The sequence below is a fragment of the Haematobia irritans genome, chromosome 1 (assembly GCF_050003625.1).
Source record: "Haematobia irritans isolate KBUSLIRL chromosome 1, ASM5000362v1, whole genome shotgun sequence".
Taxonomy (NCBI): domain Eukaryota; kingdom Metazoa; phylum Arthropoda; class Insecta; order Diptera; family Muscidae; genus Haematobia; species Haematobia irritans.
The window spans coordinates 246,513,947-246,639,095 of NC_134397.1; the positions used below are offsets into that span (position 1 = coordinate 246,513,947).

At 29.9% G+C, this 125,149-nt stretch overlaps 2 protein-coding genes across 2 annotated transcripts; one reads left to right on the forward strand and one right to left on the reverse strand.

Annotated features, from left to right (window-relative positions):
* The first annotated feature begins 16,511 nt into the window (after nucleotides 1–16,511).
* On the forward strand, nucleotides 16,512–118,443 carry Syn (synapsin). Its single transcript, XM_075314388.1, is given in 12 exon segments — nucleotides 16,512–16,601; nucleotides 28,230–28,309; nucleotides 28,653–29,029; nucleotides 38,583–38,743; nucleotides 38,813–38,884; nucleotides 38,955–39,098; nucleotides 46,780–46,884; nucleotides 96,249–96,466; nucleotides 103,827–103,923; nucleotides 103,990–104,157; nucleotides 104,342–105,809; nucleotides 117,515–118,443. Coding segments are annotated over 10 exon segments (3,048 nt in total). The 5' UTR covers nucleotides 16,512–16,601; nucleotides 28,230–28,309; nucleotides 28,653–28,791; the 3' UTR covers nucleotides 117,892–118,443.
* Timp (Tissue inhibitor of metalloproteases) lies at nucleotides 47,001–73,822 on the reverse strand. The gene is made up of 5 exons (XM_075314393.1): nucleotides 73,515–73,822; nucleotides 54,124–54,276; nucleotides 51,727–51,812; nucleotides 51,422–51,640; nucleotides 47,001–47,542 (listed from the first exon to the last, which is right to left on the reverse strand). Exons 2-5 carry the CDS (start codon nucleotides 54,251–54,253, stop codon nucleotides 47,342–47,344), a joined length of 636 nt encoding a protein of 211 aa, XP_075170508.1. The 5' UTR covers nucleotides 54,254–54,276; nucleotides 73,515–73,822; the 3' UTR covers nucleotides 47,001–47,341.
* Nucleotides 118,444–125,149: the final 6,706 nt, after the last annotated feature.

Below are 125,149 nucleotides of genomic sequence, written 5' to 3' on the forward strand. Positions count from 1 at the left end.
TGGTTTTCGCAAACCATGTTATTTTCTAGCAAATCATGTATCTGATTTCGGCAAGCAGGTTATATTTGACGAGAAAATAACATTTTAGTGACAATCATGTTACATGGTCACCATACAAAAATAACATTTACTCTTGAAACATGTTTGAGGTGATCATATTCTTTCTCTGCGTGTAGATTTTGTAGAAGTCTATCAAATTCTTCCAGATCGAGTGATATTTAAATGTATGTTTTTGGGACAAACCTTTATATATAGCCCCCACCACATTTGACGGATGTGATATGGTATCGAAAATTTTGATCTACAAAGTGGTGCAGGGTATAATATAGTCTGCTTCGCCCAACTTTAGACTTTCCTTACTTGTTTTTTTATGAATTGAATTTTTTTTTATGAATTGAATTTTTGACAATTGAAATTAATGTGAAATCCATACACCGGAAAAAAAACATTTTTATTGTTTATTTTCTTACGCTTGTTTTACTGGGATGGAATCGAGCAACACTCAGTTTACCAGCTATGTTTAAATTAAATGTTTTCAACTAATTCGTTTGTTTTTTTATTTATTTATTTATTTTAAATATATTTTTTATTTATTATATATTTATTTTTCGTAAAACTACGATATATATTCACCTTTTCATTCAAAAAATTCCATTTGTTTTATTTTCAATGAAAACTCATAAAGCGCCAAATTGCAATAGCGCTTATTAGACAACACTGCCAGTGTACACATTCATCAATGACATGCGTCGTTATGCAAATTTCTCTTCAATCCATCAATTGTGTGTGTTGCTCTAATTCTCCCTTGTCAAACCCTCACGTAGTTGCTTCTAAAGCACACATAAAGCATAATCGGTTGCACCTGAAAGCGGAAGCGCACTGTGATGTGTTTTTAATTAAACCTGTCAAATTGTTAATTGTAATCGTAGTGATTTGTAAGTCTAAATAGTTTCGTGGTTAATGGGGGTGCGAGAGTGAGAGAGAGAGAGAACTACACTCATAAGGGAGTTGCAATTCACAAAATCAAAACTACTTGCTTTCCAAAGACAGGTTTCTTTACATTTTTGCATTCTCTCTCTCTCTCTGTTTGCCACTCTTTTCATGCTCTCTATTGTTAATGTCACATACACATAATAGAGACATGAGTTCCTATGGTAGAAATGTATCAGCATTTACTTTAACTTCAAAGGTCTACGTCTTCAGTTACATTTCTAACGTCGAGTAATAAAGTTTGCCTAAAACTCTTGAGCCAAGGAAACGACAAAATTCTATTTTGTGAAAAAAAAACTGAATCAAGTGTAGTAATATTTTTTGGTATTCAGTTTGTGATAAAATTGTGAATTTTGTAAGTTTTACAAATAAAAGAATATTAATTCAAAAAAAAGTTATACGCTATTACTAGTTTACAAAAAAAAAAAGGAATTTAATAAACCAACAAATTAAAAATCCAAAAAATATATTTTTAAATGGTGTTATAATTACAACAACAACAAAATTGTCGTTTTCATAACCAAATCGATAATAGGTCTCCTCGGACTAACTGTCTATCATCGCCCACATAATCGTTTAGGATTTTTTCTTCTTGAGTCCCAAGTTTTTCACCAACATTTCTCCTACTACTTAAAGAATTTCATACGAAAAAGTAGATAGAAATTAAAATGGACGGAAGGAACTAACAATACAACTACAATAAAAGTCAAAGTAAACTAAATTGGAATCGGGTGTGTGTGTCTCTCTTTCTCTTCTTCTTCTTCTTCTATATGCCGTAAACCGTACATTGCCGAAACCAAAGAAGAACAAGAATAGATTCCTTCGTGCCCCATTTGTTTATCAGTGTGTGTGTGTGTGTGTGTACGACTGTGTGCCTGAGTGTGAGAGTTTGAATTGCCGCGGCAATGCGCATTTGTCGCCTTGTTGTGGAGTTGTGATAAGAAATTTTCACCGTCTGTATACACACATATACCAATTGATATTCCCCCTACCCCTCCCTTTGTATCTTTACTAACTCCCCATCATCATCCCCCATTGCAGCCACCGCAACAGTCATCAACCAGTACATGCACCCCCTTTGTGCCATAGAACAAATCAAAAGGAGATACTAGAATAATATCTCAAAAAAAAAGAGAAACAAAAAAAGAAGAAGCAGGAGATTTTTATATGTGTCACTGTGCTCCCTATTGAAAATTGTGTTGCTGTATTGGAACGAGAAAAAAAAAATATTGTAACTCCACAAAATACTCATCAAGCTAGTCAGCCAGCCATAACGTTAGCGATTAACGGACACCCAAGAAGGTAAGCAGCACATCTACTACCAATACTCAAACTCCGTTGTAGTGTGTATGAAGAGGATAATCACTTGTCATCACATCACATCACTCATCCAACCATCCATTCATTCATACAACCGTTATTGACAGGCTCTCTCACTCCTTACTCAACTTACCCTCTTCAAAATGGATTTTCGCCCATTGAAATTTTTAATGAGAAAAATTTAACAAAAAATATTCATCATTTATTTTTCGCATAACTGTGATATGGTAACAAAAGATGAATAAAATGCTATCCACCATGTGGTTCAACGACCCCACCGGTGGCCATGTTTTATAATCATTCATATATACATCACCTGTAAACCGACCAAAGTCACATCACATGATAGAGATGCATACATACAGACAGACAAAGAGTCATGTATACATACATATACTTGCATATCTATACACTACCAGAGTGTATGCATTCATACATATATAGAACGTAGTTTTTGAAGCACACTTCAATATATGGGTGCAGTTGAAGTTGTAAAAGTTTTAGAGGATAAAGAAATTGTATTATGGTATGGGATAAAGTTATTATCCATTTAAAACCAAAGTATGCAAGAACATTTTTGTATAATTTTAAATGGTTAATGTATTCTTAAGTTGGAGTTGATCAGAGTCAATTATAATTAAGGACTACTTCGTTATTTTGACTACGGCTTATTTCAAGACGCTATAATTTGCATCGTGAGCAAAAATGAGAACCAAAGTTGAGTTTATTTTCTTATTCAATTAGTTTGTAATTAATATAAAACTAAAATTCATAACATGATTGAATTAGTATAATTTAAATTTATTATTTCCCAAACGACTAAAATGCATTTAGATCGAAAATGAAATTACGCGTCGTCATTTTGACGAAGGATGACTGTCTAGGGTTAAATAAAATGATATTTCTACTACCATGGTAATATTTGTAAACATTTCTGGAGCTTATATGTACCCAAAAAAGTAAACCCATCATGACAGAAAATAATTGCAATCAAGAAATAAATAAAAAACACTTGTTTTTTAGGCTCTCTCAGGCTAGTCCTAAGAGACAGTCGATCGTGGTCTCACAAGTGGTGACCTTCTCTCTCTCTTATGAATGAGTTCTGCCCGATTCTATGTTTAGTTCACCTCACCTCCGTTTTATTGAGGTGAAACTACTTAGCACTCTAAAATGTCACTATAATTACTGTGAGGGGATAATACAACGCCGAACAACTGATTGATGTTTGGTGCAATTAAGATTGAACACATGACCATATGCAGTGTTGTCAGTATTGGGAATATCCCCCAAATTGGGGATATATTTTTGTGGATGGGGACGAAGTGTTTGATTTGGGGATTTTATTATTTAATCGCTTGTTATACCACAAGTGGTGAAATTCTCTCTTATCAATGAATGTTGGCCGATTCTAACATATATAATATGAATATAAAGGATGCATAATTTGGTCAATATAAACTTGACGTATTTCTTTCAATTTTGCATTTAAAAAACCTGAACGCCCCTCATTTTGAAGGTGTGTGTGTGTAGAATGTTGCTCCTATTTTGATTTTGGAATTCACTTTTCAGTTGTCAAAATACCGTCCAAGCAAGAAGAGCAGCGTATCAAAATTTTGCTCGCGCATCGCGAAAATCCGAGCTACTCGCACACAAAGCTGGCAAAATCGCTAAAAGTTGCCAAATCAACCGTTACAAATGTAATTAAAGTGTATGGGGAACGTTTGTCGACAGCCAGGAAGTCTGGATCGGGGGGAAATCGAAAACCGGAAGCCGCTGAGGCGACAAAAAGAGTTGCCGGTAGTTTCAAGCGAAACCCTAACCTCTCTCTCCGAGATGCCGCAAATAAGCTGGGTGTATCGTCTACAACCGTGCATCGAGCCTACGTCAAAGCCGACTACGAGCAGCTTCCTGGACAGGAGTTTCATACGGCAAAAGGAAGGGGAAAGGTAGTAGATATTTTCAAGCACATAAAACTGTCAAAGTTCGCAAAGAAATATCTGGTTTGGCAAGCCATCTGTACCTGTGGCTTGAAAAGCAGCATTTTCATAGCTTCCGGGACTGTCAACCAAGAAATTTACGTGAAAGAATGTTTGAATAAACGTCTGCTGCCTTTCCTGAAGAAACACGGCTGTTCCGTACTGTTTTGGCCGGATTTGGCATCTTGCCATTACGGTAAAAAGGCCATGGAGTGGTACGCCGCCAACAATATGCAGGTGGTTCCCAAGGACAAGAACCCTCCCAACACGCCAGAGCTCCGCCCAATTGAGAAATAGTGGGCTATTATCAAGCGGAACCTAAAGAAGACCCAAAAAACTGCTAAGGACGAGCAGCATTTCAAGGCAAACTGGCTTTCTGCGGCGAAGAAGGTGGACAAGGTGGCTGTACAAAATCTGATGGCAGGTGTCAAGTGTGAGGCCCGGCAATTCGGATTTGGAAAAGCGAAAGCCTAACTGAATATTTTTCCTGAATTTTATACGAATTGAATTTGAAAAAGAAATTTAATTTGATTTTTTAAATAAACGATTTCACCGATTTACACGCGTTTTCCCTTGACCAAATTTTGACCGTATCACCCTTTACACTCAAAAGAAGTGAACCCTCTATTTCACTAAGCAAATTTAACTTTATTTTAATTCATGGATTTATTATTATTTTTAGAGATTGTGTTCTGTATTCTAATAATTTTAAGCGTTAAATGAACAAAAAACGGGAAAAATTATACATAAAGGGTGATTCTTTTGAGGTTAGGATTTTCATGCATTAGTATTTGACAGATCACGTGGGATTTCAGACATGGTGTCAAAGAGAAAGATGCTCAGTATGCTTTGACATTTCATCATGAATAGACTTACTAACGAGCCACAACGTCGAATTTTCAGTGAATGGGCCCTAGAAAAGTTGGCAGAAAATCCGCTTTTTTATCGACAAATTTTGTTCAGCGATGAGGCTCATTTCTGGTTGAATGGCTACGTAAATAAGCAAAATTGCCGCATTTGGAGTGAAGAGCAACCAGAAGCCGTTCAAGAACTGCCCATGCATCCCGAAAAATGCACTGTTTGGTGTGGTTTGTACGCTGGTGGAATCATTGGACCGTATTTTTTCAAAGATGCTGTTGGACGCAACGTTACGGTGAATGGCGATCGCTATCGTTCGATGCTAACAAACTTTTTGTTGCCAAAAATGGAAGAACTGAACTTGGTTGACATGTGGTTTCAACAAGATGGCGCTACATGCCACACAGCTCGCGATTCTATGGCCATTTTGAGGGAAAACTTCGGAGAACAATTCATCTCAAGAAATGGACCGGTAAGTTGGCCACCAAGATCATGCGATTTGACGCCTTTAGACTATTTTTTGTGGGGCTACGTCAAGTCTAAAGTCTACAGAAATAAGCCAGCAACTATTCCAGCTTTGGAAGACAACATTTTCGAAGAAATTCGGGCTATTCCGGCCGAAATGCTCGAAAAAGTTGCCCAAAATTGGACTTTCCGAATGGACCACCTAAGACGCAGCCGCGGTCAACATTTAAATGAAATTATCTTCAAAAAGTAAATGCCATGGACCAATCTAACGTTTCAAATAAAGAACCGATGAGATTTTGCAAATTTTATGCGTTTTTTTAAAAAAAAAAGTTATCAAGCTCTTAACAAATCACCCTTTAAATGAAGCATAAAGCATAATTTACTTTATTTTAATTCAATTTTTTATAACTTGGTTTTTTCATACTTTTAATGGGTAATTTTGACTTTTTATACCCTCCACCATAGGATGGGGGTATATTAACTTTGTCATTCCGTTTGTAACACATCGAAATATTGCTCTAAGACCCCATAAAGTATATATATTCTGGGTCGTGGTGAAATTCTGAGTCGATCTGAGCATGTCCGTCCGTCCGTCTGTTGAAATCACGCTAACTTCCGAACGAAACAAGCTATCGACTTGAAACTTGGCACAAGTAGTTGTTGTTGATGTAGGTCGGATGGTATTGAAAATGGGCCATATCGGTCCACTTTTACGTATAGCCCCCATATAAACGGACCCCCAAATTTGGCTTGCGATTGCTCTAAGAGAAGCAAATTTCATCCGATCCGGCTGAAATTTGGTACATGGTGTTGGTATATGTTCTCTAATGACCATGCAAAAATTGGTCCACATCGACCCATAATTATATATAGCCCCCATATAAGCCGATCCCCAGATTTGACCTCCAGAGCCTCTTAGAGGACCAAAATTCATCCGATCCGGTTGAAATTTGGTACGTGGTGTTAGTATATGGTCTCTAACAACCATGCAAGAATTGGTCCATATCGGTCCATAATTATATATAGCCCCCATATAAATCGATCCCCAGATTTGTTCTCCGGAGCCTCTTGGAGGAGCAAAATTCATCCGATCCGGTTGAAATTTGGAACATGATGTTACAATGTGGTCTCTAACAAACACGCAAGAATTGGTCCATATCAGTCCATAATTATATATAGCTCTCATATAAACCGATCCCCAGATTTGATCTCCGGAGCCTCTTGGACGAGCAAAATGCATGCGATCCGGTTGAAATTTGCAACGTGGTGTTAGTATAAGGCCGCTAATAACCATGCCAAAATTGGTCCATATCGGTCTATAGTTATATATAGCCGATCCCCAATAACACAAAAATTGGTCCATATCGGTTCATAATCATGGTTGCCACTCGAGCCAAAACAAATCTCCCAAAATTTTATTTTTATAGAAAACATTGTCAAAATGTTATTTCTATAGAAAATTTTGTCAAAATTTTATTTCTATAGAAAATTTTGTCAAAATTTTATTTCTATAGAAATTTTTGACAAAATTTTATTTCTATAGAAAATTTTGTCAAAATTTTATTTCTATAGTATTTTTTTTTCAAATTTTATTTCTATAGACAATTTTGTCAAAATTTTACTTCTATAGAAAATGTTATCAAAATTTTATTTTGTCAAAATTTTATTTCTATAGAAACTTTAAACTTAATTATATACGTATTTAATCGGCCTTTTGTAGTTTACAATATACCACGTATGGACTATGTGGTATATATTACGGTGTTAGGAAGTTTTAAGAAACCTTGCCATCGGCTTCAGTAGAAGTTTCTACGCAATCCATGGTGGAGGGTACATAAGCTTCGGCCTGGCCGAACTTACGGCAGTATATACTTGTTTTTGTTTCAAATAGGTTCAAAACAGAGTAAGAATTCATAAAATGGTACAAATCATTTAAATTTTTGGCGAAAAAATAAAATGCTAAATCCAATCTGAAAAAATTTTGAATTTTTGAAAATATTTGAGGTCAAACGCGTTAGAATCCACTAACAATTATAAAAAATTATAAAAATTATTTATTTGACAAAATATCACAGAATTTTTTAATTTACATCCAAAACATTGAATTCGGATCACACCTAAAGAAGTTATGCAAATTCAGTTCAACGCGTGTTGAAATGGAGGACTTCCATCCTATGACAAGCCCATGTTAAATTCATCGCTTCTGTGTCAATTTTGCACCACTTCCGGACCCAAAATAAAAACATTTTCATTATTTTTGCTTTAAATTTGTAAATTTTACTTACTTATTTTGAACTTCCTATGACACTAAAGACATTCTTGAAATTTTAAACTCCATTTTTTTTTCCTTCAAAATAAAAATTTTCTTTAACAAGTGAAAAAAATTAATTATGTCTAATAAATTTTCTTGAATTTGTCGAAAAATATTTAATTATTTTCGTCGACAATGGTATCGTCGTGATGTCGGCGTTTTTAATACTGTTTAGTTAAAGATTTTCTAAAAATAATTTAAATTTTCTAAAATTAATCAAAATTGTTCTTCCTTGTTTTCCTTCTGGGTTCGCAGGTTTTCCTTTCGCAGTTTTCCTTGTGGGTTCGCAGGGTTTTCAGTGTGCACTGTAATATAAGACTTTCCAATAGACTCCAACATCTGTAAATGTCGCCCGATTTGGCCAAATAATATCTCACAATACGTAATGAAAAAAATTTACGCAATATTAAAGATGAAGCTACCTAAATTTTAGGATGCCCAATTTACACAATATTAAGAAAAAATTTCTTTAAAATCTTTAAAATAATGAAATTTTTATTTAAAAAAAAAGTTTATAATCTTTGTATAAAAATTTGTGTTTATTAATTTTAGGAGACAAATTTTGGAAACATGCGTCCCTCCATTAAAGCCCTATGTCTTTGAACTAAGGCAAATTTTCCTTATTTATTATAAGGAAACGCATTTTTTATTTCAAACAAGTAAGGAACGTCTAAAGTCGGGCGGGGCCGACTATATTATACCCTGCACCACTTTGTAGATCTAAATTTTCGATACCATATCATATCCGTCAAATGTGTTGGGGCTATATATAAAGGTTTGTCCCAAATACATACATTTAAATATCACTCGATCTGGATCGATCTTTAAGTCTGCTAATGCACTAGGGTGGAACACAATGTTAGTAAAAAATTATACCCTGTACCACAGTAGTGGTGAAGGGTATAAATATGGGAAACATTTAAATCTGAAGCAATTTTAAGGAAACTTCGCAAACGTTTATTTATGATTTATCGCTCGATATATATGTATTAGAAGTTTAGGAAAATTAGAGTCCTTTTTACAATTTTTCGACTAAGCAGTGGCGATTTTACAAGGAAAATGTTGGTATTTTGACCATTTTTGTCGAAATCAGAAAAACATATATATGGGAGCTATATCTAAATCTGAACCAATTTCAACCAAATTGGGCACGCATAGCTACAATTCTAATTCTACTCCCTGCGCAAAATTTCAACTAAATCGGAGTAAAAAATTGACCTCTGTGGTCATATAAGTGGAAATCGGACGAAAGCTATATATGGGAGGTATATCTAAATCTGAACTAATTTCAATCAAATTTAGCACGCATAGCTATAATGCTAAATCTACTCCCTGTGCAAAATTTCAACCAAATGGGGCCAAAACTCTGGCTATTAGAACCATATTAGTCCATATCGAGCGAAAGATATATGTGGGAGCTATATCTAAATCTGAACCGATTTCAATCAAATTTTGCACACTTAACTGCACTACTAATTTTACTCTTACTGCAAAATTTCAAACAAATTTGGCCAAAACTCTGGCTTCTAGGACCATATTAGTCCATATCGGGCGAAAGATATATTTGGGAGCTATATCTAAATCTGAATCGTTTTCAACCAAATTTGGCACGCATAGCGACAATGCTAAATCTACTCTCTGTGCAAAATTTCAACCAAATTGGGTCAAAACTCTGGCTTTTAGGACCGTATTAGTATATATCGGGCGAAAGATATATATGGGAGCTATATCTAAATCTGAACCGATTTCAATCAAATTTTGCACACTTGGCTATACTACTAATTGTACTCCTAGTGCAAAATTTCAACCAAATTCGGCCAAAAATCTGGCTTCTGGGGCCATATTTTGCACACTTGACTATACGACTAATTGTTATGTTTGTAAAAAATTTCAAGCCAATCGGTATAAAACTCTGGCTGCTGGGTCCATATTAGTGCATATCGGGCGAAAGATATATATAGGAGCTATATCTAAATCTGAACCGATTTCTTCCAAAATCAATAGGGTTCTATTCTGACCCAAATTAGGAACATGTGTCAAATTTGAAGACGATTGGACTTAAATTGCGACCTAGACTTTGATCACAAAAATGTGTTCACAGACAGACGGACGGACGGACGGACAGACGGGCAGACGGTCAGACGGACAGATGGACATGGTTATATCGACTCAGGGACCCACCCTGAGCATTATTGCCAAAGACACCATGTGTCTATCTTGTCGCCTTCTGGGTGTTACAAACATATGCACTAACTTATAATACCCTGTTGCACAGTGTGGCGCAGGGTATAAAAATCAAAAATGTTAATTAACTGAAACATTGAATGTTTAGATTTAAGATAAAAACGATCTAAATATAGGATAAGCTTTATTTTGGGGATTTAGCATCTTTGGTTTAAAGTTTTTTTTTGTGGGCAATTTAAATTTTAATTGCATACAAATTTTTTTTTTCAGATTCAATCACGAAATTGATGCAATTAATTTTATAATTGAAATGTCTTCAATCACTGAAATGATAGTATTAATTAAAAAACTAATTGAAAGTCAATTAAAAAAATGAATTGAAAGTCAATTAAAAAATTAATTGATCCAATTTAAAAAAATTAATTGAAAGTCAATTAAAAACTTAATTGATACTATTAATTTTTGTGATTGATTTTTGTTTCAATTAAAAAAATTGTTGAATCAATTAAATTTCTAATTGAATATTTTTTACAACTCAATTAAAATTTTTATTTAAAATTTTTTTTCGTGAAATCTTTTTCTGTGTGTAGAGAATTTGTTGGCGTGTGTAACAAATTTCGATTTAAATACATGTATATTCCAATTTAGATTTTTATGCATCTCCCAATGAATTTGATGGATTTGAGATGGTACCAAAAATGTTGGTCTACACGATGTTGAAGGGTAGAATATAAGTCACGCCTTTATTTATTTGTTTTTATACCCTTCACCACTAATGTGGTACAAGGTATAACAAGTTTGTGCATTTGTAACGTCAAGAAGGAAAAGTCTGAGACCCTTCGTTTAGTATACCGATCGTCTTAGAATTAAATTTTGAGTCGATTTAACGATGTCCGTCTGTCTGTCCGTCTATCTGTCTGTATACTCGTTTTTAATTTTGAGTGTAAAGTACAGGTCGCAGTTTAAGGTCGATCGTCCTAAAATTTGGCACAGAGTTTTACTTTGGCTCAAAAACAATCGCTATTGATTTTGAAAAAAATCGGTTCAGATTTAGATATAGCGGCCATATATACTTATCACCGATCTGGTCATAATTGACGTATTTATCAACGTATTTTCCTAAAATTTCGGACAGCCAAATCGTTTGCGGCGCCAGTAAAATATACGAAATATCAGCCAAATCGGTTCAGATTTGGATATACATAGCTCCCATATATATCTTTCGTCCTATTTGCACTTATATCGCCCCAGAAACCAGAGTTTTATCATAATTTGCTTGAAATTTTGCACAAGGAGTACCATTATTTGTGCCAAATTTAGTTGAAATCGGTTCAAATTTAGATATAGCTCCCAAATATATATCTTTCGCACGATATGGACTAATATGGTCCCAGAAGCCAGAGTTTTACCCTAATTTGCTTGAAATATTGCCCTAGAATACAATTAGTAGTGTACTCAAGTGTGGTAAATTTTATTGAAATCGGTTCGGATTTATATATAGCTCCCATATATATCATTCGCCCGATTTGGACAAATATTACCACAGAGGCAAAAGTCTTACTCTGATTTACGTGAAATTTTGCAGAGGGAGTAGAATTAACATTCTAACTACTCTTGCTAAATCGGTTCAGATTTAGATATAGCTCCCGAATATACCGTTCGACCGATATAGACTCATATACCCAGAGAGCCCAAAATTTTACACCGATTTACTTGAAACTTTGAACAGGGAGTAGACTTAAGGTTCTGACTATGCATGCTAATTTTGGTTGAAATCGGTTCAGATTTTTATATAGCTTCCATATATATATATATATATATATATATATATATATATATATATATATATATATATATATATATATATATATATATATATATATATATATATATATATATATATATATATATATATATATATATATATAGATAGATAGATATATATATATAAAGGGTGATTCTTTTGAGGTTAGGATTTTCATGCATTAGTATTTGACAGATCACGTGGGATTTCAGACATGGTGTCAAAGAGAAAGATGCTCAGTATGCTTTGACATTTCATCATGAATAGACTTACGATCTGCCACAACGTCGAATTTTCAGTGAATGGGCCCTAGAAAAGTTGGCAGAAAATCCGCTTTTTTATCGACAAATTTTGTTCAGCGATGAGGCTCATTTCTGGTTGAATGGCTACGTAAATAAGCAAAATTGCCGCATTTGGAGTGAAGAGCAACCAGAAGCCGTTCAAGAACTGCCCATGCATCCCGAAAAATGCACTGTTTGGTATGGTTTGTACGCTGGTGGAATCATTGGACCGTATTTTTTCAAAGATGCTGTTGGACGCAACGTTACGGTGAATGGCGATCGCTATCGTTCGATGCTAACAAACTTTTTGTTGCCAAAAATGGAAGAACTGAACTTGGTTGACATGTGGTTTCAACAAGATGGCGCTACATGCCACACAGCTCGCGATTCTATGGCCATTTTGAGGGAAAACTTCGGAGAACAATTCATCTCAAGAAATGGACCGGTAAGTTGGCCACCAAGATCATGCGATTTGACGCCTTTAGACTATTTTTTGTGGGGCTACGTCAAGTCTAAAGTCTACAGAAATAAGCCAGCAACTATTCCAGCTTTGGAAGACAACATTTCCGAAGAAATTCGGGCTATTCCGGCCGAAATGCTCGAAAAAGTTGCCCAAAATTGGACTTTCCGAATGGACCACCTAAGACGCAGCCGCGGTCAACATTTAAATGAAATTATCTTCAAAAAGTAAATGTCATGGACCAATCTAACGTTTCAAATAAAGAACCGATGAGATTTTGCAAATTTTATGCGTTTTTTAAAAAAAAAAAGTTATCAAGCTCTTAACAAATCACCCTTTATATTTCCATATATATATAGCCCCAGAAGCCAGAAATTCAGCCTGATTTACTTTAAATTTTGCACAAGGAATTGCAATTGATAGTCTCGTAAAGTGTGCAGAATTTGGTTGCAATCGGTTCTGATTTATACCTTTCCCCCGATATGGACTTATATGACCCCAGAAGCCAAAGTTTTGACCTAATTTGCTTCAAATTTTGCAAAGACAATAGAATTGATATTGTAGCTATGCATGCCAAATTTGGTAGAAATCGGTTCAGATTTTGATATAGCTCCCATATATATCTATCGTCCGATTTTCCGTCATATGACCGCAGAGGTCAAAGTTGTAATCCGATTTACAGGAAATTTTGCACAAGGAGTAGAATTAACATAGTAATTATGCATGTGAAATTTGATTGAAATCGGTAGCTTCCATATATATGTTTTTCCGATTTAGGCAAAATACCCACATTTTTATATCCACCACCATAGAATGGTGACGGGGGTACAATAAGTTTGTCATTCCGTTTGTAACACATCGAAATATCGATTTCCGACTATATAAAGTATATATATTCTTGATCAGGGAGAAACTCTAAGACGATATTAGCATGTTCGTCTGTCTGTCTGTTGTAATCACGTTACAGCCTTCGTCGTGAAATTTGGCACAGATTCGTCTTTTGTTTGCAGGCAGGTCAAGTTCGAAGATGGGCTATATCGGTCCAAGTTTTGATATAGTCCCCATATAAACTGACCTCTCGATTTGGGGTCGTGGGCTTATATAAATCTGTATAAGGTTCTTATATATATATATATATATATATATATATATATATATATATATATATATATATATATATATATAATATATATATATATATATATATATATATATATATATATATATATATATATATATATATATATATATATATATATATATATATATATATATATATATATATATATATATATATATATATATATATATATATATATATATATATATATATATATATATATATATATATATATATATATATATATATATATATATATATATATAGATATATATATATATATATATATATATATATATATATATATATATATATATATATATTTCCATATATATATAGCCCCAGAAGCCAAAGTTTTGACCTAATTTGCTTCAAATTTTGCAAAGACAATAGAATTGATATTGTAGCTATGCATGCCAAATTTGGTAGAAATCGGTTCAGATTTTGATATAGCTCCCATATATATCTATCGTCCGATTTTCCGTCATATGACCGCAGAGGTCAAAGTTGTAATCCGATTTACAGGAAATTTTGCACAAGGAGTAGAATTAACATAGTAATTATGCATGTGAAATTTGATTGAAATCGGTAGCTTCCATATATATGTTTTTCCGATTTAGGCAAAATACCCACATTTTTATATCCACCACCATAGAATGGTGACGGGGGTACAATAAGTTTGTCATTCCGTTTGTAACACATCGAAATATCGATTTCCGACTATATAAAGTATATATATTCTTGATCAGGGAGAAACTCTAAGACGATATTAGCATGTTCGTCTGTCTGTCTGTTGTAATCACGTTACAGCCTTCGTCGTGAAATTTGGCACAGATTCGTCTTTTGTTTGCAGGCAGGTCAAGTTCGAAGATGGGCTATATCGGTCCAAGTTTTGATATAGTCCCCATATAAACTGACCTCTCGATTTGGGGTCGTGGGCTTATATAAATCTGTAGTTTTTATCCAATTTGCCTGTAATTGGAAATCTAGAGGTATTTTAGGACCATCAAAAAGTGTACCGAAAATGGTGCCTATCGGTCCATATTTTGGTATAGCGCCCATATGAACCGATTTGCCGATTTTGTTTCTTGGGCGTCTAGAAAGTGCATTTTGAAATTGGAAATCTAGATTTGCCTGAAATTGGAAATCTGGAGGTATTCTAGGACCATAAAGAGGTGTGCCGAAAATGGGGTGTATCGGTCCATGTTTTGATGTAGCCCCCATATAGACCGATCTCCCGATTTTACTTCTTGGGCTTCTAGAAACCGTAGTTTTAATCCAATTTACCTGTAATTTGAAATCTAGAGGTACTATACGGCCCTAAAGACGTGTGCCGAAAATGGTGAGTACCGGTCCATGATTTTATATAGCCACCATATAGACCGATCTCCCGATTTTACTTCTTGGTCTTCTAGAACCCATAATTTTTACCCAATTTGCCTCAAATCGGAGATCTAGAGGTATTCTAGGACCTTAAAGAGGTGTGCCGAAAATGGTGAGAATCGGTCCATGTTTTGATATAGCCCCCATATAGACCGATCTCCCGATTTTACTTCTTGGGCTTCTAGAATCCGTAGTTTTTATCCAATTTGCCTGAAATTGGAAATCTAGAGGTATTTTAGGACCATAGAGAGGTGTGCCGAAAATGGGGTGTATTGGTCCAAGTTTTGATATAGCCCCCATATAGACCGAACTCCCGATTTTACTTCTTAGGCTTCTAGAATCCGTAGTTTTTATCTGATTCATATCAGTCCATAATTATATATAGCCCCCATATAAATCGATCCCCAGATTTGACCTCCGGTGCCTTTTGGAGAAGCAAAATGCATCCGATCTGGTTGAAATTTGGTACGTGGTGGTACTATATGATATTTAACAACCATGTCAAAAGTGATCCTTATCAGTCCATAATCATATATAGTCCCCATATAAACCGATCCCGAGATTTGGTTTTGGAGCCTCTTAGAGGAGCAAATTTCATCCGAGTCAATTGAAATTTGGTACATTGTGCTACTATATGACCATTAACAACCATGCCTAACTAGGTCCATATCGATCTATAGTTATATATAGCCCTCATATAAATCGATCCCAATCACACAAAAATTGGTCCATATCAAGTTCATAATTGTATATAGACCCCATATAAGAGACCCCCATATTTCAATTCTGGCTCTCTACGTACCATGCAAAAGTCCATATCGATTCGTAATTATTTGTAGACTTACCTATACATACCTTTTTTTGTCTAATAACTCACAATTTAGAAAACGATGTTAAGAAGTTTTAAGATACCACAACCCAAGTAATTCGATTGTGGATGACATTCTTTCGTAGAAGTTTCTACGCAATCCATGGTGGAGGGTGCATAAGATTCGGCCTGGCCGAACTTACTGTCGTATATACTTGTTTTTATATTATTTTATTGTATTTTCTATTGTTATTTTTTTTTTTTACTTTTTATAGATTTTCTATTCTTTCTGGATAATAGTAGGGCTTTATGGGTGTGAGTTTTAATATGAAGAGTTTTTTGTGGCTCCTCTATGGCATAGTTCTCTAAGGGACTGAACTTATTACTCCAAACAAATATTTGAAATTTCCAACACATAGTATACACATATATTTACTAATTTCTATTTACCTTCTATTCCCTATAGTGTCCTACTTTGTCAACTTGAAAAACCTCTCCCAATTGTAGCCGATCGAACGAACTATTCCAAGTGTTAAGAACCAGCAAAAGACTGCTGTGACAACCATCCACTTGAGGCGGTCAATATAAGTGCAATAGCCACTACTGCTGGGTGCGGGCGAATCTGTGCCCCACCTCCGGTAAGCCAAATCATGTCCACCTTCATGTCGTCCATGTTGTCGTCAATGTCATAAAAATAATTTTCTTTTATTCCTTTTCATTTCGTGTTTTTTTTTTGTTTTTTGTTCATTCGTGTTTACTGAAATCAATCAAAACTCGAATAATTAATTTGCTTTTGTTTTTTTTTATTTATCAAATTGTTTTGTTGTTGTACAAAACAATACAAAATATTTACCTTAAATTATATTGTTGTTGTATACAGTTTATATATGTAATGTGTATATATTCAAACTTATGTATATGTCCTTATGTTTATATTAAATATTTAATAATATTTAAGATATGGGTCATTCCATTGGTAATTAGAACATGTTTTTTTTCCATGTTTTTATACCCTCCACCATAGGATGGGGGTATATTAACTTTGTCATTCCGTTTGTGACACATCGAAATATTGCTCTAAGACCCCATAAAGTACATATATTCTGGGTCGTGGTGAAATTCTGAGTCGATCCAAGCATGTCCGTCCGTCCGTCCGTCTGTTGAAATCACGCTAACTTCCGAACGAAACAAGCTATCGACTTGAAACTTGGCACAAGTAGTTGTTATTGATGTAGGTCGGATGGTATTGCAAATGGGCCATATCGGTCCACTTTTACGTATAGCCCCCATATAAAGGGAGCCTCAGATTTGGCTCTAACAGAAGCATATTTCATCCTATCCGGCTGAAATTTGGTACATGGTGTTGGTATATGGTCTCTAACAACAACGCAAAGTTGGTCCACATCGGTCCATAATTATATATAGCCTCCATATAAACCGATCCCCAGATTTGACTTGCGGAGCCTCAAAGAGAAGCAAATTTCATCAGATCCGCCTGAAATTTGGTAAATAATGTTGGTATATGGTCTCTAACAACCATGCAAAAATTAGTCCACATCGGTCCATAATTATATATAGCCCTCATATAAACCGAGCCTCAAAGAGAAGCAAATTTCATCAGATCCGCCTGAAATTTGGTAAATAATGTTGGTATATGGTCTCTAACAACCATGCAAAAATTAGTCCACATCGGTCCATAATTATATATAGCCCCCATATAAAACGTTCTCCAGATATGACCTTCGGAGCCTCTTGAAGGAGCTACGTTCATCCGATCCGGTTCAAATTTGGAACTTGGTGTTAGTATATGGCCGCTAACAACCATACCAAAATTGGTCCATATCGGTCTATAGTTATATATAACCGATCTCCAATCACACAAAAATTGGTCCATATCGGTCATAATCATGATCGCCACTCGAGCCAAAAATAATTTACCAACATTTTATTTCTATAGAAAATTTTGTTAAAATTTTATTCGGTTCATAATCAAATTTTCGTCATTGTCGAAATTTTATTTCTACAGAAAATTTTGTTAAAATTTTATTCGTTTCATAATCATGGTTACCACTCGAGCCAAAAATAATCTACCAAAATTTTATTTCTATAGAAAATTTTGTTAAAATTTTATTTCTAAGAAAATTTTGTCAATATTTTATTTCTATAGATAATTTTGTCAAAATTTTATTTCTATAGAAAAATTTGTTAAAATTTTATTTCTATAGAAAATTTTGTTAAAATTTTATTTCTATACAAAATTTTGTTAAAATTTTATTTCTATAGAAAATTTTGTCAAAATTTTATTTCTACAGAAAATTTTGTTAAAATTTTATTTCTATAGAAAATTTTGTCAAAATTTTATTTCTATAGAAAATTTTGCCAAAATTTTATTTCTATAGAAAATTTTGTCAAAATTTTATTTCTACAAAAAAGTTTGTTAAAATTTTCTTACTATTGAAAATTTTGTGAAAATTTTATTTCTATAGAAAATTTTGTCAATATTTTATTTCTATAGAAAATTTTATCAAAATTTTATATCTATTGAAAATTTTGTCAAAATTTTATTTCTATAGAAAATTTTGTCAAAATTTTATTTCTATAGAAATTTTGTCAAAATTTTGTTTCTATAGAAAATTTTGTCAAAATTTTATTTCTATAGAAAATTTTGTCAAAATTTTATATCTATAGAAAATTTTGTCAAAATTTTATTTCTATAGAAAATTTTGTCAATATTTTATTTCTATAGAAAATTTTGTCAAAATTTTATTTCTATAGAAAATTTTGTGAAAATTTTATTTCTATAGAAAATTTGGTTAAAATTTTATTTCTATACAAAATTTTGTTAAAATTTTATTTCTATAGAAAATTTTGTCAAAATTTTATTTCTATAGAAAATTTTGTTAAAATTTTATTTCTATAGAAAATTTTGTCAAAATTTTATTTCTATAGAAAATTTTGTCAAAATTTTATTTCTACAAAAAAGTTTGTTAAAATTTTCTTACTATAGAAAATTTTGTGAAAATTTTATTTCTATAGAAAATTTTGTCAATATTTTATTTCTATAGAAAATTTTGTCAAAATTTTATTTCTATAGAAAAATTTGTTAAAATTTTATTTCTATAGAAAATTTTGTCAATATTTTATTTCTATAGAAAATTTTGTCAAAATTTTTTTTTTATAGAAAAATTTGTTAAAATTTTATTTCATTAGAAAATTTTGTGAAAATTTTATTTCTATAGAAAATTTTGTTAAAATTTTATTTCTATAGAAAATTTTGTTAAAATTTTATTTCTATAGAAAATTTTGTCAAAATTTTATGTATATAGAAAATTTTGTCAAATATATAACCACCAAATATAACCACGTATGGACTTACATACAATTTAGAAGACGGTGTTGGGAGGTTTTAAGATACCTTGCCATCGGAAAGCGCTACCACAACGTAAGTAATTCGATTGTGGATGGCAGTGTTTAGAAGAATTTTCTACGCAATCCATGGTGGAGGGTACATAAGCTTCGGCCTGGCCGAACATACGGCCGTACATACTTGTTTGTTTTTTTTTTTGGCTGTGAATCTATACAAATTAATTTCGCATTTTTAATTTCTATGATGGAATGCCCCATATTTATTTAGACTTATATTTATTTTCATTAAATTTTATTTCTTAACTGCACCAAAAAAAAAAAACAAATCAAAATCTCTATCGTAAATCAAAATCTCTAAAAATCCATGATAAACTCCGAAATCTATTAAGAAAATTATTACGCGAATTTTTGTAATCACCACCACCCATACAAAGAAAAGGAGACTTTATGACTCTATGGCATTTTTGTGGTGGTGGTTGGTTAGTTGGTCAGAGAAAAATACGAAAATCTTAAATCCTTTCATTTGACTCAGCTTAGTTACCATACCATCATCATCATCAGCAATCTCCTTCATCGACATCGTCATCATATGTGTGATACCTTTGACATTTAAAAATCTAGAGGAGATGTGATGTAATTCAACCCATTCATATCACCCAGTACTTTAAGCTGCTTCCTCCTCCCCCACCTTCTGGCTCCTTACCTTTAGCACTGTTTGCGTCTGTTTCTTTTTTTTCTGTCACACCGTCGTCCTTGATGATTTCACAGAATTTTGGAATAATTTAATGGCATTGCACTTCGCCAGAATGTCTGCTGACTTTTGCCATTTATAAGGTTTCAGTAAATAATTGAACAAACCAAGAAAAAACGAGGCCAAGGGAAAGGGAAATATCTTACTTGTTTATAGGGTTTTATGTTGTTTTGTTTTGTTTTTTTTTTTTTTCTAATACAAATTTTCCCCATGTCACAGCTCTATATAGGATTTATTTGTCGTCATCGTTGTTTTTTTTTTTTTTGTTTTTGCTTTGGCAAACAAACCAAAAATTTTGGTATATTCAAGTCTGGAGTTTAATTATAACCAAGGGAACCCATGAAATAACAAACATAAAAAAATTGTTTATTCAGGCGAAATGAAATTATTCATTAGATTTTGGCACCTTCATATATGACGAAACAAAAATTAAAGCTCATTAAGTACTTGTGTATCCTTTTCGTTGTGAGCAAAACCAATTTACAAGATAAGCGACTTTGTGATTTTTTTGGTTGGTTGTTAGTCTCTGGCTAGAGTTTAATAATTGGTCCCCTCGGGGGAATCTGTATGGAATACTCCGTAATTATATGTTAAGTTATAGGACAATTAGAAAAATATATACATGAGGGAGAAAATTAGAGGAGGGGTTTTCAAAAAGTTTTCTACCTTTCCGCGACAAGAAATTTAAATTTCCTGTTTGTTCTGAAAAGAGAAATGCATTTTCTATGCATTTATATTTTAATGACAAAAAATCTTTAGCCTCACGATAATATTTTTTTCAGTACACCTTAAGAAGTGATACAAACTCAGTCCCTACTGGAAATTGATCATCCACTGGACCGGTACAGGAATAGTCCATGATGTGTGTGAACCAGTCCCAGTTCTGGCAGTGTTGCCAGGTTAGGGGTTTTCCCACCAAATTTAGGGGTTTTTTCACGTTTAGGGGGATTTTTAGGGGTAAAATTTATTTGGGGGGATTTTTGGGGGTAAAAAATTATTTCAGACCTTATAAAGTGGAGCAATTCTCAAGCAAGTTCGGAACAATTCTAGCATGAGTTATGAGAAAAAAGATGCGGAAAGTCAACAAGAAGATCCTAAATACAAACAAGTATAGCATTATTTTCGTTAGCTTTTTTAAACTCTTCTGTTGAAAGGGCATTTTTAATATTTGACAAAATTAAAAACAATCGTATTTTAACTTAGCAGCTGAAAGCTTTTTAAGAGTAAGCCCGCTTTTTAAATTGATATACATATTGTATTATTACATCCATAGAAAAAATAATTTCCTCAGGGATGAAATTTTAAACAAACGAAAATCTCTTTTGTTTTAAAGTATTTTCTTAAATAGCAAATTTTATTTTTTATTTACTTCAAACGAAAAAAAAATTAGCATCAAAAGAAAACTTAGTTTTTCTAAAATTTCGTTTCTCAGGAAAGAACTCTTCTTTCAGGATATATGTTTGTGTTAAATTTATTTTTTAAAGTGTATCACTACAGGATTTTTTTTTGCACGTAATTTTGGGACCACTTTTTGTACTTTTATATTCTGAAATTTTTTGGGGGTTTTTGAAAAAAGCTTAGACCAATTTAGGGGTTTTTTTCTTAAGATTTGGGGGAAAGAATCAAAAATCACCTGGCAACACTGAGTTCTGGTCAAAACGTATGAAGGGGACGGGGTCATTTTAACATGGATCAGTGGCAATTTGCACCAATTTCCTGTAGGGCTACAACGGCTGCTGAAACTGGTGACATCCTGGGCTTAAGTATAATGGCAGCCCATTATTTCAGGCTCCTGTAGACTAGTCAGTCCATTGTTATATCACCAGAGCAGAAAATCCTCTCATCACTGATTGTTGCCCGATTCTATGTTTAGCTCAGAGACAAGGGATTCCCTTTTTATAGCCGAGTTCATCGCTGAAAAACTTTTTGGTATTTCGCCGAAACTGACATTGAGCCCATAACCCTTTGTATACAAGGCTGGTATACTAACCATTGCACCAAAGTGGCTCCCACCTTGGGGCCCTTGATTACAGATGGGAAACTCGTCACCTACAATGCCAACATTCCATGATTAAAAGGAATAGAGGTGGGATCTCCTTTATATAACCGAGTCCATCGCTGAAAATTTTTTTGGTATTTCGCCGAAATTGGCATTAAACCCTTTGTAAAGGGTGATACGGTCAAAATTTGGTCAAGGGAAAACGCGTGTAAATCGGTGAAATCGTTTATTTAAAAAATCAAATTTAATTTCTTTTTCAAGTTCAATTAGTACACAATTCAGGAAAAATATTCAGTTAGGCTTTCGCTTTTCCAAATCCGAATTGGCGGGCCTCACGCTTGACACCTGCCATCAGATTTTGTACAGCCACCTTGTCCACCTTCTTCGCCGCAGAAAGCCAGTTTGCCTTGAACTTCTGCTCGTCCTTAGCAGTTTTTTTGGTCTTCTTTAGGTTCCGCTTGACAATAGCACAGTATTTCTCAATTGGGCGGAGCTCTGGCGTGTTGGGAGGGTTCTTGTCCTTGGGAACCACCTGCACGTTGTTGGCGGCGTACCACTCCATGGCCTTTTTACCGTAATGGCAAGATGCCAAATCCGGCCAAAACAGTATGGAACAACCGTGTTTCTTCAGGAAAGGCAGCAGACGTTTATTCAAACACTCTTTCACGTAAATTTCTTGGTTGGCAGTCCCGGAAGCTATGAAAATGCTGCTTTTCAAGCCACAGGTACAGATGGCTTGCCAAACCAGATATTTCTTTGCGAACTTTGACAGTTTTATGTGCTTGAAAATATCTGCTACCTTTCTCCTTCCTTTTGCCGTATAAAACTCCTGTCCCGGAAGCTGCTTGTAGTCGGCTTTGACGTAGGTTTCGTCGTCCATTACCACGCAGTCAAACTTCGTCAGCATCGTCATGTACAGCCTCCGGGATCGCGCTTTGGCCGTCGTATTTTGTTTATCATCGCGATTTGGAGTCACTACCTTCTTGTTAGTCGATAGTCCGGCTCGTTTTTTGGCTCGATGCACGGTTGTAGACGATACACCCAGCTTATTGGCGGCATCTCGGAGAGAGAGGTTAGGGTTTCGCTTGAAACTACCGGCAACTCTCTTTGTCGTCTCAGCGGCTTCCGGTTTTCGATTTCCCCCCGATACAGACTTCCTGGCTGTCGACAAATGTTCCCCAAACACTTTAATTACATTTGTAACGGTTGATTTGGCAACTTTTAGCGATTTTGCCAGCTTTGCGTGCGAGTAGCTCGGATTTTCGCGATGCGCGAGCAAAATTTTGATTCTTGCTTGGACGGCATTTTGACAACTGAAGAGTGAATTCCAAAATCAAAATAGGAGCAACATTCTACACACACACACCTTCAAAATGAGGGGTGTTCATTGTCACATACCGACGGAAAAACTCGGGTGTATTACGAGTTAACAGCTGCAAACACCGCTCAGAATCATCAACACTTTGTTGTTTTTGGTCAAATGTGAGCTCGCGCGGCACCCATTTTGCACAGAGCTTGCGCATATCCAAATATAGATGAATGATATGACCAACACGTTCCTTTGATATCTTTAAGGCCTCTGCTATCTCGATCAACTTTATTTTACGGTCATTCAAAATCATTTTGTGGATTTTTTTTAATGTTTTCGTCGGTAGCCACCTCTTTCGGGCGTCCACTGCGTTCACCGTCCTCCGTGCTCATTTCACCACGCTTGAATTTTCCATACCAATCAATTATTGTTGATTTCTCTGGGGCAGAGTCCGGAAACTCATTATCAAGCCAAGTTTTTGCTTCCACCGTATTTTTGCCCTTCAGAAAACAGTATTTTATCAAAACACGAAATTCCTTTTTTTCCATTTTTTTTCACACTAACAAAAGTTGCTTCTCAAAAGACGCTCTATCTCACAAACTAATTGACTTACAGACGTCAAATTTTGACACGAATCATTTGAAGGTTGGTACTATATAAAAATAATATGCATTTAATACTAGCGACGCCATCTATGTGTCAGACCGGGGACTTAGCAGTCAACCTGTTACCACGCAACAGTTCATAACGGTTCGTAATTATTTATAGACTCCCCTACATATACCGATCATGAACTGAATTATATACGTATGGATTTGTCATTGACGGGGTAAATTTACACTTTAGGACACGACTTGGACTCGTTCCTAAGGGCACGTCGTGGGACATTTTAGTAGTAGCACTCTATAGACAGGTCCTCATGAATCAGACAGGTCTCGGACAAACTCTTAGGAATCTGTTTCATTTTGGCTATCCGAATCGCAGCAGAAATGAAAAACCTTTTAAATATGTTGAACAATAGGTTATTCGTGTAATTCTACTTCACTAAATGTGTATATCCAATAAGATTTTTATATCAAGCGTGTATGGAAATCATTAAATTATGACAATTTAAAAACTACGACAAACTGGATAACCGGTACCAGTCCTGTGATAGGTCCGTCAGTGGAATTTGGCACCAATTTCTCGTAGGTATAAAGGGTGATACGGTCAAAATTTGGTCAATATAAACTTGACGTATTTCTTTCAATTTTGCATTTAAAACACCTAAACACCCCTCATTTTGAAGGTGTGTGTGTGTAGAAAGTTGCTCCTATTTTGATTTTGGAATTCATTCTTCAGTTGTCAAAATGACGTCCAAGCAAGAAGAGCAGCGTATCAAAATTTTGCTCGCGCATCGCGGAAATCCGAGCTACTCGCACGCAAAGCTGGCAAAATCGCTAAAAGTTGCCAAATCAACCGTTACAAATGTAATTAAAGTGTTTGGGGAACGTTTGTCGACAGCCAGGAAGTCTGGATCGAGGGGAAATCGAAAACCGGAAGCCGCTGAGACGACAAAGAGAGTTGCCGGTAGTTTCAAGCGAAACCCTAACCTCTCTCTCCGAGATGCCGCAAATAAGCTGGATGTATCGTTTACAACCGTGCATCGAGCCAAAAAACGAGCCGGACTATCGACTTACAAGAAGGTAGTGACCCCAATCCCGCTGATAATCCAAATACGACGGCCAAAGCGCGATCCCGGAGGCTGTACACGACGATGCTGACGAAGTTTGACTGCGTGGTAATGGACGACGAAACCTACGTCAAAGCCGACTACAAGCAGCTTCCGGGACAGGAGTTTTATACGGCAAAAGGAAGGGGAAAGGTAGCAGATATTTTCAAGCACATAAAACTGTCAACGATTGCAAAGAAATATCTGGTTTGGCAAGCCATCTGTACCTGTGGCCTGAAAAGCAGCATTTTCATAGCTTCCGGGACTGTCAACCAAGAAATTTACGTGAAAGAGTGTTTGAATAAACGTCTGCTGCCTTTCCTGAAGAAACACGGTTCTTCCGTACTGTTTTGGCCGGATTTGGCATCTTGCCATTACGGTAAAAAGGCCATGGAGTGGTACGCCGCCAACAACGTGCAGGTGGTTCCCAAGGACAAGAACCCTCCCAACACCCAATTGAGAAATACTGGGCTACTGTCAAGCGGAACCTAAAGAAGACCAAAAAAACTGCTAAGGACGAGCAGCAGTTCAAGGCAAACTGGCTTTCTGCGGCGAAGAAGGTGGACAAGGTAGCTGTACAAAATCTGATGGCAGGTATCAAGCGTGAGGCCCGGCAATTCGGATTTGGAAAAGCGAAAGCCTAACTGAATATTTTTCCTGAATTTTATACTAATTGAACTTGAAAAAGAAATTTAATTTGATTTCTTAAATAAACGATTTCACCGATTTACACGCGTTTTCCCTTGACCAAATTTTGACCGTATCACCCTTTAAGTACATACAGAGAAACAATTAAACTTTACCGAGTTACTTGAAATTTACAGAGGGCTGGGGAGAGGTTACGATATTAATAGTTGATACCTGATTTTGTGATATTTGGACGGAAGAGAGGCCGCCCTTTAGTCTTATAATTTGCTTGACATTTTCTGGGACGTTTACAAAAGATACTCTACATCACTTTTCGATATGTGGTCGGGGTGGAGGTTCTCCTCTAAAACTCCAAAAAAAATCTGAAGTTTTCTTGAAATTTACAAGAAAGGTTCATAATTCCCAGTGGGGGAAGAGGAAACTTTCCTTGCCCCACACTTGAAGGAAAGTTTCAAGAATTTTCAGGGATGGTTAGGGGTGCTATTCACTACGGTGTTTGTCGATATTGTATCGGGGAAAATGACGTCCCTTTAAAACAATAGAGCAAAATTTAAACATCTCCGATCTACTTGAAATTTACAGGGAACATGGGAGGAGGTGATTAAATTTATACATGATTTTTAAATTAGTATATGATTTTTCGATATCTGGTTGGGGAAAATTGAAATAAACTTTGACGATTTACTTCGATAGAATTTATAGGGACCATTGAGTAGTTGGGAAATTAATATAGAGTACGTGATAGTATCAGGTATCAGGTCGGAGTGGAGCGAAGGTGGGGAGAGGATTCCCTTTTGTCCGTTTTTTTTTTTCTTAAATTGAAAGTAGAGGATTGTCCGTAAATGGGAACTCGGTGCATAATTTTATGATTTTTTCACAGGCTTCTGCCAGGCTTCTTTTTAGTTAAGAACTTAAATTTACATGAAATTGGCAGCCAACGTAGAGGGTGCATCATTTTCCAACATTTTAGCAAGTTTTAATGTGGTAAAATTTTTTACTACTTTTGCTTTTTTCGATTTATTGGACGGAAAAAGCAACCACTTGTTTTGTTCATACATCATCTCTCTCGACTTACCTGAATACGCTTGAAAATACATACCTTGTTTGTGATTTTAAGGATTCCTAATATTTACGTGCTTCTACTGTATTGCCAGAAGTCCTCTCTCGACTTACCTGAATACGCTTGAAAATACATACCTTGTTTGCGATTTTAAGGATTCCTACTATTTACGTACTTCTACTGTATTTCCAAAAGTCCAATATTATATGGGTTTATATTCTTTCACTTTCTATACAATAAATTTTCCCTTATCCTTGGTTCTTATATCTTCTGGCAACTCTATCACATACATAAAATAACAAAAACAAAGTGATGCCAAATTTATCACAGCGGGTGGTGGAGGTGGTGGTGGAAGCTTATGAGAAGTACTTACCACAAAATTACTACCACAAGTGTAAGCTTGCCAAAAATGTGCTTAAAAAATTACGGGCACATTGCAAAAAGCAACAACAAAAATAACATAATAGCAGCTTCATTTAGGCAGTTACATAGCATCCATCCATTCTCTATAAATTCATTTCTCATCTTACTCACTCTCTTCTATTCAACCGGTTTGTTTGATGGATAAAAATCCTCAAACAAGCTAAGGCTAAGTATATATTTACGTTTATATCTCTCTGTGTGTATATGTATATATTAATTTTGTGTTTATCTAAATTATTTATGAGTGTGTGTGCGTAGAACAATAAAAATAAAATTAAGCAAATTATATAAGCATATAAAAAAGTTGTTTACACACCACATTCTAACTGTTGGGTATTACTTTGTAATCGTCATGGTAGCCAGCCCTATGACTTTTTATTTCCTATATACGCCAACTCTTAATCAAAACAACTAATAAACCATGTAAGAAATCCTAAGCATATGAAATTTTAATAACTTCTTCCGGTTTTTATATGAAAATGAGCAATAGGCTGCCTTAGGACATTTATTGCTACCGGAATGAAATTTTAATGTTTTTTACCATCTTTGCTGGTGTGAATTTTGATGATAATGTGAAGACTTAGTCCACTTTCGATTCGATCGATAATTGCACATTAAAATATGTTATATCTATTGTTTCGTATATTTTCAATCAATCAAGAATATCTCTCTTATTTTCGGTTATTTAATTTGAGTTTTGTCTCTTTAAACTCCTAATTTGGCTTATTCTCTGTATTTTTGTTATTTTTTGTGTTATTATTGAGCATAACAAAAGCTTTATGTGTTTCTCTTTATCTACTATGTTAATGATAGATGATGACAATTTATCTATGACTTCTCCCATGATAAACAAAAATCTCTCTCTGACTCTCACTCTCTTATGATCTTATTCTCTATTTATTTGACTTGTCTCTTAAAATCAAAACAAAACACAAATTGGCCTTTATTCTTAATGAAATGTTCATTAATATCGATCGTAATGTCATTATGACCTGGTAGAAGGAAACTAAAACCGGCACCCTGAATTTCTCATCGTTCAAGAGCAGTTTTACTTCCAATGTTAATTTCCTGAAGAGAAGGTAAAAACGTTTAAAACACTACAGCAAGGCGAATTTAAAAGTCGTACTAATTGAAAATTTCATATGGTTTGGCTTTGCTTTTTTTTCTTTATATTCTCTTTTTTCTCTCTATTTCAAATGTTTTTCTTATATATTCAAAATTTTTAATTAAAACAAAAAACAAACTTATCACCATAAATATTATTTTTAAAATGGCTCTAAAATAAAAATATTTATCCATTAACATTATCCTAAACCTTTTTTTTTCATAACCTACCCCCACCTTTCCCATCACATCATCAAATTCCCCTTTCTTTATTTGTGTTTTTTGTTCAATAAAAATCTTAAATTTAAAAAACTAAAGATTCAGCTCGGGAGACTTGTCTTCCGAGGCTGATGATGTAGATCCCAATACATTGCCACCGGCAGCCCGGCCCATTCAGGAACAGCCAACAAAACCACCAACAGCTGTTGCTGGTGGTGTTGCTGGCGGCCCACCAAATATGCCACCACCACCAGCCCCTGGTTCGGCCGGTATACCACCACAACCTGCAGGCAATGCTCCCGATTTTTCTTTAAGTTTTGGTAAATCGACAGCCAATAATACAGCCGCCGCACCTGTAGCTGGTCCACCACGTGGTGTTAGTGCCCCCACCAGCCCGGCCAAGTCGAGAGAAAGTTTGTTGCAACGCGTACAAAGCTTGACGGGAGCAGCACGTGATCAAGGCGCTTCAATTTTGGGTATACAACAATTCTTATTATTACCATTTAATGGCAAGCTTTTAATGGGAATGCTTATGCATGTTAATATTTTGCACTTATAATGACTACTCGTACACACATTTATTGTACAATAAAATCTATATAGTTATATAATATACATATTTCTTAACATAATGTCTGGATAAGACTGAAGATATATAACATTCGAATGGATTCAGTAAAAGGAATTGAAAAAAACGAAATAAAACAAATCTCACAAAATATAAGTTTTGGCTGAAATCTAAATACTAAAGGCTGTGGAAAAGTTCATTCGCCCGAACTGAAACATGTACAGTCTAGGCGTGTGTAGATTTGTATCTGGCGTTTTCTTTTCAATGGTTCTATAGATCAAATTCCTTGATATAATTTGTCCATAAAGCTCGAAAAATAATTAATTGTAAAATTAAAATATCATGCATTTGGACGTTAATCGCCTGTTTCGGCATCAGGCTAACATGAAAAATTTATTATTTATTTTATTGCTTTAACTCCAGCTGGAGTATAGGGCACTAACAATAGCCGTCTCCCATCACACTCGGTTTGGATCTATGTATCTAAGTTGATCCCAATTTAATCCGATCATTTAATCATTTCGGCTTCGGAGGTTCGTCCGAATTAATTTTGAGAACATTTTTTATTAGAATTAAATTTTGAGAAAATTTTATATAGAAATAAAATTTTGAACAAATTTTCTATAGAAAAAAATTTTGGGAAATTTTTCTATAGAAATAAAATTTTGAGGAATTTTCTATAGAAATAAAATGTTAACAAAATTTTCTATAGAAAACAATGTTGACAAAATTCTCTATAGAAATAAAATTTTGAGAAAATTTTTCTATAGAAATAAAATTTCAACAAAATTTTCTATTGAAATAAAATTTTGAAAAAAATTTTCTACTGAAATAAAATTTTGAGAAATTTTTTTACAGGCGGAAAGTTTTTAAAAAATTCTTTATAGAAATAAAGACTGAGAAAATTTTCTATAGAAATACATTTTTAACAAAATTTTTTATAGAAAAATATTTTGACAAAATTTTCTATAGAAATAAAATTTTGAGAAAATTTTCTATAAAACTAAATTTTAACAAATTCTTCTATAAAACTAAATTTTAACAAATAATTTGGACAAAATTTTCTATTGAAATAACACTGGGACAAAATTTTCTATTGAAATAACATTTTGACAAAATTTTCTATAGAAATTAAATTTTGAGAAAATTTTTCTACATAAATAAAATTTTGAGAAAAATTGTCTTAAAATTCAACACATTTTCAATTCAAGGGATATTTATTTAAGTAAAAAACTAAAATTTTGAGAAAATAAAAAAAGAAAATTTTCAAAAAATTTTCTATAGAAATAAAATTGTGAGAAAATTTTCTATAGAAATAAAATTTTGAGAAAATTTTCTATAGAAATAAAATTTTGAGAAAATTTTCTATAGAAATAAAATTTTGACAAAACTTTCTATACAAAAAAAATTTTGAGATCATTTTCTATTGAAATAGGTTAAGTTAAGTTAGGTTAGGTGGCAGCCCGATGTATCAGGTTCACTTAGACTATTCAGTCCATTGTGATACCACATTGGTGAACTTCTCTCTTATCTCTGAATGCTGCCCGATTCCATGTTAAGCTCAATGACAAGGGACCTCCTTTTTATAGCCGAGTCCGAACGGCGTTCCACATTGCAGTGAAACCACTTAGAGAAGATTTGAAACCCTCAGAAATGTCACCAGCATTACTGAGGTGGGATAATCCACCGCTGAAAAACTTTTTGGTGTTCGGTCGAAGCAGGAATCGAACCCACGACCTTGTGTATGCAAGGCGTGCATGCTAACCATTGCACAACGGTTTGCAGTGGTTAGCATGCCCCAATGGTTATTTCTATTGAAATAAGATTTTGACAAAATTTTTAATTTAAATAAAATTTTGAGAAATTTTTCTATAGGAATAAAATTTTGAGAAAATTTTCCAAAGGAATAAAATTTTGAGAAGTTTTCTATAGAAATAAAATTTTTGCTATAGAAAGAAAATTTTGGGATTTTTTTGTAAATAAATAAAGATTTGAGTAATCTTTCTGTAGAAATACAATTTTCAGAAAATTTTCTATAGAAATAAAATTTTGGGAAATTTTCTATAGAAATAAAATTTTGACCAAATTTTCTATAGAAATAAAATTGACAAAACAAAAATTTCCTATACATTTTCTTAAAATTCAACACATTTACAATCCAAGGGATATTTATTTAAATACAAATTTTTCTATAGAAATAAAATTTTGACAAAATTTTCTATTGAAATAAGATTTTGCCCAAATTTTCTATAGGACTACAATCTTGAAAAAATTTTCTATAGGAATTCAATTTTAAGACAATTTTCTATAGAAATAAAGATTGAAAACATTTTCTATAGACATAAAATTTTAACAAAATTTTCTATAGAAAAATATTTTGACAAAATTTTCTATAGATATAAACCTTTGAAAAAAATTCTCTAAAAATAAAACTTTGGAAAAAAATTCTATAGAAATAAAATTTTAACAAAATTTTCAATAAAACTAAAATTTTGACAAAATTTTCTATAAAACTAAAATTTTGCAAAATTTTCTATGGAAATAAAATTTTGACAACATTTTCTATGGAAATAACATTTTGCCCAAATTTTCTATAGGACTACAATCTTGAAAAAAATTTTCTAAAGGAATTCAATTTTGAGACAATTTTCTATAGAAATAAAGATTGAAGACATTTTCTATAGACATAAAATTTTAACAAAATTTTCTATAGAAATAAAACTTTGAAAAATTTTTCTATAGAAATAAAATTTTGACATAAAATTTTCTATAGAAATAAAATTTTGACAAAAATTTCTATTGAAATAACATTTTGACCAAATCTTCTATAGGACTACAATTTTGACCAAATTTGGAATACAATTTTGAGACAATTTTCTATAGAAATATAATATTTTGACAAAATTTTCTATAAAAATAAAACTTTGAAAAAAATTTTTTATAGAAATAAAATTTTAACAAAATTTTCTATAAAACTAAAATTTTGGCAAAATTTTCTATAGAAATTAAATTTTAACAAAATGTTCTATAGAATTAAAATTATGACAAAATTTTCTATAGAAATAAAATTTTGACAAAATTTTCTATAGAAATAAAATTTTGACAACATTTTCTGAAGAAATAAAATTTTGATAAAATTTTCTATAGAAATAAAATTTTGACAACATTTTCTATAGAAATAAAATTTTGACAAAATTTTCTATAGAAATTAAATTTTAACAAAATTGTCTATAGAATTAAAATTATGACAAAATTTTCTATAGAAATAAAATTTTGACAAAAATTTCTACAGGAATAAAATTTTGAGAAATTTTTCTACAGGAATAATATTTTGAAAAAAATTGTCTATAGGAATAAAATTTTGAGAAATTTTTTATAAATAAATAAAATTTTGAGTAAATTTTCTGTAGAAATAAAATTTTCAGAAAATTTTATATAGAAATAAAATTTTGAGAAAATTTTCTATAGAAATAAAATTGACAATCCAAAAATTTTCTATACATTTTCTTAAAATTCAACACATTTACAACCCAAAGGATATTTATTTAAATAAATATATAAATGTAACATAAATAAAAAATATATAAATATAATATAAATTTTGAGAAAATAAAAAAAAAAATTCTATGCAAATAAAATTTTGACAAAATTTTCTATTGAAATGACATTTTGACAAAATTTTTAATTGAAATAAAATTTTGACAATATTTTTCGTTGAAATAAAATTTTGACAAAATTTTTCGTTGAAATAAAATTTTGACAAAATTTTCTATTGGTATAAAAGTTTGAGAAAATTCTCTATAGAAATAAAATTTTAAACTTTTGAGAAAATTTTCTGTAGAAATAAAATTTTGAGGAAGTTTTATATAGAAATAACATTTTGACAAAATTTTGAAAAAAATATAGAAATAAAATTGACAAAACAAGAATTTTCTAAAAAAAATTTACATATTCAAGGTATATTTATTTACCCAAAAACTTGTCGGTAAATGAGACAGTATACGTTCAATCGATGAAAAAACATTTTTTCATGGTAACCACAAAATGTTATTAAAAACTTTAAAATAAGATTTTTAAATTTGGTAGATTTTTTAGAAAATATTTTTAGATTCTTTTTGGTACGAGTGGCAAATTGCTACTGGCAATTCGCATTGAACTCGAATATTGTGAACGTTGTTCGAATGCGTAGTTTATTGGTTTGTCATTGGCGCAAGTATTCCAAATATTGCCTGTCATTTTATTAAATTTAGCTTCTACATCCACTTCTGTATCCACTATGCTTCCCAGATAGCAGAATTTGTCTACTGAGATATAATTTTGGAATCCCTCCTGTGTTGGTATTAATCTTCATGTATTTAATTTTTGCAGAATTTATTTGCAACGCTGGTTATCTTAAAGATTTGTGATGTATTGTATTAGGTTACTGGTGGCTGTTTGACAATGGGCAAATGTCATCTGCATAGGCCAAGAGTTAGAATAAGAAGGACGAGAATATATATTTCACTCACAACCTTCAAAGGTTGGGAGAATTTTTCTTTATGCAGCACATAGCATTTTGAACCATTGCAACTTGCTTTCATAAGGCTTATAAGCTCGGCGGAATGCCTCTTTTGTGCGATGAATTCCAAATGCAGTCACGTTTAATACTATCGAAGGCCTTTTCAAAATCTATGGAAAGTATATGTAGTTTAGATTTAAATGCGACACTTTGCTCAATAACTAAACGGATGGTATTTATATGATATGCCTATCAGCGTTGTATTATTCTCAACCAATTACAAATACATACATGTGTGTGTGTGTGTAAGAATGCGGAAACTCGCACATTTCGCATCATCTCTGGTCGTGGTGGAATTTTCCATTTATTAACCTAATTGTAGTGAAAATTTCGTTTGGCTATCTCCATTTCTTATGAACAGCATTATCAACTAGGAGAAATTCAATTATCTCAGAGGTAATCAAAAGATAAAACGATGCATTAAAACCATTCAAACTCAAGAGACTACAACAATTAGTCTCTTCGACATCACCTTCAATGAGCTAAGGCGGGAGACAACCGGGTACATAATGACGAGCATTGAATTTCATTCCGGGTTGAGGTAGTTATGTTATGGTGAAATGTTGACAATTTGATACCTGTTAGTTGGGTGAGATAATTTTAAGTATAGAACTCTCAGAGTATAGTACTCTCGAATAAAGTATAGTACTCTCAGGGCCTGTATAAATAAATTCATATCTTGATAACATTTAATAGACGCTTTTTGGTTTTTTTTGTCGATTTTCAAAAATTCAAAACATGATTAAATTTTGCGTTAAAGATTCATTAAAACAAAGAAAAGATCTGTTAACCTGTATTGAACTGTTATTTTTTATAAGACGTATATTTATGTGATGAATATGAATATGGAGTATGGTTTAAATTGACAAATTTTAAAGGAGAAGCCTTTGGTTGAATGAGAGAAATTTTGGAATAAAGTATAGTGCTCTGAGTGCCAGTATAAAGAGATTTATATTTTCACTGAAAGAATGCCCAGTTCCAAAGATTTTGTCTTTACTCTAAAAATTTTGGTATTGATTCCGAGCCAAAGAAGCGGAGAATACAAGTAAGGACACTTTTAAGACACAATTCTCTTTTAAATTTGGGTTTTGAGTACTTGTTTCTGGGAAGAAAAATTTAATTTTTCGTTTTTCAGCTTTTTTCTTCATATGCTATCAAAGTTTACGAGTTTACGACAACTTTATTTTCTACATTCAGACTCGATTTCCAGTAGAAATTATGCTATGTTTCAAGTAAAAAACGTCTTTAAAATAAAGTGTTGAAAAACATGTCCTATATTTGAACGATTTTTTGCTTTGTAGTAGATGCAAAAAGACAACAAATGTAAAGACAACATTAATTTTAAATAATTTTTCTGAATTATTAAAGTCAACTTGACCTTAGGTCAAACATTTTTTCTTTCATGTTATGATACCTATTTTTAAGTAAAAATAGGTATCATAATTAAAAGGACAATACGACTTCATTGAAACGTTTATTGACTTGTGGGTAAGGAAAAAAATTATATTAGAGAAATGTGTCTTCTATGCTAAGCAAAATTTGCATTTGTGTTTTAAAGACACGAAATCTTTGACCTCACGACAATATTTTCTTCAGTGTTATTATCCTCTCATTTAAATGCCGGCTTTTTGGTTTTTTTGTCGAATTCCATGACATATATTTTGTATCAGATATATTTCCATATTGGATGAGCCTGATAAGTCCCCGGTCTAACAAAGAAAAACACTTTTTATTTGTCAAAATTCGTTTTTATACCCTCCACCATAGGATGGGGGTATATTAACTTTGTCATTCCGTTTGTAACACATCGAAATATTGCTCTAAGACCCCATAAAGTATATATATTCTGGGTCGTGGTGAAATTCTGAGTCGATCTAAGCATGTCCGTCTGTCCGTCTGTCCGTCCGTCCGTCTGTCCGGCTGTCCGTCCGTCTGTGGAAATCACGCTAACTTCCGAACGAAACAAGCTATCGACTTGAAACTTGGCACAAGTAGTTGTTATTGATGTAGGTCGGATGGTATTGAAAATGGGCCATATCGGACCACGTTTACGTATAGCCCCCATATAAACCGATCCCCAAATTTGGCTTGGGAAGCCTCCCGGAGCAGCAAAATTCATCCGATCCGGTTGAAATTTGGTACGTGGTCTTAGTATACGGTCTCTAACAACCATGGAAAAATTGGTCCATATCGGTCCATAATTATATATAGCCCCCATATAAACCGATCCCCAGATTTGACCTCCGGAGCCTCTTGGAGGGGCAAAATTCATCCGATCCGATTGAAATTTGGTACCTGATGTTAGTATATGGTCTCTAACAACCATGCAAAAATTGGTCCATATCGGTCCATAATTATATATAGCCCCCATATAAACCGATCCCCAGATTTGACCTCCGGAGACTTTTGGAGGGGCAAAATTCATCCGATCCGGTTGAAATTTGGTACCTGATGTTAGTATACGGCCTCTAACAACCATGCAAAAATTGGTCCATATCGGTCCAAAATTATATATAGCTCCCATATAAACCGATCCCCAGATTTGACCACCGGAGCCTCTTGGAGGAGCAAAATTCATCCGATCCGGTTGAAATTTAGTACGTGGTCTTAGTATACGGTTTTTAACAACCATGCAAAAATTGATCCATATCGGTCCATAATTATATATAGCCCCCATATAAGCCGATCCCCAGATTTGACCTCCGGAGCCTCTTGGAGGGGCAAAATTCATCCGATCCGGTTGAAATTTGGTACCTGATGTTAGTTTACGGCCTCTAATAACCATGGTACATGGTGTTAGTATATGGTCTCTAACAACCATGCAAAAATTGGTCCATATCGGTCCATAATTATATATAGTTCCCATATAAACCGTCCCCAGATTTGACGTCCGGAACCTCTTGGAGGAGCAAAAGTCAAGGTTGAAATTTGGTACATTTTGTCAATATACGGCCTCTAACAGCCATGTAAAAATTGGTCCATATCGGTCTTTAGTTATATATAGCCGATGACTTATTACACAAAAATTGGTCCATATCGCCAAAAATAATCTACCAACACTTTATTTCCATAGAGAATTTTGTCAAATTTTATTACTATAGAAAGTTTTGTCAAAATTTCATTTCTATAGAAAGTTTTGTCAAAAGTTTATTTCTATACAAATGTTTGTCAAAATTTTATTTCCATAGAAAATTTTGTCAAAATTTTATTTCTATAGAAAATTTTGTAATCTACCAAAACTTTATTTCCATAGAAAATTTTGTCAAATTTTATTACTATAGAAAGTTTTGTTAAAATTTCATTTCTATAGAAAGTTTTGTCAAAAGTTTATTTCTATAGAAATGTTTGTCAAAATTTTATTTCTATAGAAAATTTTGTAAAAAATTTATTTCTGTAGGAAATTTTGTCAACATTTTATTTCTATACAAAATTTTGTCAAAATTTCGGTTTTGCCTCAAAATAGGCCTCAGTTTCGGCGATCACCTCTTCATTGCAGCCAAATTTTTTCCCTGCGAGCATCCTTTTGAGGTCTGAGAACGAGAAAAAGTCCAGATCTGGAGAATACGGTGCGCGGGGAAGCAATTCGAAGCCCAATTTATGAATTTTTGTCATCGTTCTCAATGACTTGTGGCACGGTGCGTTGTCTTAGTGGAACAACACATTTTTCTTCTTCATATGGGGCCGTTTTTTCGCGATTTCGACCTTCAAACGCTCCAATAACGCCATATAATAGTCACTGTTGATGGTTTTTCCCTTCTCAATATAATCGATAAAAATTATTCCATGCGCATCCCAAAAAACAGAGGCCATTACTTTGCCAGCGGACTTTTGAGTCTTTCCACGCTTCGAAGACGGTTCACCGGTCGCTGTCCACTCAGCCGACTGTCGATTGGACTCAGGAGTGTAGTGATGGAGCCATGTTTCATCCATTGTCACATATCGACGGAAAAACTCGGGTGTATTACGAGTTAACAGCTGCAAACACCGCTCAGAATCATCAACACGTTGTTGGTTTTGGTCAAATGTGAGCTCGCGCTGCACCCATTTTGCACAGAGTTTCCGCATATCCAAATATTAATTTGATATGATATGGCCAACACGTTCCTTTGATATCTTTGAGGTCTCTGCTATCTCGATCAACTTCATTTTAGGGTCATTCAAAATCATTTTGTGGATTTTTTTGATGTTTTCGTCGGTAACCTCCTCTTTCGGGCGTCCACTGCATTCACCGTCTTCCGTGCTCATTTCACCACGCTTGAATTTTGCACACCAATCAATTATTGTTGATTTCCCTGGGGCAGAGTCTGGAAACTCATTATCAAGCCAAGTTTTTGATTCCACCGTATTTTTTCCCTTCAGAAAACAGTATTTTATCAAAACACGAAATTCCTTTTTTCCATTTTTTTTCACAATAAAAAAAGTTGCTTCACAAAAGACGCTCTATCTCACAAACTAATTGACTTACAGACGTCAAATTTTGACAAGAATCATTTGAAGGTTGGTACTATATAAAAATAATATGCATTTAATACTAGCGACGCCATCTATGTGTCAGACCGGGGACTTATCAGCCAACATGTTATATGTGGTGAATATGGCATAGTGTTTTTATCGATACTTTCGACTTTCTAAACAAGAAATTAGGGTATTTTATTACCCCGCTTCCATTCGAATGTTATATATATTATTATCTAAACACTTAATATGTTTTGCAAATAAAAAAAACATATTACAAAAAAAAAAAAATGGCACTGCGAATGCTTACAATGCTTGGATATAAAAAATACGCATATCTAAATGTCAACTATCATTTCGATATATGTATTCATTCATTGACTATTTTTCTACTTTCCCATCTCATCGTAAAAACCCCAAATTAATTGTTTTTTGTGAAAAATAAAAGGCGCTGCTGTTCAAAGTGCTACTCGCGCTCCAGCTTTTAACAAAGACAAATATTTCACTTTACTGGTACTCGATGATCACAATACGGATTGGTCGAAATATTTCCGGGGCAAACGGTTACATGGTGATTATGATATACGAGTGGAACAGGCGGAATTTAAGGTAAGATTAAATGCCCCATATAATTTGTTTAACAAATATAATAAAATGCATAATTAAAAAAATCGTTAGGATATTACACTGCATGCCAGTGCTGAATCTGGGCCTGTGGTGACTATGGAAGTTTATCGGGGCGATTCCAGGGTAAGTTTTTATTATAGCCTATGTATACTCGTACTAATATCTGTAAATAAATTTTATTTTTTTCTAATAGATACCTCGCATGTTCCGACCTGATTTTGTCCTAATACGTCAACCGCCACGTGATGGAGCCAGTGATTATCGTTCAACAATTTTGGGTTTAAAATATGGAGGTGTTCCAAGCATCAACTCACTGCACTCCATTTATCAATTCCAGGTATGTATGACTTTCATACACAGTTGCTACTCGAGTCAAAAATAATCTACCAAAATTGGGAGACAACTGTACCAAAAAATGATGTTAACATTTTATTTCCGAAGTAAATTTTGTTAAAAAGTTATATCTACAGAAAATTTTGTGAACATATTATTACTATAGAAAATTTTGCCAATGTTTTATATACAATTTTGTCAAAATTTTATTCTTATAGAAAATTTTGTCAAAATTTTATTCTTATAGAAAATTTTGTCAAAATTTTATTCTTAGAGAAAATTTTGTGAATATTTTATTTATATAGAAAATTTTGTCAAAATTTTATTCTTAGAGAAAATTTTGTCAAAATTTTATTTCTATAGAATATTTTGTCAAAATTTAATTTTTTTTTCTATAGAAAATTTATTTATTTATTTATTTATTTGTGGTTATAACAGCCAGAAAATTTTGCCAAAATTTTACAGAAAATTTTGCCAAAATTTTACAGAAAATTTTGCCAAAATTTTACAGAAAATTTTGTCAAAATTGTATTTCTATAGAAAATTTTGACAAAATTGTATTTCTATAGAAAATTTTGACAAAATTTCATCTATAGAAAACTTTGACAAAATTTGATTTCTATAGAAAAGTTTGTCAAAATTTTATTTCTATAGAAAATGTTGTCAAAATTTTATTTCTATAGAAAATTTTGTCAAAATATTATTTCTATAGAAAACTTTGTCAAAATATTTGCCACTCGAGCCAAAAATAATCTACCAAAATTGGTAGGCTTTGTTAGTTTTTGTTCCAAAAACTACCAAAGACTCAACATGATATTTTATTTCCAAAGTAAATTTGGTTAAAAAGTTTATTTCTATAGAAAATTTTGTGAAAATATTATTGCCATAGAAAATTTTGCAAAAAAATTTTTATAGAAAATTTCGTAAATTTTTTATTTTTATAGAAATAAAATTTTGACAAAATTATATTACTATAGAAAATTTTGACAAAATTTTATTTCTATAGAAAATTTTGACAAAATTTCATTTATAGAAAATGTTGTCAAAATTTTATTTCTATAGAAAATTTTGACAAAATTTCATTTATAGAAAATTTTGTCAATATTTTATTTATATAGAAAATTTTGTCAAAATTTTATTTCCATAGAATATTTTGTCAAAATTTAATTTTTACAGAAAATTTTGCCAAAATTTTATTTCTATAGAAAATTATGCCAAAATTTTATTTCTATAGAAAATTTTGTCAAAATTTTAGTTCAATAGAAAATTTTGTGAAAATTTTATTTGTATAGAAAACTTTGAAAAAAATTGATTTCTATAGAAAATTTTGTCAAAATATTATTTCTATAGAAAACTTTGTCAAAATTTTAGTTCTAGAGAAAATTTTGTCAAAAATTTAGTTCAACAGAAAATTTTGTTAAAGTTTTAGTTCTATAGAAAATTTTGTCAAAAATTTAGTTCTATAGAAAATTTTGTCAAAATTTTATTTCTATAGAAAATTTCGTCAAAATTTTAATTCAATAGAAAATTTTGTAAAAATTTAGTTCTATTGGTAGGCTTTTAGTTCCATAGAAAAATTTGTCAAAATTGTATTTCTATAGAAAATTTTGTCAAAATTTGAGTTCTATAGAAAATGTTGTCAAAATTTTATTTCTTTAGAAAATGTTGTTAAAATTTTATTTTTATAGAAAATTTCGTCAAAATTTTATTTTTATTTTCTATATTTTATCCAAATTTTATTTCTTTAGAAACAATTTTATTTATATAGACAATTTTGTCAAAATTTTAGTTCTATTAAATATTTGTCAAAATTTTATTTCTATAGAAAAGAAAATTTTGTCCAAATTTTAGTTCTATTAAAATTTTGTCAAAATTTTATTTATATAGAAAATTTTGTCCAAATTTTATTTTTATAGAAGTTTTTGTCAAATTTTTAGTTCTATAGGAAATTTTAATTCTATAGAATGTTTTGTAAAGATTTCAATTCTATAGAAATTTGAAAATATACCAACCATCAAGAAGTCGCAACGATTGTATTTAGACACTTAATCGTAACATACGAACCATAGCGATAGGCGGTAGGCGAACACTTATTTACGTGCATTTCTTATGGGAAGATCAAAATGCGTAACGGAATACCGCTATGGCCAGCGGCGCACAGTGTTACGAAAGCGGCAAAAAATATGTGCTTCGATTTTTATTATATTCATCTTCAAATCCAAAAAAATAAATCGTACAATTGACTAGTTCAACAGAAAATTTTGTTAAAGTTTTAGTTCTATTATATTACATGTTAGCCTGATACCGAAACAGGCAATTGACGTCCAAATGCATTATATCTAATTATACAATTATTATTCGAGCTTTATGGACAGATATAGATTAAGGAACATGGTTAATAGAGCCATTGAAAAGAAAACGCCAGATACAAATCTATACACGCCTGGACTGTACATGTTTCGGTTCGGGCGAATGAACCTTTCCACAGCCTTTAGTATAGATCTGCCACCGTGGTGCAATGGTTAGCATGCCCGCCTTGCATACACAAGGTCGTGGGTTCGATTCCTGCTTCGACCGAACACCAAAAAGTTTTTCAGCGGTGGATTATCCCACCTCAGTGATGCTGGTGACATTTCTGAGGGTTTCAAAGCTTCTCTAAGTGGTTTCACTACAATGTGGAACGCCGTTCGGACTCGGCTATAAAAAGGAGGTCCCTTGTCATTGAGCTTAACATGGAATCGGGCAGCACTCAGTGATAAGAGAGAAGTTCACCAATGTGGTATCACAATGGACTGAATAGTCTAAGTGAGCCTGATACATCGGGCTGCCACCTAACCTAACCTAACCTAGTATAGATCTGGCTGGGAGAGATAACTCAATTTTGGGCCCTTTATGCTAACTCCTTATGGAGAAAACTCCTTAGTTCTATAGAAAATTTTGTCAAAAATTTAGTTCTATAAAAAATTTTGTCAAAATTTTATTTCTATAGAAAATTTCGTCAAAATTTTAATTCAATAGAAAATTTTGTAAAAAATTTAGTTCTATAGAAAATTTTCTCCAAATTTTATTTCTATAGAAAACTTTGACAAAATTTGATTTCTATAGAAAACTTTGTCAAAATTTTTGCCACTCGCGCCAAAAAATAATCTACCAAAATTGGTAGGTTTTGTTAGTTTTGTAACAAAAACAACCAAAGACTCAACATGACATTTTATTTCCAAAGTAAATTTTGTTAAAAAGTTTATTTCTATAGAAAATTTTGTGAAAAATAATATTGCCATAGAAAATTTTGCAAAAATGTTTTATAGAAAATTTCGTAAATTTTTTTATTTTTATAGAAAATTTTGTCAAAATTTTATTTTTATAGACAATTTTGTAAAATTTTATTTCCATGGAAAATTTTGTCAAAATTTTATTTTATAGAAAATTTTGTCAAAATTGTATTTCTTAGAAAATTTTGTCAAAATTGTATTTCTTAAGAAATTTTTTCAACATTTTATTTTCATAGACAATTTTGTCAAAATTTTATTTCTATAGAAAATGTTGTCAAAATTTTATTTCTATAGAAAACTTTGACAAAATTTGATTTCTATAGAAAATTTTGTAAAAAATTGATTTTTGTTGTTTTTGATTTCAGCGTGCCTTGTCTAAATTACAAGTGTAGCTTAACCAACAAAGGAAAATAATGTTTGTCAAATTTATTTGGGCAAAGCCCTATAGACTGCAAGATGGTTGGATGGACGCACGTTTCGGAATTACCACATTCCTCATCAGCATCCTCTACTTGCAGCAAAACTATCAACTAATTATCAGAATAAATTCAGGCAGTTCACTAAACCCAAAAATGAACCACACTTGAACCTTCCGAAAAAAGGTTTATACGACAGCCGGCTTATGCCGAAATAAATTCGTTGTTGATTTCAGCTTAAAACCATGCATTGACTAAACTACAAGTATAGCTTAACCAACAGAGGAAATGAAAAAAAAACAATAACAAAATAAAACGAATGAAAATTTTATTTCTATAGAAAATTTTGTCCAAATTTTATTTCTATAGAAAATGTTGTCAAAATTTTATTTCTATAGAAAATTTTGTCCAATTTTTATTTCTATAGAAAATTTTGTCAAAATTTTATTTCTATAGAAAATTTTGTCAAAATTTTATTTCCATAGAAAATTTTGTCAAAATTTTATTTCTATAGAAAATTTTGTCCAAATTTTATTTCTATAGAAAATTTTGTCAAAATTTTATTTCTATAGAAAATTTTGTCCAAATTTTATTTCTATAGAAAATTTTGTCCAATTTTTATTTCTATAGAAAATTTTGTCCAAATTTTATTTCTATAGAAAATTTTGTCAAAATTCCGGTTCAGTTTTAAATATAGCTCCCATATATATCATTCGCCTGATATATACTAATATAGCCCCAGCAGCCAGAATTTAAACTTGATTTGCTTTAAATGTTGCACAAAGAGTGCTACTGATAGTGTCGTAAAGTGTGGCGAATTTTGGTTGAAATCGGTTCAGATTTAGATACAGCTTCCTTATATATCTTTCGCCCGATATAAACTTATATGGTTCCAGAAGCCAGAGTTTTAAATTGTACAGGGAGTGGAATTAACGTTATCGATGTACATGCCAATTTCGGTTGAAATCGGTTCAGATTTAGATAGCTCCCATATATATATTTCGTTCGATTTACACTCATTTGACCCCTAAGGTCAAATTTGTAATACGAATTAAATTTTGTACAAGGAGTGGAATTAACATTGTATATGTGCGTGCTAAATTTGGTTTAAATCGGTTCAGATTGGCCAAAATACCCACATTTTCCATGTAAAAACTCCACTGCTAAGTCGAAAACTAGTAAAATTTACTCCAAGTTTCCTATACTTCTAATAAATAAGATTTAAATGTTTCGTTTATTTTTTACTAACATTTTATTCCACCCCAGGGCATTAGCCGACTTACATTTAAAGTTTATAAAATTTTTAGAACTCTAGCAAATTTTGTCCAGATCGGGTCAGATTTAAATATATGTATATGGGAACATAACCCTTTATAAATATGTAGCACCCAAAACATTGGACGGATTTGATATGCTATCGAAAATGTGGATCTACAAAGTGGTGCAGGGTATAATACAGCCGGCCCCGCCAGACTTTAGACCATCCTTACTTGTTTTTTCTTTTTTGTTTTTTTGTTTTTTTTTTTTTTTTTTTTTAACACGTATGCTTTATAACATTTGATAAAAGATTTTGTCTTGTACAATTTTTGAATGTTTTAGAAACTATTGGAAAAATAAAGTAACGTTAATTTTTCAAATTTTTTTTTCTGAATTGAAAACTAACAACAATTATAAAACAAAATCAAAAAAAGAAATGAAATTTGGACAAACAGGAAAAAAAATAAATTTTTAATCTTTTGCAAAAATAACGTTACTTTTTTAAAATTAGAAAAAAATTATTCGTGGAGTTTGTAAGGCTTGATGTCATGTTATAATAAAACGAAATAAAATTTTTGAGAAAATTTTCTATATAAAAAAAACAAATTTTGACTAAATCTTCTATTTAGAAATAAAATTTTCACGAAACCTTCTATAGAAAAAATACAAAATTTTCTAGAAATGAAATTTTTACAAATTTTCTATAGAAATAATTTTTTTTTTGACAAATTTTGACAAAATTTTCTCTATATAGAACTAAAATTTTGACAAAATTTTCTATATTGAAATAAAATTTTGACAAAATTTTCTATGGGAATAACTTTTATATAGAGATTCCGCTATCAGGACGGAGTGGAGCGAAGGTGGGGAAAGGGTTCCATTTTGTCCGTTTTTTTTTCTTAAATTGAAAGTAGAGGGTTGTCCGTAAATGGGAACTTGGTACATAATTTTATGATTTTAGCACAGGCTCATGCCAGACTTCTTTATAGTAAATAACTTAAATTTACATGAAATTGGCAGCTAACGTAGAGGGTGCATCATTTTCCGGTATTTGTTCGGGAAATGGATGTTCTCCATGTCCAACATTTTAACAAATGTTAATGTGGTAAACTTTTTTATTACTTTTACATTTTCCCATTTATTGGTTGGGAAACAGTAAGTTTTTGTATGTTATTATAATATAGTGCTTAATTTTCAGGTATGTTGAGGAGAAGGATACCTTTCCTTGACAAACCACACTTAAAATTCACAAGACATATAGAAGATTGTCCAAAGTAGTCCTATTTGTTTGAAAGACTTCAAATCTTTTCGAATTCGTTTTCAGCACGAAGGATAGGTTGACTAAGTAACGCACAATGTTCCTACAAATACGCTTCGGAAGGCGCAGCGAAGCGGGCCGGGTTACGCTAGTTTTCTAAAGAAATAAAATTTTACAAAATTTTCTATAGAAATAAAATTTTGACAAAATTTCCTATAGGAATAAAATTTTGACAAAATTTTCTATAGGAATAAAATTTTGTCAAAATATTCTATAGAAATAAAATTTTGTCAAAATTTTCTATAGAAATAAAATTTTGACAAAATTTTCTATAGAAATAAAAGTTCGCAAAATTTTCTAAAGAAATAAAATTTTGACAAACTTTTCTATAGGAATAAAATTTTGCAACATTTTCGACAGAAATAAAATTTTGCAACATTTTTTATAAAAATAAAATGTTGACAAAATTTTTATAGAAATAAAATGTTGACAAAATTTTTATAGAAATAAAATTTTGACAAAATTTTTATAGAAATAAAATTTTGACAAAATTTTCGATATAGAAATAAAAATTTGACAAAATTTTCTATATAAAAATAAAATGTTGACAAAATTTTCTATAGAAATAAAATTTTGCTAAATTTTCTTTAGAAATAAAATTTTGACAAAACTTTCTATAGAAATAAAATTTTGACAAATTTTCTATAGAAATAAAAATTTGACAACATTGTCTATAGAAATAAAATTTTGACAAATTTTCTATAGAAATAAAATTTTGACAAATTTTCTATAGAAATAAAATTTTGACAAATTTTCTATAGAAATAAAATTTTGACAAATTTTCTATTTAAAAATAAAATTTTGACAAAATTTTCTATTGAAATAAAATTTTGACAAAATTTTTTATAGAAATAAAATTTTGCAAAATTTTCTTTAGAAATAAAATTTTGACAAAAAGCTTTCTATAGAAATAAAATATTGGCTAAAATCCTTTAGAAATAAAATTTTGTCAAAAAAGTTTGAACCGGTTTCTCGAAAAAATCCCCAAATTTGTGGAAATTCCCCACCAAGCCCCCAAGTCCCCAACTCAAATCTTTCGTACCCATTCACGAAAAAATATCGCCAATTTGGGGGAAATCTCCAATACTGACAACACTGCCTCCTTCTTTTTGTGTTCATTCATTGTATGGGATTGAAGCACTGTGCAGCGTGTCGCCGAATGAAAAATCGTTTCTAATTTATTGACAAAAAATGGTATAGTGTTGCCATCGCCTATCAAATTTTTGAATTCACCACTCGGCATTGCTGTTGCCTAAAAAAAAAACAGGAAAATAGGAAACTTATATTGTATTTGTTGTCGCGCAAAAAATGTTTTGCCTACCGCTTATCGCTATGGTTATATTTACACAATATTATAAAATGTTAATTATTTATTAAAATTTCCATTAATTGTTTTATCATTTCTATATGCCATAATTTCAGGATAAACCCTGGGTATTTGCCCACTTGCAACAATTGCAACGACGTCTGGGAAAGGATGCCTTCCCTCTGATTGAACAAACGTTCTTCCCTTCACCCAAATATTTGGTAAGTTCTTCAAAAAAATTTTTCAACATAAAAAAAAACCATAAACTTTTTTAACTTCGAATTTTGATACCATCAATGGAGGGTTTTTCGATATATTTCGTTTTTTTTTTTTTAAATTTTAAAATCAAATAACATTTCTTTTGTATGATTCATAAGACTTAATAACTATAACACATAAAATTACAATTATACGAAAAAAAAAACATTTATATAATACATTACTAAAATCTAATGGACAGATAGATAAACAATTATTATGGTTAAATGTAGAGAGAAAGACAGAGTGAAAGAGCGAGCGACATCTATGTAACACAACTGTAATCGATGGCAAATAATTTTGGTATATGTTTCGATATGTGTCCCTAGAGTTTTATCGATAGTTTTTTTTTCTCAAACTACAATCCATTTATCGTAAGGATATTAGGAATTTAGCATCAATGGCTTGTGTGTATGTAAGTTAATTACTCGATCTACAATCGTCATAGGATACTGTCTTCCTCCAACGACATTTAATGACGGGCTCCGAGAATGAACGATTTATCGATGGGAAACAGGCACTGTGACGTGTCTCACAATCACTGCCAGAAAATGGTGACCATTTACATTCATCAAATGAAAGATTTTTATCCGAGCTTCTGTTGCCAAAACTGAGTCTTATCTGAAATGAATAGCAGGAAAACATAGAAAATTAAATTTCAGTTACTATTTTGGAACAAGGATCATGCAGCCTACAATGAAAAAGAAATATATTTACTTAGTATTAAATATTAGGCAACCTAAAATTGAGAACAAGCTACTTAGACAATATTTAGAATAAATTTCTTAAAAATAATCAAATTTTAATTTAAAAAAAGTTATTAATCTTTTTTTCAATTTTTTTATTAAATTCTTTAAAATATTAAATTTTTTTAATTTAAAAAAAATATAATTTTTGTTCCTCAAAATTTTTTTTACTTAATGTAGGAAATAAATTTTAAAAAAATGTTGTCCCTCCTTTAAAGTCGTGTGTAGATTGTCCTCAAATTAATTGAAATATTGAATCTTTAGATTTAAGATAAAAACGCTTAAAACATACACATAAAACATTCACGAAAATTTTTCCATTTTAAGTCTTAATTGAGTCGTCCTATAGGGAAAATGTTAAGACCATTTTTTTATTGAACTATCGGGAAATTTTAAGAAAAACAAAATTGTTGCTCAATAATAAAATTTTATTTAAAAGTAAATTTAGCATTTTTTCTTTAAAAAATTTTTTCATTAAATTTAGGATATTTATCTATAAAATTGAGATCCTTCTATTAAAGTCTCGTGCCTTTAAAGTAAGGTAAATTATGCTTTTTGAAATTTTCCATTTTTTTTTAAATTGGTTTAAAAAGCTTTTAATTACAGGGATAGCGTTGAATTAAAAAAAAAAACTTCAAACTTAAACAGTGAATAAAATGTTGAACTCGCGGGAAATTTGAGGGACAAATTTCCTTAAAATTATAAAATTTTATTCAAAAGAAAATTTATCACTTTTTTAAAAAGATTTTTTTTTATTAAATTTCGGATCATTAAAATTTAGATTCTTCTATTAAAGTCTGAAGACTTTAAAGTAAGGCAAATTTTCCTTTAAATGTAATTTTATTTCTATAGAAAATTTTGCGAAAATTTTATTTCTATAGAAAATTTTGCCAAAATTTTATTTCTATAGAAAATTTTGCCAACATTTTATTTCTATAGAAAATTTTGCCAAAATTTTATTCCTATAGAAAATTTTGTCAAAATTTTGACAAAATTTTATTTCTATAGAAATTTTTAATAAATCGCAAAAATTTAGATCCTTCTATTAAAGTATCAAGACTTTAAAGTAAGGCAAATTTTCCTTTAAATGTAATTTTAGTTATAGAAAATTTTGTCAAAATTCTATTTCCATAGAAAATTTTGCCAAAATTCTATTTCTATAGAAAATTTTGGCAAAATTTTATTTCTATAGAAAAATTTGCCAAAAATTTATTTCTATAGACAATTTTGTCAAAATTTTATTTCTATAGAAAATTTTGTCAAAATTTTATTTCTATAGAAAATTTTGTCAAAATTTTATTTCTATAGAAAATTTTGTCAAAATTTTATTTCTATAGAAAATTTTGACAAAATTTTGCTTCTATAGAAAGGTTTTTATTAAATTTCGAATCGTTAAAATTTAGATCCTTCTATTAAAGTCTCAAGCCTTTAAAGTAAGGCAAATTTTCCTTTAAATGTAATTTTATTTATAGCAAATTTTGTCAAAATTCCGTAGAAAATTTTGCCAAAATGTTATTTGTTGTTTTTTATTTCAGCTTAAAACCATACATTGACTAAACTACAAGAGTAGCTTAACCTCAAAATTCGGAGGGTTCAAGTGTGGTTTTTGTTGGGTTTAATAAACTGCCTGAATTTATTCTGATAATTGGTTGATAGTTTTGCTGCAAGTAGATGATGCTGATGAGGAATGTGGTAATTCCGAAACGTGCGTCCATCCAACCATCTTGCAGTCTATAGGGCTTTGCCCAAATAAATTTGACAAACATTCTTTTCCTCTGTTGGTTAAGCTACTCTTGTAGTTTAGTCAATGTATGGTTTTAAGCTGAAATAAAAAACAACAACAATGCTTAAAGAACAAAACCAACAATAACAAAACAAAACAAATGAAAAAGAAGAGGAGGCACGCTCAAAATAAACCCAGCCATGTGAATTCAAATCGATGATTTGACAGTGGCATAGGAAAAGAGATATGTTTGTTTCGAATTTATTTCGGCATAAGCCGGCTATCAATGTAAAACCTTTTTTCGGAGGGTTCAAGTGTGGTTTTTGTTGGGTTTAATAAACTGCCTGAATTTATTCTGATAATTGGTTGATAGTTTTGCTGCAAGTAGATGATGCTGATGAGGAATGTGGTAATTCCGAAACGTGCGTCCATCCAACCATCTTGCAGTCTATAGGGCTTTGCCCAAATAAATTTGACAAACATTCTTTTCCTCTGTTGGTTAAGCTACTCTTGTAGTTTAGTCAATGTATGGTTTTAAGCTGAAATAAAAAACAACAACAATGCTTAAAGAACAAAACCAACAATAACAAAACAAAACAAATGAAAATGTTATTTCTTTAGAAAAAATTGCCAAGATTTTATTTCTATAGAAAATTTTTTAAAAATTTTATTTCTATAGAAATTTTTTTCAAAATTTTATTTCTATAGAAAATGTTGTCAAACTTTTATTTATATAGAAAATGTTGTCAAAATTTTATTTCTATAGAAAATTTTGCCAAAATTTTATTTATATAGAAAATTTTCGCTAAAATTTTATTTATATAGAAAATATTGCCAAAATTTTATTTCTAAAGAAAATTTTGCCAAAATTTTATTTCTAACAAAATTTTGCCAAAATTTTGTCAACATTTTTTTCTGTAGAAAATTTGGTCAAAATTTACTTTATGTAGAACATTTTTTCAAAATTTTATTTCTGTAGAAAATTTTGTCAAAATTTTATTTCTATAGCAAATTTTGCCAAAATTTTATTTCTTTAGAAAATTTTGTAAAAATTTTATTTCTATAGAAAATTTTGCCAAAATTTTATTTCTATAGAAAATGTTATTTATATAGAAAATTTTGTCAAAATTTTATTTCCATAGAAAAATTTGCTAAAATTTTATTTCTATAGAAAATTTTGTCAAAATTTTATTTCTATAGAAAATTTTTTTATAAAATTTCGGATCGCTAAAATTTAGATCCTTCTATTAAAGTCTCAAGCCTTTAAAGTAAGGCAAATTTTCCTTTAAATGTAATTTTATTTATAGAAAATTTTGTCAAAATTCTATTTCCATAGAAAATTTTGCCAAAATTTTATTTCTATAGAAAAATTTGCCAAACATTTTTTTCTATAGAAAATTTTGTCAAAATTTTATTTCTATAGAAAATTTTGTCAAAATTCTATTTCCATAGAAAATTTTGCCAAAATTTTATTTCTATAGACAATTTTTTCAAAATCTTATTTCTGTAAAAATCTTTGACAAACTTTTATTTCTATAGAAAATTTTGTCTATAGAAAATATTGTCAAAATTGTATTTCTATAGAAAATTTTATTTCTATAGAAAACTTTGAAAACTTTTATTTCTATAGAAAATTTTGTCTATAGAAAATATTGTCTAAATTTTATTTCTATAGAAATAAAAATCCAAATTGTATTTCTATAGAAAATTTTGTCCAAATTTAATTTCTATAGAAAAATTTGCCAAATTTTTTGTTCTATAGAAAAATTTGCCAAATTTTTTGTTCTATAGAAAATCTTGCCAAAATTTTATTTCTATAGAAAACTTTGCCAAAATTTTATTTCTATAGAAAATTTTTTCAAAATTTGCTTTCTATAGAAATTTTTTTCAAAATTGTATTTCTATAGAAAATATTGTCAAAATTGTATTTCTATAGAAAACAAATATTTTGGTTTAAGAAAATTATCTTTGAATTAACTGAGATTTTGAAGCGTACATAAACAAATTTCAAAAATCTTTAGTCTTACTTACCCTACAGGAGCAACCTTTCTTATAGGCTCCGGTAAATCCTGTCCTCTCCACAATGCTCATCTTTTTGTATTCTTTATAATATTGACATGAATTCAATTGATTTCCACGTCCAGCAATGACATAAAGTCTACCAAGTTCTAAATTCACACCACACATACTTTCCGAATCGGAGCTCATAATGCGACCATGACGTAAAGTGCGTTGACCTTCATCGTTCATCTGTTTTTGTTATTTGAAAAAAAAAATAAATTTTGTGAATATTTTTGATAAATGTTAAGATTTAAGGAAACAAATTAGAATATTACCTTATATGATTTCTTCACTTGTAGCTTATAGACGACTTTATTGGGTACTAATTTGTTAGATTTTCTCATAACACGAACCAAGGCAACTGAAAGAGAAAAAATTTTTGAAATTTAATTTTTTTTTTTACAAAAAGCCATCTTAAAATTAGAATTTAAAAGGTGGGATGCAAATTAAGGAAAGCGGGGGAGGGGTGTGGTAATAGTTTTTGTGGGGTTTCTCCACCAGCACCACCAATCAATCACCGTCATGAATGGTGATATATTAAAATCAAAAGCTCATTTTCTGTAAGATATTGATAAATTCTTCTAACCGGGAGACTCATAATGTACTTTCAACACTTGGTTCAGCTATGACCCAACTTTTTTTATAGCAATTAAAATTGTGACAAAAATTTCTATAGAAATTAAATTTTGCAAAAATTTTCTAACGAAATAAAATTTTGCAAAAATCTTCTAAAAAATAAAATTTTGAAAAAATTTTCCATAGAAATAAAATTGTGACAAAATTTTCCATAGAAATAAGATTTTGCAAAAATTTTCTAAAGAAATAAAATTTTGCAAAAATTGTCTAAAGAAATAACATTTTGACAAAATTTTCTATAGAAATAAAATTTTGACAAAATTTTCTATAGAAATAAAATTTTGACAAAATTTTCTATAGAAATAAAATTTTGACAAAATTTTCTATAGAAACAATTTTTTGATAAAATTTTCTATAGAAATAAAATTTTGACAAAATTTGCTATAGAAATAAAATTTTGACAAAATTTTCTATATAAATAAAATTTTGACAAAATTTTCTATAGAAATAAAATTTTTATAACATTCTCTATAGAAATAAAATTTTGACAAAATTTTCAATAGAAATAAAATTTTGACAAAATTTTCTATAGAAATAAAATTTTGACAACATTTTCTATAGAAATAAAATTTTGACAAAATTTTCTAAAGAAATAAAATTTTGACAAAATTGTCTAAAAAAATAACATTTTGACAAAATTTTCTATAGAAATAAAATTTTGACTAAATTTTCTATAGAAATAAAATTTTGACAAAATTTTCTATAGAAATAAAATTTTGATAAAATTTCCTATAGAAATAAAATTTTGACAAAATTTTCTAAAGAAATAAAATTTTGACAAAATTGTCTAAAAAAATAACATTTTGACAAAATTTTCTATAGAAATAAAATTTTGACAAAATTTTCTATAGAAATAAAATTTTGATAAAATTTTCTATAGAAATAAAATTTTGACAAAATTTTCTAAAGAAATAAAATTTTGACAAAATTGTCTAAAAAAATAACATTTTGACAAAATTTTCTATAGAAATAAAATTTTGACAAAATTTTCTATAGAAATAAAATTTTGATAAAATTTTCTATAGAAATAAAATTTTGACAAAATTTGCTATAGAAATAACATTTTGACAAAATTTTCTATAGAAATAAAATTTTGACAAAATTTGCTATAGAAATAAAATTTTGATAAAATTTTCTATAGAAATAAAATTTTGACAAAATTTGCTATAGAAATAAAATTTTGACAAAATTTTCTATATAAATAAAATTTTGACAACATTTTCTATAGAAATAAAATTTTGACAACATTTTCTATAGAAATAAAATTTTGACAACATTTTCTATAGAAATAAAATTTTGACAAAATTTTCTATAGAAATAAAATTTTGACAAAATTTTCTATAGAAATAAAATTTTGACAAAATTTTCTATAGAAATAAAATTTTGACAACATTTTCTATAGAAATAAAATTTTGACAAAATTTTCTACAGAAATAAATTTTGGACAATTTTTTCTATAGAAATAAAACTTTTTTCGATGCCTAAAAAATCCGAAAAGTAGACTTTGGTGTACGAAATTATATTTTCGCTTTAAAACTTTGTGACGTGTAGAGAGAGAGAAAGTTGTCGACTCAGAGAGTATTCACATCACTTTTTATATCGTCTTTGGACGCCATAAATATCAAAAAGTCGACTTTGATGTACGAAATCCTTTTTCTGCTATAAAACCTTATAGAGAGGAGAGAGTGATGTGGGCATAGAGATTGATGTGGACACAGAGTGTGTTGATATAAGAATATAATTGATTTAAGAAATTATAATTGAGTATATAGAGAGCAGAGGGGAAATGTCGATTCAGAGAGAATTAACGACTTATGTATTTTATTTGTAAACTTCTAACGTACATACATAATTCAACGTTTTTTTCTGATTAAAAAAAATTGCCTCTCAACTTTTCGAGTTTTTCCAAATTGTGAAAAAAGTAAAATTTGAACATTACAAAAACTCGGCTTCGACTTCGTCAATTTTCGACTTTTGTCTCTCCAAAAAATTATAAATTTCGTGAATAAAATTCCAATAATACGTCTTATTCTTACCATAATCAGCTGTGCAATAATGCTCTTGGGGATGAGCTGGCAAACAAGAACATGCTTTTGCAGGTGTGGCAAAGAATAAAACAGTTAGCATCACTGGACACAAAAGTGTGAATAGTCTCGTAATTTGCATTTTGAGAATTTTTGGATCAATTACTGAAAAGAGAGAAAAGATAAAATTAAAATAATGCAGGAAATTATTAATTGGCTAAATAAAACAGTGATCTAAGTTGCCCAGCAAAAAATGGAAATGGAAGCACTTCTTATGTCTCTAATTTCAATGTACATCCAAGAATGAAGAGCACATAAGAATATTTTTTAAGGTGATATGTAAAAATCATTATTCGCAAATATGAAAAATTGGCAATAAAGATAGGTTGATTTTTATTAAAAAATAATTATCTCATATCACCCACTCACCAGCAATCAACAGATGTAACTGTGAAAAATATTAACACAGATGTAAATGTTTGCATTCATTTTTGAGGAGGTAACAATAACGACATACTACTGGTATATTTATAATGACCCCGTTACACTTGTTTAAATAGAATAACATTTACGTTTTTTTATGACAATTGTAACTGCTATTATTAAACAATGTAATGGATAATTAATGCATTATTCATATTTCTCATCATATTCATTTGAGTTGATTTTTTAAAGGAAAATTAGTATGAATGTGGGTCATAATGTCATCGTCCTTGAAATATTAAGTAAAAAAATATGCTAGCTGGTTAGCCATAATTTGATTAGCAAATAAACAAATAAAATATATTTTTCAAAAAAAAAATTATAATATAAATAAAATAAATTGCTAAAAATACATTTGTCAAAAAAAAAAAAATTAATCTAAACAAAATATTGTTTTCTTATAAGATACTTTTATAAGAGTAAAACTAATGAAATCGCTTTCCTAGTTTATCTAGCCCATGGTGTCTGTCCGTCCATATATATTTGGTGTCCGCTATAAGTAACACTGGCTGTGAAATTAGAACTATTTTTTTAGAAGCGACTAAGATATATGTCATCATGTAAGCGCTGCATAAAGATATTAAACGGAAACGCACCAAAATACCACCAGAATTCTACCAAAAATGGTAGACTTTTTATTGTTTGGTAGATTGGTAGCATTGTTGACGTTTTTGTATAGAAATAACAATTTGACAAAATTTTTGTATAAAAATAAAACTTTGATAAAATTTTCTATAGAAATAAAATTTTGAAAAATTTTTCTAAAGAAATAAAATTTTGACAAATTTCCTATAGAAATACAATTTTGATAAAATTTTCTATAGAAATAAAAATTTGACAAAATTTTCTATATTTGGTATACTCCTGGGTTAAAGAAAATAAAAAAATAAATAAATAAATTTTATAAGTTATATAAATCCACAAATGATGATGTCTTTAGAGATCGTTACACCCATTATTCTCGTGAATTTACATTTCTAAGTAAATTCTTGTACAAACAGTATTTGCTTGATTTCAGTGATAGGATTTTGAATAATTCAAATGCTTTTTGGGATTTTGTGAAATCCCTTAAATCATCTAGAGATTATCCGAGCGTTATGTATTTCAATAATAAATCTGGAAGTTCGACAAATGAAATTGTTAATTTATTTAGTGACTATTTTAAATCCAATTTTGATGAAATTGGAAATGTGAATCATGAGAAGTATATAGATCTGGTTCAACCGTGTGTTGACATCGGATTATTGCAATTGGAATCGAATGACGTTTACGATGCTATTATGAAGTTGAAGGTGTCATATAAAATTGATGCAGATGGATTTTCATATTTTCTTTTGAAGAGTGTAGCTTCCACGGTATGTGTTCCTTTAAGTAAAGTATTTAATAAATCTTTAGTTAATGGAATATACATTAGTAAGTGGAAGAAATCTTACGTAACGCCTGTTTTTAAATCAGGTGATAAGACTAATATTTGTCATTATCGCCCAATTGCTAAGCTCTCAAATATTTCTAAAATTTTTGAACATGCCATTTACCGAAAAATATTCGCAAATGTGAAGCCTTTTCTATCCGATTGTCAACATGGTTTTATTAGTGGCCGCCCGACGACAACTAATCTACTAACTTTTACAAACTTTTGTATTTCCAGTTTCGAGAGAGGTGATCAAATTGATACTATTTATCTTGATTTTTCTAAAGCTTTTGATAAGGTGTCACATTGTTTGTTAATATCTAAACTTGATAAAATGGGTTTCCATTCTCAAACTTTGAGATGGATGAAATCTTATTTAAGTCACAGAGTGTTTATGGTTCAAATAGATGGGGTTTGTTCTAGGCCTTATATAGGTACTTCTGAGTTTCCACAAGGAAGTGTTTTGGGCCCACTCCTTTTTAATATTTTTATGAATGACATTTCCAGATGCATTTCTTACTCCAGATGTCTACTATATGCGGATGATATTAAGATTTATTAAAATGTTAATAATTTGTTAGATGGTATAAAATTGCAAAAGGATATTACTTCTGTAGTTAATTGGTGTGACTGGAATAAATTGTCATTAAGCATTGACAAGTGTCGTTATATGTGCTTTGTTAGGAGACATTTCCCAATTTTTATTGAATTTTATGTGAGGAATAAGCGATTAATGCAAGTTCACGAGATTATAGATTTGGGAGTACAAAGCGTACAAAGCTTTGGCATTTATTAAACGACATTCATCTCAGTTCCTTGACCCTTATGTGCATATATATATATATATATATATATATATATATATATATATATATATATATATATATATATATATATATATATATATATATATATATATATATATATATATATATATATATATATATATATATATATATATATATATATATATATATATATATATATATATATCTTTTGTTCGCTCGAAACTGGAGTACGCTAACCTCGTTTGGAGACCTTCTTCTGTTTCCTTGGTAAACAGAGTTGAGAGGGTGCAACAAAAATTTATAAAGTTTGCCTTGTCTTCGTTGCATTTTGAACAGCCTATTCCTTCATATGATTCACGTTGTAAATTAATTAAACTTCCAACTTTACTCATTAGCGTAGCTAGGCAATTTTCCTAGGGGGGGCTATAGCCCCCTAGCTGAAAATTTATAGACTGAACTTATAGGTTCAATTAATGTTTTATTTCATAAAAATGAAAAACAATATAGGCATCAAAATAAATCGACAATTAATTTATAATAAAGCAACTAAAAGTAGTTCCACACTTTTCCCAGCAAAAAAATTGGCAGTTGTTCTAATGTCACAATTTTAAAAGCACTTCCAAAAATGTCCTCACAAAGAAGTTAATTATTTTAACTACACAGGAAGTTTTTTTACTTCATTTTTTCATATATATATATTTTTTTTTAAAGGTAAGAATAAATAAAATGGTACAAATTATTCAAATTTTGCTACAAAAATGCTAATTTCATTATAGATATTTTTATAGAATTTTTGAAAATATTCGAGGGAAAACGTTTCAAACAAGCGTTAGAATGCATTAAAAATCATAAAAAATATAAAAATTAATTGTTTGAAAAAATATAACAAAATTTTTTAATTCACATTCAAAACACTGAATTTGGATCACAACTTAAGAAGTGATGCAAATTCATTGCAACGGCTGTTGAAACGGTGGATATTCGTTCTATGACAATTTCATATTACATAAGCCGCCAATTTTGCACCACTTCCGGACCCAAAAAGAAGATTTTCACTTCTTTTTGGCTATGCTTTTTTGCAGCATTATTAAGATATTAATTTATGAAGGAATAGTATCAATTACTATTTTTTTTTAAATTAAATTGACTAAACCAGACTAAACAAAATAATAAAGGAGCTTTAGTTATTCAACTAAATCAAAAGTTCAACCACAGATTTATTTTATAAATATCAGATTTCAAACATTGCCATCGGCAACTGCTACCACAACCAAAGTAATTCGATTGTGCATGAAAGTCTTTAGCGGAACTTTGTGCGGTTGTATATACTTGTTTAATTTTTAGAAAAATTTAAAATCGTAAATAGGTTTTCAAATTCTGGGGGGCTAAAATTTTTCTGGGGGGGTCTAAGCCCCCTCCCCAGAGCCCTTCCTACGCTTATGACTTTACTAAGTCGTAGTAAATTGCAGTCTATTATGTTCTTATATAAAATTATTTGTGGATTTTTTGATTGTTCTAATCTTTTAGAATTAATTTTCTTTAATGTGCCTCCTTTACATAGGACTAATTATACTATGAATGAGCCATTATTGCGGTGTCTTCGAGAATTCAATTCAATATCTGAAATATATAATTTAGATTTCTCACTCAGTGAAACTGAATTTAAGTATATTTTAGAAATAATTTATTATTAAGCGGTAGTCTGTAAGGATTTATATCCATAGACTTAAAAATAAATAAATAAATAAAGTTTTGACAAATTTTCTATTGAAATAAAATTTTGACAAATTTTCTATAGAAATAAAATTTTTACAAAATTTTCTTTCTATAGAAATACAATTTTGATAAAATTTTCTAGAGACATAAAATTTTGACATAATTTTCTAGAGAAATAAAATTTTCACAAAATAATTTTTTTGTGTGGCAGTCGTGCCACTCGAACCAACTCAACGGCTTAGAGCAAAAGTGTCCAAAAGGATATAGAAATAAAAATTTGACAAAATTTTTGTATAAAAATAAAATTTTGACAAAATTTCCTTTAGAAATAAAATTTTGATAAAATTTTCTAGAAAAATAAAATTTTGACAATAAAATTTTTATAAAATTTTCTAGAGAAATCAAATTTTTACACAATTTCCTTTAGAAATGAAATTTTGATAAAATGTCCTATAGAAATAAAATTTTCACAAAAAAATTCTATAAAAATGAAATTTTGACAAAATTTTCTATAGAAATAAAATTTTGACAAAATTTTCTATAGAAATAAAATTTTGACAAAATTTTCTATAGAAATAAAATTTTGACAAAATTTTATATAGAAATAAAATTTTGACAAAATTTTCTATTGAAATAAAATTTTGACAAAATTTTCTATTGAAATCAAATTTTGACAAAAGAAATAAAATTTTGACACAATTTCCTTTAGAAATGAAATTTTGTTAAAATTTCCAATAGAAATAAAATGTTCACAAAAATTTCTATAGAAATAAAATGTTGACAAATTTTCTATTGAAATAAAATTTTGACAAATTTTCTATAGAAATAAAATTTTGACACAATTTCCTATAGAAATAAAATTTTGACACAATTTTCTAAGAAATAAAATTTTGATACAATTTTTTTGACAAAATTTCCTACAGAAATAAAATTTTGCCACTCGAGTCGACTCACCGTTAATAGAGCATGAAATGTAGATGCATTGCAGGCAGAAAAAAAAGAATAAAGAATTTTGCGATTTTTGAAAAATTCGGCTTTCAAATATTACCCATTAGGAAATGTCAACTTTTCGATTTTTGGAAAATTTTAAAAAATTCATATTTCTCCCTTTGAGTTTTGCCAGCATAAAAAGTGGACTATTGGCATAACAAAAAGTCCATTAGTCGATTTTCGACTTGTATATCTCTAATTCATTTACTTATTTACTATTAAGCGGCCCTATTCCGGCTTAATTCTTTAAAGTTATTATATTATTCAACTAAACAGACAGACAGCAATGCTACAATCAATTTACAACATCGTATATGAAACCGCATTGGCTGAGACTCTAATAATATCCATCCAGCATGCAAAATCCCAAATAAGTAAAGCTGATAATTCCTAATGCGATAATTCTTTACATTTGACTTTCCCATAAGTATAACGAATTTTTCTTCGGCAAAGGCCATAATTTCATTTTGCGCCCACAATGGATTCCTCCCCAACAGAAAAATAGAGAACAATATATTTATCGATTTTTATATAAGCCCATTTTATTTATTAGCAACGGTCGTTTAGATTTCCACGTATTCCCCTCAAAAACGCATATATTGCCTTTTCATACATTTAAGATTATTGAAAGGTGACAATATTTCAAATTTAAGTTGTAGGAGTGTTGTTGTTATTTTGTGTGTGTGTCTGTGTGGCAAAAATAAACAAACTAGATGCCGATCATTGACAAAAAACATAAAGTATTTCTGTGTGATATGGACGGGTTAAGAAGACAGAATTGAAGGGGTTCGTATGTTTACATTTTAGATTTGCATAGATTTTTTCTATATTTCCATGATAGACTGGGAGATAGAGAGAGAGAGAGAGAGAGGGCAGACTGGATGACATGAATAAGACCATAGAAATCTAACTGTAAATAGTAATTAGCTTTATTCTCACCCAATGTGAGGTGAGTAATAATTACATCATATTGTATCATTTACATATGCAACTACTGTTGTTGCCATATAAATGTATCTAACATAAATGAAATTGGGATATAAACATTATTTTACAGTACCATACACAGTTAATTAAAATATGAAACTATTAGTTAATTTATCTAGGATTCTATTGAAGCTTTGAATAAAAGTACATGGATGCGTATGATTTATTTTCATTTAATAATATGGAAGGTTGCTGATGTATGTATGTAGGTTCGTTTTGAAAGGTATGCTAAAATTCATGTTCTGCATCAACTCTCTTGACATATTGGTATTTGGCATACTTGGTAGTAGTAATAGAAGGAATTGTAATAATTTTTAAGAAGATTCTTGTAAGTAATGAGCTTATTTTTAACATCTTAACTAATGCTGAAAATGGAAATAAATTCCAAAAAAATAACCAAACATTGAAAACATTTCCCAGCAAAAAATTTGGAAGTTCTTCTAAAGGCACAACTTTAAAAGCACTTCCAAAAATGATGTTCTTTATTTTAGCTACACAGAAAATTCTTTTAATTAAAATTTTTATAACTCGACTTTTTCATATTTTAATGTGTATTTTAAACTTTTTTTGTTTCAAATAAGTTAAAAACTGGGTCAGAATTAATAAAATGGTACAAATTATTAAAATTTTGTCGAAAAAATGCAATATTCATTCTAGAAAAATTGTGAATTTTTGTATTTTTTTCGGTCAAACGTTTCAGACAAGCGTTAGAATGCATAAAAAATCATAAAAAAATTAAATAAATTATTTATTTCGCAAAATATCACAATTTTTTTTTTAATTCACATCCAAAACACTGAATTCGGATCACACCTTAAGAAGTGATACAAATTCAGTGTAACAGCTGTTGAAATGGTGACAATCCCATGTTAAATTCATCGCTTCTGCGCCAATTTTGCTCCGCTTCCGGATCCAAAAATAACATTTTCACTGCTTTTATGACAACGCTTTTTTTCTGGGTTCTTTTTGTAACAGAGATTAGATTCATGTTTTTCTATTTAAATACCGCTTTGCAATGAGCATTAACTTATGTAAAATCCAAGTATTTAATAATCTAAATTATTTACCTAAACCACTGCTGATTAGAAGGTGTCGGTGTTCTAGCGCGAATAATGATTAGTTCGATCACCTCTAACAGTTTTTGAACTATAATAGGTTTTTATTAATAACCGATTCATTAGATTTTATAAGCAAATCAATTCTATGAATTGATAATAGTACAGCTGACATCAGCCAATATAACCCATAAAGTCCTAAGTTTGTGGTTGAAATCAAAACTAACAAAACAAAATAAGAGTAAACACAAGACTTTCTAATCAAATGTCAACATAATATCAATATATTATAATTATTAATTTTAATTACATTATTTCCTTTAAGTTTTCTTCCTTTAACCGTAGAAAGCTTATCCTACTGAAAGTCACGAATATGATGATTTGTCATCATGTGGACAAAATTTGTGGATTTTTGTTATAAATGTTTCGTGCGAAAAATCCAGGATTGTATAAATATGTGTTTGAAAATGCTCAAAACAAAGATTTTGCATTTATGTTATTCTGCGCTAACATTTTTTATATGGAGTATAACAGTTTTTCGTGCGAAAACGTGATCTTAGTACTAGGCTTATAACAAAAAAAAAATAACTTTTTTGGTACTCATTTTCATGAGGGAGAGCGAAAAACTAAAAAGGGCATACGTCTCTCAGACGTAGATAAGCTGTCAAGGGTTAAAATTAACACAGTAAAGAATAATAACGGTGAAATGTTTTGATTTTCACCAATTAACAAACCACCGAACTTTATAATATGAGAGAGCCAGAAAGAGTAGCACCAAAAATATATAACTGTAAATGTACATTTGCTTTATTCTCACCTAATGAGAGGTGAGTAATAATTACGCTAGTACACTATACCAGGGATGGAAAATGCAGTACTATAGTACTTTTCTCAATACTTTTTCTCACTGGTCAGTACCGTAGTACCCCCGCGAATGATTTAGTACCTTTTGTGTAGTCATTTTTGAGCCGATATATAGTACAACAGTTTTGACAAAATATTTTAATATTTTAAGAAAGTCTTTAACAAACTTATTTGCTAATAGTCTTTTAAAAATTTGGCAAAACAGACAAGTTCACGCGGGAATAAAATCTCGATATTGTAAAAGCAATAGTCACAGATACGATGTTTTAGTCGAAAAACCACGTGATTCTATATTACGCTTCCACACGAACACTATCTAGATAAGAAGTTATCGATCGAGTTCTAAAATAATGCAAAATATTACAATTTATGTCGAAACTTGAGAAAAAAGTAATGTACCAAAATTTGGAGAAAAATTTAACAACAATTTTTATTTTGCAAAAATAAAGAAAATATTGTCAACATTTTATTTCTATATGAAATTTTGTCAAAATTTTATTTCTATAGGAAATTTTGTCAAAATTTTATTTCTAGAGGAAAATTTGTCAACATTTTTTTTCTATAGAAAATTTTGTCAAGATTTTATTTCTATAGGAAATTTTGTCAAAATTTTATTTCTATATGAAATTTTGTCAAAATTTTATTTCTATAGGAAATTTTGTCAAATTTTGTTTTATAGAGTGTCAAAATTTTATTTCTGTAGGAAATTTTGTCAAAATTTTATTTCTTAGGAAATTTTGTCAAAATTTTATTTCTTAGGAAATTTTGTCAAAATTTTATTTCTATAGGAAATTTTGTCAAAATTTTATTTCTATAGAACATTTTGTCAAAATATTATTTCTATAGAACATTTTCTCAAAATTTTATTTCTATAGAAAATTTTGTCAAAATTTTATTTCTATAGGAAATGTTGTCAAAATTTTATTTCTATAGGAAATTTTGTCAAAATTTTATTTATTTATTGTAATTTCTATAGGAAATTTTGTCAAAATTTTATTTCTATAGGAAATTTTGTCAAAATTTTATTTCTATAGAAAATTTTGTCAAAATTTTATTTCTATACAACATTTTACCAAAATTTTATTTCTATAGGATATTTTGTCAAAATTTTATTTCTATAGAAAATTTTGTCAACATTTTATTTCTATAGAAAATTTTGTCAACATTTTATTTCTCTAGAAAATTTTGTCAACATTTTATTTCTATAGGAATTGTCAAAATTTTATTTCTATAGGAAATTTTGTCAAAATTTTATTTCTATAAGAAATTTTGTAAAAATTTTATTTCTTAGGAAATTTTGTCAAAATTTTATTTCTATAGGAAATTTTGTCAAAATTTTATTTCTATGGGAAATTTTGTCAAAATTATATTTCTATAGGAAATTTTTGTCAAAATTTTATTTCTATACGAAATTTTGTCAAAATTTTATTTCTATAGGAAATTTTGTCAAAATTTTATTTCTATAGAAAATTGTTTAAACATTTTATTTCTATAGAAAATTTTGTCAAAATTTTATTTCTATAGGATATTTTGTCAAAATTTTATTTCTATAGAAAATTTTGTCAAAATTTTATTTCTATAGAAAATTTTCTCAAAATTTTATTTCTATCGAAAATTGTGTCAAAATTTAATTTCTATAGAAAATTTTGTCAAAATTTTATTTCTATAGAAAATTTTGTCAATATTTTATTTCTATAGAAAATTTTGTCAAAAATTTATTTTTATTTATCCACAGAAAATTTATGTAGTACCATAAAGTAGAGCTGTGGCAGTCGCGATACTACGGTAGTCTTTTTAAGCGAATATAAGACTAAAAAAAGAAAATATTTAAGATTTAGGAGTTGGCAAACAAAATCTTATTTTCTTTAAAATTCAATTTAAGGGAGCTCTTGACAATTATTTTCCAGTGGAATTTTTATTAAAATTTAGTGGAAAATACTTTTTCGCTCAAAAAAGTACCTTTTGTGTACTTTCTTAAAAATTGTATTTTCCATCCCTGCACTATACCATATATCAATGTTGCTGACATAAATATGTAGTAATCAAATATTAATGAAACTGGGAGATAAATGTTAGTTAACAGTGTCATATTAACGTATATACGAAGCTATACATAAAACTTAACTTAATATGCTTAATATCCATAGGTATGTAGAAAAGTTAAACAAATACTACATAAACTTTTCTTACAACACATGAATTCATTTATATAAATTATGATTTTTCCGGTTTAAGGAGAATTTAATATTTAATACAATATTTAATATCAAATACATATATAAAATCTGTATTCTAATCTTATATGTTTACTCAAATAATTACTGATTAGCAATAGTCTGAGTTTTTCCTTACGATCAGGTCACTCCCCTTTAACAGTTTTTGAACTACAGCAGATTCTGTTGATTGCCTATCCGTCAGATTTGATAAGTAAAACAACGAAGCGTAATATTTGTAAATATTTAGTATTTTTGCAAACTTATTCAATTTACTAGGTTGTGTTGATATTGCTACTGATAATTTGAGGTGTTTAAATTTTCTACGAATGCTATGATACTGATAATTATAACAATAAATTTTTTATTCATAAATAAATAATACCTCTCATCGATTTTAAAACTTTTATGTTTTTGTTTTTTTGCTAATAACCGCTCTGTCAAAGTTGGTATGTAAACAATTGAACGTGATATTTAGGTATTTAAATATACACATAAATTTTTTTCAGAAATATTTTAAATGCTATCGTACACCAATTTATATGATTAGGCGCGTGCCAATCTAGCTTTTGATTATTTCACGTGTTTATATACAATGAGAAGAGAAGCTATACTTATTCACGTTTGTTTGTTGTGTTTTTCTTATTATTTCAAGCAACGCGGTATATTCCACGGCAAATTAAATCGTCATAACTCAAGTTACTAATTGGGCATGTTAAAATTATGACTGTAGGAATGTCTGTATTGGATTATTAGTTATTTCCATTAAATTTAGAAAATTTGCTGCTTTGAAGTAATGCGCATTTTCCTTATGAATTATTATTGAATTTTTGCAGATTTTGATACACTGAAAAAACAGTGAACCCACCAGGAAGAAAAATTTCGGTTAATTTTAGAAAATTTTGAATATTTTTAGAAATTTTTAACTAAACAGTATAACAAACGCTGGCATCACGCCGATGTCATAAAAATAAGTTAATATTTTTCGACAAATTCAAGAAAATTTATTAGACATAATTAAGTTTTTTCACTTGTTAAAGAAAATTTTGTAGTTTGAAGGAAAAAATTGGAGTTCAAAATTGCAAGAATGTCTTTAGTGACATACGAAGTTCACGATGAACGCATTTTTAGTAAAATTTACAAAATTAAAGAAATATTGAACTATTTTGTGGAAGACACAAATTTAGTTAATCTTTATCCTTCATTTGTGTATATTTTTTTCCTGGGTTTTAGTTAATTTAACTAACGTACACAAAAAATTATTAGAGTAGAGGAAACTTTCTCCAAACATAATAATTCCATGAACTAAAATATAGTTAAATTGGCTTTAGTGAAATAGAGAGTTCACTTTTTTTTGAGTGTAGTGAAGATAAATTTCAAATACAACCCAAAATTACTCAAATAATTACTGATTAGCAATGGACTGAATAGTCTAAGTGAGCCTGATACATCGGGCTGCCATCTAACCTAACCCAAAACTTTCAAAAGTGTACACTCAAAATATAGTTTACTTGGTTTAAATATTTTAACCTTCCTTTAAGGATTCTGGTATTGATTCCGAATTGAGTGATTGATTGAGCCAAAGATGTTGATTCTTTAAAATAAAGACATTTTTATCTAACTTAAATTCTATCCCCTATAAAATTAAAATTGGGATATACATATGTCTCATTTATCCAATTTTCATTGCGGGTTAATTTAACTGAACATTTTTTAGCAGTTAAGTTAACATATGTTACTAACAGACACTGGTTACCTAAACTACCCAGAAAAAGAACAAAAATATGTTCGCGAATCAGTTCTTTTAAAGCGCATCCCGGGTTCCTCTATTATATGCTATTTGGCCCATTTAATTGAAATTACTTGTTATTAATTTTGGATTGATTAATGTCGCAAAAAAAGTATAGAAAATCAACAAAAAGGTAAATAAAACCAAGTAAGGAAAGTCTAAAGTCGGGCGGGGCCGACTATACTATACCCTGCACCACTTTGTAGATCTAAATTTTCGATACCATATCACATCCGTCAAATGTGTTGTGTGCTATATATAAAGGTTTGTCCCAAATACATACATTTAAATATCACTCGATCTGGACAGAATTTGATAGACTTCTACAAAATCTATAGACTCAAAATTAAAGTCGGCTAATGCACTAGGTTGGAACACAATGTTAGTAAAAAAATATGGGAAACATTTAAATCTGAAGCAATTTTAAGGAAACTTCGCAAAAGTTTATTTATGATTTATCGCTCGATATATATGTATTAGAAGTTTAGGAAAGTTAGAGTCATTTTTACAACTTTTCGACTAAGCAGTGGCGATTTTACAAGGAAAATGTTGGTATTTTGACCATTTTTGTCGAAATCAGAAAAACATATATATGGGAGCTATATCTAAATCTGAACCGATTTCAATCAAATTTGGTACGCATAGCTACAATGCTAATTCTACTCCCTGTGCAAAATTTCGACTAAATCGGAGTTAAAAATTGGCCTCTGTGGTCATATGAGTGTAAATCGGGCGAAAGCTATATATGGGAGATATATCAAAATCTGAACCGATTTCAACCAAATTTAGCACGCATAGCTACAATGCTAATTCTACTCCCTGTGCAAAATTTCAACTAAATCGGAGTTAAAAAATGGTCTCTGTGGTCATATGAGTGTAAATCGGGCGAAAGCTATATATGGGAGATATATATAAATCTGAACCGATTTCAACCAAATTTGGCACGCATAGCTACAATGCTAATTCTACTCCCTGTGCAAAATTTCAACTCAATCGGAGCAAAAAAATTGGCCTCTGTGGTCATATGAGTGTAAATCGGGCGAAAGCTATATATGGGAGATATATATAAATCTGAACCGATTTCAACCAAATTTGACACACATAGCTACAATGCTAATTCCACTCCCTGTGCAAAATTTCAATTAAATCGGAGTAAAAGATTGGTCACTGTGGTCATATGAGTGTAAATCGGGCGAACGCTATATATGGGAGATATATATAAATCTGAACCGATTTCAACCAAATTTGACACGCATATCTACAATGCTAACTCCCTGTGCAAAATTTCAACTAAATCGGAGTAAAATATTGGCCACTGTGGTCATATGAGTGTAAATCGGGCGAACGATATATATGGAAGCTATATCTAAATCTGAACCGATTTCAATAAAATTTGGCACACTTGACTACACTACTAATTGTACTCCTAGTGCAAAATTTCAACCAAATTGGGCAAAAACTCTGACTTCTGGGGCCATATAAGTCCATATCGGGCGAAAAATATATATGGAAGCTATATCTAAATCTGAACCGATTTCAATAAAATTCGGCACACTTGACTACACTACTAATTGTACTCCTAGTGCAAAATTTCAACCAAATTGGGGTAAAACTCTGGCTTCGGGGGCCATATAAGTCCATATCGGGCGAAAAATATATATGGAAGCTATATCTAAATCTGAACCGATTTCAATAAAATTTGGCACACTTGACTATAGTACTAATTGTTCTTCTTGTGCAAGATTTTAGGCAAATTAAGGAAAAACTCTGGCTTCTCGGGCCATATAAGACCATATCGGGCGAAATATATATGGGAGCTATATCTAAATCTGAACCGATTTCTTCCAAAATCAATAGGGTTCTATTCTGAGCCAAAACTCATACTTGTGCCAAATTTGAAGTCAATTGGACTAAAACTGCGACCTAGACTTTGATTACAAAAATGTGTTCACGGACAGACTATATCGACTCTGGAGCCCACTTTGAGCATTTTTGACAAAGACACCATGTGTCTATCTCGTCTCCTTCTGGAGAGTATAATAATGAGAATAAAAAAATTCAATTGTAAAAATTAGATAATAGAAAAAATTTTATAATAAATATTCATAAAAACTAAAACTGAAATTGTCGATTTTTTGTTTTACTTTTTTTTTTAATTTCTTCATTCAAATGAACTTCTGCGGCAAAACTTCAAAAGCAATTAAAGGATTCGCAAATGGATTACTTCCGTCCTATGACAAACCCACGTAAAAATAATTGAAAAAGATCGAATTTTGCCCTATTTCCGATTAACAAGTTGAGGATCTAAACAAATTTTTCGAAGCTATTTGCCTAGTGGATAACTCTAACGGATAATCAAAACTGATTTCTTCACTTTAAGGAAATTGTGCTTTACTTCAAAGATATAAAGAACCGAAATTTCAAAATATTTATTTATTTGTATAATCTTTTATATAAGGTCAATAATGTTTTCAGTGTACACTCAGAAAAAAGTTTACTTGAATCCAAAGATTTTGACTTTCCCATAAGGATTTTGGTATTGAATCCGAGCCAAAGATTCGGCTTCTTTAATATAAAGACATTTTTTAACTACCTATCTGGCCTTAAATCTAAGATCAATAAAATTAAAATTAAGATACAGATCTCATTTATCGAATTTTGTTTCTCTTTTCGCGGTATATTAATAAAACTATTCACGTACAAACAAACACACGTTTAAAAATCCAACTTATAACGGATATCTCAAAGTAAAAAATGTTTTCTGTATTCAAAAAAAAAAAACTTTAAACCAAAGATGCTAAATTCTCAAAATAAGTCTTTGCCTATATTTGAAGCTTTTTCATCTTAAATCCAAAGATTCAATATTTCAGCTAATTTAAGGACAATTTCTTTAAATAAAAATGTGTTTCTTTACTTTTAAGGCAAATTTGCCTTAGTTCAAAGACATGCGACCTTAGAGGAAGGACGCAAATTTACAAAATTTGTGTCCTAAATTTAATTTTGAAAAAGTTTTGAAGTAAAGATTCTAAACTTTATTTTAATTAAAATTTCATTATTTTAAAGAAATTTTTCCTTAATATTTTGTAAATTTCACATTCTAAAATTGAGGTTGCGTAATTTTTAATATCACGTAAATATTTTTTTCAGTGTATAGAACCTTAAAAACTTTATTTTAAAGAAGCTGCACCCTCGCTCAATACAAAAATTCTTAAGATAACATAAAAATCTTTAGATCGAAGTAAAAGGTGAGAGTCAGCTAGGGTAGTTCGGATAACACCAAAAAACAGCATGTCCGATTTCAAAAATTTTGTCTTTACACAAATTATTTTGGTATTGATTCCGGGCCAAACAAGCGGAGTACTGAAATAAGGACAAATTTAAGAGCCAATTCTCTTTTTTAACCCTTTCACTACCGACATTCGAAAAAGACACCAAATTCTATTTCCCACTTAGTTTCGATTTATTTCTCCATGTTATTTTAAAGTAGAAACTTTAATCTAAATAAGCTATAAATGTTGTCCATATTGGTGAGGTCTAAATTACATTTTTATAAACTTCTTTAACAATAAACGAAAAATACGAAAATTTGAGACAATTTTTCTACTATATATTTCTAGTAAATGGACATTTATATAAAAACTATAGCTGATACTTTTTCGTTTTTTTTTTGTATTTTTTCTCATACTTTGAAAGATTTTATAAGCCAAATAGCGCTTATTTTCTTAAGGCCATTTGGTCACAATTCAAAAATAAAATTTTCAGAACAAGCTCATATAGTTCTTGAAGTAATTGAGGTAGGTTTTCAAAATGACAAGTTTTGTTCTACATGCTGTTAGTACAAGTAAAAACAGAAGAAAAACAAGTATATACGGCCGTAAGTTCGGCCAGGCCGTATCTTATGTACCCTCTACCATGGATTGCGTAGAATTTTCTGTAAAGACTGTCATCCCCAATCGAATTACTTGCGTTGTGGTAATGCTTACCAATGGCAAGGTATCTTAAAACTTCTTAACATCGTTTTCTAAATTGTGAGTTAGTCCATACGTGGTATATATTAGACAAAAAAGTTATGTATAGGTAAGTCTACAAATAATTACGATATGAACTTTTGCGCGGTACGTAGAGAGCCAGAATTGAAATATGGAGGTCGCTTATATGGGGGCTACAATTGTGAACTTGATATGGAGCAATTTTTGTGTGATTGGGATCGATTTATCTGAGGGCTATATACTATAGACCGATATGGACCTAGTTAGGCATGGTTGTTAACGGACATATACCAGCACAATGTACAGAATTTCAACTGACTCGGATGAAATTTGCTCCTCCAAGAGGCTCCAAAACCAAATCTCGGGATCGGTTTATATGGGGGCTATATATGAATATGAACTGATATGGACCACTTTTGTCATGGTTGTTAAATATCATATACTACCACCACGTACCAAATTTCAACCAGATCGGATGAATTTTGCTTCTCCAAAAGGCACCGGAAGTCAAATCTGGGGATCGGTTTATATGGGATTATATATAATTATGGACTCATATGAACCAATTCCTGCATGGTTGGTGGATACCATATACTAACATCACGTACCAAATTTCAACCGAATCGGATAAATTTTGCTCTTCCAAGGGGCTCTGAGATCAAATCTGGGGATCGGTTTATATGGGGGCTATATATAATTATGGACCGATTTCGACCAATTTTTGCATGGGTGTTTGAGGCCATTATTAACACCACGTACCAAATTTCAACTGATTCAGATGAATTTTGGTCTTCCAAGAGGCTCCGATCTGGGGATCGGTTTATATGGGGTCTATATATAATTATGGACCGATGTGGACCACTTTTTCATAGTTATTAGAGACCATATACTAACACTATGTACCAAATTTCAGCCTGATTGGATGACATTTGCTTCTCTCGGAGGCTCTGTAAGCCAAATCTGGGGATCGGTTTATATGGGGGCTATATATAATTATGCACCGATGTGGACCAATTTTTGCATGATTGTTAAAGATCATATGCTAACACTATGTACCAAATTTCAGCCGGATCGGATGAAATTTGCTTCTCTCGGAGGCTCTGCAACCCAAATCTGGGGATCGGTTTATATGGGGGCTATATATAATTATGCACCGATGTGGACCAATTTTTGCATGATTGTTAAAGATCATATGCTAACACTATGTACCAAATTTCAGCCGGATCGGATGAAATTTGCTTCTCTTAGAGGATTCGCAAGCCAAATCTGGGGGTCCGTTTATATGGGGGCTATACGTAAAAGTGGACCGATATGGCCCATTTACAATACCATCCGACCTACATCAATAACAACTACTTGTGCCAAGTTTCAAGTCGATAGCTTGTTTCGTTCGGAAGTTAGCGTGATTTCAACAGACGGGCGGACGGACGGACATGCTAAAATCGACTCAGAACCACCCTCCTACGGTGGAGGGTATAATAACAGTTTTTAACATTAGGTTTATTTCGGTAGTGAAAGGGTTAAGTTTTGTGTACGTCATTCTAGAAATTTTAAAATATTCGTTTTTTTTAAGCTATTTTCTTCAGAGAGTCCTCTACAATTATCTTAACGACAACTTAAATTTGCAAATTCACACTCGACTTCAAGTAGAAAATATAGGTACTTTGTTTCGAGTAAAAAAGTTTTTTAAAAAAATCTCCTATTTTCGAACACTTTTTCGCTTTGTAGCAAAGATGCAAAAAATCAACAAGACGATTTCATTAATTCTTTAAGAATTTTATTGTTATTATTATTTATTTTAGCAAACCCAATTTATACACAAAACGACTTCATTGCAAAGTTTATCGACTTTTGGACAAGGAAAAAAAAATTTAATATCAGAAAAATGCATCTTCTATGCTAAGCAAAATTCGTATTCGTATTTTAAGGACATAAAATCTTTGGCCTCATGTCCATATTTTTTTTCTCAGTGTGCATGCGGAAGTAATTGGAGTATATTTGTTGTATATTTATTGCCGAAAAAACAAGCAATAGGCTACTACAACAACAATACCAAACACATCGTCATATCATGTTTACACCTTGTTGAGGGCATGCTCACACTAACAACAACAACAACAATTGTGAGATATCCGTTATTTACTCTCTTAAATTAAGATTACGCTGTACCAATGTGAAACCTTTTTCAATTTACCTTTCGTTACTTAATGTATAATAAAATAAAAATTTTCTCCTAATATCCATATTTTTAATAATATTAGGGTATTTTATAGCCGGCTATAATTTTTCTGTTTTCCCCCTAAATGTTTGTTATTGAATGGTTTCTTGAGGACGTTTGACAATACTATAAACGGTGTGTGTGTGCGTGTGTCTGACATACGCATATTTACGTATGAGTATTTTTGTATGGCTACGCGAAAGAAAAAACAAGCACACTAAAAATAGATGAAAAATCGAATGAAATGATGACGATACTGGCGATTAGCTCATAGCGCGAAAACCAATGAAATTGAATGGAAGACATTTGTTTGTCGCCGAAATTTATGAGATTCTCGAGGTTGTCATTCAAATGTTGTCGTAAACATAAACGCCAAGAGTGTGAGTGAGTGTGAGTATTCACTCCTCCAAAGATGTATCGATAATCTGTAAACATTGATCCGTACACATGTTCGCTCATACGTCTCTTTCTTCGTTCGCCCAAAATATGACAAGTCTTTATGGAGAATATGTCAAATGCTTGAATGAGATTCAAGTGAACATAACGATGGCAGCAACAACAATAACAGCTAAAACATCAATAGCCGTTGTTTATGAGATATGATGTTTGGTGCTGTAATCATATGTGTAGTCGGACAATCAATGACCTTTGACATAAACCATTATGACAAGTAGCACATAGCAGACAAATTTCATAAGACAGAGCAACAACATCAAAATTTATGAGACACAAAATATTGAAAAAAAAAAACACCACTATTATTACGCACAAATCTAATTAGGTTTGTATGTACGGCACCCTCACTTTGATCAAAACAAAAAATAAAAGAACTACAAATATTTATCATTCGCCTCAATGTGCCCATTCTTGTATGCATTTTGTTTCTTCTCCTTCACTTACCACCATCAATTTTATTACAACAAATCTGTATTTAATGTACTTGTAGCGTTTTGTGTTTTCAATTAAAAATGATTAATTTCGTTCACTTCACTTATTCTCAAATGAAATCATTTGTTCACTAAAGCATTCTTAGGCACTTTGGCCAGAAATATTTTGAGATTTTCTAAAGTTAAGAAGCTAGTATTACACACAGATCAATGGTAGCAAAATAGAAATATTTTACAATAATACACGACGATGATTTCTACGCGTTGTCGTACAACGAAAACGACGTCCGAATCGATGGCTAAAAGATTGGCGACTGAACTAAATTCAGAAAATTTTACGGTTTTTAGTGAAACCAAAATAATGCTCTCAGTCTCTATTTATTCTCACACACTGTTATCATTCTCATTTTTCATTTGCAATATCCAATGCAATTTGCATGTTTTGATTTTCTCTATGTTCTTGTTTTGAGATGCATTCTTATTCTCAATTCATTGTGCAAATCTGAATATCTCACTCTCTCTCTCTCTCTCTAAGCACAGTGTCTTGAAATTCTTGATATTTTTTGATTAATCTATAACCACAACAACAACAACAAAACATACAATATACTATTAATAAAAATAATTAAATATGTCTATGTTTCTTGGAACTGAAAAATTATTGGTTAGCATAACAATTATACAGAGCAAGAAAACAAATCTCGGAGCTTATAATTCATTTTACATTGAGCAAATATGCAAGAACTTAATTATTCTCAGAATTGTAATAAAATGCATTTTTAATGCAAGTGATTTACATATACAATAGAATGAGTAGTTAATAGTTCATAGTTTATAGCAGGTCAATTGATGGCACGATTAAATCCATCTCATACTTCACAAGACGCCTACAGAAATTTTGATAACTGAAGTTAGTTTAGGATTTACAGCATTTAGAAGCAACTTCTTGAAAAATATAATTAAAGCTAAATTTTGGTTTAATGACAAATTTTCAGCTATTGTCCTACAATAATCAACCGTAAGGTTTCGTTGTTACCAACCTGCAAACAAGAAGGAGCATTAGCAGAGACAGCCTTACATTGCTTTATTTTTTCCCACAGTGCGCGATGAAAGCCTTGACAGATCAAATTGATGATTCAAAATTTTTCACGGTGAACAATGATGTCAGCTAGAGATGTCGTTAGCGTCGCTGATGGTCTTGTACATAATATAACCTGGAAACCTGTCACTTTATTGGGATCAGATAATTCGCACTTGATCGAATTTACGATTTCATAACATCTTCGGGATGGGAAGGTTTACGAAATTTCAACGATTCAATGAGATGCCGCTAATCTCTTAGGTTGTTGATTGGATGTCAGCACACGCTGGATTTATATCCGATAGTTGAATTTCCAAGTTGAAGTCTAATTTCCCCACAGAAATAAGAGGATTCGTAGATGAGCATGACGAGTTTCGTCGTGCTAACGTGGAACCCCGCCTCTTTAATCAAATTTCCGATTTCATAACATTTTCGGGATGGGGTTTAAGAGATTGCTCCAATAGTCGATTTAATAAGACGCCGCTCATCTCTTAGGTTGTTGCTTAGACGTCAGAAGTCGCTGAATTAATACCCGATAGTTGAATTTCCCAGTTAAAGTGTATATTCCCAACAGAAACAAGCGGACTCGTAGACGATAGTAGGATAAGTAACTTAAATTTAGAAATTTGTAAGATAGTCCACAGTACACGGAGTAATCTAAATCAGGTTCAGTAATCTCAAAGCAAGGGGCGTGTCGAGGGATGATTGGATTTAAGTCGCATTTAACAATGTGGGAGCCACCGTGGTGCAATGGTTAGCATGCCCGCCTTGCATATACAAGGTCGTTGGTTCGATTCCTGCTTCGACCGAACACCAAAAAGTTTGTCAGCGGTGGATTATCCCACCTCAGTAATGCTGGTGACATTTCTGAGTGTTTCAAAGCTCCTATAAGTGGTTTCACTGCAATGTGGAACGCCGTTCGAACTCGGCTATAAAAAGAAGGTCCCTTGTCATTGTGCTAAACATGGAATCTGGCAGCAATCAGTGATAAGAGAGAAGTTCACCACTGTGGTATCACAATGGACTGAATAGTCTAAGTGAGCCTGATACATCGGGCTGCCACCTAACCTAACCTTATGTGGCTGTGACAGATCCCAAAAGATAAGCTTTAGTTTTCAGCCAACAGAGGAAAGGCATTCGTAGGCGGACTCCTCAATTTGACTTTAGCCTCACCCATTACATCTGATATGGTATCTAAAATGGATAGAGAGATACCGCTACTGAAGCTAGAAAAAAACTAGAACAAGGGTGAATCTTACGGACCGATCTCCATTTTCTTATCAGTAACCAAGCACTTCGAGGACTAGAGGATTCGTCTCTACCGGTTGGGACAAAATGTTGGGTACTGAATTATATGCACGGGCGCCAGATATCAAATATAAAAATCAAAAACATATACAGTGAATCAAACGTTCCCATATGAACTGTGATCAGATTACGTCTCCATCATTCCCCCCATTGATCGACATTTCAATTTCATAACATTAGCCGGGTGGGAAGGTTTCACAGATTGAACCGATAGCCGTTGCAATCAAGTGCCGCTCATCTCTCAGGTTGATGTTCGCTAGAGGCAGTTGCGGATGTCAGCAGGTACTGGACTTATATCAGATACTTGAACTTCCTAGATGAAGTGTAACTACCCAGGGAGCCACCGTAGTGCAATGGTTAGCATGCCCGCCTTGCATACACAGGGTCGTGGGTTCAAACCCAGTTTCAACCAAACACCAAAAAGTTTTGCAGCGGTGGAATCAGGGTTGCCATTTTGGTCCGATCGGACCAAAATTGGTCCAAAAAATTTTTAGTTTTTAAATTTGATCCGATGGTCGGACCAATCTTTTTTCTACATAAAATTTTTTTTCTACATAAAATTTTGTTAAAATTTTATTTCTATAGAAAATTTTGAAAAAGTTATCGATTTGACGAAAATTGGCCAAAATCAACCGAATTGCATGATTTTGGCCTATTTTCGTTAAACCGAAAACTTTTTCAAAATTTTCTATAGAAATAAAATTTTAACAAAATTTTATGTAGAAATAAAATTTTAACAAAATTTTATGTAGAAATAAAATTTTAACAAAATTTTATGTAGAAATAAAATTCTGACAAAAATTTTTCCAGAAATAAAATTTTGCCAAAATTTTGTACAGAAATAAACTGTAAAAAATAATTTTGTAAAGATACAAAATTATGGAAAATTGTTATATAGAAAGAACATTTTGTAAAATTTTTATATAGGAATAAAAATTTGACAAATTTACTATAGAAATAAAATATTGACAACATTTTCTATAGAAATAAAATGTTTGCTAAATTTTCTATAGAAATGAAATATCGACAGAAATGAAATTTTTACAAAAATTTTCAATAGAAATGAAATTTTGACTAATTTTTTCTACAGAAATGAATTTTTTACAAAATTTTCTATAGAAATGAAATTTTGACAAAATTTTCTATAGAAATAAAATTTGGACAAAACTTTCTAATGAACTAAAATTTTGACAAAAAATTCTAATGAACTAAAATTTTAACAAAAATTTCTACAGAAATAATATTTTGTCAAAATTTTCTATAGAAATAAAATGTTCACAAAATTTTCTACAGAAATAAAAGTTTGTCAAAATTTTCTACAGAAACAAAATGTTCACAAAATTTTCCATAGAAATAAAATTTTTTCAAAATTCTCTACAGAAATAAAGTTTGTACAAAATTTTCTATAGAAATTAAATTTTCACAACATTTTCAATAGAAATAAAATTTTCACAAAAATTTCTATAAAAATAAAATTTTGACAAAAAGTTCTATAGAAATAAAGTTTTGACAACATTTTCTATACAAAAAAAAAATTAATAAAAATAACAATTTGACAAAATTTTCTATCGATGTAAAATTTTGGAAAAATTTTAACTTTTAAATTAAGTTATATTAATTTACTTTGGAAAAATAGTCCGCTGGTACGAATTTTGGAAAAATGTTGGTCCAAAATTAAAATTCATGGTGGCAACGCTGTGTGAAATATCCCACCTCAGTAATGCTGGTGACATTTCTGAGTGTTTCAAGGCTTCTCTATGTAGTTTCTCTGCAATGTGGAACGCCGTTCGGACTCGATTATAAAAAGGAGGTCCCTTGTCCGCTTAACATCGAACCGGGCAGCACTCAGTGATAAGAGAGAAGTTCACCACAGTGGTATCACAAGGGACTGAATAGTTTAAGTGAGCCAGAAATATCGGGCTGCCACTATACTTAACCTAATCTAACCTAACAACACTCAAAAAAAAGTGAACTCTCTATTTCACTAAAGCCAATTTAACTTTATATTAGTTCATAGAATCATTATGTTTGGAAAAAGTTTACTTTACTCAAATAATTTTTTGCGTACGTTAGTTAAATGAACTAAAAAACAGGAAAAAATTATACAAAAATAAAGCATAAAGGTTTCCTAATTTCGTATTTCTCACAAAATAGTTCATTATTTCTTTAAATTTGTAAATTTTACCAAAAATGTGTCCATCATGAACTTCGTATGGCACTAAAGACATTCTTGCAATTTTGAACTCCAAGATTTCTCTTAAAACTACAAAATTTTCTTTAACAAGTGCAAAAACTTAGTTATGTCTAATAAATTTTCTTGAATTTGTCGAAAAATATTTACTTATTTTTACCATATCGGAGTGATGCCAGCGCTTGTAATACTGTTTAGTTAAAATTTTCTAAAAAAAAAAATCAAAATTTTCTAAAATTAATCGAAAGTTATCTTTCCTGGTGGGTTCACTGTTTTTTCAGTGAACCCAACAGAAACAGGGGGAGGCGTAGACGAGCGTGACAAGTTTCATAATTCTAACCATCTTAATTCTAGAATAAGGAATTATATGCACGGTCGCCAATCGTATATGTAAGTCAGATGTATAAAAAGTCAAAGACACATATATTGAAACAGGCATTCCCAAAAGCACGTTCATATTCACTGTAATCAGATCGCCTTTCCATCATTGATAGAAATTTTCTAAAATTAACTAAAACATTTCTTTCATGTGGGTTCACTGTTTTTTAGAGTATATGACTTCTAATCACCATGCAAAAATTGGTCCATATCAGCCCATAATTATATAATTATATAATTATATATATATATATATATATATATATATATATATATATATATATATATATATATATATATATATATATATATATATATATATATATATATATATATATATATATATATATATATATATATATATATATATATATATATATATATATATATATATATATATATATATATATATATATATATATATATATATATATATATATATATATATATATATATATATATATATATATATATATATATATATATATATATATATATATATATATATATATATATATATATATATATATATATATATATATATATATATATATATATATATATATATATATATATATATATATATATATATATATATATATATATATATATATATATATATATATATATATATATATATATATATATATATATATATATATATATATATATTTGCCTCCTGGAGAAGCAAATTTCATCCGATCCCGTGCACGCAGCGAAGGAGTATGATCACCTCAAACATGTTTCAAGAGCAAAATTTTATTATTGGGTGACCATGTGTTATTTTTAACGCAAAAGAATTGTTTTTAAAAAATAATATACCTGCTGAAATGAGATACATGGAAAATAACATTGTTGCGTCACATAAAAAAATGGCTTTTGAAACATGCACACAAAAAAAATTTTCTGATTCAATCACGAAATTAATTGATCCGATTATTTCTTTAATTGAAATGTCTTCAATCACGAAAATGATAGTATCAATCACAGTTTTAATTGGGCATAGAAAAAATTCTTGATTAAAAAATTAATTGATGTCATTAGCAATTTTCAATTAATTTTTTAATTGATTCAATTAAAAATTTAATTGATTTTGAATACAAACCCCAATTAATTTTTTATTTAAAAAGGTAACTATTTTCAATTACTTTCTGAATTGGCTTAGAGTTTTTATTTGGATTAAGAAATGTTCATCACTTTTTATACCCTCCACCATGGGGGTATATTAACTTTGTCATTCCGTTTGTAACACATCGAAATATTGCTCTAAGACCCCATAAAGTATATATATTCTGGGTCGTGGTGAAATTCTGAGTCGATCTAAGCATGTCCGTCCGTCCGTCCGTCTGTCCGTCTGTCCGGCTGTCCGTCCGTCTGTGGAAATCACGCTAACTTCCGAACGAAACTAGCTATCGACTTGAAACTTGGCACAAGTAGTTGTTATTGATGTAGGTCGGATGGTATTGAAAATGGGCCATATCGGCCCACGTTTACTTATAGCCCCCATATAAACCGATCCCCAAATTTGGCTTGCGGAGCCTTCCGGAGCAGCAAAATTCATCCGATCCGCTTGAAATTTGGTAAGTGGTCTAAGTATACGGTCTCTAACAACCATGCAAAAATTGGTCCATATCGGTCCATAATTATATATATCCCCCATATAAACCGATTCCCAGATTTGACCTCCGGAGCCTCTTGGAGGGGCAAAATTCATCCGATCCGGTTGAAATTTGGTACCTGATGTTAGTATACGGTCTCTAACAACCATGCAAAAATTGGTCCATATCGGTCCATAAATATATATAGCTCCCATATAAACCGATCCCCAGATTTGACCTCCGGAGCCTCTTGGAGGAGCAAACTTCATCCTACCCGATTGAAATTTGGCACATGGTGTTAGTATATGGTCTCTAACAACCATGCAAAAACTGGTCCATATCGGTCCATAATTATATATAGCTCCCATATAAACCGGTCCCCAGATTTGATCTCCGGAGCCTCTTGGAGGGGCAAAATTCGTCCGATCCGTTTGAAATTGGGTACCTGATGTTAGTATACGGTCTCTAACAAGCATGCAAAAATTGGTCCATATCGGTCCATAATTATATATAGCTCCCATATAAACCGATCCCCAGATTTGAACTCGGGAGCCTCTTGGATGAGCAAAATTCATCCGATCCAATTGAAATTTAGTACGCGGTGTTAGTATATGGTCTCTAATAACCATGCAAAAATTGGTCCATATCGGTCCATAATTATATATAGCTCTCATATAAACCGATCCCCAGATTTGACCTCCGGAGCCTCTTGGAGGAGCAAAAGTCATCCGATGCGGTTGAAATTTGGTACATTTCGTTAGTATATGGCCTCTAACAGCCATGTAAAAATTGTCAAATTTTATTACTATAGAAAGTTTTGTCAAAATTTCATTTCTATAGAAAGTTTTGTAAAAAGTTTATTTCTATAGCAATGTTTGTCAACATTTTATTTCCATAGAAAATTTTGTCAAAATTTTATTTCTATAGAAAATTTTGTAAAAACTTTATTTCTGTAGAAAATTTTGTCAACATTTTATTTCTATAGACAATTTTGTCAACATTTTATTTCTATAGAACATTTTGTCAACATTTTATTTCTATAGAAAATTTTGTCAACATTTTATTTCTATAGAAAATTTTGTCAAAATTTTATTGCTATAGAAAATTTTGTCAACATTTTACTTCCATAGAAAATTTTGTCAACATTTTATTTCTATAGAAAATTTTGTCAAGTTTTTATTTCTATAGAAAATTTTGTCAAAATTTTATTTCTATAGAAAATTTTGTCAAACTGAATTATATACGTACTTAATCGGCCTTTTTTTTTGTTTAATATATAGCCCTTATGGACTAACTTACAATTTAGAAGACAGTGTTAAAAAGTTTTACGATACCTTGCCATCGGCAAGTGTTATCGCAACCCAAGTAATTCGATTGTGGATGACAGCCTTTAGTAGAAGTTCCTACGCAATCCATGGTGGAGGGTACATAAGATTCGGCCTGGCCGAACTTACGGCCGTATATACTTGTTTTAACTGACTTAGTCTTCCGAATTTGATTAAATCGTTAATTGTATCAATTAATTTTTTAATTAAAAATTTTAAAATTTTCAATCATTGACTTAATTAATTTAATGTTTCTATCTTGATTAAAAAGTTAATTGTATCAATTAATTTATTTATTGAAAAAACATTCAACTTCAATTAACTTTTTAATTGGAAATATTTTGGTGATATTTTTTTCGGTGATCATATTCCTGCTCTGGGTGTGCAAACATTGGTCCTTATCCCAAAACATAACTTGAATATATCCGGTTGGCTCTTAAACTACCGTGCTAAAATTGATTAATATCGGTTCATAATTTACTATAGATTTATCTATATAAACTGATCAAGAACTGAGTTGGTTTATATAAGTGTTTAATTTCCTTTTTTTTGTCTAACATAGAATCCATATGGACTAACTTACAATTTAAAAGATCATGTAGAAGTTTTAAGATACCTTGCCATCGCCAAATGTTACCCCAACCCAAGTAATTCGATTACGGATAACAGTAACACTTTCTACACAATCCATGGCGAATAGAACATATAATTCGGCGTGGCCGAACTTACGACTAAATATATATACTTGTTCTTATTTTTTCAAAGGAAAAAATGAAATGAAAATGAAAAAGATAACTTCCAACCTATAATCCGATTTTGCATTACTTCATTGTATACCTAATAGTCGACCCCACTTAATATAATGTTTCATCAATAATTCGATTTGTTTACTTATTTATATCCACCCACTCTATGAATTGCTACATTGCAAAGCGTTGGTGGCCCAACATGAAACTGCGGTAGTCATCAAAACCCAATAAATATCTTTAGTACATCACATTTTTGTTGCCATTTTTGTACGACCAAAATCAATTAAATGCATTTATAAACAAACAAACAAATCATGCGGTAGACGAAACACATAACCCAATGCGGCAAGGGAGTATCATTTACTTAATTCAATACAATGACGCGTCTGCAGCGTCATCGTTTTACTTGCCGGCATAGTAGTGTACTCTCATAAGATAAGAAAATGCAAACTCAAATCGCAACTATCAACAGTAAAGCAACATTCTTTTTCAATTGAATACCAACCAACAGCAGCAGCATTATTCATATAAACAAAATTGCATGGTATGACATCATTTAATGGTTTAATATGAAACAGAAAACTTAATCGGAAAATAAGCTACATATGTAGCCATAACGTCATTGCTGTTTGTTTTTTGCTGCTGCATTCGTGTAAACCAACGACGTAATCAATGAGATAGCAGTGGGAATCTACTAATTATGGTAAATGTGTTACGATGACACTTCAAGAGATCGGTTAAATACTCGCACACACACAAATTCTCACCAATTGCTATGGAGATGTATGTAATCGCGATTAGAATAACTGTTACGTGTATGATAAGGTAGCACTTAAGAGATGAACATTATAAGGTAATTAGTGAAAAATGCCATACACGTTCCGATTTGCCAAACGGCAATAATCCAAAGATTTACTACCGACAAATGTGGTGAATAATGTGTAGATTTGAAAAGGTTGTCCGTATATGGCCATAGGCATTTCAATGTCAATAATCATTAAATTAACTTAGAAAAACGTAAATTATTGACAGCTTTTGAATATACATACATATTTCAAAACGTAGGCGGTATTAAAAGTTCTCGATTAATAATGAAAAGGGGAAAAATTCCCATCAAGAATTTTGTATTCATTTCACAAATAAAGAAAATGAAAAAGAAAGATATGCCAATGGCAGATAAAGAAAACAAAAATAATATTTAATTTTGCTGCCCTCTAATAGAAAAAAACATTGTCTTTACACTAATGATTTTGATATTGATTCCGAGCCAAAGAAGTGTTGATTTTATGTAAGGATACCCGTCAGATAAATATAAATAAATTTGAATTAAATATTTTCTTCATGTGCTATCAAAATTCTTAAAAATATGTTAACTTAAATTTCCAAATTCAGATTCGACTTCAAGTAGTTGTAGCATTCCTCTTTATTTAAAAAATATTAGATTTTGTAATTAATTTTGAATTTTCTTATTTAGTAACAAGTATATTCGGCCGGGCCGAATCTTAAGTACCCAACACCATGAATCAAATATAATAGTTTCCTTTGAAAATTCTTCGTCGTAGCGCCTTACTTGATAATATATAGAATTTCAGGGGTTTTTATGACAAATATTCTCCCAAGCACATCAGTTCAACCAGTACGCTTCCCGAAGATACATTTAAAAAATTTACCTGAAATTTTACATTCAGTTTCAAGCAATTTTCATGATCAGCGCGCCTTCTATATCGGTCTATATGGCGGTTCTAGAATCTAGACTCCAAATCGGAGGGCCGGTTTTTAAGGGGGCTATATCAAAACCTGTACCGATGCACAATATATTCAGCACACCTATTTATAGTCCTAAAAAACTCCAGATTTTTACTAAAATTAAACTATGGTTTCTAGAAGCCCAAGAAGTAAAACCGGGAGATCGGTCTATATGGAGGCTATATCAAAATATGGTCTGATGCTCACCATTTTTGGAAAACCTTTTTATGGTCCTAAAATACGTCTAGATTTTCAATTTTAGGCAAATTGCATAAAAACTTCGCATTCTAGAAGCCCAAGAAGTAAAATCGGGAGATCGGTCTATATGGGGGCTATACCATAACATGGTCTGATACTCACCATATTTGGAAAACCTCTTTATGGTCCTAAAATACCTCTAGATTTTCAACTTCAGGCAAATTGGATAAAACTTAGGGATTCCAAAAGCTCAAGAAGTAATATAGGGTGATCGGTCTATATGAGGGCTATACCAAAATATGGACCGATAATCAGCATTTTCGGCCCACCTCTTTATGGTAATAAACTACCTCTAGATTTTCAATTTCAAGCAAATTAGATAAAAACTACGGATTCTAGATGCCCAAGAAGTAAAATCGGGAGATCTATATGAGGCTACACCAAAACATGGGCCGATAAACATCATTTTCGGCACACCTCTTTATGGTCCTAACATACCTTTAGATTTTAAATTTCAGGCAAATTGGAAAAAAACTATGGTTTCTAGAAACCCAAGAAGTAAAATCGAGAGATCGGTCTATATGGGGGCTATATCAAATATGGGGAGATCTATATGGGGGCTATATCAAACCATGGACCGATACACGCCATTTTCGGTGCACGTATTTGTGGTCCCAAAATACATCTAGATTTCTAATTTCAGGCAAATTGGATAAAAACTATGGTTTCTAGAAGCCCAAAAAGTAAAATCGAGAGATCGGTCTATATGGGGGCTATATCAAACCATGGACCGATACACGCCATTTTCGGTACACGTATTTGTGGTCCTTAAGTACCTCTAGATTTCTAATTTCAGGCAAATTTGATAAAAACTACGAATTTTAGAAGCCCAAGAAATAAAATCGGGAGATCGGCATAAATGGGAGCTATATCAAAACATGGACCGATACACGCCATTTTCGGCACACATCTTTACGGCCCCAAAATACTTCTACATTTCAAATTTCAAGCAAATTGGATAAAAACTACGGTTTCTATAAGCCCAAGACCCCAAATCGGGAGGTCGGTTTATATCAAAGTTTATTTCTATAGAAAATTTTATCAAAAGTTTATTTCTTTAGAAAATTTTATCAAAATTTTATTTCTATAGAAAATTTTGTCAAAATTTTATTTCTTTAGAAAAATTTGTCAACATTTTTATTTATTTAGAAAATTCTGTCAAAATTTTATTTCTTTAGAAAATTTTTACCCAAGCTAAAGTAAAGAATGGATCCAAGAATGGATGGAAATTTTATTTCTATAGAAAGTTTCGTCAACATTTTATTTCTCTAGAAATTTATATCAAAATTTTATTTCTATAGAAGATTTTGTACACATTTTATTTCCATTGAAAACTTTGTCAAAATTTTATTTCTATAGAAAATTTTGTCGAAATTTTATTTCTATAGAAAATTTTGTCAACATTTTATTTCCATAGGAAATTTTATCAAAAGTTTATTTCTATAGAAAATGGTATCAAAAGTTTATTTCTATAAAAAATGTTATCAAAATTTTATTTCTATAGAAAATTTTGTCAAAATTGTATTTCATAGAAAATTTTATCAAAATTTTATTTCATAGAAAATTTTATCAAAATTTTATTTCTATTGAAAATTTTAACAAAACATTATTTCTATAAAAAATTTTATCAAAATTTTATTTCTATAGAAAATTTTGTCAAAATTTTATTTCATAGAAAATTTTATCAAAATTTTATTTCTATTGAAAATTTTAACAAAATTTTGTTTCTATAGAAAATTTTGTCAACATTTTATTACTATAGAAAATTTTGTCAAAATTTTATTTCTATTGAAAATTTTATCAAAATTTTATTTCTATAGATGATTTTGTACACATTTTATTTTCATTGAAAATTTTGTCGAAACTTTATTTCTATAGAAAATTTTGTCACAATTTTATTTCTTTAGAAAGTTTTGTCAAAATTTTATTTCTATAGAAAATTTTATCAAAATGTTATTTCTTTAGAAAAATTTGTCAAAATTTTATTTCTATAGAAAATTTTGTCAATATTTTATTTCTTTAGAAAATTTTTGTCAAAATTTTATTTATATAGAAAATTTTGTCAAAATTTTATTTCTTTAGAAAAATTTTTCAAAATTTTATTTCTATAGAAAATTTTCGCAAAAATGTATTTCTTTAAAAAATTTTGATCAAAGCTAGTGAAGTGAAGAATGGATCTATTGGTCGCAGAAAACATTTCTCGTTCACCATTATAATGCACCTGCTCACATTCTGGTGTTTAAATATAACCATAGCGATAGGCGAACATTTGCATTTCTTATGAAAAACCTGTAAGTCTAAAGTCGGGCGTGGTCGACTATATTATACCCTGCACCACTTTGTACATTCACATTTTCGATAAATAATATATCAAATCGGTCCAATGTGATGGGTCCTATATATAAAGGTATATGTTCCCATATACATATATTTAAATCTGACCCCATTTGGACAAAATTTGTTATAAACAAATTGGAAATATTTTGGTCATATTTTCTTTTGTGTACACAGACAAAAATATAGCCAAAATTTTTCTAATTAAAATTTTAATTGAATTTTAAAAATTATTCAATTAAAGCTGTAATTGATTCAAAAAAAATAGGTAAAACAAAAATTAATCAACCAAATCAAATTAAATCAATTATATTACTTAAAATTAATGAGTCCAATAGGAAGTATGCTACTTGCCAAGACGAGGAAGGTACATTAGAATCAAGTTTAAAAAAAATTTTTTTTTCTCAAAATCAAATTTTAACAACATTTGTAATAAAAGAGAATTTTTGACAAAAATAAATAAAAAATAAAAAAGTAAAATATTGGCAAAATTTTCTCCAAACATAAATTTGTGACATAATATTCTATCAAATAAAAATAAAACTTTGCAGACATAACTAAATTTTGTAAAATTCTGACAATATTTTATATATAAAGGGTGATTCTTTTGAGGTTAGGATTTTCATGCATTAGTATTTGACAGATCACGTGGGATTTCAGACATGGTGTCAAAGAGAAAGATGCTCAGTATGCTTTGACATTTCATCATGAATAGACTTACTAACGAGCAACGCTTGCAAATCATTGAATTTTATTACCAAAATCAGTGTTCGGTTCGAAATGTGTTTCGCGCTTTACGTCCGATTTATGGTCTACATAATCGACCAAGTGAGCAAACAATTAATGCGATTGTGACCAAGTTTCGCACTCAGTTTACTTTATTGGACATTAAACCAACCACACGAATGCGTACAGTGCGTACAGAAGAGAATATTGCGTCTGTTTCTGAGAGTGTTGCTGAAGACCGTGAAATGTCGATGAATGAAATGTCGCAGCAATTGGGTTTGTGTTATTCGACCACATGGAAGATTTTACGCAAAGATCTTGGTGTAAAACCGTATAAAATACAGCTCGTGCAAGAACTGAAGCCGAACGATCTGCCACAACGTCGAATTTTCAGTGAATGGGCCCTAGAAAAGTTGGCAGAAAATCCGCTTTTTTATCGACAAATTTTGTTCAGCGATGAGGCTCATTTCTGGTTGAATGGCTACGTAAATAAGCAAAATTGCCGCATTTGGAGTGAAGAGCAACCAGAAGCCGTTCAAGAACTGCCCATGCATCCCGAAAAATGCACTGTTTGGTGTGGTTTGTACGCTGGTGGAATCATTGGACCGTATTTTTTCAAAGATGCTGTTGGACGCAACGTTACGGTGAATGGCGATCGCTATCGTTCGATGCTAACAAACTTTTTGTTGCCAAAAATGGAAGAACTGAACTTGGTTGACATGTGGTTTCAACAAGATGGCGCTACATGCCACACAGCTCGCGATTCTATGGCCATTTTGAGGGAAAACTTCGGAGAACAATTCATCTCAAGAAATGGACCGGTAAGTTGGCCACCAAGATCATGCGATTTGACGCCTTTAGACTATTTTTTGTGGGGCTACGTCAAGTCTAAAGTCTACAGAAATAAGCCAGCAACTATTCCAGCTTTGGAAGACAACATTTCCGAAGAAATTCGGGCTATTCCGGCCGAAATGCTCGAAAAAGTTGCCCAAAATTGGACTTTCCGAATGGACCACCTAAGACGCAGCCGCGGTCAACATTTAAATGAAATTATCTTCAAAAAGTAAATGTCATGGACCAATCTAACGTTTCAAATAAAGAACCGATGAGATTTTGCAAATTTTATGCGTTTTTTTTTTAAAAAAGTTATCAAGCTCTTAACAAATCACCCTTTAAATAAAATTTTGAGGGAATTTCCTAAAAAATTCTAAAAATAAAATGTTAACAACAATTTCTACACAGAAAAAAATTTTGCGAAAATCTTTCAGTTTAAAATTTTAATTGAGTTTTAAAAAATATTCAATTAAAAATTTAATTGATTCAACTAGTTTTTTAATTGCAACAAAAATCAATCACAAAAATTAATAATATCAATTAATTTTTTAATTGGATCAATTAATTTTTTAATTGACCTTCAATTAATTTTTTAATTGATACTATCATTTCTGTGATTGAAGACATTTCAATTAAAAAATTAATTGGATCAATTAATTTCGTGATTGAAACAGAAAAAAAATTTTTTTTTGTATAAAAGAAACTTTTTGACAACAAAATATCGACAAAATTTTCTACAAACATAAATTCTATAACATAAAAATAAAACTTTGCAGAAATTTACCAAATTTTCTATAATTCCATAATTCTACAATTCTGACAATATTTTATATATAAATAAAATTTTGAAAATATTTCCTAAGATTTTAACGTCGATTATATTTAATAAAATAAAACAAAATGTTTACTTTTACTGAAATGCAACCAAAAACAATTTATTACTTTCATTAATGATTGACTTTTATAAATAATTATGTTCATTAATTATTTATTTTGTTTTGTTATTTTTAGTTTTTCATCATAACGTTTTTTGTTTTTTTTTTTTTTTTTTTTTAACAAACCACCTCACTGCGTCATTTCATTATTCATTACCAAATTCTACGAAAAATAAACAAAATGTTTAATAATCTTTTCGCCAATAATAACATTGTGCAAATACGACGATGCATTAAATCACCATTAATTGTGTATGAATATTTGAAAATTTTGCCTTAAATAATTTTGGCAAAATAAAAAGAGACTAAGAGAAAACGATAATCCCCAATTTTGAAAGGAACTCATATGAAACACACAAAACCTCTACAAGTAGGATGATGGCAGACGCCACAAGATGACTAATTACCATACAAATAATGACTGAGGCATTTGGGGATATTATGACAATTTATCATTACGATCACAAATTTGCCACATTCATGTTTAGGTTCGACCGAATTACCCACATTGCATTTTTCAAACCCTCATACAAAATGGTTACAATGAGTAAGAGACGACACATGTTTGACGATGAAATAGACGTTAAAATTGTAACAAATAACTAAAATGATTCAGGAATGAATAAAAAATGTAAGATGATTAAAACATTCTATAGAAATTAAATAAACTATAAGATTAGATTAACCAATAAAGGAAAAATAGGTTTGTCAAATTGCTTAGGACAAAACCCTTTAGACTATAAGACGCTGCAGAACTTTCACATTCCTCGTCAGCATCATCTCTATGAAGTAAAACTATCAACCAATCACCAGAATAAATTCGTTGAATTTTTAAATTTACTGAGTTTATTTTACTGAAATTCATTTTGTCAATGATGCAACATGCAATTCAATTTAAAATATGTTTTTTTTTAACCCATAAAGAAAACAGTCAAATGCTTATTCCAGAAATTCCAAATATTCTAAGTGGATTATCTTTCAACAACATTGAAAGCATTTAAACAGAAGTATCTGAATGTTTTTTGTTATTTCCAGTTCCGCATAATTTCTCTGTTAATGTCGATGTTCAATTAAGCACTTAGAATTTTTAATACTAAGAGAAAAAGAAAAACATGTTTTTTGGCTTTCAACATGAAATTTAAAAAACAATTTAAAATAATAAAAAAACAACAAACAGATGTAGTGGGCGGGGTCCCCTTATTTTCCACATGAATTCGATGTATCCAAAAATTTTTCTGAGGAAAGACATTTCTATTTAGGCTTTGATACATGTGAAAAAGTAAGCCATTAAATGAAAAGTTTCTTAAGTAGAAAGTTTTAAGAGTGATGATATAAAATCGAAATACTTTTCTTTTAAGAGTGGAATAAATAAAACTTAGAAAATATAAACAATTTTAAAAGATTTCAAGTTATAAGAATCCAGTGATATTTCTGTTAACGTAGAAGAAAGTCAAAAACAAATTGGGAGCCAAAACAAGGATTGATTCTCGATAAAATGGAGATGAAATTATTGTAAGATTAAATTAAATCTAATTGAAAATATTAAATAGTTCGTAGAAAATTCTTATACAATATATTTAATTCGTATTTTGTTTTTTTTTTTTTTATAAAAATAGTGTCACGGTTTGTGTCACCTTTTTAAAACTAGTGTGCCACAGAGTTACTTCAATTCTCTAATAAACACAATTTTGACAAAAATTTCCTATTAAAAAATTTTTTGACAAAATTTCCTATAGAAATAAAATTTTGACAAAATTTCCTATAGAAATAAAATTTTGACAAAATTTCCTATAGAAATTAAATTTTGACAAAATTTTCTATAGAAATAAAATTTTGACAAAATTTCCTATAGAAATAAAATGTTGACAAAGTTTTTTATAAAAAAACAACTTTGACAAAATTTCCTATAGAAATAAAAATTTTACAAAATTTTCTACAGAAATAAAATTTTGACAAAATTTTTTATAGAAATGAAATTTTGAAAAAATTTTCTATAGAAATAAAATTCTGACAAAAATTTTCTATAGAAAAAAAATTTGACAAAATTTTCTATAGAAATAAAATTTTGACAAAATTTTCTATAGAAATAATATGTTGAAAAAATTTTCTACAGAAATAAAATTTTGGCAAAATTTTCTAAAGAAATTAACAAAATTTTCTATAGAAATAAAATTTTGACAACATTTTCAATAGAAATGAAATTTTGACAAATTTTTCTATAGAAAGTAAATTTTGAGAAAATTTTAAATAGAAATGATATTTCGACAACATTTTCTATAAATATCAAATTTTGAAAAAAATGTTCTAACGAAATAAAATGTTGACAAAATTTTCTATAGAAATAAAATTTTAAGGCAAGTTTCTATAGAAATAAAATTTTGACAAAATTTTCTCTGGAAATAAAATTTTGACAAAATTTTCTATAGAAATAAAAATTTGACAAAATTTTCAATAGAAATGAAATTTTGACAAAATATTCCATAGAAATAAAATTTTGACAAAATTTTCTATAGAAGTAAAATTTTGACAAAATTTTCTATAGAAATAATATTTTGAAAAGATTTTCTATAGAAATAAAATTTTGACAAAATTTCCTATAGAAATAAAATTTTAACAAAATTTTCTATAAAAAACATTTTGAAAAAATTTCCTATAGAAATAAAAATTTGACAAAATTTTTATAGAAATAAAATTTTGACAAAATTTTCTATAGAAAAAAATTTTGATAAAATTTTCTATAGAAACACTATGTTGACAAAATTTCCTATAGCAATAAAATGTTGACAAAATTATCTATAGAAATAAAATTTTAACAAAAATTTTCTATAGAAAGAAAATTTTTACAAGATTTTCTATAGAAATAAAATTTTAACAAAAATTTTCTATAGAAATAAAATTTTGACAAAATTTTCTATAGAAATAAAAATTTAACAAAATTTTCTATAGAAATAATATGTTGAAAAAATTTTCTATAGAAATAAAATTTTGAAAAAAAATTTTTATAGAAATAAAATTTTAAAAAAATTTTCTATAGAAATAAAATTTTGACAAAATTTTCTAAAAATTTTGACAAAATTCTCGGGAAATAAAATTTTGAGAAAATTTTGTCACAATTTATATTTTATAAAATATAGAAAGAAAATTTTTACAAGATTTTCTATAGAAATAAAATTTTAACAAAAATTTTCTATAGAAATAAAATTTTGACAAAATTTTCTATAGAAATAAAATTTTGACAAAATTTTCTATAGAAATAATATGTTGAAAAAATTTTTTATAGAAATAAAATTTTAAAAAAATTTTCTATAGAAATAAAATTTTGACAACATTTTCTAAAAATTTTGACAAAATTCTCTGGAAATAAAATTTTGACAAAATTTTCTATAGAAATAAAAATTTGACAAAATTTTCTATAGAAATAAAAATTTGACAAAATTTTCTATAGAAATAATATGTTGAAAAAATTTTCTATAGAAATAAAATTTTTAAAAAAAAATTTTTATAGAAATAAAATTTTGACAAAATTTTCTATAGAAATAAAATTTTGATAAAATTTTCTATAGAAATAACATTTTGACAAAATTTTCTATAGAAATAAAATTTTGACAAAATTTTCTATAAAAATAAAATTTTGACAAAATTTTCTATAGAAATAATATGTTGAAAAAATTTTCTATAGAAATAATATGTTGAAAAGATTTTTTATAGAAATAAAATTTTAAAAAAATTTTCTTAGAAATAAAATTTTGACAAAATTTTCTAAAAATTTTGACACAATTCTCTGGAAATAAAATTTTGAGAGAATTTTCTATAGAAATAAAATTTTAAGACAAGTTTCTATAGAAATAAAATTTTGACAAAATTTTCTCTGGAAATAAAATGTTGACAAAATTTTCAATAGAAATTAAATTTTGACAAAATTTTCTATAGAAATAAAATTTTGGCAAATTTTTCAATAGAAATGAAATTTTGAGAAATTTTAAAATAGAAATGAAATTTTGAGAAAATTTAAAATAGAAATGAAATTTTGACAACATTTTCTATCAATATAAATATTTGACAAAATTTTCTATAGAAATAAAATTTTGAAAAAATGTTCTAACGAAATAAAATGTTGAAAAAATTTTCTATAGAAATAAAATTTTGACAAAATTTTCTATAGAAATAAAGTTTTGAAAAAAATTTCTGTAGAAATAAAATGTTGACAAAAATTGTCTATAGAAATAAAATTCTCACAAAATTGTGTATAGAAATGAAATTTTGACAAAATTTCCTATAGAAATAAAACGTTCACAAAATCTTCTATAGAAATAAAATTTTGACAAAATTTTGTATAGAAATACAATTTTGACAAAATTTTCTATAGGAATAACATTTTGACAAAATTTTCTACACCCAGCAAAAAAAGCGTCGCAAAAAAAGTAATGAAAATGTTCTTTTTCGATCCGGAATTGCAAAATTGACGCAGAAGGGATGAATTTAACATGGGCCCGTCATAGGACGAAAGTCCTCCATTTCAACAGCCGGTTCACTGAATTTCCATCACTTCTTTAGGTGTGATCCGAATTCAATGTTTTGGATGTAAATTAAAAAATTCTGTGATATTCTGTCAAATAAATAATTTTTACAATTTTTTTTATCATTTTTAATGGATTCCAACGCTTTTCTGAAACGTTTGACGTCAAATATTTTCAAAAAATCACAATTTTTCCAAATTGGATTTAGCATTTTTTTCGATAAAATTTTAATAATTTGTACCATTTTATGAATTCTTAAACTGTTTTTAACCAATTTGAAACAAAACAAGTTAAAATTACCCATTAAAAATATGAAAAAGCATGTTATAAAAAATGAATGAAAAGAACTTCCTGTGTAGTTAAAATAAAGAACATCATTGGGAGTACATCTTCTGGAAGTGCTTTTAAAGTTGTGCCTTTGGAAGAACTTCCACATTTTTTTTCTGGGCAGTTATAAAATTTTGACGGAATGTTCTATACACATAAAATTTGGACAACATTTTCTATAGAAATAAAATTTTGACAAAACTTTCTATAGAAACAAAATTTTCTATAGGAATAACATTTTGACAAAATTTTCCACAGTTATATAATTTTGACAAAATGTTCTATAGACAAAATGTTCTATGACAAAATTTTCTATAGAAATAAAAAAATTTAATTTCTATAGAAAATTTTTGTCAATATTTCATTTCTATAGAAAATTTTTTAAATCTTTTATTTCTATAGAAAATTTTGTCAAAATTTTATTTCAATTGAAAATTTTGTCAAAATTAAATTTCAATTGAAAATTTTGTCTAAATTTCATTTCTATAAAAAATTTTGTCAAAATTTTATTTCTGTAGGAAATTTTGTCAAAATTTTATTTCTGTAGGAAATTTTGTCAAAATTTTATTTCTACAGAAAATTTTGTCAAAATTTTATTTCTATTGAAAATTTTGTCAAAATTAAATTTCAATTGAAAATTTTGTCACAATTTTATTTCTATAGAAAATTTTGTCAAAACTTTATTTCTGTAGGAAATTTTGTCAAAATTTTATTTCTACAGAAAATTTTGTCAAAATTTTATTTCTATAGAAAATTTTGTCAAAATTTTATTTCTATAGAAAAATTTGTCAAAATTTTATTTCTATAGAAAATTTTGTGGAAATAAAATTTTGACAAAATTTTCTATAGAAATAAAAAATTTACAAAATTTTCTATAGAAATAAAATTTTTACAAAATTTTCTATAGAAATTAAATGTTGACAAAATTTTCTATAGAAATAAAATTGTGACAAAATTTCTATAGACATTAAATTTTGACTAAATTTTCTATTTTGTCAAAATTTTCTATAGAGATAAAATTTTGACAAAATTTTCGTTAAAAATAATATATTCGTTAAAAATAATATATTGAAAAAATTTCCCATAGAAATAAAATTTCGACAAAAGTTTACTTTAGAAGCAAAATTTTGACAAAGTTTCTTAGAAATAAAATGTTGACAAAATGTCCTTTAGAAATAAAATTTTGACTAAATGTTCGTTAGAAATAAAATTGTGACAAAATTTTCTATAGAAATAAAATGTTTACAAAATTTTCTGTAGAAATAAAATGTTGAAACAATTTTCTATAAAAATAAAATGTTGACAAAATTTTCTATAGAACTAAAATGTTGACAAAATTTTCTATTGAAATAAAATATTGGCAAAAATTTCTATAGAAATAAAATGTTGAAACAATTTTCTATAAAAATAAAATGTTGACAAAATTTTCTATAGAACTAAAATGTTGACAAAATTTGCTATTGAAATAAAATATTGGCAAAAATTTATATAGAAATAAAATGTTGACAAAATTTGCTATTGAAATAAAATGTTGACAAAATTTTCTATTGAAATAAAATTTTGACAAAAGTTTTTATAGACATACAATTTTGACAAAATTTCTATAGAAATAAAGTTTTGACAACATTTTCAGGTGCCTTTTCCAATTTCTGGTGTTGTTATATTTTTTTTTTGGTAACGGATAATGGTAGCGCCTATCCCCTATAAAACATGTGACAATTTTTTCCAGTGTTTCAAATTAATTAATTTGCGAGAATTTGCTAACAAATAAACATCAAAGATTGTGATTAATAACTCTATGAATAATCCACAAGGCGCTGAACTTAGTCTCAATATTGAAGGTCTTTCCCATATTGCGAAAATACTCAAGTGCCAAGATAGCTAAAAGATGGTGTTGGCGTCAAGTATTCCTTGCCTTGATTCATCTACGGTTAAGAGGAGGGCAAAGGTGGTCTTTTTGCTAACAAAAAAACATTATTCTTGGTATCCTCTTTGATGCACTCAAACAAATAAAACATTGGCTAATGGCCAAAATGTGTGCACTTATGAATAAAACCACCATAAATACTTAGAGAGGGGGGTTCGTGGCCTAATAGGCCAACGTTATTCGAAAAATGTCAGGCACAACATGTGTTCCACAAACCATATAGAGAGAGAGCGGAAGAGAGGAGGTGTAAAAGGCAATTTACATGGCCAAACAAAAACAAACAATTTTTGACTAATTGCCTTCCATTGATGGCTAGCTAGGCAGGCAGGCTATTTTACTAGCTGCATGGATTTGCCTGGTTTGACCTTAAATGGCCAAAACAACATTATCGCCAACAGAATGGCCCCTAAGGATATCTACTTTGTGGTGGCCATTGTAGTAGAGGAAAATGTATTTAATTGTTGGTCTTATTTGTGACCTTTTTGTTTTCTTTTTCTTGGCTTTTATTTACAGCTGAATTGGACCAAGTTCCCCTGTGTATTGAAGGCTGGTCACTGCCATGGCGGCATGGCTACAGCGCGCTTTGATAACCAAATGGGTTTGCAAGATGCTGCCGGTCTGGTGTCTGGTACTGGATTTGAAGGACATTGTTACTGTACGATTGAACCGTATGTTGATGCAAAATTCGATGTTCATATTCAAAAGATAGGCAGCAATTACAAGGCTTTCATGTAAGTATGTTTGTGAGTATGCGTATTTATCGTACAATTATTCTATCTTTGTATTATAATGGAGAGACATGGGAGTAATGAGTTTTTCCGAAATGGACATGGCATCATCATGTTTCCATGAAGATTCATTGGCTATAGCAAGCGATTGCATTTTAATGACTAAATTGATATTCGTGAAATGATATTCGTCCTTGGAGTGTTGATGATGGCTTTTAGTCACAAATGAAAACAAAAAATTGGAAAAAATGAAAAAGTGAAAAAAGGAGACCAAACTCTAATGGGTTATGGACACGGTCAATGAGGTTTGCTATTATGTACGCATTGTATCACATGCAACTTTGGCTCGTATCATATCCAGTTGAATTTTGTGCCCAAAATAATCAACCAAAATTTAAAGAAAATTTTATCAAAAATCTATCAAATAGTATAGTAAAGATATTAAATAGTATATTTTGTTAAACTTTTATTTCTTCAAAAAACTTTGTCAAAATTTTATATCTATTGAAAATTTTGTCAAAATTTTATTTCTATAGAAAATTTTGTGAAAATTTGGATTTTATAGACAATTCTCTAAAAATTTCTTTCCATAGAAAATTTTGTAAAAATTTTATTTCTATAAAAAATTTTGTCAAAATTTTATGTCTATAGAAAATTTTATCAAAATTTATTTCTATTGAAAATTTATCAAAATTTTATTTCTGTAGAAAGTTCTGTCAAAATTTTATTTCTATAGAAAATTTCGTCAAAATTTTATTTCTATAGAAAATTTCGTTAAAATTCTATTTCTATACAAACTTTTGTCAAAATTTTATTTCTATAGAAAATTTTGTCAAAATTTTATTTCTATAGAAAATTTTGTCAAAATTTTATTTCTATAGAAAATTTTGTCAAAATTTTATTTCTATAGAAAATTTTGTCAAAATTTTATTTCTATAGAAAATTTTGTCAAAATTTTATTTCTATAGAAAATTTTGTCAAAATTTTATTTCTATAGAAAATTTTGTCAAAATTTTATTTCTATAGAAAATTTTGTCAAAATTTTATTTCTATAGAAAATTTTGTCAAAATTTTATTTCTATAGAAAATTTTGTCAAAATTTTATTTCTATAGAAAATTTTGTCAAAATTTTATTTCTATAGAAAATTTTGTCAAAATTTTATTTCTATAGAAAATTTTGTGAAATTTTTATTTCTATAGAAAATTTTGTCAAAATTTTATTTCTACAGAAAATTTTGTCAAAATTTTATTCCTATAGAAAGTTTTGTCAAAATTTTATTTCTATAGAACATTTTGTCAAAATTTTATGTCTATAGAACATTTTGTCAAAATTATTTTTTTATAGAAAATTTTGTCAAAATTTTATTTGTTTAGAAAATTTTGTCAACATTTAATTTCTATAGAAGATTTTGTCAACATTTTATTTCTATAGAAAATTTTGTCAACATTTTATTTCGATAAAAAATTTTGTCAAATTTTTATTTCTATAGAAAATTTTGACAAAATTTTATTTGTATAGAAAATTTTATTTCTATAGAATATGTTGTCAAAATTGTATTTCTGTACAAAAAGTTGTCAAGATTATATTTAGAAAATTTTGTCAAAATTTTACTTCTATAGAAAATTTTGTCAAAATTTTATTTCTATAGAAAATTTTGTCAAAATTATATAACTGTAGAAAATTTTGTCAAAATGTTATTCCTATAGAAAATTTTGTCAACATTTGATTTCTATAAAAAATTTTTTCAAAATTTTATTCCTTTAGAAAATTTTGTCAAAATTTTATTTCTATAGAAAATTTCGAATCTTTGTCAAATTTATTTGGGCAAAGCCCTATAGACTGCAAGATGGTTGGATGGACGCACGTTTCGGAATTACCACATTCCTCATCAGCATCCTCTACTTGCAGCAAAACTATCAATCAATTATCAGAATAAATTCAGGCAGTTCACTAAACCCAAAAGTAAACCACACTTGAACCTTCCGAAAAAAGGTTGTACATGATAGCCGGCTTATGCCGAAATAAATTCGTACAACCATATCTCTTTTGCTTTGCCACCGTCAAATCATCGATTTGAGTGCAGTTGGCTGGGTGTGGTTTACTTTTGGGTTTAGTGAACTGCCTGAATTTATTCTGATAATTGGTTGATAGTTTTTCTGCAAGTAGAGGATGCTGATGAGGAATGTGGTAATTCCGCAACGTGCGTCCATCCAACCATCTTGAAGTCTATAGGGCTTTGCCCAAATAAATTTGACAAAAATTCTTTTCCTCAGTTGGTTAAGCTACACTTGTAGTTTGGGCAATACATGGTTTTAAGCTGAAATCAAAAAACCACAACAAAATTTTATTTTTATAAAAAATTTTGTCAAAGTTGTATTTCTATAGAAAATTTTGTCAAACTTTTCTTTCTATGCGAAATTTTGCCAAGATTCTATTTATATAGAAAATTTTGTCAAAATTATATTTCTGTACAAAATTTTGTCAAAATGTTATTCCTATAGAAAATTTTGTTAAAATTGTATTCCTATAGAAAATTTTGTCCAAAATTTGATTTCTATAGAAAATTTAGTAAAAGTTCTATTCTATAGAAAATTTTGACAAAAATTTATTTCTATAGAAAATTTTGTCAAAATTTTATTTCTATAGAAATTTTTGTTAAAATTTTATTTCTATAGAATATTTTATAAAAATTTTATTTCTATAGAAAATTTTGTCAAAATTTTATTTCTATAGAAAATTTTGTCAAAATTTTATTTCTATAGAAATTTTTGTCAACATTTTACTTTTATAGATAATTTTGTCAAAATTTTATATCTATAAAAACTTTTTTCAAAATTTTATTTCTATACAAAATTTTGACAAAATAGTATTTCTGTATAAAAATTTGTCAAGATTTTATTTATAAAAAAATTGAAGTAACTGTGTGGCACACTAATTTTAAAAAGGTGGCACAAACCGTGGCATACTTTTTGTAAAGAAAAAAAAAACGAATGAAATATATTGTATAAGAATTTTCTACGAAATATTTATGTTATGTTTTTCAAATTAGATTTAATTTAATCTTACAATAATACCATCTCCATTTCATTGAGAATCAATATCAGTTCACAAGATAGCCCGGTTTAGCACATACAGAAATAATTTCTTTGCATATTGTAGGTTAGGTTAGGTGGCAGCCCTATGTATCAGGCTCACTTAGACTATTCAGTCCATTGTGATACCACATTGGTGAACTTCTCTCTTATCACTGAGTGCTGCCCGATTCCATGTTAAGCTTAATGACAAGCGACCTCCTTTTTATAGTCGAGTCCGAGGGCGTTCCACATTGCAGTGAAACCACTTATAGGAGCTTTGAAACACTCAGAAATGTCACCAGCATTATTGAGGTGGGATAATCCACCGCTGAAAAACTTTTTGGTGTTCGGTCGAAACAGTAATCGAACCCACGACCTTGTGTATGCAAGGCGGGCATGCTAACCATTGCACCACAGTGGCATATTTGCATATTTTAAGGCGTCACAATTGTCCGCCTATTTTAGAAGGACAACGTGCTTAGAATTATGATATTTGACTGTATGTTAAGGCACACGTCACATCAGTAATTTTATAGGGATTCGAAATTAAAAATTCAGGAAAAATATTCTTTATAAATAAAATTTTGACAAAATTTTCTGTAGCAAAAAATTGTTGACAAAATTTTCTGAAGAAATAAAATTTTGACAACATTTTCTATAGAAATTATATCCGCCGTTCGGACTCGGATATAAAAAGGAGGTCGCTTGTCATTGAGCTTAACATGGAATCGGGCAGCACTCAGTGATAAGAGAGAAGTTCACCAATGTGGTATCGCAATGGACTGAATAGTCTGAAGCGAGCCTGACACATCGGGCTGCCACCTAACCTAAAATATGCAAAGAAATTATTTCTGTATGTGCTAAAAAACCCTGTGAAATGATTATTTCAAGGATTCACACAAAAAATTTTTTCTCTGATTCAATCACCAAATTAATTGATCCAATTAATTTTTTAATTGAAATGTCTTCAATCACGAAAATGATAGTATCAATCACAGTTTTAATTGGGCATAGAAAAAATTCTTGATTAAAAAATTAATTGATTTTTTCAGCAAAATTCAATTAATTTTTTAATTGATTCAATTAAAAATTTAATTGATGTTGATTGCAAAACGCAATTAATTTATTAATAAAAAAAGGTAACTATTTTTAATTACTTAGTTAGATTGGCTTAGAGTTTTTATTTGGATTAACAAATGATTGTTTGAAATACATTTTTAATTAAAAAAGTAAAAAAAATCAGCACTTTTTTAACTGAATTAGTCTTCCGAATTTGATTAAAAAGTTAATTGTATCAATTAATTTTTTAATTAAACCTTTTAAAAATTTCAATCGTTGACTTAATTAACTTAATGTTTCTATCATGATTAAAAAGTTAATTGTATCAATTAATTTATTAATTGAAAAAATTTTCAACTTCAATTAACTTTTTAATCGGAAATATTTTGGTGATATTTTTTTCTGTGTTGATTCTCAATGAAATGGAGATGATATTGTTGTAAGATTAAATTAAATCTAATTTAAAAAACATAACTTAAATATTTCGTAGAAAATTCTTATACAATATATTTCATTCGTTTTTGTTTTTTTATAAATAGTACGCCACGGTTGTGTCACCTTTTTAAAATTAGTGTGCCACACAGTTACTTAAATTTTTTTATAAATAAAATCTTGACAACGTTTTCTACAGAAATACAATTTTGACAACATATTCTATAGAAATAAAATTTTCTATACAAATAAAATTGTGTCAAAATTTTCTATAGAAATAAAAATTTGACAAAATTTTTTATAGAAATAAAATGTTGACAAAATTTTCTATAGAAATAAAATGTTGACAAAATCTTCTATAGAAATTAAATGTTGACAACATTTTCTAAACAAATAACATTTTGACAAAATTTTCTATAGAAATAAAATTTTTACAAAATTTTGTATAGGAATAAAATTTTGACAAAATTTTCTATAGGAATACAATTTGGACAAAATTTTCTAAAGGAATAAATAATTAGAAATTAAATGTTGACAAAATGTTCTGTTGGAATAACATTTTGACAAAAGTAATAAAATTTGGACAATTTTTTGTTTGGAAATAAAATTTTGTCAAAATTTTCTTTGGTTGTAATTTTGACAAAATGTTCTATAGACATAAAATTTTGACAAAATTTTCTATAGAAATAAAATTTTGACAAAATTATCTATAGAAACAAAATTTTGACAAAATTTTCTACAGAAATAAAATTGTGACAACATTTTCTGTAGCAAAAAATTGTTGACAAAATTTTCTGAAGAAATAAAATTTTGACAAAATTTTCTATAAAAAAAAAATATTGACAACATTTTTTATAGAAATAAAAAAGGATTGATTCTCAATGAAATGGAAATGATATTATTGTAAGATTAAATTAAATATAATTAAAAAAAAAAAAACATAACTTAAATATTTCGTAGAAAATTCTTATACAACATATTTCATTCGTTTTTTATTTATAAAAAGTACGCCACGGTTGTGTCACCTTTTTAAAATTAGTGTGCCACACAGTTACTTAAATTTTTTATACATAAAATCTTGACAACTTTTTCTACAGAAATACAATTTGGACAACATATTCTATAGAAATAAAATTTTCTATAGAAATAAAAATTTGACAAAATTTTTTATAGAAATAAAATGTTGACAAAATTTTCTATAGAAATAAAATGTTGACAAAATCTTCTATAGAAATTAAATGTTGACAAAATTTTCTAAAGAAATAAAATTTTGACAAAATTTTCTATAGAAATAAAATTTTGACAAAATTTTGTATAGGAATAATATTTTGACAAAATTTTGTATAGGAATAATATTTTGACAAAATTTTCTATAGGAATAAAATTTGGACAAAATTTTCTAAAGGAATAAATAAATAGAAATTAAATGTTGACAAAATTTTCTATAGAAATAAAATTTTGACAAAATTTTCTATAGGAATAAAATTTTGACGAAATTTTCTATAGGAATAAAATTTGGACAAAATTTTCTAAAGGAATAAATAAATAGAAATTAAATGTTGACAAAATTTTCTGTTGGAATAACATTTTGACAAAAGTAATAAAATTTTGACAATTTTTAGTTTGGAAATAAAATTTTGTCAAAATTTTCTTTGGTTGTAATTTTGACAAAATGTTCTATAGACATAAAATTTTGACAAAATTTTCTATAGAAATAAAATTTTGACAAAATTATCTATAGAAACAAAATTTTGACAAAATTTTCTACAGAAATAAAATTGTGACAAAATTTTCTGTAGCAAAAAATTTTGACAAAATTTTCTGAAGAAATAAAATTTTGACAAAATTTTCTATAGAAAAAAATATTGACAAAATTTTCTATAGAAATAAAATTTTGATAAAATTTTCTATAGAAATAAAATTTTGACAAAATTTTCTGTAGCAAAAAATTTTTGACAAAATTTTCTGCAGAAATAAAGCTGTGACAAAATTTTCTGTAGCAAAAAATTTTTGACAAAATTTTCTATAGAAATAAAATATTGACAAAATTTTCTTTAGAAATCAAATTTTGACAAAATTTTCTATAAAGATCAAATTTTGACAAAATTTTCTATAAAAATCAAATTTTGACAAAATTTTCTATAGAAATCAAATTTTGACAAAATTAGTTATTTTATGAATTTTTTTATTACTAATTAAGAATGAATGTAGTAACGAAATAAACTTAATGTTTGGTATTAATTTTGCTTAAATACGATGAATTTTATAAATCCTTGAAGTAGGCCGTACATACGTTTTAGGAGGAAGTTTTTTTTTTTCAAAAAAATTATGATAAAAATGTAAAATATTGTTGGAAGATTTTTTAACTTATTGCAATGCTTTTTATTGGATCATATATTTTAATATAACCCACATACTCAGATATCGCAGATTTACTTATGTTGCATATGCCTGCGTCACCAGACTTCACGCGTTACTCATTTTTGTCATACATTAAAAAGCCATCTGAAAATTGTAACAAATTAAAAATGCAAAAAAAAATAATAAATGCAATCGTTAAATGATACCTACGCAACCTACATGTAGAGAAATTGGTTTTTTTATACGTCAACATGTTAACGAACTTTTGACGTTGAACTTAATCGAGACCAAATTGGCCATATGATAACAGAGAAATCAAATACCAAAAAATTATGGCAAATAATAGCTGCAATGAAATTTTATTACCTGCATATTCATTGTTTTCCATTTCTCTATTTTTCCATTGTCGTTACTATTACATGGCGTACTATTACAGGCGTAAATCTATTACTGGTAATTGGAAGACAAATCAAGGTTCAGCTATGCTAGAACAGATAACCCTTACAGAGAAATACAAGTCATGGGTAGATGAGGTAACTACCATAAGTTCAATAACCTTCCCTGAGGGATGTCTAATGCCATTGTTAAATTTTTCACAGATTTCCGAACTTTTTGGTGGCATGGAAGTGTGCGGTGTTTCCGTAGTGGTGGGAAAAGATGGTCGTGAGCATATTATCAAAGCATCGGATAGTACTTTTGCATTGATGGGTGACTCTCAGGAAGATGATCGCAGACAAATAGCTGATTTAGTGTCATCACGTATGCAGGTAAGTTGAAGGAGGGAAGAAAAAATTGAAGACCTCAAACTAAAGTGGAATGGTAGATTTGAATATGGAGTTGGTCCTAATGAAGGCCCATTCCCATTGAAAATTATTTTTCTTTAATTTTTTTAATTTAATTTGTTGCAAAATTCTATTGCAAAACTCTGATTGATTTGTTTTCCCCTTGCAGAATGTATGCCGACCTGGTGCCAATCAAAATGTGGGTGGCCATGGCAAACTCCCCTCGGTCTCGTCCCGTGGTCAAAGCCCTACCGATGAAATTGGTCTACCACCAAGTGCCCCCACGGGCCCACGTCCCGCACCCATGGGTGGGCCACCACCCATACCCGAGCGGACTTCACCAGCCGTGGGCTCTATTGGTCGCCTTAGCAGCCGTAGTAGTATATCTGAAGTACCCGAGGAAACAACATCGACGGCTGTTAATCGCCGTGATTCGCAAACCTCACAGGCTTCGAACATTTCTTCGTCAGCCACCAGGACACCACAACGTCCTCCGCAAACCCAAAGCTCTGTAGTCGAGGATGCGGAGGACACCATGAAAAATTTGAGGAAGACCTTTGCGGGCATCTTTGGTGACATGTAGGAATTAGCGAACAAAAAACGCGGAAGAGCAGCGAGTGAATCGGCCAATGTTATGGGTGGCGACAATGGTCGCGGTACCGGTGGCAGTATGGCTGGCATTAATGTCAGCGGCATCACCAGTGCCGGTAGCTCGTTTTTGGGTAAGCAATTCTCTTTCACATCGGGTAAGTCCAGTAGTGCCTCGGCTTCTTCGGGTATAGGCGAGTCGGTTATATCGACTCAGCCTAGTACGAAAACAGCCGATGGCCCTACGGATGCCCGCTCGGATACATCATCGACGTCGACTCTAACGGCCGGCAGTGTAAGTTCGAGCAGCAAACCCTCTTCCAGCGTTTTAGATGAGGCCAAGTACAAGCCGGTAACCAATTTCGAACCACAGGAACGTGTCAATCCCTTCGATAAGGGAAACATGAAGGCCAGTACCACCACGGCCACATTGGGTAGTACCGCTTCCACAACATCATCGTCGATTTCGGCCTCATCGATCTCATCACGTATTAATGTTCGCACCGATAGTAACTTCAAGTCACCACCACCACCCTCTAGGCCACCGCCACCACCACCACAGACCGCCGCATCTGTAGCTACCAATTCGACCAATACCTATCAAAGTTCGACGGCTTCCAATAAGGATAAGAGCAGCTATATATATGGTAGTTCCACATCCATAGAGACCATAACACGCATGGATACAACCAATACAGCTACGATTAGTAATCCCACTGCTACTACCAGTCTAGGAGGACAAACTAGCCAGAATACCGGCAATACGAAGATAACAACCATTGGAGCTACTGGAGGCCCCATGACAACAGGCATTAGCAACGATTGGAATACCAATGCCACAGGACGATCCACTTCATCGGTATTGGGAACACGCTCCGCTAGTGTTTACAGTGCCCCAGCCGTGGTTAGTACTACAACGGGTGCTGCTGGGGCGGCAGCCAATACCAACGAAGATGCTCAATCCACAGCAGCCGCATCGAATGGCTATAATGCTGCAACCGATATGCCCTCGTATACGCGACCCTCTTACTCGCGTTCCGAAAGCAATGGTAATTATCTAGCCGTTGGTGTATTGCTGGTCAGCCTTACACTGCGTAAATCCTAAAAAAAAATCGAATCAAATTCCATAGATTTTCATCTTCTCATTACTAAAACCTCAACCTCAGCGTCCTCGTCACATCATCACCGCATTGAATCAATCCATAACTCTATGTATTCTTACCTTCTACTACTACCACCACCATCACCACTACCATTACCAACTGTACAACAACAACAACAACCATCATCCCCATTTAGTTCACAAAATCATTCCAAAAATCGGTCAAATGAATGCGACGACGTCATGTCTAAAAGACGCCATGTAGGACGTCATCATCATCAGCCGCCTTTATTCTCACGACCTCATCTAAAAGATTTTCGAACACCGGAATTGCGTAATCCATTCTAAGTAGGACCATGGTCAATGAAATGTCGTTATGTGCAACCCCTCTCCTAAAAACCCATACTTTACTCTAGGGATCTCGCCTAAGGCATCAACATCGTCATCATCAGACAAATATTTAATTCCGTTGTTGGTTACAGATGGCTCCTCGTCCCCCCTCTTATACCCGTCCTTTTGAGTATCGGAAATGTGATACCCGGGCTTTCATAAGAACTCGTTAATGTTATAGCGGCTTTAGTTCCTATTCCCATAGCAAAAACGAATGAAATGCATTTCTCAGAATTCAAAATAACATGCATGTTGTGTTCGATCGATTTGATTTGATTTGATTGTAGTGTGTGGGGATCGTCACCTACCTATCTAGCCATTCAATCTGAATCTAAAAAGTCAATCGTCACCAACCAACCATCTATCCACTATCCACATCTGTATCTATTTATAGATGTAGATGAAAGGCGACTTTGTAAGTTCATATCCATCATAATTGATCACATTACCACAAAACAACAACAACAACAATATCTCATCAGCAAACAACAACAACAATAAGAAAAATACAATAATATTGCATCCATATAATATGTAATTGTAAAATTAAATATTTCTAATATAATTACATTACCACAGTGCACACTGCAATGACATAACCACTGTGCACATTATAGTAGCAGCCATTTTTAAGGGGAGAGTGTTTAATTCGTACTCACTTAATGACAAAAGATGAGTAATAACCTACGTAGAAAAGAGAATCCCACCACTTATGATAAAAAGAGAGATTCATCACAATGGATATGATAGTGTATATGTGTGCGTGTGTGCCTGTTAGCACTGGCTATCACCATACCTATCCTTTGATTGAATAGTCTACACACTCATTTATCTCACAACTGTTAGCTTATCCACCATTTATAGAAGAGAAACACTCTGAATACTTCCAAGTACATTTTTGAGTACCTCCCTACGCTCTTGAAATAAGAGTTACATCATTGCAAAAAAATTAAAGTCGAATAGCACATTTACCCAAAGCTCTCTAATCATTCAACTAATAACAGTATTGGGCCCGTACACTACAGAGGATTTTGTATAAAACATGAGCATCACTAATATATCTCCTACTGTAGCGGATTCATTAGGGATGCCGTTGTTTGACACGAAGTCACAAAAAGTTGTACAAAAATGCTTCATATTCAAATGAAATGCTAATTCGTATATTCCACAAAACAGTTCAGAATTTCTTAAAATTTGTAAATTGTATCACAAATGCGTCCATTCTGAACTTCGTATAGCGCTATAGACATTTTAGCAATATTGAACTCCAATTTTTCCCTTCAAATTACGAAATCTTCTTTAAAAAATGGAAAAAAAATAAATTATGGCTAATATATTTTCTTGAATTTGTCGAAATATCATTACAACTATTTGTGATATAGGCGTTTGTAAGGATATGATCACACTGGAAAAATATTTGACCAAAATGAGTGTTAAAATTTTTTCGAGGAGCCTTTTCGAAATATATGGTTATCGTTTTTGGAAAATACTTCTATCGTGGTGTTATATATGTCAAATGAGTTAAAACTGATGGTTTGGCTGAGGTGACCACTTTTTATACCCTCCACCATAGGATGGGGGTATATTAACTTTGTCATTCCGTTTGTAACACATCGAAATATTGCACTAAGACCCCATAAAGTATATATATTCTGGGTCGTGGTAACATTCTGAGTCGATCTAAGCATGCCCGTCCATCCATCTGTTGAAATCACGCTAATTTCCGAACGAAACAAGCTGTCGACTTTAAACTTGGCACAAGTAGTTGTTATTGATCTAAGTCGGATGGTATTGCAAATGGGCCATATCGGTTCACGTTTACGTGTAGCCCCCATATAAACGGAACCTCAGATTTGGCTTGCGGACCCTCTAAGAGAAGCATATTTCATCCGATCTGGCTGAAATTTGGTACACGGTGTTATTATATGGTATCTAACAACAATGCAAAAATTGGTCCATATCGGTCCATAATTATATATGTCAAAATATAATTTCTACAGAAAATTTTGTCAAAATTTTATTTCGATAGAAAATTTTGATTCTATAGAAAATTTTATTTCTTTAGAAAATTTTGTCAGAATTTTATTTCTATAGACAATTTTGTCAGAATTTTATTTCTATAGAAAATTTTGTCAAAATTTTATTTCTATAGAAAAATTAGTCAAAATTTTCTTTCTATAGAAAATTTTGTCAAAATTTTATTTCTATAGAAAATTTTGTCAAAATTTTATTTCTATAGAAAATTTTGTCAAAATTTTATTTCTATAGAAAATTTTGTCAAAATTTTATTTCTATAGAAAATTTTGTCAAAATTTTATTTCTATAGAAAATTTTGTCCAAATTTTATTTTTATAGAAAATTTTGTCAAAATTTTATTTCAATAGAAAATTTTGTCAAAATTTTATTTCTATAGAAATTTTGTCAAAATTTTATTTCTATAGATAATTTTGTCAAAATTTTATCCGATCTGGCTGAAATTTGGTACACGGTGTTAGTATATGGTCTCTAACAACCATGCAAAAATTGGTCCATATCGGTCCATAATTATATATAGGCCCCACATAAACCAATCCCCAGATTTGACCTCCGGAGTCTCTTGGAGGAGCAAAATTCATCCGATCCGGTTGAAATTTGGTACATGGTGCTAGTATATGGTCTCTAACAACCATGCAAAACTTGGTCCATATCGGTCCATAATTATATATCGCCCCCACATAAACCAATCCCCAGATTTGACCTCCGGAGTCTCTTGGAGGAGCAAAATTCATCCGATCCGATCTATCCGATATATGGCCGGTAACAACCATGCCAAAATTGGTCCTTATCGATCTATTGTTATATATAGTCCCCCAGATAAACCGATCCACAATCAGAGAAAAATCACGATTGCCACTCGAGCCAAAAATAATCTACCAAAATTTTATTGCCTTAGGAACTTTTGTCAAAATTTTGTATTTCAATAGAAAATTTTGTCAACATTCTATTTCTTTAGGAAATTTTGTCAAAATATAATTTCTATAGAAAATTTTGTCAAAATTTTATTTCGATAGAGAATTTTTTTAAAAATTCTATTTCTATAGAAAATTTTGTCAAAATTTTATTTCTATAGAAAATTTTATCAATATTTTATTTCTATAGAAAATTTTGTCAAAATTTTATTTCTATAGAAAATTTTGTCAAAATTTTATTTCTATAGAAAATTTTATCAAAATTTTATTTCTATAGAAAATTTTGTCAAAATTCTATTTCTACAGAAAATTTTGTCAAAATTTTATTTCTATAGAAAATTTTATCAAAATTTTATTTCTATAGAAAATTTTGTTATAATTTTATTTTATAGAAAATGTTGTCAAAATTATCATTGCTATAGAAGATCTTGTCAACATTTTATTTCTATAGAAAATTTTGTCAAAATTTTATTTCTATAGAAAATTTTGTCAAAATTTTATTTCTATAGAAAATTTTGTCAACATTTTATTTCTATAGAAAATTTTATCAAAATTTTATTTCTATAGAAAATTTTGTCAAAATTATTATTGCTATAGAAAATTTTGTCAAAATTATTATTGCTATAGAAAATTTTGTCAACATTTTATTTCGATAGAAAATTTTGTCAAAATTTTATTTCTATAGAAAATTTTGTCAAAATTTTATTTCTATTGAAAATTTTGTCAACATTTTATTTCTATAGAAAATTTTGTCAAAATTTTATTTCTATAGAAAATTTTGTCAAAATTTTATTTCTATAGAAAATTTTGTCAAAATTTTATTTCTATAGAAAATTTTGTCAAAATTTTATTTATATAGAAAATTTTGTCAAAATTTTATTTATATAGAAAATTTTGTCAAAATTTTATTTATATAGAAAATTTTGTAATAATTTTATATCTATAAAAAATTTTGTCAGAATTTTATTTCTATAGAAAATTTTGTCAATATTTTATTTCTTTAGAGAATTTTGTCAACATTTTATTTCTTTAGAAAATTTTGTCAATATTTTATTTCTATGGAAAATTTTGTCAAAATTTTATTTCTATAGAATTTTTTGTCAAAATTTTATTTCTATAGAAAATTTTGTCAAAATTTTATTTCTATAGAAAAACTTGTCAAAATTTTATATATATACAAAATTTTGTCAAAATTTTATTTCTATAGAAAATATTGTCAAAAATTTATTTTTATAGAAAACTTTGTCAAAATTTTATATCTATTAAAAATTTTGTCAAAATTTTTATTGTATAGAAAATTTTGTCAAAATTTTATTTCTATAGAAATTTTTGTCAAAATTTTATTTCTATAGAAAATTTTGTCATAAGTTTATTTCTATAGAAAATTTTGTCAAAACTTTATTTCTATAGAAAAGTTTATCAAAATTTTATTTCTATAGAGAATTTTGCCAAAATTTTATTTCTATAGAAAATTTTGTCAGAATTTTATTTCTGTAGAAAATTTATGAAGCACCTCTTAGTTGGAGAAGAATATTTTGCAGAATCTTCCAACATCAAGAAGAAAACAAACAAAAAATATGCCATTTTTTGGCATATTTTTTGTGTTCATATTTGTTTATAGCCCCCATATAAAGCGACCCCCATATTTCAATTCTGGCTCTATAATTACCGCACAAAAGTTCATGTCGGTTCGTAATTATTTTTTCCCTATATATACCGGTCATGAACTAGATATATACGTATTTAATCGACCTTTCTTTTGTCTAATATATATTCCGCATGGACTAACTTACAATTTAGAAGATGATTTTAACAAGTTTTAAAATGCCTTGCGATCGGCCGCAAGACAAGTAATTCAATTGTGGATGGCCGTCTTTAGTAGAAGTTCCTACGCAATCCATGGTGGAGGGTACATAAGATTCGGCCTGGCCGAACTTACGGCTTGTATACATGTTTAATAATTTAATTTAATTTATTTAAGTGATTCTGGGGGCTTTGTTCCCCCCGTGAGTTAACTTTTAAGTGACTCCAAGGAACATTTCTATAATTTTTAGACCACTAAATCGACGAATTTATTTTTCTTATGATTAATTTCCTGTGACACATACATTAATGAAATAATATTGTTAGGTAAAAAATCACCCCATAGATAATATATCAATTCATAAAATACTGCTATTATCAATGTACACAGATGTGTTATTCACCGCAAACCTGCAACAACAACAAAAACAGCAATTGAATCGCTGCACCCGCTTCTACATCTACATCTAGCTATAGCAAACAGCAATAACTTTCGATTATCAATTTTATTTTTTTTGGTTTGTGATGGAACGACAACAACAACACCAACAAAACAAGGGACATTTTTCTAAAATGAGAATATCATATTGCATTTTATAGCAATAAAAAAAATATCAAATTTCAATTGAATTTGGTTTAATTTGATTGCGGCGGATAAGGAAGTTTAAATTAAGTGTCCCCCTCCCCCGCAATAACATTGCATCGTAACGCAATACAAAAATAGATTCTATTTTTTTTTTTGGAAATTCGATAAGTGACAGTTTTTAAAGCTAGCTTAAGCACCTTCTAAGCTTATTGAATGATCACCCATGCTTTTCTTTGGCAGTTTACCACAACGACACAGTTTTATAAAAATAAAGGCCATAACGAATTCTCTTTCAAATTTTGGAAGAGAAAATATTTTTGGGGAAGGTTAATCTAATGACATGGCACATACTTAATCTGAATCTAGGTGTCTATCATGTTTATTATTCGCTAAATTATCTATCGCATATTCAATTGACATCATCATGCATTTATCGTTAACACTACCACCGCTACCTATCAATCACCATATATCAAATTTTTTGTTTTGATTTTGATTTTATTTACTAAATGTGGAGCTTTGACTGTCAATCATCTTTAAGCACATTTTGCACCAAAGCTATTTTTTTCTGTTTATATTTTTTGTTTATTTTTATTTTAAGTTAAAAATAATAACCCGTCTTGGGTTGCTACTTCCAGTCCATATATCCTTCTTCTTTTTCATAGTTTTTTTCCCATATGACCACATACTTTCCCAAACAACTAAAGCAAATTATTGTTTGTATGCCCCAGAACCAGCATTCAATGAAATTTTTAAAATATCAATGTTGTTTTTGATTAATAATCTTCAAATGTGGCATCCTAAATTGAATCAAATCAAAAAAATTATGCAACTCATATGACAGACATATAACGTAAATGTATGTAAATAAATGTTCACCTGCCGACATAATATCATGAAGTTTGCATCGATGTGTCTCTCAAATGTTCGTGTCGGAAAATATCAATAACATTTGTGATTTTGATAAATTTTTTAATTAAAAACCACAAAACAATGATAGAACATTCAAATAGAAAGTGTATGTATAATGAATTGAATATTTATTATGTTATGTTTTTTTTTTTTTTATTATGTTTTTTGGGAATATTGCTGTTTTAATTAATTCCTGGGCAGAGCTACCGAAAATAATTGAGTATAACAAGATTAAGCATTGTGCTCTTATAAAGAGAAAACAAATGTTAAGGTGTAGAGGGCTATGAGAAAAAAATTGTTTTATTTGTCAATTTTTTCCAAAGCAGCTCTGCCCAGGAATAAATTTAAACGGCAATATTCACATAAAACCATAATGAATATTTGCTTTAAAATACACATACGTTTTATTTTAATTTTCTACAATCGTTTTGGTATTGCTTTTGTGGGTTTTTATTCAGAAAAACTTCATGAAAAACACAAATGTTTTGTTATTTTCTGACGCAAACGGCAGTACATTTGAGAGACACGTCGACGCAAACTTTATGATATTTTGTTGGCAGAGTCCTCTGGTGCTTCAGTTTTGCTATGACAGGACAGCATCTTCTTCTCAATTATCTTTGGAGCTACCTTGAAAAAAGTTGCCACACAAAGCAATTTTTTCTCGTAGACCTCAACACCTTGACATTTGTTTTTTCCCCCTCTCTCTCAGAGAACCAGGCTGAGTCTTCTTCCAGATTGTCTTTGGATGGTATGCGTTGCCAATTATTTCTATATTTTTTTTAATTCACCACTGGGCGCTGTTTTCATGGATGGAGACAATGTTTAGAGTTTGGTGGTGAATTTTCATAAATTAGCATATAGGTTTACAATAATGGCACACATTATTTTTATTTCTACATTATTAAAAAACAAAGCTGTCGAAATTTAAAAAAGAAAATTTTTTACTCCCCAGCATACAAGAGGGTGCCGGATTTTATTTTGGGGGCTCAAACGCTAATGTAATTGCTAAAATCATAAATTAGCGATTGAGCTCCCAAAATAAAATCGTACGGAATATGCTAGGGAATAAACAGTTTTCTATTTTAAATTTTGACGGTTCGCTGTGCTTTTTATACCCTCCACCATATGATGGGGGGTATATTAACTTTGTCATTCCGTTTGTAACACATCGAAATATTGCTCTAAGACCCCATAAAGTATATATATTCTGGGTCGTGGTGAAATTCTGTGTCGATCTAAGCATGTCCGTCCGTCCGTCTGTTGAAATCACGCTAACTTCCGAACGAAACAAGCTATCGACTTGAAACAAGTAGTTGTTATTAATGTACACACAAAGAAAATTTCATTAAAATTGAGCCAACGAAAATTTTTCATTGATACAACGAAACATTTTCATTAAGACAATGAAAATATTCGTTAATAGTACGAAACATTTCGTTGACTAACAGAAAATTCGTTACAATAACGAAAAATTTCGTTATATCAATGAATTTGTTTCATTGGCTCAATTTTAATGACACATTTCATTAATATAACGAAACTTTTTCTACCAGTGTAGGTCGGATGATATTGCAAATTGGCCATATCGGTCCACTTTTACGTATAGCCCCCATATAAACGGACCCTCAGATTTGGCTTGCTGAGCTTCTAAGAGAACAAATTTCATCCGATCCGGCTGAAATTTGGTACGTGGTGTTAGTATATAGTCTTCAACAACCATGTAAAAATTGGTCCATATAGGTTCATAATTATATATAGCCCCCATGTAAACTGATCCCCAGATTTGACCTCCGGAGCCTTTTGCAGGAGAAAAATTCATCCTATTCGGTTGAAATTTGGTACGTGGTGAAATTTGGTACATTGCGCTAGTATATGGTCGCTAACAACCATGCCAAAATTGGTTCATATAGGTCTATAGTTATATATAGCCGATCCCCAAAAATAATCTACCAAAATTTTATTTCTATAGAAAGTTTTGTCAAAATTTTATTATTATACAAAATTTTGTCAAAATTTTATTACTATACAAAATTTTGTCAAGATTTTATTTTTATAGAAAAAATTGTCAAAATTTTATTTCTATCGAAAATTTTGTCAACATTTTTTTACTGTTTAAAATTTTGTCAAAATTTTATTACTATAGAAAATTTTTTCAATTTTTTTTTTATAGAAAATTTTGTCAAACTGAATTATATACGTATTTATCGTATCGGCTTTCGATAGTCGTATATACCCCGTATGGACTAACTTACAATTCGATGTCTACATTCCAAAGTGCGCTAAGTCTAAAAAGTGAATTTTCCAGGAAACAAGTTTGGTTTTTTGAAATTTCTCAAAACTCGTATAAGATAGAAATTTCCTTATTTTCGGTCTCAAAATCATATTTTTTATAAAATTTTTTTAGTATGTACGAACTCAAAATAGTAATAATAGAACATGGCTAAAAATGACTTAGACTACTTTAGACCGAACAAAGCTTTTTGCCTTTTTGGATTGGACATTTTTTAAAACTTTACACACAGGCTAAGCACAATATTAACCATAACCGTGGTTATGGAGCCACCGTGGTGCAATGGTTAGCATGCCCGCCTTGCATACACAAGGTCGTCGGTTCGATTCCTGCTACGGCCGAACACCAAAAAGTTTTTCAGCGGTGGATTATCCCACTTCAGTAATGCTGGTGACATTTCTGAGGGTTTCAAAGCTTCTCTAAGTGGTTTCACTGGAATGTGGAACGCCGTTTGGACTCGGCTATAAAAAGGAGGTCCCTTGTCATTGAGCTTAACATGGAATCGGGCAGCACTCAGTGATAAGAGAGAAGTTCACCACTGTGGTATCACAATGGACTGAATAGTCTAAGTGAGCCTGATACATCGGGCTGCCACATAACCTAACCTAACCTAACCTAACCATAACTTTTGATAGAAATGTCCAATAAATTCGAACTTTTGACCGAATGCAATTCACGTCAATCCGAATAAAAAACAGCGAACTCCATCAAAACATGCTAAGTCGACTTAGCGTACTCTGGAATGAGGGCATCGAATTGTGAAGACGGTGTTAAGAAATATTGAGATACCTTGCCATCGCAAGTGTTACGGCAACCCAAGTAATTCGATTGTGGATGATAGTCTTCAGTAGAAGTTTCTAGGCAATCAATGGTGTAGGGTACAAAAGCTTCGGCCTGGCCGAACTTACAGCCGTATATACTTGTTTTTTTCTCCCTCTCTCTCAGAGAACCAGGCTGAACCAGGTATGCGTTGCCAATTACTTTTGTAGTTGATGAAGAATTCTTCCTAAACCGATCCCCAGATTTGACCTCCGGAGCCTCTTAAAGGAGAAAAATTCATCCGATTCGGTTGAAATTTGGTACGTGGAGTTAGTATATGGTCTCTAACAACCATGCAAGAATTGGTCCATATCGGTCAATAATTATATATAGCCCCCCATATAAACCGATCCCCAGATTTGTCCTCCGGAGCCTCTTGGAGGAGCAAAATTCATCCGATCCGGTTGAAATTTGGAACCCAATCACACAAAAATTGGCCCATATCGGTTCATAATCATGGTTTCAACTCGAGCCAAAAATAATCTTCCAAAATTTTATTTCTATAGCAAATTTTGGCAAAATTTTATTTCTATAGAAAATGTTGTCATAATTTTATTCCTATAGAAAATTTTGTCAAATTTTATTTCTATAGAAAATTTTGGCAAAATGTTGTCAAAATTGAAATTCTATAGAAAATTTTGTCCAAATTTTACTTCTATAGAAAATGTTGTCAAGTAATTCGATTGGTGATGATAGTCTTCAGTAGAAGTTTCTACGCAATCGATGGTGGAGGGTACATAAGCTTCGGCCTGGCCGAACTTACGACCGTATATACTTGTTTTTTAATAATGTAAACTTGTGTTCATCACTGATTTGGACATAAATATAGAAGTGATGAAAATGGTTCACTGATTTTCTAAAGCAGAGTCTATTTCTAATTTTTGTCGAACAATTTTTGAGGATTTTTGTGAGGAATTTCAATTTAATTTGGGGATATTTGGGGCCAAATTGTCTTAATCGGGGGACGACGGCGTAGTAATTTGGGGATAAGAGCCAGAAAATTGTGGCAACACTGGTTCCTGGTTGGATCTAAACACAACATTTGTTCCATTTTCCATTTTCCAATTTTGGATACCACGTTTCTAGATACATTCTTCCACCCGAGCTCATGGTTCATACGACGCCGATTGGTCAAGAAATCTTGGGAGGACGATTGATACCAAGCTAATGGAGCTCGGTCTATTCGCCATTTACTGTCAGGCCCATTTTTGGCAGATTTGTTTCATAAGCCGAACTTTCGGCCTTGCACGTTTATTCTCCAATTTCGGATATTAAGTTTCAAGATATTTTCTTCCACCTGATATTTACATGGTTCCAAGTTCCACAGTTGGTCCCAGTCTACTGGAAATTGTGAGCGTTGAAAATTTCAAATAAACTCATGTTGAATTAAAGAATGTAAAAATTATGGATGGAGCAGCAGAGAAAGAAAATCTCCTACAGCAAAACACATGACCTCAGTTCAATTATGTCGCTTCAGGAAAATCGGAAACCTTTATTTTTTATTACATTAAAAAAATCTAAAATATCAGAGAAAAGAGTCCCCACGCTGTCGTCCAAATAATAAAACAGAAACTGGAAACCAGTTTATGTCGGTTCAGGTGTTTTTAGAACATCCGCCTGTGGCTACAGTATACCCATTACAATATTTACCTTAATTTACTTTTTTATTAATTATTTCTTTAATTAATCTTTTCAATTAAATGTTCACCATCACCCTCATATTAATCACCCTCACCTATCACCTAATCACTTCGCTGTTCAGTGTTAAAGAACAATGATATTGAGCACCTATCACTACAACAATATGTCACCATGAAGACAATTGCATTGCATGCATTTTTGTAAACTGCATAAAAATAATAAAATGTTTTTTTCTTCACTTTTCTCTCCTCCCCAATACACAGCATCACAAAATAAATCATCAGATTTGGATATCATTTTTGGTGATAGCACTACAAGCACTATACCATCATATGGCAATGGTAAATTTACACGTTCCGGTGGATCTCTATCTGATGCTGAATTAATATTTGGAAGCTCATCGGTGCCCAGCTATAAAACGGATCGTTTTGGATCTTCGAAAAGTATGAGTGTTACATCGGAACGTCAGACAGGATCAACGGCACCCTATAAAATCTATGAGGGTATACAAAATGCCGGTTTCAGTGATTTCAGCGATAGCAAACATAGTGTGACCAGTAACAATAGTGTTAGCTCATATTCCAGCTGGAGAAATAAACAAAAGGATAATGATGATGATGATGATTTGGATTTGAAATAAACAATTGGGGGGCGTAAGGGGCAAATAAGTAACAGAATTCTCTTAAGAAAAACCTTATGAAGATATATCGTTTCTTTCGATCTTAGAGTTAGAGTGTTAACAAGAACCACCATTAACCACCATAGTAAAAACAAACAAAAAAGAAAACTAAAAATAAAAATAAAATATATAAATAAACCAATGCTGAAAGTGGGAAATAAATTACTCATTATTGTCATACAGAGTTTAGTTGGCATCACCACCATCTGCATGTGCATCATCATCATCACATTGATATGGATCTCTTATCATCTACAAAATCCTGGGTAAACCGAAGACATAGCCTCTAAAGTTTCCTGGTTTCATGGAAATTCTTTAACACTAATATTGAATACCATAAAAACTAAAACCAAAAACAAAAACAAATCCCCTGTGTAATCCATTCATGACATCTCTATTTACTACTAACTCCTTGTTTATGCAACTCTGTGTTTGTTTGTGTTCAATTTAACTATAATAACTGTTATGTTTGAGAACAAAAGAATAACGAAATGAATACAATATGAAATGAAAGCACATTTATTATTATTAATATCATAATTAGAAATTTGAATTAAAAGAATTTATAAAATTTCTGATGTTAGTTAAATGATAACTTTAACCAAAAAAATAAAGAGAACATTGTTTAGTTCCCTAACATAACCAAGTGAAAGTTCTCTTCGCTCTCACCCTCAATCTGTTAAAGTATTCTCAATAGTTGATTACTGAAAACGCACGCACGCATTTCACATAATAGCGCACATTGCAAGGGAAAAGGAAATTACAAAACAAAAATAATTTTCATTTCTCTATTGATTTGTTATGTTTATATAGGTAAATCCCTGGAAATTTACTTTTTCCCAAATAAAAGAGTAAATGTTGAATTATAGTTAAATCCATAAAAAACATAATATTATTGCTATCTCTTATTATCTATTATTATCATAAACATTCAATTATGGATATTCATTCATATATATTGCATATAAATAATAATTGATAACAAGCAAATAATTTATATAAAAACTATACAACCTTACATATATTCATACAACCAAAGACAACAATATAAAATTCTATATATATATATATTTATAAATAATATATATATATATATATATATATATATATATATATATATATATATATATATATATATATATATATATATATATATATATATATATATATATATATATATATATATATATATATATATATATATATATATATATATATATATATATATATACATTACAAGAAAATTACATAACTACAAACAAAACAAATACAAACATTTATAAACTTATATGAATAAAGAAAAACAACAACAACAAAACAAATACTTAATACTCCAACATGAGACACTATGAAAATACAAATGACAATATACGCAAAAAAGGCAAAAAGATGAAGACGTTGATAGTAATATAACCCTAAAATAAAGAGAAAAAAATTCCATAAAATCTAAAAAAGTATGAATTTGTTACAAAAGAAAAAGATAAACCAGAAGATAAGTTATATTTCAATTACAAAACAAAAACCTACGACTAATATTTTTATTTATATATGTATTAATTACATACTACACATACTCATATAATACTTATACATAAATTTAAAATACTCATAAATAAATTTGTTCATAATTATGCTAAATATGTTGGGAGTTTTCTATGTTTACCATAAATTCAAACAATGTAATGTTCATCTACAGAAAGAGAGATGAGAGTGTATCTACAGAAAGAGAGATAAGAGTGTATTTAACAACACTTGCTCAAGGGTGAGATTAATGAAATCACGAAAGCCCCGCACACTTTCAATTCATTTAAACATTTACATACCCAATCAGTAGTGTTGTCAAAAAGAAGAATGTATTGTCTACAGAGAGAGAGAGATCAAGAGATCACAATCCAAACGTAACATTGGTTAATGAGGCAGCTACATTTATTTTCAGGCTCACTTAGACTATTCAATCAAATTGACCTTTTAAACTATCACAAAGAAGCAGTGGCCATTAACAGCCAATTTCTCATATCCGAAACGAATGCTTTCGTTCGACTAGAATGCCCAAAACAGCTGAATTTATAAAGGAAAATAAGCTGTTTTTGGCATTTCAGTCGAACGAAAGCGTTCGTTTCGGATATGAGATATTGGCTGTAAGTTCAGATATATAGCACAAAACTATGGCCTAACATAATCTAATCCATAGATTATTAACATTATACATTTTCATTACTTCAACTATGGTATTATCATCGATGTTGTTGAAACCGAGAAAGAGAGAGAGAGAGAGAGAGAGCAAGTATCACAGCCCAAACGTGACATAACGCAAATATTTAACATTAGCAAACTATACACAGAAACGGTGGCATCAAACTATGATCTACACACACACCAAAAAGTTTCTCATTCAATCACGAAATTAATTGATCTAATTAATTTTTTAAATTGTCATCAATCACAGAAATGATAGTAACCATTTAATTTTTAATAGATCCAATTAAATAATTAATTGATACTATTAATTTTCGTGATTATTGTTTCAATTAAAAAAATTTTTGAATCAATTAAATTAAAGAATTTTTTTTTTCAACTCAATTAAAACTTAATTTTTAATATCCTGAAATTGTTTTCTGTGAAGTATGCATTAAAGGATACCTGTGTTGCCAATTCGGCTATTTCTCTCCTAGATCTGTTTTTTTAAGGCTTTTAGCGGGAAAATTTCATTAATTGATCTTTTTAGTCTTGAAGTAGGGACAAAATGTTTTTATCTAACACTTGCAGTGAGATTTTTACCGTTTTTTTGGCTTTTTTATTAAGCTTTTTTGGAAAAAATATAACGGTTTTTGGGAAATAATTCTAATATATCAATTAACAACCTAGTATGTTATGTAGCGAGCGGTATCCTGAACATTGTTAACTGATGGATGGCGTAATCTCTGGTGTGACCCGCTTAGGTTTCCTCTGAAAGAAAGATCCCAGAGAAAAAAATTTCACGAAAATTTTTCCAATTAAAAACTTAATTGAGTTTTAAAAAATATTCAATTAAAAATTTAATTAATTCAACAAATGTTTTAATTGAAACAAAAATCAATCACACAAATTTATAGTATCAATTAATGTTTTAATTGGATCAATTAATTTTTTATTTAGCTTTTTTGGAAAAAATATAACGTTTTTTTGGGAAATAATTCTAATATATAAATTAACAAGCTAGTATGTACACTGAAAAAAATTTCACGAAAAATTTTCCAATTAAAATTTTAATTGACTTTTAAACAATATTCAATTAAAATTTTAATTGAATCAACAAATTTTTTAATTGAAACAAAAATCAATCACGAAAATTAATAGTATCAATTAATTTTTTAATTGGATCAATTAATTTTTTAATTGACCTTCAACTAATTTTTTAATTGATACTATCATTTCTGTGATTGAAGACATTTCAATAAAAAATTATTGGATCAATCAATTTCGTGATTGAATCAGAAAAAAAAATTTTTGTGTGTAGCGAGCGGTATCCTGAAGATTGTTAACTGATGGATGGCGTAATCTCTGGTGTGACCCGCTTAGGTTTCCTCTGCAAGATGTATGCCTGGCATTCAGAGGTTGTTAATTATAAAGAGTTATGGAGAAATATTAAACCATTTCGGAGAAAATATTTTTTAGAAAAATTAAATATCAACCAAATTTTTTGCTTTGGCGGAGTGAAAGTCATAGGCATTGAAATCTTCCATGTGGTCAGTCTCCCAGATTCACAGAAAAAAATTTCACGAAAATTTTGCCAATTAAAATCTTAATTGAGTTTTAAAAAATATGCAATTAAAATTTTAATTGATTCAACAAATTTTTTAATTGAAACAAAAATCAATCACACAAATTAATAGTATCAATTAATGTTTTAATTGGATTAATTAATTTTTTAATTGACTCTCAATTAATTTTTTTTAAATGATACTATCATTTATGTGATTGAAGACGTTTCAATTAAAAAATTAATTGGATCAATTAATTCCGTAATTGAATCAGAAAAAAATGTTTGTGTGTTTTTGGTGATGACGCCCTCTTTCTACTTACCAGAGAATGATACCGCCGGGTCTTGCCGCTGATTTCAGTTGCCGCCGACCACTTTTTCCACCACGACGCCACCGCGGAATATGTCGACTCATCTCGCCTCAAATTTAGCCGCCAATTAATTAAAAATATCAATTTAAATAATAAAAATCTATTATTAATTGTCATATTTTTTCCAAAATGTTGAATCTTCCACCCACAATCAATCAATTTCAAACTGTTATAATAATTTCGCAAAAATTTATCTCAGAAAATTTTAATGAAATGTAAATTTGATGGTCAGATTGGTTGTACAACTAATCTCATTACCATTCGAATAACACCAAATTGATTTTATAATGGATAATTGTCGGCCGCCAAGTGGATAAATTTATATCGGCTTAGCCGTCAAGCAGCAGCCGCCGGAGGCATACATTTAGTGTCAGCCCCCGCCGACAAAAATGAGTCGGCTTCATTCTCCGCTTATAATATTTCATAGAAAATTAAGGTGTTAAGAAGAATTCTCTAGGAATGTTAGTCTTGTCACAGAATTCATGCCAACAACTAAACTTTAAAAATTCCTAACAGATATATTTCCCAGTGAATAGTATGTTTTCACTCCACTCATCATTTTTATCTAGACAAAAATTATATTTTATTGAAATTCTTAACAATATTTAAAATGTTTTATGGTCTTATGGTGTTACATTGAGCGCTTTAGCTATAAAATATACAATCCAATACTTCATCTAATGAGAATGTTCTAGGCCAAATAATAAGCGAAATGTGTGTGTTTGGGTATGACCTCAACACTGGCTCCGTTCCAGTACCCGACATTTTTGGTAATTATCACAATGAGAGTCAGAGATATCCAATTTGGCATATTAGAATTAGAGAAACATGCTAATTTTAGCAGAATCCATTTTTACTCTCTTGCAAGTTTAGAATGCATATTTACTCTCTTGCAAGTTTTTATTGGAAAAGTACACAAGCATGCCTACTATATACTAACAGTCATTCTTTATTTCAATATTCCGTATTGCTCTTTGGATTTTGAAAGAGATTAATAACATAGGTATTGTCTCAATCTCATAAGTAACAGCTACTCTCTATGTAACTGTTATACAAGTTACTAAAGAATCACAGTGACTATTAAACTGGTACAAAAATGCCTAATGTATCATTTCTAACAGTCATTCTTTATTTCATTATTTGTGTTTTTGTGTTTTGATAGAAAGTAATAACATAGGAATTCTCTCAATCTCAAAAGTAACAGCTACTCTATATGTTCTCAGTAACTGTTGTACAAGTTACTAAAGAATCACAGTGACTATTAAACTGGTACAAAAATTTAGCTCATCTCTATAAGCTGATGTCAAGACTTTCTTCAAAGTGATTTTAATTTTATTGCTATCATCTCCTTGTCTATAGATTAACATTTAAAAGAAAAACACCATATTAAATCTATTTAATATGTAATAAAACATATTTCAAAAATTTTATTAATTCAATCTATTAACATTTAAACCCTGCTTTATATCCCAAACATTTAAATGAAATTAAGTGTTAGTTAAAATAATAATAATTATTATTAATACTACATAAATACATCACATATACCACTTATTATTATAATTATTAGATAAACAATTCATATCCCCATTAATAAATTCATTCATATGTACGTAACGAATTAATTGATGAAGTAACAATTATGTACTAAATACTCACAAAGAAAGAAAAAATCAAAGTTGTTTATATTTGTTTTATTGTTTTGTTGTTAGATTTTTATTCTCTGTAAGATTATATGAATATGGAAATGAGTTTAGTACAATTTTAGCTAATCAATATATGAGTACTATTACAATATGTTTGCTGAATATTACTAAAAACAAAAACCTTAAATCCAGCATTAAATAAAAAGGGGTATTTAATAAAATATAAAAATTTAAATTAATACAAAATAGGTCCCCTAATAATTCCTAAATGATAAAATGGAATTTTTTGGAATTATTACTAAAGTGAATGATATCGAAGTTGTATTTTAATTTAATCTCCCCCTCCAATAATCCCAGTAGATTTATTCAGACACTGACAACGAATGCTTCACACAAATACATATACACCAAAATAATAAATGGATGTATAGTACATATATTATATTCACGTATATATTAAAGTATATAAATACATATATATGTGTATAGAATCATAAATATATAATCGTTTATAATGCTAATTATGTATATGTAATATGAAGAATTTATGTATCACGGTGTCTCTTTGATTCTTCATGTTTGAATGTTGAACGTTAGTACTGAACGTAGCGCATTAAAATGGCTAATCTATTATTATCAAAAAAAATTTTTTTTTTAAGTTATTGTCCGTCTGTTAAACAAAATAAAATATCCTACTGTTATAAATTTTTCGGGAAAAAATAAAAAAAAAATTGAGTATACTAAAGAGAAATGAATTCGACAAAATTTATACTACTCTAGATCCACCAAAAGGTTAACTTTAAGTGTGAACAACCCATAAAGGTCTGAATCTAGCAATAAAGTGATATACCCATACACACAAGAACACGAAATGGGAATTTTTTATTATGTAATTTTACATGATTCGTTATCACCTCAATTCTTCTTACAACAAACAAACATTTTTTTTTTTGTGATGAAAATTTTTTTATGTGTGAACACTCCATAAAAGGCAGAATACAGCAACAAACTGATATACCCATCACACAAGAAAACTGGGTGGCAACATTATGATTATGAAATGCTCAATGATTTTGAATCACCTTTCTAATGCGCTTTACAGACTATCAGTTATTCCGGACGGAATGTCGGTGTTTGTAAAGAATCTTATAGTGTGTCGGATCGATACGACTTGTCGGCGATGACTTAATAATCGGTAAATATGTTATCGATCCCATAAACATGCAGCAGTATCGATTATGCCTTCGGACTTAACTTATAATGTGCACAATATATGGGATATGTTCGACACGAGCACTGTCGTCCGGAATAACTGATAGTCTGTAAAGCGCATAAAATGTTATAGTACTCTAGATCCACCAAAAGGTTAACTTTAAGTGTGAACAACTCATAAAGATCTGAATCTAGCAATAGATTGATATACCCATCACACTAGAACACTATGTGTGGGAACTTTTTTATTA

Excerpts from the sequence above, each read along its gene's own strand:
- Timp (XM_075314393.1), bottom strand. The coding sequence starts at position 54,253 with ATGCAAATTACGAGACTATTCACACTTTTGTGTCCAGTGATGCTAACT. Across the intron at positions 51,813-54,123 it reads TTATTGCACAGCTGATTATG|TTGCCTTGGTTCGTGTTATG; the intron begins GTAAGAATAAGA and ends TTTCTCTTTCAG. Across the intron at positions 47,543-51,421 it reads AGAAAGGTTGCTCCTGTAGG|ATAAGACTCAGTTTTGGCAA; the intron begins GTAAGTAAGACT and ends TATTCATTTCAG.